At 56.0% G+C, this 123,372-nt stretch overlaps 5 protein-coding genes across 12 annotated transcripts; 4 read left to right on the forward strand and 1 right to left on the reverse strand.

The window, feature by feature from the left end:
- The first annotated feature begins 4,759 nt into the window (after positions 1-4,759).
- Positions 4,760-9,683, forward strand: LOC102453184 (protein S100-A16-like). 4 transcript variants are annotated; one of them, XM_075913471.2, is made up of 4 exons: positions 4,760-4,904; positions 5,209-5,324; positions 6,925-7,087; positions 8,299-9,683. In XM_075913471.2, the coding sequence occupies exons 2-4, from the start codon at positions 5,239-5,241 to the stop codon at positions 8,437-8,439; spliced, it is 390 nt and encodes a 129-aa protein (XP_075769586.2). In that variant the 5' UTR covers positions 4,760-4,904; positions 5,209-5,238; the 3' UTR covers positions 8,440-9,683. The 4 variants fall into 4 exon arrangements, with proteins under 4 accessions (XP_075769586.2, XP_075769588.1, XP_075769587.2 ...); XM_075913473.2 differs by having other exon boundaries at positions 5,209-5,281; positions 6,918-7,087; XM_075913472.2 differs by having other exon boundaries at positions 4,774-4,908.
- A 5,939-nt stretch (positions 9,684-15,622) lies between these two features.
- LOC102452934 (E3 SUMO-protein ligase KIAA1586-like) lies at positions 15,623-22,201 on the forward strand. 2 transcript variants are annotated; one of them, XM_075914151.2, is made up of 3 exons: positions 15,623-15,767; positions 17,761-20,786; positions 21,416-22,201. In XM_075914151.2, exon 2 carries the CDS (start codon positions 18,566-18,568, stop codon positions 20,780-20,782), a length of 2,217 nt encoding a protein of 738 aa, XP_075770266.1. In that variant the 5' UTR covers positions 15,623-15,767; positions 17,761-18,565; the 3' UTR covers positions 20,783-20,786; positions 21,416-22,201. The 2 variants fall into 2 exon arrangements, with proteins under 2 accessions (XP_075770266.1, XP_006110332.2); XM_006110270.5 differs by lacking the exon at positions 15,623-15,767 and adding an exon at positions 16,835-17,624.
- A 1,654-nt stretch (positions 22,202-23,855) lies between these two features.
- On the reverse strand, positions 23,856-44,316 carry GTF2H4 (general transcription factor IIH subunit 4). The gene is made up of 14 exons (XM_075914152.2): positions 44,173-44,316; positions 38,050-38,183; positions 36,502-36,606; positions 35,858-35,989; positions 34,071-34,167; positions 33,583-33,671; positions 33,118-33,229; positions 32,872-32,940; positions 31,411-31,494; positions 29,623-29,755; positions 28,778-28,908; positions 27,956-28,003; positions 27,604-27,682; positions 23,856-24,905 (listed from the first exon to the last, which is right to left on the reverse strand). The coding sequence occupies exons 2-14, from the start codon at positions 38,178-38,180 to the stop codon at positions 24,733-24,735; spliced, it is 1,383 nt and encodes a 460-aa protein (XP_075770267.1). The 5' UTR covers positions 38,181-38,183; positions 44,173-44,316; the 3' UTR covers positions 23,856-24,732.
- Positions 44,317-44,359: 43 nt separating this feature from the next.
- On the forward strand, positions 44,360-66,389 carry VARS2 (valyl-tRNA synthetase 2, mitochondrial). 4 transcript variants are annotated; one of them, XM_075914147.2, is made up of 30 exons: positions 44,360-44,424; positions 45,426-45,790; positions 46,314-46,395; positions 46,495-46,595; positions 46,866-46,987; positions 47,126-47,192; positions 47,998-48,095; positions 49,358-49,439; positions 49,657-49,776; positions 50,003-50,114; positions 51,308-51,396; positions 51,750-51,840; positions 51,975-52,102; positions 52,217-52,320; positions 52,489-52,570; positions 52,898-52,974; positions 54,051-54,138; positions 54,342-54,447; positions 54,935-55,005; positions 56,240-56,365; positions 56,512-56,616; positions 57,755-57,823; positions 57,914-57,992; positions 58,116-58,243; positions 58,581-58,733; positions 61,121-61,330; positions 62,611-62,722; positions 63,351-63,532; positions 64,219-64,368; positions 65,693-66,389. In XM_075914147.2, the coding sequence occupies exons 2-30, from the start codon at positions 45,545-45,547 to the stop codon at positions 65,795-65,797; spliced, it is 3,285 nt and encodes a 1,094-aa protein (XP_075770262.2). In that variant the 5' UTR covers positions 44,360-44,424; positions 45,426-45,544; the 3' UTR covers positions 65,798-66,389. The 4 variants fall into 4 exon arrangements, with proteins under 4 accessions (XP_075770262.2, XP_075770263.2, XP_075770264.2 ...); XM_075914148.2 differs by having other exon boundaries at positions 44,374-44,424; positions 45,429-45,790; XM_075914149.2 differs by lacking the exon at positions 44,360-44,424 and adding an exon at positions 44,941-45,200.
- Positions 66,390-74,420: 8,031 nt separating this feature from the next.
- On the forward strand, positions 74,421-80,368 carry LOC149522067 (uncharacterized). Its single transcript, XM_089771464.1, has 4 exons — positions 74,421-76,704; positions 76,852-79,350; positions 79,608-79,708; positions 80,267-80,368. Exons 1-4 carry the CDS (start codon positions 74,421-74,423, stop codon positions 80,366-80,368), a joined length of 4,986 nt encoding a protein of 1,661 aa, XP_089627590.1.
- The last annotated feature ends 43,004 nt before the right edge of the window (positions 80,369-123,372 follow it).

The raw sequence follows: 123,372 nt of genomic DNA on the forward strand, positions 1-123,372 counted from the left end.
TCGAAATAATTTCGAAAGAACGCGGCTTTTCTTTCGATGGCGGTAAACCTCGTTTCACGAGGAAGAACGCCTTCTTTCGAAGGTTCCTCTTTCGAAAGAAGGCGTTCTTCAATGTAAATAGGGCTTCCTCGAAAGAGAGCATCCAGACTCACTGGGTGCTCTCTTTCGAAAAAGCGGATTGCTCTTTCGAAAGATCCGCCTGCAGTCTAGACGCGATCTTTCGAAAGAGCCTCTTTCGAAAGAAGCCTGCAGTCTAGACATAGCGAAAGAAAGAAAGAAAGAAAGAAAGAAAGAAAGAAAGAAAGAAAGAAAGAAAGAAAGAAAGAAAGAAAGAAAGAAAGAAAGAAAGAAAGAAAAACCCCAGTGCCTACAATTTTCATACACACACATTTTTTTTCTACCATTGCGACACATTCGTTTAAACAACTTAATCAAAGCCAGGGGGGCAATGAAATGTTGGGGTGTAAAAAGTACAAAAATAATAAAGCGCTGTAACACACCAAAAATTCACTAGGGTGTTTAGAACTGTGCTTAGCCTGCCCTGTCTGAGGGGGTCACCCTAACCTGCACCTCACTTGCTGAGCAGGGGGTAGGAATCAGTGTGCTCTGGAAGCTGTGTGCTTACTTAGGAAAGAGTCAGATGTTGGCCTGCCGCAGCTAGGTTTTGTGCATCCGTTGTTGGTGCCCATTGAAACATTTATTCCATACATGGATGGAAAATATTTGAGGGGACATGGGGAGGCATGCTAATTGCCAGTGAGGGGGCTGGACATCAGGGTAGGTCTCCACAGCAGTTGGCTGGTGTCATCTGCCTTGGCTTTGGGCCACAGGGCCGTAAAATTGTAACATAATGGGCTCTAGAATTCTGCTGGTGGGGAGAGTCCCAGAGCCCAGGTTCTAATCCAAGACCAGATGTCTACCTGCCCCATTTCACAGACCTGCTCCAGGTGTTTAATTGCAGTGAGATTGGACTCCAGGGAGAGTCCTTGTTTCCATTCACTGATTGCCAGACCTGGAATCCCTGCTGAGCAGGACTAGGGGCTGACCAGGGCTATGTCTACATTCACGGCTTCTTGTGCGAGTAATATGCAAATGAGGCTATGCGTGGAATATCGCTGAGCCTCATTTGCATACCTTATGAGCCACCGTTTTTTTCAGAAGAGGCTCTTGTGCAAGAAGGAGCATCTACACTGCCCCTTCTTGCGCAAGAAAAACCCTCTTGCACAATGCGGTTCCACCTATTACTTTTCAGGAAGAACGGCATTGCGCAAGAGGGTTTTTCTTGCACAAGAAGGGGCAGTGAAAAAAACGGTGGCTCATTAGGTATGCAAATGAGGCTCGGCGATATTCCACGCTTAGCCTCATTTGCATATTACTCGCACAAGAAGCCGCGAGTGTAGACACATGCTGTGAGCCAGCGAAAAGGCGGGGAAGTTGCAATCGCTGGCAGCTGAAATCCCTAAAAGCTGAGTTCGGGTGTGGGGAGCATGGCAGCAAACAGATACAGATAGCACCAGTGAGACCATCCCCTCATTTTAGGAACGTGAGGGGAACCCCCATGGTCCCCTCTGAAGTCAGGGAGTAGAAAAATGATCACGGTGAATAGGGCACAGCTAAGGGAGAGGTGAGTAGCACATTAAAAGGGATATTTGTTTAGCACAGCCAGGAGGGAAACTGAAGCGAAGGACCCTGCCCAGTGGACAACGGGGTGGGTGTTTGCGTTTTCCAATCCTAGTGGGCATGTTTTCTCAAATGAACGCTGGGTGATTCCCTTTTACAAAAGGGTTTCATTTGCTCAGGGCTGGCCCGAGCCATTTTGGTGCCCTGGGCCTGGGGCTTTTTTGCGGAAAACAAATCTCTGCTGTCTACACTGGCCCTTTTGCCCAAACGGGAGCAGCATCGTATTTCCGCAAAAACACTGAGGCTGTGTCTCATGGGCCTGCAGGAGCAGGACTCTGCAGGCAAGGACAGCATATGGCGACCCCCTGCGCTGCCTCTCTCAGGGGCTGCAGAGACAGGCCAGCCACGCCCAGGAGGAGCAATTCCCACCGGGATAATGACGCCAGCCACAACAGGTTCAGCAGTTGAGAACTCACTGCTCAAAGAATTACGTTTAAGCGTAAGAGAGACATGAAAATGATGAAATGCCCAGACCAGTTAAAAAAGCAAAAATAAGCCACTTTGCAAGCAGTAAGAGAAGTAACAACAATCCCTCACATCTGTGCTGGGTTGGGAGATGAGAGTGAGGGATAGTGTGGGTGTGTGAGAAGGACAGACACACACACAGGCTGCGTCTACATGATTTTTCGGAAATGCTTTTAATGGAAAAGTTTTCCGTTCAAAGCATTTTCGGAAAAGAGCGTCTAGATTGGCAGGATGCTTTTCCGCAAAACCACTTTTTCTGGAAAAGCGTCCGTGGCCAATCTAGACGCGCTTTTCCGCAAAAAAGCCCCGATCGCCATTTTCGTGATCGGGGCTTTTTTGCGGAAAACAAATCTCTGCTGTCTACACTGGCCCTTTTGCCCAAACGGGAGCAGCATAGTATTTCCGCAAAAACACTGAGGCTGTGTCTACACTGACATGAATTTCCGGAACTGCTTAAAACGGAATACTATTCCGTTTTCAGTTTTTCCGGAAAAGGAGCGTCTACATTGGCAGGCTGCTTTTCCGGAAAAGCCCTTTTTCCGGAAAAGCGTCTGTGGCCAATGTAGACGCGCTTTTCCGGAAAAGAGCCCCGATCACCATTTTCGCCATCGGGGCTTTTTTCCAGAAAAGACTACTGGACTGTCGACACTGGCCCTTTTCCGGAACAGTGTTCCGGAATAAGGACTTATGCCCGAGCGGGAGCAGAATAGTTTTTCTGGAATAGTGGCTGATTTTGTACAGTAGAGCGTCGTTGCTTTTCCGGAAATTCAAGGGCCAGTGTAGACAGCTGGCAAGTTTTTCCGGAAAAGCGGATGATTTTGCAGGAAAACTTGCCAGTCTAGACACAGCCACAGTGTGTGTGTGACGGAGATTTGCATCGTCAAGCTCCTTCCATCGCCTTCTCTCTGTGTGGAGATGGGGTGCAGGAAGGAGGGACACCCTGACATCAGCCCACCCCCTTTTCCCTCCCAAACCCTGCACAGCAAACAGGAGGCTCCTAGGGAGCAGCTCCAAGGCAGATGGCAGGAGAAGCATGACAGTAGGTAGAGGAGCAACTGATGTGCCTGCGCTTGGTAGCTTCCCGGCTAAACCAGCCAGGATCCCCTGTCAGAGGCTCCAAGATCTACCAGTAGATCCTGATCTACTGCTTGGTGACCACTGCTAAAGACCCAACCTGCACCTCCCCCACCACCCCGTATTCTGACAAAACCCAGCCACCTTAATCTGCCTGCCTGCTGGAATCCCCCAACCCCAAACCCCATTCTGCCCATCTCATGCTGCCCATGTCCAATGTGCCCTCTGCGGCCACACAGGAGAGAGCCCCATGGACTTAGCAGAGGGCACACAGCGCGGTTTTGTTTCTACTGGTGGTGCACATCTGCACAGGCCTTGGTGCACACAAGAAAATTATTCCACACGCGGATGGAATACGGGACACTTCCAGCCCACTTAATTAGCCTCATTAGCTGTGGTCCCTACAATTGATAGGTGCTTTTTTTTCCCTCTTCTTTTTCTGTTATAAAGTCTGGGTTTGTGTTATCCCTCTCCAGATCCTCTGCGGAAGTGGGCTGTGCCCACGAAAGCTCCTGATACTATAGATCGATTTTTGGTGAGTCTCTAAGGTGCCACAGGACTGCTCGTGGTTTTTAACATTACAGACTAACATGGCCAGCCCTCTGGGACTTTATAATATTTATGACAAAGAGAGGGGCAGCCGTGAGGAGAGGCAGAGGGAATGTGGTAAGAGGCAGGCTAGGGAGGAAGGGAGATGTGCGCCAAGGAAGATTAATGAAGTAGTCACGTTAATTTGCAGTAGCGGCAGCCGCAGTGTCTGTTGCACATGGAGAGGCTATAAAGGAAAGCTTAACGGGTCCAGTAAACTATTTAAGAATGAAGGCAATCTCATTAGCTGTGAGAAATGCCTGGGGAGTAAGGATTTGGAAAGCCAGGATCCTGGCTTGGAGAGGAGAGTAGAGCTGCTCTGGTAAAACTTGATTTTGTTTGGCTGAGGTCTGTTGTTTTTGTCTGCGTGCCAGCAAGTGACAGGAGTGTTTTTGCCAGCTGCAATTAACCGTTTGCAGGCACCTCTGGGCATGAATGCAGCCATTCCAAAGGTTAAGCTGCTCTCTCCTGGTGTTTCACGTGGGCTGTGTCCAGACTCAGGGTTTTTTTCGGGAAAAGTAGCCTTTTTCCGAAAAAACTTCACCTGCGTCTAGACTGCAGCCGCGTTCTTTCGGAATTGTATCGAAAGAACGCGGCTTTTCTTTCGACGGCGGTAAACCTCATTTCACGAGGAAGAACGCCTTCTTTCGAAAGTGCTTCTTTCGAAAGAAGGCGTTCTTGAATGTAAATAGGGCTTCTTCGAAAGAGAGCATCCAGACTCACTGGGTGCTTTCTTTCGAAAAAGCGGCTTGCTCTTTCGAAAGTTCCGCGTGCAGTCTAGACGCTCTCTTTCGAAAGAGGCTCTTTCAAAAGAGGCTTGCAGTCTAGACATAGCCGTTGAAATTAGTGTTTATCTACTCCTCAAGTCGTGGCTTGCTCGGTGGCTGGTTTGGGTCATTCCCAACACTCTCTTTGCAGCACCCATTCCAGTCATTCCATGTTCCACCTTTTAATTCTGCACTGGCCACCGAGTACCATTCCTGGCCCCATTCTTCGGGCAGTACAAAAGTTGCTGAAGTTTGCGGGTTGCCCAGCAGAATCACAACAGGGGCCGGCATTTCTCTCTTCCGACTCTCTGCGGTGCCACAGGACTACGCGTAGGTCTCTATAGTTTTATTTCCAATTTTCTGTGCGGTCCCGGTGCTCGGTGTAAAGGTATCGTGTCTCTCTCCACTGCCTGCGCCCAGGCCTCTGCTGTTTCTCTTCTTTCTTTTAACCCTTTTTCTGTTCCTTTTACGAGCCCCGGGCATTTCTCCTGAACCATCTCACAGCCGTGGCCGTAGCTAGCAGCATTGTCTACTTTTAACTCTGACTACTTTTCAAGGTGACCGCCTCTGCCAGAATCTTAGAGATTTGTTGAGCCTTCATCGCGACGCTCACTGCTAATTCTGGTCTCTCTAGCAAACCAGGAGCACTGCCCCCTGCGAGCCCATGGGGCAGAGTTTGCAGCGGAAGCCGTCTGGGGAGAAGAGGGGTAAGATCTGCATCGTTAACAAATCTGCTCAAGCTGGACACCAGTGAATTCGCTCTCTGAAGTTATCTGTGGAGCCTTCTTTCCATCAGCTAATCAGAATGGCCCACAGCCTAGGGTCATCCTTCTACGTAATGTATCATTTTCTCTCACCCTCCACTTCCACCTAACCTCAGACCCTCCTCAGAACCCATCAACCACCAGCCCGTTCACCTTTTCATTATATTTGTATTAGAGTAGCAGCTAGACAAGCCATATGCTAGGCACTGCACACAGAGCAAGAGCCACACCCTGCCCCACCTTAGATCAGGGCCCCGTTGTATCAGCAATCAGAGCACACTGTGCCCTATAATCCATCTATTCCCACCCACCCCATCTACCTATCTATCTACATCCAACCTTTCTCTCTATCGATCTACAGCCAACCCTTCTTTCTATTTATCTATCTATCTACATCCACCCCATCTATCTAACTACATCCAACCCTACTTTCTATCTACATTCACCCTATCTATCTACATCCACCCCCTCTGTCTATCAATCTACCTACATCCAATCCTTCTTTCTATCTACATCCAACCCTTCTTTCTATCTATCTATCTACATTCACCCCTCTGTCTATCAATCTACCTACATCCAATCCTTCTTTCTATCTACATCCAACCCTTCTTTCTATCTATCTATCCACATCCACCTCCCCCCGCCCCGTCTACATCCAACCCTTCTTTCTATCTATCTTTCCACATCCACCCCCTCTATCTAATCTATCTATCTACATCCACCTCCCCCCTTTCTCTCTCTCTCTACATCCACCTCTTCTTTCTATCTTCCTATCTATCTTTCTATATGCACATCCACCCCATCTATCTATCTATCTATCTATCTATCTATCTATCTATCTATCTATCTATCTATCTATCTATCTATCTATCTATCCCCACATACACCCTGTATCTATCTATCTATCTATCTATCTATCTATCTATCTATCTATCTATCTATCTATCTATCTATCCCCACACACACCCTGTATCTATCTATCTATCTATCTATCTATCTATCTATCTATCTATCTATCTATCTATCTATCTATCTATCTATCTATCCCCACACACACCCTGTATCTATCTATCTATCTATCTATCTATCTATCTATCCCCATCCACCCCATCTATCTATCTATCTATCTATCTATCCCTACACACACCCTGTATCTATCTATCTATCTATCTATCTATCTATCTATCTATCTATCTATCTATCCCCATACACCCCCTCTATCTATCTATCTATCTATCTATCTATCTATCTATCTATCTATCTATCTATCCCCATACACCCCATCTATCTATCTATCTATCTATCTATCTATCTATCTATCTATCTATCTATCTATCTATCTATCCCCACACACACCCTGTATCTATCTATCTATCTATCTATCTATCTATCTATCTATCTATCTATCTATCTATCTATCTACCCCTACACATTCCCTGCCACTCCTTCCCCAGACTGCAGCAGACGTGTCCCCAGCAGCAGATATCTCACCCCCTCTGCCCGCTTCTCATACCACAAGTTCCCAGGTGAGGTCTCTGGGCCTGGTGGGCCCCTACTGACGCCTGCTTTTGCTTTGGAGATGGCAGGGAGCCAGGCGAGACGGCCGGGGAGGGCTCTGAGCTGGAACGGGGCCTCCACGCCATCGTGGGCAGTTTCTACAGATACGCCGAGGGCCCCGAGGGGTTAAAGGAGCTGGACCAGGCGGCTTTCCAGAGGTTGCTCCGCAATGAATTGAGCCATCAGCTCACAGTGAGACCCGGCTATTGGAATCCCAAGGGAACCGGAGCTTTCAGCTGCTTCCTGCTAGTCCAGGGGGATCTGCTGGTGCCTCTTAGCCCTGCCCTTCCTCCCCTGCCCCCCGCTAGCCAGTCACTGGCGCCCACACCATGGGTGCTCCAGGGCTCAAGAACTCATGGGAAAACAAAGAGGGGTGCCCAGCTCCCACCAGCTACAGTAGCTGGGACCTGGCTGCAGATCAGCGAGGAGCTGGCAGGAGGCACTCAGTGGTTGTGGGGGCGGCTTGGGGAGAGGACGGAGCTGGGGTGGGAAGAGACAGAGCGGGGGTAAGGCTCGGGGAAGAGGCCGGTGAGGGGGGACAGGACGGAGAACAGTGATACCAGCCCTGGCCTCCCCCGTCAGCTCAACGGGGGCTCCTCGGTCCTGACCCGCAGCCCCCTGCTCTCCCGGGACTCGGCGCCTGCCCCCCCATTCGGCCAATGCCACTGACCCACTGCCCCCCTGCTGTGCCAGCTCTGCCTCCCCACAGCCCTCACATCTCTGCCAATGGGCCTCCAGCTTCACTTGGGTCCCACCTCTGCTTCACACACCTCCCCGCCCTGGTGTGTGAGGAGCCCTGCTCATCTGATCAAGCGCATTCTCGCGCGCACACACACACACACAAAAGCCCTGCTAGTCTGATCGCACACGCACACCCCTGATCCAGGCCCATATGCAGAGGGGGTGCGAAGGGTTCACATCCCCAATGGTTCCCCAAGTAAGCATGCTCTGGCTAGCTGGGGGAAGGCTGGGGCTGATTTTCCCCCTTACTTGGGGGGGTGTAGGGGGTGCATTCACACCCTTGTGGTCCACGTTTACCAAAAAAGCACCCCCTCCTCCAGAAATTCCTGCGTATGGGCCTGTGATCTCTCACACGCACATGTCTAATCACACACACACACACACACACAGCTGTGTGTTTCAGGAGCCCTGCAAGTCTGTTCACACACACGCACAGAGCCCTCCTAGTGTGATCATGTGTGTATACACACACACACACACACACACAGCTGTGTGTTTGACGTACTCTGCTACTTTGCACAGACACACGTGTGTGCGGACACACACACACATACACACAGAGGAGCACTGCAAGTCTGTTCACACACACACCAAGTCCTTTACTGACCTCTGCCCCAGGTGCTGCCCCGGCAGTGACGTGCTGTTCCTGGGGTGTATTCCAGGACACGGAGCACACGGAGGCGGCACTGAACATGTTTCAGAGGGTGGATGCCAACCAGGACCAGAAGATCTCCTTCGAGGAGTACTGGGACCTCGTCACAGAGATCTGCCGAGTGATCCAGTGCCGCCATTATAACGAGTAGTGACCGGGGCAGCTGGTTTGGGGGAGGGGAAACTGAGGCACATGCCTAAGCAGAAAGCGACCTCACTTTTGCACTCAAAGCAAACCTGCACCTCTCCCACCATGCCCCACCCACTAACCCAAGTGACCTTAACCTATGTGCCTGCTGGGATCTCCATCCCTACCCCCCCTTTTTCACGTCTGAGGCCAGCCTGATCCCTCCTTCTCCCTCGGCCTTCACTCCCCCCACTGCCAGGAGTCACCTCGTACACTCCGAATCCACCTTGGCCTCTGCTCCCTACGTCACCTGCTGCTCGGATCCCTCCCAATTTCCTGTCCCCCTCCAGCGCTGGCATGGGAAACCCACCCCATCCAACTCTCCAGTTGCTGGGCTCCCACGCCGCCCCCTGCCCTGCCATTTAGATCTCTCCCTGAGCCCTGCGTTCGGCCTGTTCTCCCAGCATCACCCACTGCCCAATGGAACTAGGCAACATGGCAGGAATAAAGAGTCTTCTCTTGAAGGAGAGGACCATCGGGGTGTGACAAAATTGGCTTCTAAAACCCCTCACCTGTGTGTTTGGCCCGGGGCTGACTGGGACACAAGAGCTGAAGTGCCAGATGGATTTTGCTCATGAGGCTTCAGGCTGGCCAGATAGGCAGCCAGAGCATTCGGTGTGACTGGTTTCTGGCCTATTTGGGAAGGTCCCCAGTCTGGGGCTGTAAGGAGCCCAGAGTTTGAGCAATTCGTCCTGAGCGGACACCCTCAGTGCTGCCCAGACCCGGCCTGGTCCGTCACACGCCCCAAATAGGGCATTGGACACATGACGTATCCTACACAATACGGAATCCATTGGTAAATATGATTAGACCGACCAAGTCTCGCTTTGCTATAAAATGGGTTTAGTAAGAACAATCGATGGGAGGGAATGAGTAGGATTGACCCACAGGTCCTGCTCGATGTACCTAGAAGTAAATAGACCCTTCACACATTGAATGGAGTTCCATTGTGTGGGAAGAAAAGGAAGTACGATCTCCGGCCTGGTACTGTAGGTAGCATACGGGTGAAGTGTAAGTAAACTAGGTTCTATTATTGTATTATAGTAGATCCTCTATTAATTGTTTTTGCATTGCTTTCTGCTGTATTAATTGCTTTAGAATTTATAGCATTTAAGATTTAAATTGTGTAGGTTTTTTTTTAGGCTTGTAAAACGTAAACAACTGTATTAACTGCTTAAAGCTTGCAATAAATACGACAGTGGTTAAGTAGCCCTGGAGCGTCCTGGTTTCCCTTGGAGCTAAAATAAATCGAACCACATGATACCGACCTACTGAGATTGATGCAGGGAGAGTGCAGACACATTGTGACCTATGTCAGTCCTCCAGAAGCTTTCCCACTACGCATGGCAGTGACCACTCTGGTCCCAGTTGTGAACTCCGCTGCCCAGAGATCGTGCAAACAGGAACCCTACCAGCACCACCCCTTTAAAAGCCCTGCATGGTTTTTTGAAATGCCTTTTTCTTGGTTGCCCACCAGTAATGGTCCTATTACAAGTCTGTGCCGTGGGGTCTGGGGAATAGAGACTTCACCCATCCCCTGGCACCTGGGAATGGAAAATCCATCCCTCCTTTGGCACATGGGAATCCATTCCCCATGATTCCAGGAATGCAAGTTTTCTAAGAATTGAAAAGCTGAGACCCATTTTTTACATCTAAAAGATCAAAATGTACGTGGAAAGACACAAAGTCCAGTTCTACACCAAAGGGGAAAGTGGAATCAAGATACGCAACTCCAGCTAGGTTAATTACGTAGCTGGAGTTGACCTACCTTGATTCGAATATCCCCACTATTCCCAGAGCAGGAAGCCGAAAGGAGAAAACGCTCCCATTGGCTTCCCATACTCCTCAGAGGAGCAGGAGTACTGGTGCCAACAGGTCCACTCTGAGTTTAATTTAGTGGGTCTTTACTAGACCCTCTAAATTGAACTCCGGAAGATCGATTGCAGCAGTGTCGATCTTCTGTGCATTGAAGACATGGCCTGAGGGTTACTTGCACTTGCTTGGAAGGTTTTGTTTGATGGAAGGAGCTCTCTAATAAGGTCTAGATATTATGATGTAAAGTGTTTATAAAAACATGGCAGAGAAAGAAACACAAAGAGATTCTTCCATTTATCAGTCTTGTTGCTTTGTATGTTGTTCTCCCCCCCCCCCCCCCATTTAGTTTGTTACTACTCTGTTATCATTGTTGTTCAGGTAAGCAGGGCTCTAAGTGCACTGACTCTGTTTTCGTTTAGGAAATACGAAAGGCTGACCCTGGAAGGGCGAACCTTGCAAAGGAAGCATTGAGAACTTCGAGAACAGCTGCTTCCTCAGTGCTTGTGTGAGTTTGCAAAGAGACTAATCCAATAGCTCTGTGGAGTGTGAATTGCCCCATGCATCTCAGTGGAGGCTCACAGATATCGTCAAGTGCCTACATTTAACTCTGTTCAGGCTGTAGGAATGGAGAGAAAAGATCCATATGAGGAAAAGCTTCACAATCAACTCTATGTGAGCACACACTTTAGTACAGGTCTCCTCAACTTTGGAAGCTCCGGGGGCCACAATGATACTCACAGAACATGCCGAGGGCTGCAACATAGGTATGGTTGTATACACCTGCAAATCTATATGCAAATCTATGCAAATAGCTTTGTTCACACTGACGGGGAAGAATACAAAGATTAAGGCAAGACTACACAACACACAGGCCCCATTTAAGTCAGTGCCGATGATATTAACATAGACACAATACCGAAACGCTGTCTCTTTATTCACTACACTGGGCATATACGGGTGCTGCTGCAGGGAGCTTCCTGACTGACCCTATGGAGGCTACTAGGGAAAAGTTTCTGACGACCATGCACGCACCGCATACACACCTTCATTGGAATGGACAGATCACATTTCAAAGAACATACAGTTACAAAAGGTTAGTAACCATTTTTATAAGAGGAAATGGGATACTGAATTTGATGGTCCTAGCTCTTGCCTTTTAGGAGTTCTTGAGCAGACTGACAGACAAACTCCCTCAAATAATATAATAGATAAGAGTACTCTGAAGATGAGGGTATGAGGACTGTGGAGTGGAGGAGGTACCAGTACTGGGATTTCACCTCCCCTGTGGTGATCCCCGTGACCCCGAGCTACGACCCCATCAGGATGTGGGTTTACCTGAACTGTTAAGTGGGACAGGTAGTATTTTTCAGTGCTAATGCTAAGGACTCAGTGTTCATTTTCCTGTCAGCCTCTTTCACCAGGAGACAACCCACTCATTCTTCTGAATGATATTCAGAATACAGGCAGTCCCCGGGTTACGTACAAGATAGGGACTGTAGGTTTGTTCTTAAGTTGAATTTGTATGTAAGTCGGAACTGGTACATATTGTAGGGGAAACTCTAGCCAAACATTTCTCCAGAGCTCAGTTTTATTCTCCCACACCTCACTTCCCTCAGTCCTTTATTCTCAAGCTGAGGTGTCTGCTGAGAAAAGCCGCTCAGCGTCTCCCTGGTCTGCTGGGGGGGGGGGGCGCTAGCTTCGCGCCTCCCTGGTCTGCTGGGGGGAAGCAGCTAGTGCGGGGTTGCCTCACCCCGTTTGTAAGTAGGGATCCGATGTAAGTCGGATCCATGTAACCCGGGGACTGCCTGTACTCCCTGTTTTGTTCACTACTTTGAGCCAAAATCCAGGCATCGTACTCTGTCTCCAAGACATGCCTCCATCCCAGCATCCTACTCTGTGACCCAGGAGGATCTATCTAGCTGCTCCCCTGGGAGCTGCAGCCACAGCCCATCCACAAAGCCAGAGGAGCATCACTCCAACAATATCTCTTGATCTGGGGGAAGCTGTGTGAAGGGCAGAGAGGCCTTCTAGGCTGGGCCTCTATTCTCTTGGGACATGGCTACACTACAGAGTTATTTTGAAATAACAGGAGTTATTCCAAAATAACAAGGTGAGCAGCCACACATTATTTTGAAATAACCCCTGAATTTACAAGGAATAATGCCCATTTCAAAATTGCTATTTCAAAATAAGATTAGTGTGGACTCTTAGCTGCTGCTATTTCGAAATAATTACTCCCCAGAGTCATTCGAAGTAATGAATCCCCAGTACTTCCTGGGGCTCTAAATCAAGGTAGTACATCCATGTTAAGGGAGCCTGCCTTGGAATAATTTTGAGGCTTCCCTGTAGCGTGGATGTGCTAGTTCAAAATAGTTATTTCAAAGTAACTTAATTCAAAATAACCTTATAGTGTAGACATGGCTTTAGAGGCTGACTTTGTCAGGAGTGTGAAAATCTTGCTTTTAGCCTATTTTACCTATGTACTGGATCATATTACCCCCTTGGGTTTATCTACAGTGAAAAAAGACATCACTTTTTTTTTTTTAAGTATTTTAACCTAACCTGAAACTAAGCATGACTATGCAGTTAGCAAATACATGGTCAGTCTTGTTTAAAATCCTGCTAGCTGGTCATGGACCGAACCAGCTCATACATTTTTAAACGGTTTGCCTTCGTACTAGGTACTAAAGCTGTGATTTCCAAAGGAACTTGAAACTTTAAATTCATTGAGGAGTCCTGTGGCACCTTATAGACTAACTGAAGTGTAGGAGCATAAGCTTTCGTGGGCAAAGACCCACTTCGTCAGATGCATGCATCTGACGAAGTGGGTCTTTGCCCACGAAAGCTTATGCTCCTACACTTCAGTTAGTCTATAAGGTGCCACAGGACTCCTCATCGCTTTTGCAGATTCAGACTAACACGGCTACCCCTCTGATACTTTTAAATTCATTGAGATTCAGTGGAACTTGTGCTGCTAAAGCCTAGACTCCTGCAGACTGTCAACTTAAGTTATGCAACTTCAGTGACGTGAATAACATAGCTGAAGTCAATGTACTTAGGTCTGCTTACTGTAGTGCTTGCACCTTGGGAAGTCAACAGCTGATGTTCTCCCATCGACTCCGTTCACTCTTCTTGTTTTGGTGGCGTATCGGAGTCTATGGGAGAACGCTCGGCAGTCAACCCCTGCTGGATCGATCGTTGCCCGTTGATCCAGCCTGTAGTGAAGACGTGCCCTATGTAACTTGGGGTGAGGTTTTCAAAAGTATTTAAGTCCTATTTAATATGAACACAAACAATTTGGAAATGCATCCTTTTAGAAAAGGGCTTGACTAGCACAATATTAGAGTCCCCCAGGATGATTGCAGCCTGGAAGGAGAATTCATTTGCAAGCCTGAATGTGGGAAAACAGATAAAAGTGTTACAATCTCCTACGACAGTAAACGTTGATGGGTGAAGGTGTTAAAAGAAAAACAAACATACTTAACTGGTCTAAACCAAAAGACCTACTGCTATAACTCAAGGCCTTTGTTAAGATCATGCCTGGTAAACAAGTGTGGGGCCAGAAATCAATGAACCAAAAGTAGTGTGTCCAGAAATTATACCTAACTAACTTGGGGCTAGAGAGATTTTTGCCCCATCGTTTCCTTGGCTCCTTAAAAGACGGGGCAAAACAACTACAATGTTGGTCGACAAAGTCGGGCGAACAGAAAGTCACCATCATGACTGCCACTCCCACCAACTGCTAATACCCCAGAGATCTGCCATCATTGGTCTTTCATTGTCCTGACCCTGAGAGATGTCCTGACCTGAGGTGGGGAGAGGGACCCAGAGACACTTACGTTTAAAGCGAAGGTCCTCAAACTATAGGGCACACCCCCACCCCCAAGGAGGGCACAGAGAAATTAATGTTTGGGGGCCCAGGCCATCTTCCATGGCGGAGGGCAAGAGGAGCACCCAGATCGGCACCAGTCTGAGCCTTGACCCCACATGTTGATCCTGCCTGCAGCTGCAGCATTCATTTCAGCCCATCTATGGCTTTGTCCAGGCCTCAATCATGCCCCAACCGAAGCCTTGGATCCTGTCCACAGCTCTGTTCCTGGCCTCTGCCCCCTTATTCCCATTTGTCAGCTGCCCCTTCCAGCCTCAAATCTCAGAATGGGCTGGGGAGGGGCATGGGGAGGATTGCAGGAACAGATGGGTAAGGAGGGTGCAAGTAACTGAAAAGTTTGAGGACCATTGGTCTAATGTCTTCAGCTAATTCTAAAACTGCAATGGGAGACTGTCTCTCCGCCTTCATGTGTGTCCTTCTACTTTACAGGTGAGGCACCTAAGGCCCGGGAGCTAGATGTGGCCCCTGGCTTACCTGGATCTGGACCCTAAGGCTCAGGGCTCTCCCCCCAGCATTAGGGAGACCATGTTGGTGCTTTAGCACCCTTGCCGCAGGGCTGGAGCACACAAAATCGACTAGCCTGGGCCCCTGTGGTGTTTCAAGGTAGCAGCACTGCGGGGAGCCTGGGATTAAGTGGGGACTCCCCCGCTGATCCCGGGCTCCACACAGTGCTGCCACTATGAAATGCCACGTGCAGCCTGGGAACGCCCCAGCTGGCCCGTGCCAGTATGCGGTGTTTCAAAGCGAACCCCAGGCTCCATGCTGTGCTGCCGCTTTTCAGCACCCCTTCCTCTTCTCCCCCCTTGCTGTCTCTTTCTGATAGAGATGGGGGGAGGGACAACTAGTCCACTAGTGTGTTGACTATCTGATAAGCATTTGCTTATGGACTAGTCGACTACTTGATCACATCCCTGCTTCCCACCACTGGCGATTCTGGCCCTCCCACCTGCCTGAGGATCCCAAAAGCATGTGGCCCAGAGCAGCTGACAAAGGGGGCTCTGCCCATTGGCCCCTGGCATCTTTCATGGCATTTGGGAGGCACATGCTCCCCCATGCCCCCCCCGGTCCACCCCAGGAAACAGCTCCCTCCCTTTTCCTATTTTCCACCTGCCCCTTTTCCCAGTGCAGCCCTGCTGGGGCAAGGGGTGACAGCTGGGGGGCTGTGTCACAGACTGGGGGAGGGGAGCCCAGGACCCTCCCCTGCAAGGCTGCACCAACCCTATGGGTGACCCCTCCAGCAAAATCTCCCTGCCCCGCCCACCCACACCGAGGCCCCGCCCACCGGGCCGCGTCCCAGCTGGAGCGGAGAGTTCTGAGTTCTCCTCCACGCGGAGGAGGAGGAGGAGGAGGGCGCACTGCGCAGGCGCGGCGTAACGTCCGGCCCGCACCCCGTGCCCCTCTCGAGCCACGCCCCGCCCCGCCCCTTCCCCGCCACGCTTGAGCCAATCCGCAGGACGCGGCGGAATCAGATTTGCATAGTGGGGCGCGTGCCTCCTCCTCCCTCCCCCCCTCCCATCTGCGACCGTATTGGGAGGCCGCGGCCAGCGGTTGGGTGCGCGCGCAGCAACGGCCATTTTCCGTGGGGGGCGGTGAGTGTGGCCCGCGGGCCGGCCCCATAGACACCTGGGGGGTGGGGAGTGGGGGGCGGGGGGGGGGCGAGGAGAGACCTGGCCCCATAGACACCTGGGGGGCGGAGAGGGGGGAGCGGGGGCGAGGGGAGACCTGGCCCCATAGACACCTGGGGGGCGGAGAAGGGGGAGGGGGGGCGAGGAGAGACCTGGCCCCATAGACACCTGGGGGGCGGAGGAGGGGGATGGGGGGCGAGGAGAGACCTGGCCCCATAGACAACTGGGGGGCGGAGAAGGGGGATGGGGGGCGAGGAGAGACCTGGCCCCATAGACAACTGGGGGGCAGAGAGGGAGGATGGGGGCGAGGAGAGACCTGGCCCCATAGACACCTGGCCCCATAGACACCTGGGGGGCGGAGAGTGGGGAGGGGGGGCGAGGAGAGATCTGGCCCCATAGACACCTGGGGGGCGGAGAGTGGGGTGGGGGGGGCGAGGGGAGACGCGGCCCTATAGACACCTGGTGGGCGGGGGGGGGGGCGGGGAGAGACCCAGCCCCATAGACACCTGGGGGGCAGAGAGTGGGGAGGGGAGGGCGAGGGGAGACCTGGCCCCATAAATGCATGGGGGGGGGGAAGGAGGTGGCGAGGAGAGACTTGGCCCCATAGACACCAGGGCTACGTCTACACTGGCATGATTTTCCAGAAATGCTTTTAACGGAAAACTTTTCCGTTAAAAGCATTTTCGGAAAAGCGCGTCTAGATTGGCAGGATGCTTTTCCGCAAAAGCACTTTTTGCGGAAAAGCATCCGTGGCCAGTCTAGACGCGGTTTTCCGCAAACAAGCCCCGATCGCCATTTTCGCGATCGGGGCTTTTTTGCGGAAAACAGTACTGTGCTGTCTACACTGGCCCTTTTGCGCAAAAGTCTTTCGGAAAAAGACTTTTGCCCGAACGGGAGCAGCATAGTATTTCCGGAAAAACACTGATGATTTTACATGAGATCGTCAGTGCTTTTCTGGAAATTCAAGTGGCCAGTGTAGACAGCTGGCAAGTTTTTCCGCAAAATCAAATGATTTTGCGGAAAAACTTCCCAGTCTAGACACAGCCTCTGGGGTTCACGGAGAGGGGATGGAGGAGAACACGGGTGGGAAGGGCTGTCAAAGACCCAGTCCAAGGGAAATGGGGCGGAAGGAGATGGGGCAGGGAAGACACATGGTAGGGTGGCTGGGTGTTGCATTGAGACAGGGAAACTGACTCTCCCCATAGATGCCATGGGGGTGGAGAAAGGAGACAGATTATGTTGGTTCCCGGATAATTTCGGGGGGTGGGGTGTTTCCCAGCTGGGAGCTGAAGGGCATTGGGGGATGACAGTTCCACAGACTGTGTATGCAGAGGTCAGGCTGTGGGGGAGCTCCCTGGGTCAATTCTTAGGCTCACCTTTCCCACAGTGCCTCCCTCAGGCCGAGCTTGGAGTCTGCCTGCCTGGCTCTCAACTCGTGGTCTAGAGACCGTGGCAGGTCCACAGACTGGGGCTGTGTCAGAGTTTTATCTCCAGATGTTACACTGCTTTAGTTAAACTGCTGTTGCATGGTCATGCTGTGCTTCTTGTGTCAGCAGCATGCATCCACGTTACCAGCTCTTGTCTTGCATCGACAGAGAGCGCCATGTGATGTAGGCAGTGTGACCGGATCACAGAGGTCTCCTTGGGGCTGTTCCCTGGCATGCTGATCATGCCACCAAGCCCCTCCCCCAGTGTGTCCTGCAAAAGCTCAAAGGCACAGAGTTCGGGGAACAGCTTCCTTCCCCCCCCCACGCCCTCCGCAGCAGAGTAACACACTCTGAATCAGCTCTGCTATAGGGCTGGTGACAATTCCACTATGTGGTGAGTAGGGATGCAACAATATAATCGTTTAAACGGTTAACCAGTAAGCATGAGCTTATCAGTTACCATAATCATTACATGTCAGTTCCTGGCGTATAGGGTCTCTGATACATGATGTGATTTTTTTTTTTTTCAGAATCTCTTTTCGAAGTAGGCATGTACGTGAAATAGCTGGTACTTCTGGTTATGCGATTTCTATGCAAGTATCACCTTGGTATCTGAAGTTATGACTATTACCTGCGTTTTACTACGTGTTTCCTCCTGTGGTAACACCCAGAAGGTATTTAACCAACACAGGCAGGGACAAGTCAAGTTGAATGGTCCATTAAGGAATACTTAGCTTAACAATGGACTGGAAATCACCTGTCTATACTAAATGGACTTTTCCTGTGAATGTTCTAAGTAGAATAATGGATAGGAAAGGACATGTAACTTGCAGTGTCTGACTCCAAACACCATCTTTCACAGTAGGAACAGATTTTCCTTCACTCGACATAAGCTAAAAGGCCCTGGAAACGTCTCCATTTTGCCTCTTTTCTGCTCAGGCCTCTTTCCTGCTCCAGCCACTGGACTAAGAATATATACTAATGACAGCATTCTGACCAAAGGAGCTGAGGACTTTCTAATGATTTGGAAGCAACCCAGGACCAGCTACAAACCTGAAATTCACAATCCCAGTGGCTGGGCTCGAACTTTCAGCCTCCCTCCCAACAGGTAAAGCAGCTGCATTTCCACTAGGTAGCTCTACAACAAATTTCACTCTGACCTACCTAACTACACTTCATTCATATGCTGCTGTTGCATGGGGCAGAAATAAAAGATCTGGGCAGATAGTGAAATTGAAGACTGTCAAATTGAGAAACCAAATTTAGCTAAGGAGTTAGGTGTTTATTAAGTGGCTGTTGGATTAATGAGGGCTGATCACAAAGTCAAAGCAACAAATGTTAAAAATGTTCAAGCGCAAAGCTGAGGATGGATGTGAAGAAAGTAGGACCTCTAAAAAAATGGCAAATGAGTCACCAACACAGCACGAAGCCACAGCAAGTCCAATTATAAAACTGGAGGAGGGCATGATTTCTGCTGAATCGCAGGGTGACCCTACTGATGAAAAGCAATATCCAGTTGTGTGGTCCAGGGTTCAATATGAGGAATTCCAAAGGAAAAATGATTGGTTGTTTGCGTCCTATGGAAAGCTGGGTTGTAGAACGTGTAGACACGTTTCCAACTTCAAGCTTTTCTCTGCTCGAGGGCGGGGTGTGAACATTGCTTCTCAGTGGTCTGAATGTCAGATTTCCTCTTTTGGAAAAACTCGAAAAACACAGCTCACGTCACTTCGAAAAAAAATTATCGAACACAAGAATTCAGCGGCTCACACTGAAGCAACAAAACTTTTAGACGCAGCTAAGAGAGACAGTCTGATCAAAGCAAAAAATGAAGAATTAGCACTTGTAACCACTGCTCGCGTGTTCAGGACAGCTTACTACATCGCGAAAATGAATCGGCCATATACTGACCACAAAAGCCTGATTGACCTGCAAAAAGTGAATGGGGTTGAGATGGGGCGATTGCTTCAAAGCAGAACTGTCTGTGGTGATATCATAGAGCATGTCTCTTTAGAAATGAAGCAAAGAATCGTCTCGAGGATAATCGAGGCCAAATCCAAGATCACTGTACTAGTTGATGAATATTCTACTCTTGCTCGAAAATCTACTCTTATAATTTTTTTAAAAGCCAGTGTTGATGGTGTGATGAATCCAGTAGCTTTTCCTTTGGATTTAATTGAGTTAGACAACACATCGGTTGAGAACATAAAGCAAGACATAATCAATTGCTTGTTGCACTATGGATTCACTAAGGAATTACTGACGGAGGCCTTTGTCAGTTTTTGCAGTGATGGTGCAAACCTCATGCTTGGAGCCAAAGCTGGGTTGGGCAAACTCCTACAAAAAGACTTCCCAAATCTCATTCTGTGGCATTGTCTTAACCATAGACTTGAATTGGTGGTTGATCAAGCACTGGATATCACGGGGGGTACAAACGATTTCAGGGCATTTTTAGACAGCTTGTATTCACTGTGCAGTCAATCACCAAAAAACGCCTGTGAGCTCAGGGCACATGCAAACGAACTGCATGTTATACTTAAAAAAATAGGCCGAGTTTTCAGTGTACAATGGGTAGCTTCAACGTGGAAAGCTGTCAATGCAGTCTGGCAGACTTACCCAACATTAGCTAAATATTTTGAGGAAGCCTCGCGGGACCAATCGAGGGATGGAAGGGAACGAGAAAAATTCCAGGGTCTCCATTCAAAACTGTGTTCGGTCCAGTTTGTGAAAAATCTCTCATTAATGTTAGATGTCTTAACAGAGCTCAAGAATTTGTCCGAACTTTTACAAGACCAAGAACTGATGATCCCCAAAGCAGACAACCTGATGAAAGTGTATTTGCAGAGAATCGACAGCTTGAGGAGAATCTCTGGATTGCACACTAAACAAGCACAGCAAGCCGAAGAGGCGATGATGTTCAAGAACACAAAGTTGACTGCTGCCAGAGAAAGTCCCACCATTAACCCGTCACAATTCATTCAGGCCGTGGTTGACAACATCAGATGCAAGTTATTCACCAGCACCGCTACTCAAAGCCCAGCAGCAAGCAATGAAATTGCTGACCAGAATCTGCTTGAGAATGTGTCTGTTTTGAAACCCGAAACATGGCAGCAACACGCAGAAAATCCCTGGTTTGGAGAAACCGAAATCCGGGCATTATGCGAAACTCTGAAAGTTGGTCACCATGAATCACACTTGGGATTTGTAGAGTACAAATGTTGTGCAGGGCTGATTGTACCTGAGAAATTAAAGAAATTGCTCCTCGCTGTAAACACGCTTGCAGTGAGTAATGCTGACTGCTGCGAACAGGTCTTCAGCGTAATGAACAACATAATCACGGATACGCGGACTGCACTGACCACTCAGCATGTGGCCAATCTACTTTTTATTTCAATTGTCGGACCTCCCTACACAGAGTGGAATCCTTCCGCGTATGTTAAATCATGGCTGAGCAAAGGACGTCGGGCGGCCAGTTCAGCAGAGGGCATGGCACGCCGAAAGCAAGCGAAGCCCCAGGATCAGACTTACTACGCACCGCTGTGGAAGTGTCTTTGATTTGGTACGTTGCCGTCATAAATGTGAAAATGATTAAACTGACTCATTGATTTTAGCTACTGGAATGACTGTCTGTTGATGTAACTACAGGTTGAACCTCTCTAGTCCGGCACTCTCTGGTCTGACAACTTCCGTGGTCCAGCATGATTTGAGTTAGCCGGATGTCCACTTATCGTGGGTGTGGCTAAATTTCCCACGGTCCCATAAAGTTTGTTTGCAGCCTCCAGTTCTGGCTCTCCGTGTTTTGTTATGTTATTTAGCTCTGATTTACCCTAAATGTCTTCTAAGCAGTGGAAGTGTTGGTGATGCTGCTAGACGACATTGATTTCCTCTGGTTCGGCAAATTCTCTGGTTTGGCACCAGTCAGATTCTGTAGTCCCCGGAGGTGGGGCGCTCCGGCCTCACTCCTGAGGAGCCGCCTGCTACTCCACACTGCTGCCAGGTGGGAGCTAGTACGGGGGGCCAGTTTAAAAAACAGCTTCCCATGCGGACCAGCTGCCTTAATCCCAATAAATACACAACTAGAATATAAATTCTGATGCTAATATCTAAGCCACCCCATCTCAGTATAGAATTCTGTTTGATTCTCTAACTTAAAATATTTTTCTAATTTTTTTTTCCTTTCTTCTATAGCACAATCTTCTTTGTCGTGTGAGCCGAAGGCTATGTGGTTTCTTGGTTTGTCATCACAGCTTTTCCTTGGTTAGGCATTTTGCTTTTCACTCCAGCACGTCGGTGTTTTGTTTTTTTCACGTCGTCGTTCGTGAGATCAGCTTACATCCCAAATACTTACACAGGTTACTGTACTGTCATATTTAAAATTGCTCCCTAATGTAATTTTGATTCCTTGTGCATTTTGGCCACTTAAACAGACATGCCATTGATATCCACATGGGAATATTTACATGGATTAAGTTAATCACTTGTTCAATTTTTGTTCTGGATAAAGGCCTTAGTTAACAAGACAATTCTTTCGATAATTGATATTTCAATAGTTGCTTCTACCAAAGAATCCTTATTACCCCAGTTTTCCTGTAACATTTTTACTTCTTTACACATCCAGTGATAAATCTTTTCATGGGAATGCCTTATTTCTTTAACTAATTCTCCCAATCTGCTAACACTGAAGCACATTTCTCTTCAATTCTTTTTCTTAATTATTTATATTACGTTAGCACGTAAGACCCACACTAGGGGCTTTACAAACACCGAAGAAACAAATAACTTTGCCCCATAGAGCTTAGTTACGTCATTGTGTACACGGATCATTTTTCTACAACAGTGTTTATTTCTAAGTGGAAGTTGATTTTCCTGACACTTTCTCTATGTGAAGTATTTTTGTTCAGACATATTTATAAAGGTGTCCTTCAGTCTGACAATTTTTCTCTAAGCCAATAAAGATTTTTTTTTTAAATTTGACCCATTTGCTTGGAGTCATGACTGATTTTCTACTGTATATTTGAGGGAGTTTGTGCATCTGTCCATCTGGGAGTCCATCTGTTCAAGAACTCCTAAACGGTGAGAGCTAGGACCACCAAATTTGGTATGTTGCTACCTCTTATACTAACTTAAAGCAGAGTCTGCTTAGAAATGATCAATCAACCTCAGAGCACTCTCCCGTCAGCTCCGATACTGCACCATGACGAGAGGAGTAGGCGGAGTCCATGGGAGAGCAGCCCCTGCTGACCTTACTGCTTGGAAGACGCGTGGTAAGTATATTGATTTGATCAGCGCTGTTTGTGTAGCTGAAGTTGCGTATCTTAGATCAACAGAGTGGTATAGCTCCCGCCCCATAACTCTTTGGGGGATGTTGTGGAAAACTAAAGCATATTAAGTTAAAGAATTCACAAGCTGCAAAATGGCAATATTTTGTTTTTCCAGCATTTGGGTTTAACCAATGAGCATTGCCCATGGAAAGCAAATGGCTGTGGGTAAAAATCATTTTTATTGACCACCTAATTTTCCAGTAAAGTTTTCCCCTCTCCATTGACCCATAAGAAAAGCAAAAGGGAAGCAACAGAAATGGAGTAAGAGGGAAGGACTTGCTCCATTCTATCGCTTTAGGGCAGGGGTGGGGACCCCACTGACCTGTCAAGAGAAGACTTTTCCAAAAACAAGGCCAACCAAAGCCTCTAGATACAGCGGTCTCAGGCTATGCCTACACTAGACCCAGAAGGTCAGCTTAAGGTATGCAACTCCAGTTACGTAAATAATGTAGCTAGAGTTGGTTTACCTAAGGCCGAGCATGGCATCGTCTCCACAGTGGGAGGTTGATGGCAGCAAAAGCTCCCGGTGGCTTCCCTTACTCTTAGCGACTGCCAGTATAGGCGCCAACCAGAGGTGCCCTCAGCATTCGATTTAGTGGGTCTTAACTAGACCCACTAAATCAAACGCCAGAAGATCGATTTCAGGCACACAACTATAGATATGGCCTCAGTCAGCCTGATGGGGCAAGGAGACAAGGATGTCCCAACGTTTCATGGGAATGGTCCAGCGACTTTCCACCCAATGCATGTTTCCCGCCCAATGCATGTCTCCCGCACTCGGCTCCATGGGTTGGTGGATTCCACGGTGGGCACACTTTAGCACACCATCCCGCCATCAGCAGGAGCTGTAAACGTGAGTCATTACTCACAAAGAGGGGACCTTGCTGGGCTCTTAGCCACAGCTTCTGGCTTCCTGGTTGCCCCCTAGCTCCATCAGAAGAATGGCCATACTGGGTCAGACCAATAGTCCATCCAGCCCAGGATCATGTCTGGTGACAGTGGCCAGTGCCAGGTGCCCCAGAGGGAGGGAACAGAACAGGGAATCTTCATGTGATCCCTCCGCTGTCGCCCCTTCTATTATTTCACATGGTATTTAGTCCTAAACTTTGCAAAGGCGGAGGAGCTAAATTCCTTAATACGTGGGAGGTGCTTGGCTGACCCCCTTGCAGTCAAAGATGCTGTTTCACACCCAGCTGTGCAGGGAGGCAAAGGGAAATCAAGTCAGGGCTTCTGCACCTCCCTGTGGGGGCGTGCCCTGGGTCAGCCTGGAAGACACTGCACCGGCCAAAAGCAGCAAGGACGACGACTTTCACAGGGGAGCTTTATTCGTCTTCACAGCTAGAAAAACCTATTTACAAGTAGTGGGCTGGATTCTCCTGTCCACTCCTGGCTGTACAGCCATGGAGACACCTGTAGAGTCAGCGCCAGATGCTGAGTGTGGTGTCAATCCAGATCAGCCCATCGACGGCGACAAGAGCCAGGGCTGGACCGGGACCCATTCGGCCCATGTGAACAGGGTCACTCCAATTCCGTGCGGGGAGTTGCCACCGATGCAGGGGGGGGGAGTGACTTCAGTTTGGCTACTCCTGATTTGCACCAGATGAGAGGGAAACTGCTGCATTCACGCCAGTGGGGTTGCTGGTTGACGCTCATTGTGACAAAGCAGGGCCAGCCCGTCTCAGTCCCGTCCTAAGGCAGGATAGGAGCTGGCGCCCCCCCCAGAGAGGAGAAAGATCCCCAGGGACTCTTCCTCTGGCAGCTGGAAAGCCGCCTCCCCTCCTCCCCCCAGTGGCATGAGCTGAAGGGTTATGGGGCATGTAACCCAGTCCTGGACCATTTGAGGATACCGGCCCCCCCCCCCCAAAGGGTACAACTTGCAGGCCTCAGTCGCACCTTGGAAGGTGCATCCCACCCCACAGCCATGGGTTCAAAGGTGACCATTCAGTGCCCCCCCCCCGCAAGGGTAAGAAAAGGGGGAGCTCCATCGTGTAACCTCTTGGCTGCTGGCAAGGCAGGGGCACAGAGATCTGCCAACGAGGTGCCCAATTTGGGGGATGACAGGCAGGGTGAGTTGCTGCGATTTAACTCCTGCCGCAGATCCACTGAACTTTGCTGTGTAACGGCCGGGCACGCAGCACAGCAGGGTCGTCTCCCCCTCCCCCTGCATCAGAGGGGGGGTCCCCTTCAGGAGCTCTGCTTCTGCCTCTTCCAAAAACGCTTGACGTCCGAGTGCCCGGCAGGGGTCACCACCATGAGGCGCTTGGCCGGGTTTTCGAAGACCAGCACGCCCAGGTCCCGGGCGTGGTTCCGCAACAGCTCGAAGTCCACCTGGGACAGGAACTGGTTGTACAGCACGCCTGCATGGGGAGGGGGCACGGGTGGGAGCAGAGGGGGAGCCAGGAGAGGGATGGATGGTGGATAAAGAGGAGGAAGGGGATAGGAAAGAGGCGGGGGAGTGGACGGATGAAACCATCAGTGGAGGAACAGATGATGGTTGGACGTAGACCAGACAGATGGGTAAGTGGGAGCGGGAAATGGATGACAAATGAGGGATGGAAGAAGGGAGATGAAGGGGAACAGGGCAAAGAGGTGGATAAAACACGGATGGACGGATGGACAAGTGGGATGAAGGGAGGGCAGAATGGGGCAGGAGGAATGAGGGATGAGTGAAGAGTAGGAAGGAGGAGGGAGAATGGGGCAGAGGTGGATGGGTGGATGGACAAGTGGGATGAAGGGGGCAGGAGGAATGAGGGATGGGTGAAGAGTAGGCAGGAGGAGGGAGAACGGGGCAGAGGTGGATGGACAAGTGGGATGAAGGGGGCAGGAGGAATGAGGGATGGGTGAAGAGTAGGCAGGAGGAGGGAGAACGGGGCAGAGGTGGATGGACAAGTGGGATGAAGGGGGCAGGAGGAATGAGGGATGGGTGAAGAGTAGGCAGGAGGAGGGAGAACGGGGCAGAGGTGGATGGACAAGTGGGATGAAGGGGGCAGGAGGAATGAGGGATGGGTGAAGAGTAGGAAGGAAGAGGGAGAACGGGGCAGGGGTGGATGGATAGATGGACAAGTGGGATGAAGGGGGCAGGAGGAATGAGGGATGAGTGAAGAGTAGGAAGGAGGAGGGAGAATGGGGCAGAGGTGGATTGACAAGTGGGATGAAGGGGGCAGGAGGAATGAGGGATGGGTGAAGAGTAGGCAGGAGGAGGGAGAACGGGGCAGAGGTGGATGGATGGATGGACAAGTGGGATGAAGGGGGCAGGAGGAATGAGGGATGGGTGAAGAGTAGGCAGGAGGAGGGAGAACGGGGCAGAGGTGGATGGGTGGATGAACAAGTGGGATGAAGGGGGCAGGAGGAATGAGGGATGGGTGAAGAGTAGGAAGGAGGAGGGAGAATGGGGCAGAGGTGGATGGACAAGTGGGATGAAGGGGGCAGGAGGAATGAGGGATGGGTGAAGAGTAGGAAGGAAGAGGGAGAACGGGGAAGGGGTGGATGGATAGATGGGACAAGTGGGATGAAGGGGGCAGGAGGAATGAGGGATGAGTGAAGAGTAGGAAGGAGGAGGGAGAATGGGGCAGAGGTGGATGGACAAGTGGGATGAAGGGGGCAGGAGGAATGAGGGATGGGTGAAGAGTAGGAAGGAAGAGGGAGAACGGGGCAGAGGTGGATGGGTGGATGGACAAGTGGGATGAAGGGGGCAGGAGGAATGAGGGATGGGTGAAGAGTAGGAAGGAAGAGGGAGAACGGGGCAGAGGTGGATGGGTGGATGGACAAGTGGGATGAAGGGGGCAGGAGGAATGAGGGATGGGTGAAGAGTAGGAAGGAGGAGGGAGAACGGGGCAGAGGTGGATGGGTGGATGGACAAGTGGGATGAAGGGGGCAGGAGGAATGAGGGATGGGTGAAGAGTAGGAAGGAGGAGGGAGAACGGGGCAGAGGTGGATGGACAAGTGGGATGAAGGGGGCAGGAGGAATGAGGGATGGGTGAAGAGTAGGCAGGAGGAGGGAGAACGGGGCAGAGGTGGATGGACAAGTGGGATGAAGGGGGCAGGAGGAATGAGGGATGGGTGAAGAGTAGGCAGGAGGAGGGAGAACGGGGCAGAGGTGGATGGACAAGTGGGATGAAGGGGGCAGGAGGAATGAGGGATGGGTGAAGAGTAGGAAGGAGGAGGGAGAACGGGGCAGAGGTGGATGGACAAGTGGGATGAAGGGGGCAGGAGGAATGAGGGATGGGTGAAGAGTAGGCAGGAGGAGGGAGAAGGGGGCAGGGGTGGATGGACAAGTGGGATGAAGGGGGCAGGAGGAATGAGGGATGGGTGAAGAGTAGGCAGGAGGAGGGAGAACGGGGCAGAGGTGGATGGACAAGTGGGATGAAGGGGGCAGGAGGAATGAGGGATGGGTGAAGAGTAGGCAGGAGGAGGGAGAACGGGGCAGAGGTGGATGGACAAGTGGGATGAAGGGGGCAGGAGGAATGAGGGAAGGGTGAAGAGTAGGCAGGAGGAGGGAGAACGGGGCAGAGGTGGATGGACAAGTGGGATGAAGGGGGCAGGAGGAATGAGGGATGGGTGAAGAGTAGGCAGGAGGAGGGAGAACGGGGCAGAGGTGGATGGGTGGATGGACAAGTGGGATGAAGGGGGCAGGAGGAATGAGGGATGGGTGAAGAGTAGGAAGGAGGAGGGAGAACGGGGCAGAGGTGGATGGACAAGTGGGATGAAGGGGGCAGGAGGAATGAGGGATGGGTGAAGAGTAGGCAGGAGGAGGGAGAACGGGGCAGAGGTGGATGGACAAGTGGGATGAAGGGGGCAGGAGGAATGAGGGATGGGTGAAGAGTAGGCAGGAGGAGGGAGAAGGGGGCAGGGGTGGATGGACAAGTGGGATGAAGGGGGCAGGAGGAATGAGGGATGGGTGAAGAGTAGGCAGGAGGAGGGAGAAGGGGGCAGAGGTGGATGGACAAGTGGGATGAAGGGTAGGTAGAATGGAGCAAAGGGAGAAAAAAACCCCATCAGATGCCACCAGGACACCGTCCCTTCCCTGGCAACCAGCTCTTCCTTTGAGACACTCACCCTCTGAGAAGCGCAACCGGTCGCGCTCCATCTCCCAGAGCCGGATCTGATCCGTGATGGTTGGGGGCAGCACCGGGGTCTGTTGAGGGGGAGCAAAGGAGGAGTCCCTCAGTAGTTACCAACCCCACCGGCGGCCAAGGGGCACCTGATTTCTCTGGGATCTGCCCCTTCCCCTCTGTCCCCTGGATCTCCGGACCCTGTCCTGTCTCTCACCCTGCCCTCCTTCACCCCTGCCTGGTCAGCGATCAGCCATTCCAGCCCTTCATCTCTGCCCTGCCTAGCTCTCTCCAGCCCCCCGGACTTAGGGAGATCCTGCCGTCAATGCTACCCAGACCAGGGCCCCCCGTCTCACCTGTCTCAGCATCACAGGGTGCGCTCGGGTCCGTAGGAAGTGAATAATCTGCAGGCGAAGGGGAAAGTGTTACGGGCTGGCACCCCCTCGAGGCCACCCACAGCTCTTCCTGCCAGCTCGGATGGTCCTTCCCCGGGACCAGGCCGTCCCCTCGGAGGGGTGAGCGCAGGGGCTGGAGACAGCGGCCGTATGGTGCATCCCCGATTCCTCCCTCCTCTAACCACTAGCCCCCACTCCTCTCCCAGAGCTGGAGACAGAACCCAGGAATCATGGCTGCCCCCTCCCCCCCCTGCTCTAACCACTAGCCCCCACTCCTCTCCCAGAGCTGGAGATAGAACCCAGGAATCATGGCTGCCCCCTCCCCCCCCCTGCTCTAACCACTAGCCCCCACTCCTCTCCCAGAGCTGGAGACAGAACCCAGGAATCATGGCTGCCCCCTGCCCCCCCCCTGCTCTAACCACTAGCCCCCACTCCTCTCCCAGAGTTGGGCACAGAACACAGGAGTCCTGCCCCCTGCCTTAGCTCTAACCACTAGACTCCACTCCTCTCCCAGAGCTGGAGACAGAACACAGGAGTCCTGCCCCCTGCCTTAGCTCTAACCACTAGACTCCACTCCTCTCCCAGAGCTAGGGACAGTACCTAGGAGTCCTGCCCCCCAGTGGGGGGTGCAGAGAAAGGAGCGGGGGTATCCAAAGCAGGAAACATTTGATCCGTTTCTCCCCCCAACAGGGCAGGCTGGGGGCTCTGTCGTTTGGGAACGGGGCCCAGGGGGGAGCCAGAACCCTCCCAGGGTCTCTCTGGTCCCACGGCCCCAGCTCCCACCTGCTCGGCCGTGATGCCGCTCGCGATGGCTTGCTGGACGCTCTCGCGGGTCACATGAGCCACCACCAGGTTGGGGAAGCGGTACAGCATCTCGCAGAACAGGGCGATGAGCGCGATCTGCAGCTCCGAGTCTGGGGGGGGGGGGGGGGGGGGGGGGGGGGGGGGGCAGGAGACACAATCAGGCCGTGGCTGTATCTAGGGAAGCCCCTCCCCCTGAAGGCGGGGCCAGCAGCACCCCATGGGAATCAGTGTCCCCCGCAGTAAGTCATCTCCCCTCGCAGCATAACCCAACCACTGATCTCCCTGCCTGTACGCACAGCGGAAAAGATCATGGAGCCGGCGTCACAGGGGGAAACTGAGCCACGGGGAAGGGCACGTGACCCTGAAGGTCCCAGAGATCTGGAAAAAGAACCCAGGAGTCCTGACGCCCAGCCCCCGACTGCTCTGACCCATTCGACCCCCAGGCTTCTCTCAGAGCAGCGTTTTCCCAGGAAGCTGGATGTTTTGCGGCTGTGCAGGAGAGATTCCAGTGCCAGCCGGCTGATGAGCACAGCGCCCCCCCCCCCCGCTAGGTTTGGGTTTCTGCTGGTGGTGCACGCGGCTCGGTGCGCAGAAAAAATTATTCCGCACGTGGATGGTAAAGATTAGTGGGAAGATTGACTCAGAGCTGGGGACAGAATCTGGCTTCTCTCTAAGCTGCATGGCCCACGAGGGAGAGAGGCCTCTTCCCCCAGCTCTGACCCCCTCTGCCCATGTGCGGCGGGGAATGGAGGCTGCCAGGAGATGGGAAGGGAGGGGTGTCCACGACTAGCCACGCGGGCGACCCCCGATCCTTGACCTCTGACCTGTGTAGGCGTAGACCCTGTAGTTGGTCTCCACGACGACAAAGCCCTGGTTGTGGGTGTCCGTGGTGGGGCCGGAGATGCCCGAGGACAAGTTAATGGCCAGGCGGGTGGGGTAGTAGCGCCGCGACTTCCTCTGCAAAGGGGGCACGGGGCGTCTGCCGGGACCCTTCTCCAGCCTGCAGCTGCGCCCTCACATGGCTCCGCCGGTGCCCGCCAGCCCCCCTCGGCTCCCTCCAGCCCCGCCGGTGCCCCTCAGTCCCCACCCGCAGCCCCGCCAGCCCCCCTCGGGCTCCCCCCAGCCCCGCCGGTGCCCCTCAGTCCCCACCCGCAGCCCCGCCAGCCCCCCTCGGCTCCCCCCAGCCCCGCCGGTGCCCCTCAGTCCCCACCCGCAGCCCCGCCAGCCCCCCTCGGGCTCCCCCCAGCCCCGCCGGTGCCCCTCAGTCCCCACCCGCAGCCCCGCCAGCCCCCCTCGGCTCCCCCCAGCCCCGCCGGTGCCCCTCAGTCCCCACCCGCAGCCCCGCCAGCCCCCCTCGGGCTCCCTCCAGCCCCGCCGGTGCCCCTCAGTCCCCACCCGCAGCCCCGCCAGCCCCCCTCGGCTCCCCCCAGCCCCGCCCCCGCCAGCCCCCCTCGGCTCCCTCCAGCCCCGCCGGTGCCCCTCAGTCCCCACCCGCAGCCCCGCCAGCCCCGCCAGCCCCCCTCGGGCTCCCTCCAGCTCCGCCGGTGCCCCTCACTCCTGACCCCCAGCCTCTGCCAGCCCCCTCCAGCTCGGCTGGTGCCCCTCACTCCCGACCCCCAGCCTCTGCCAGCCCCCTCCAGCTCGGCTGGTGCCCCTCACTCCCGACCCCCAGCCTCTGCCAGCCCCCTCCAGCTCGGCTGGTGCCCCTCACTCCCGACCCCCAGCCTCTGCCAGCCCCCTCCAGCTCGGCTGGTGCCCCTCACTCCTGACCCCCAGCCTCTGCCAGCTCCCCCAACTCAGCCGGTGCCCCTCACTCCTGACCCCCAGCCTCTGCCAGCCCCCTCCAGCTCGGCTGGTGCCCCTCACTCCTGACCCCCAGCCTCTGCCAGCTCCCCCAGCTCAGCCGGTGCCCCTCACTCCCGACCCCCAGCCTCTGCCAGCCCCCTCCAGCTCGGCTGGTGCCCCTCACTCCCGACCCCCAGCCTCTGCCAGCCCCCTCCAGCTCGGCCGGTGCCCCTCACTCCCGACCCCCAGCCTCTGCCAGCCCCCTCCAGCTCGGCCGGTGCCCCTCACTCCCGACCCCCAGCCTCTGCCAGCCCCCTCCAGCTCGGCCGGTGCCCCTCACTCCCGACCCCCAGCCTCTGCCAGCCCCCTCCAGCTCGGCTGGTGCCCCTCACTCCTGACCCCCAGCCTCTGCCAGCTCCTCCAGCTCAGCCGGTGCCCCTCACTCCTGACCCCCAGTCTCTGCCAGCTCCCCCAGCTCAGCCGGTGCCCCTCACTCCTGACCCCCAGCCTCTGCCAGCCCCCTCCAGCTCGGCTGGTGCCCCTCACTCCTGACCCCCAGCCTCTGCCAGCTCCCCCAGCTCAGCCGGTGCCCCTCACTCCTGACCCCCAGTCTCTGCCAGCCCCCTCCAGCTCGGCCGGTGCCCCTCACTCCCGACCCCCAGCCTCTGCCAGCTCCCCCACCTCAGCCGGTGCCCCTCACTCCTAACCCCCAGCCTCTGCCAGCTCCCCCAGCTCGGCCGGTGCCCCTCACTCCCGACCCCCAGCCTCGGCCAGCCCAGCCCTGGGCTCCCACTACGCCAGCTCTGCCTCCCTCCCCCTCCACATACCTTTCTCTGGAAGACCAGACCAAACTCCCGAAGGTGTTGAAGAAAATTGAGCAGCGAGTCGCTCATTCCCTCCACCGAGTAATCCTGGCAGGGGGCAAAAGGCAGGAGAGCAAAGAGGCTTTGTTTCCAGACCCAGGGATGCTCCCATTTAATCAACCCGTCCCCGTCCCCGAATCTCTGCCCTGTCTGATCCCACATGTTCCCAGCCCTGCCCCCCCGGGGGAGATGTTTCACCGCCCAACACCCCTCACCCACCTGGATTCTCTTTCCCCGTCTATTTCACGAAGCCCCCCTGCAGCAGACTTGCGTTCCGCCCGGAGTTACAGGAGGCTGGTTAGCAAAAGGAGGGGAGGCCTTAGTGGCGCAGGGCTGGAGCTCACGAGATCTGGTCTCCAATCCCCTCTCCATCACTAACTCCCTGCTGCCTCCTTCTGCTGTGCCTCAGTTTCCCCCCCTGCACAGGGGTCCCCTCTAATTGTGCCCATCCAAGTGCGGAATGCTTTTTGTTCTGTGCACCGAGGTAGGGGCGGATGTGCACCAGCGGTAGAAACAAAACCGCTCTGCTAATCACCTGGGCAGCACTGGACTCTCTCTCCTGAGTGGCCGCACAGGCGCCCGGCTTACAGGGAACACCGGTTAGAACCCAGCAGTCCTGGCTCCCAGCCCCCCTCTGCTCTCACCACCACACCCCACTGCCCTCCCCGAGCCAGAGTGAGAACCTCACGATCTTTCCCCACGAGGCTCTCGGACACCATCGTGGGGGGCTGTAAATGTGAACCACCACCAGTCTCCCCTGGGGAGCCTCGGGATAGAACCGACTCGGTTTTTCTTCTTGTGTAGCTGGGCCACATTCCAGCTGAAACAATTTGTTGAAGAAGGGAGGGGCTGGGAGCCAGGGCTCCTGGGTTCTATCATTGGCTCTCGGAGAGGACGTGGGGTCTAGTGGTTAGAGCAGGTGAGGGCATTCGGAGTCAGGACTCCTGGGTTCTATCATTGGCTCTGGGCGAGGACGTGGGGTCTAGTGGTTAGAGCAGGAGAGGGGCATTCGGAGTCAGGACTCCTGGGTTCTATCATTGGCTCTGGGCGAGGACGTGGGGTCTAGTGGTTAGAGCAGGAGAGGGGCATTCGGAGTCAGGACTCCTGGGTTCTATCATTGGCTCTGGGCGAGGACGTGGGGTCTAGTGGTTAGAGCAGGTGAGGGGCATTCGGAGTCAGGACTCCTGGGTTCTATCATTGGCTCTGGGAGAGGACGTGGGGTCCAGTGGTTAGAGCAGGGAGAGGACAGGGGGCTGGAAACCAGGACTCCTGGGATCTATCATTGGCTCAGAGAGGAAGTGGAGGTCCAGTGGTTAGAGCGAGGATGGGGGGGGGGGGGGAGAGCCAGGACTCCTGGGTTCTAACACCTGCTGTGGGAGGGCAGTGGGTCCCAGTGGTTAGAGCGGCCGGCATTCCCAGCCTTACCTTGCCCAGGGAGGAGAAGCTGAGCTGGAAGAGGAAGGACAGGATCTCTACTAGGTCCATGCCTCGGGTCTGCGGGGGAGACGGAGGGGTTAAAACAGCCTGTGGGGAGGGGGTGCAAGAGGCAGAGCGGCTGGGAAGGGGGCGGGGGAAGGGGACTGTCCCAGCAGCAGACAACACAGGGAGGCAGTAAGGGGATTGGGGGGAAGTGACCGAGGGGGCCAGGGCCCGGGGCGGGCGAGATCTCACCTCGGCGGACTGCAGATACTGCAGCATGAAATACCAGAGCTGGGAGGACGTGTCCAGCAGCAGGAACTGGAAGCCGGCGGAGGTGATGCAGGGGGGCTCTCCGGGCTCACTGCTGTGGGGGGGAAGAGACAGAGGGTCAGGACTCAGCCCCAGCGTTCCCTATAAGCCACGCGCTCAGGCGGCCACCCCGGAGAGATTCCAGTGCCGCCACACGGCTCAGTAGAGTGGCCGCAGCCTCCCACAGTCGTCAGCAGGTGTTTCTGTGCATGGTGCACATCCGTAGAGGCTTTGGTGCACAGAAAAATTATTCCACACATGGATGGAAAAAATCAGAGGGAATACTGCTCAGCACCCCTCAGACTGCAGGCTGGGGCACCAAAGGGAAACTGGGGAGTCAGTGAAGGGAAGGGATGCGGGTCCCCCCAGCCCTGGATGAGAGCTGACGCCCCCTATGCCTCCACTCACCTCTTCATCAGCCCGGCTTGGATGAGGAGCTGGGCTAGATCCTGGCTGACCGCGGCGCTGGGGGAGCCCACCATGAAATGCAGGATCACCTGGGCCGGCGGGAGACGGACACACGGACAGGTCAGCTACTAGGAAGGCTCAAGCCACACCCCATTTTTCGGCCACCAGCGGGCACTGCACCCCTCTCGCCCCTGGGCCTACTCAAAGGCACAGAGCCCACCTGGGCCCACCCCCGCAGGGCCATGTTATACTCCACCCGCCCCAGAAACGGCTGCAACCCAGCACGGGGCGAGCCATCTCTGCGCAGGGAGGCGTAGCAGCGGTTCCCCAGCCGCTCCACCCCAGAGGTGGCCGCATCTCAGTTTGTTGGGGAAAGGCAGAGGTGTAGATTGGCAGCCAGAGCTCCAGGGAAGCGGGGTCTAGTGGTTAGAGCGGGGGCGGGAGGGGAGGGGCTGGGAATCAGGGCTCGTGGGGCCCCCGGCACTCACCTCCCATCTCTCTTCGGCGTATTTATCCAGCGACGGGACGTCCCGCGCGTGCTTGTCTGGTCCCAGCTGGCTGGTGTCGTCGGACCAGGCCTTGCCGCTAGAATCAGGGGTGGGGGAGGAGACACAAAACGGGCTCACCGGGGCGGAACAGGCCGCCCGACGGCGCTGGGATCAGACAGGAGGCAAGTGTGGTCCCAGCCGGGGGGGGGGACGGGGGGGGGGGGACACCGGTGTGAACTGCAGGTGACTTATCTCCGGCTGCTTGTCCCCCCCCACCCCCCAGCCTGGTTCCCCAACTCTCTCTGCCCCCCCACCTGCTGGGCTACACAACTCCATGTGGCACAGAGACCAGATCCGATTGAGTATTCCCATCCAGCGCGGGGAGGGGAGCCTAGTGGTTACAGCAGGGCAGCTGGGTTCTGTCCCCGACTCTGGAAGGGGAGTGGGGTCTAATCAAGGGATGGGGGTCCCCCCGACAGGCAAAATACGCAGCTGCCCACGGCACCGCAAAATCTGGGGGAATTTGGCGCGTGCTGCGTACGTGGGTGTTGCGGGCTCCGGCTGCCAGCCTCACGTCCTGGCCAGCTCCGGGACAACTCCCCCAACTGCGCCCCATCCCCTAAGTCTCCCCCCACCTATTCCCCCCCACCCCTTAGTCCCATCCATCCCCCAGCTCTCCCCCCTCTCCCCTTAGTCCCCAACCCCACTCTACCCTTCACCCTGCCCCCTCCCAAGCCCTAGTCCACCCCCTAAGTCTCCCCCCACCTATTCCCCCCCACCCCTTAGTCCCATCCATCCCCCAGCCCTCCCCCCTCTCCCCGTAGTCCCCAACCCCACTCTACCCTTCACCCTGCCCTCTCCCAAGCCCTAGTCCACCCCCTAAGTCTCCCCCCACCTATTCCCCCTGCTCCCCTCCACCCCTTAGTCCCATCCATCCCCCAGCCCTCCCCCCTCTCCCCATCCCCAGCCCCCTCCCCAACCCCACTCTACCCTTCACCCTGCCCTCTCCCACCCTGCCCTCTCCCAGCCCTAGTCCACCCCCTAAGTCTCCCCCCACCTATTCCCCCTGCTCCCCTCCACCCCTTAGTCCCCAGCCCCACTCTGCCCTTCACCCTGCCCCCTCCCAAGCCCTAGTCCACCCCCTAAGTCTCCCCCCACCTATTCCCCCTGCTCCCCTCCACTCCTTAGTCCCCAACCCCACTCTGCCCTTCGCCCTGCCCCCTCCCAAACCCTAGTCCACCCCCTTCCCTCCGCCCCACTCCACCCCTTCTCCCAAGCCCCCTCTCCAGAGCGACGTGGCTCGGGGGTGGGGGTGAGCAGGAAGCCTAGTGCCAGCAGCAGGCAACCGCCCCCCCATGACTGGGGGCAGGTGGGAAGGAGGAAGGAAGTGGGCCCCCGCACACTGCACTCCACCGCCCGCCTCCAGCACGTGTGATGGGGGGGAGGGGGCAGTTCTATCCCTTCCCCCCACGCAGCCGGGAGAGCAGAGTGGGCTGGCAGGGGGTCTGTCCGCTTCCCGCCGGGGCAGGGGGGCGGGAGAGGTGTCTAACGGACCAGAGCAAGGGGGGGCTTCCCAGGCTTGACACTGACCTGTAGCCGCACGAGCAGAGCCTGGCCCCACCCCGTGCCTCAGTTTCCCCCTTGCAGGCCGCGACCACCGCTCCGGTACCCAGAGGGACCCAAAGGAGCCAGCAAGCCGGTTCCAGCCGACGGGAGGCGGGTGCCGTAGGAACACCCAGCCTCCGGACACAGCTCTGCCCGTCCCACCTCCGGCCCCGGCCTCTCACCCGCCCAGCAAGGCGACGCGCAGGTTCTCCTTGAAGACGGGGTTCAGCACCAGCCCCTGCAGGCCCCCCGGGAGCAGCTGGGTGTGCCAGAGCCGCAGCCCCAGCAAGACGTCCGAGCTCTCCTCCTGCTCCCTGCGGCGACAGCAACGTGCCGGTGAGCCGAGCACCCGCCGCCACCTCCAGGCTGCAGGGCAGGGGTCAGGAAGGGATCTAGCCAGGTGCATTATGGGGAAGCCGATGGGAAGCGCTGGGGGACTGGCTGAACTCATGGGATACGGGGGCCTTTCACCTCCAGGGACCCAGCCCCAGCTGATTTGGGGGGAAGGGGGACTTTTTCCTCTAGGGGTCGCCAACTCCGATCCAGCTCCAGCTCCAGAGCCAGGGATGGGCTGACCCAGAGGAGTGGGTCACAGAGCCTTTCCCCTCTAGGAAGCACTGGCTCTGTTCTAGCCAGGGTAGGGACCAGCAGGCGTGGGGGGCAGGGAATAGGACATGAGGCCTTTCCCCTCTAGGACACACCAACTCCAATCTAGGGCAGGGGAACTTGGTGACTGGGGGGGGTGTCCGTGGGGGATCCCAGATCAATATCTGAAGTTCCCTCTACCCTCCCTGACTCCCCCTCCACCTCCAGTTCGAGGACTCACTTGACATGTTCCTTCTTTACCCACAAGGCCACAGCTGCCTGGGGGAGGGGCTGCTCCAGGAAGAGCATCCGCATCACGTAGTTCTTAGCCAATCCCGGCAGCTCGCTGCGAAATACAAAAACTCAGAGACCAGCCCCCCCAGCGCATTCGACAGAATCCACCACTAAGCATCGCAATTAGGGTGCGTCCGGGCTAGACACGTCCTCGGGTCTGACCACAACGGGCAAGGCCAGGAGGCAGGATGCCAGGCTAGATGGGCCCATGGGTGTGATCTGGAGAGGTAGAGGAGCAGACGGGATACTGGGCTATATGGGCCCATGGGTGTGATCTGGAGTGGTAGGGGAGCAGACGGGATACCGGGCTAGATGGGCCCATGGGTGTGATCTGGAGAGATATAGGAGCAGACGGGATACCGGGCTAGATGAGCCCATGGGTGTGATCTGGAGAGGTAGAGGAGCAGACAGGATACTGGGCTATATGGGCCCATGGGTGTGATCTGGAGAGGTAGAGGAGCAGACGGGATACCGGGCTATATGGGCCCATGGGTGTGATCTGGAGTGGTAGAGGAGCAGACGGGATACCGGGCTAGAGGGGCCCATGGGTGTGATCTGGAGAGGTAGAGGAGCAGACGGGATACCGGGCTAGATGGGCCCATGGGTGTGATCTGGAGAGGTAGAGGAGCAGACGGGATACCGGGCTAGATGGGCCCATGGGTGTGATCTGGAGAGGTAGAGGAGCAGACGGGATACTGGGCTAGATGGGCCCATGGGTGTGATCTGGAGAGGTAGAGGAGCAGACGGGATACCGGGCTAGATGGGCCCATGGGTGTGATCTGGAGAGGTAGAGGAGCAGACGGGATACCGGGCTAGATGGGCTCATGGGTGTGATCTGGAGAGGTAGGGGAGTAGACGGGATACCGGGCTAGATGGGCCCATGGGTGTGATCTGGAGTGGTAGGGGAGTAGACGGGATACCGGGCTAGATGGGCCCATGGGTGTGATCTGGAGAGGTAGAGGAGCAGACGGGATACCGGGCTATATGGGCCCATGGGTGAGATCTGGAGAGGTAGAGGAGCAGACGGGATACCAGGCTAGATGGACCCATGGGTGTGATCTGGAGAGGTAGAGGAGCAGACGGGATACCAGGCTAGATGGACCCATGGGTGTGATCTGGAGAGGTAGAGGAGCAGACGGGATACCGGGCTAGATGGGCCCATGGGTGTGATCTGGAGTGGTAGGGGAGTAGACAGGCTAGATGGGCCCACTGATCTGGTATGGGATGGCAGGATAACAGGTTAGATCCAGGCCAAAAATTCCTCCATCTCTCATAATCAGCCAACAACTCTTGACACCCAACTTAAGAAACATCCCCAAGTCGCCCATCCCCATACAAGCTAGTACAGCCCAACAGGCCTGTCTAGCTCAACTGCCTCTCCCCGGGGCAAGACACCCCCTAGTGGGCAATGCTGGAACAGTCCTCCCAGGCCTCCCCTTCGCCCCCCTCACACCCAACCAGCCATCCAGGGGGGCTGGGGAGGGAGCCCACGCACCGGAACACAGCCAGGCAGGTGGCGGGATGATTGTACAGCCGATCTAGGATCCCCGGGCTCAGCCCCCGCAGGAACTCGTGCAGGTTCTTGCATTTCAACTGCACCCTCTGCAGCTTCATCACGGAGTCCATCACCTGGAAGGCAGCAGGGGAGACCATGGCAAGGGATGGTAGAAATCCATTGGTCATGGAAAACAGCCGAAAAACAAGGAGCTTGCAAGAAGGTTTATTTTCCCCCCAAAGAATTATTAGTTTTTACATTTTGGTGGGGAAAAAAACGTATGACTTAAATCTGACGGCAAATACCAGTGTCGTTTCGCCACTGCACACAACTTCCCCCTTTTGTGGTTGGTTGTTGAATGCACTTTACCTGTACACTGCACGGCATACGCTGTTAAACTGCTTCTGGCAGATAGGCATTACTCAGTGAGATACAAGGGTTTGTGTTTTAATGCCACTTCAGCCTCCGGGCGGGAGTCCTGCAAGCTATGCAAAGATCTAACAAACCTACAAACCCCCTCTCCAGCCCCTGAGTTTGGCGAGGACAAATTTCAGAGGGGTAGTAACAGGCTGTGCTCTGATGTAATGCAGCGGGGCTGGCGGATGGTGTTCGAAGGCAGAGCATTGTTGCGTGCAAAGACCAAATGGAACGAAACGAAACAAAAAGCGCGTCTGACACAGCAGGGCCACCGACCACAATAAAGACACGAAGCACCGTGAGCGGAGGGCGCCAGGGTTTCGCAACCGGAACAATGTCAAAACTGTGTTCCACCAACACCTGGGTTATGTCTACACTCGGGGCTTCTTGCGTGAGTAAGATGCAAACGAGGCTAAGCGTGGAATATCGCCGAGCCTCATTTGCATACCGAATGAGCCACCGTTTTTTTTCAGAAGAGGCTTTTGCGCAAGAAGGAGTGTCTACACAGCCCCTTCTTGCGCAAGGAAAACCCTCTTGCGCAATGCCGGTCTTCCTGAAAAGTAATAGGTGTATTCGATTTGAAGAATGTGGTGGTTTTATCATGGAAAACGAGGATCCTGGACCATGACAGAGGCAAGGTCTATGTCAGGTAACCCACCCTGACCTGCCAGGTATGCTGTCTCCCTCTACGCTCTCTCCGGTTCCCCCTGCATCTCTGGGGTCGGGGATCTGACCCCTCGCTGGGTTACTACTTTAGCCCCAGCACTCGATGATGGGAGTCACAGCAGATAAACTCCCAGGCCTGATTTCTAGAAGGGGTATTACAGGCAGTCCCCGGGTTAAGTACAAGATAGGGACTGTAGGTTTGTTCTTAAGTTGAATTTGTATGTAAGTCAGAACTGGTACATATTGTAGGGGAAACTCTAGCCAAACATTTCTCCAGAGCTCAGTTTTATTCTCCCACACCTCACTTCCCTCAGTCCTTTATTCTCAAGCTGAGGTGTCTGCTGAGAAAAGCCGCTCCGCGTCTCCCTGGTCTGCTGGGGGGGGGCGCTAGCTTCGCGTCTCCCTGGTCTGCTGGGGGGGGCGCTAGCTCCGCGTCTCCCTGGTCTGCTGGGGGGGGGGCGCTAGCTCCGTGTCTCCCTGGTCTGCTGGGGGGAAGCAGCTAGTGCGGGGTTGCCTCACCCCGTTTGTAAGTAGGGATCCGATGCAAGTCGGATCCATGTAACCCGGGGACTGCCTGTATATGCATAATGGTAGCACCCAGAGGGGCGGTACAAACTAGGGATGTTCACGTTAAAACATGTAACCGTTTAACTGATCCGCTGATGCTTATCGGTGACTTAAACGTTTAAACTCACCTGCTGGTACCCTGCTGGTGGCTGAAAGTGCACGGCAGCAGGGCCAGCAGCTGGAACTCCACCGCCAGCTGGTGGCGGGGCTGGCTGCTGGGATCCCAGGAGGTTGGGAGTATGTCTACACTACAGAGTTTGGTTGGGAAAACGGCCGTTTTCCCAAGAAACTTGAGGCAGATCCACACTGCAGTTGCGTTCTTCCACAAGACAATGGAAAGAAGAGAGGGTTTTTCCGACATTGGTAATCCTCGTTCTACGAGGGAGAAGCCTTTTTGCGAAAGATCTTTTTCGGAAAGAGGCGTGTGCGGGCGGGGAAGAGGGAGTTCTTTCGGAAGAAGAGGAAAGAGGAAAAAGCACAGGTGCCCTGGTGGCCACGCCGTCCATAGTAATCACAGCTTACATGTGAGATAGCGTCCATTCAGTGTGGACACTCTCTTTCAAAAAGCAGATGGCTTTTTCGATGCACTTCGGCAGTGCGGATGCTTTCTTTCGGAAGAAGTTTTTTCGGAAGATCTCTTCTGAAAAAAGCTTCTTCCGAAAGAAGCCTGCAGTCTAGACGTAGCCTGACCTTCTGCTGGCGACCTTTCCTGCCCTGTCACGACATCCCCTCAAATGTTTAACTGATAATTCAGTTAATGTTTCTCTCCATTTTTTAACATCCCTCATACAAACACGCAAGTCCGTCGCTCCATCTCTTCGGGGAGGCGCACTGATTTGTTAGTTTATTATCTGTCGTCCGGTAGCACCTAGGGACCCAGACATACCCTAGACCCCTCTGCTGCACAAAGAGGGCCTCTGCCCTACGGATCTGATAATCTGGGCCTAAGAGAAGAAATAGACGGGCAGGGAGCACCCAGGAACAAAACAGCGCCACTCAGCAACTCCAGCGCACCAGCAGCTAAACCGCAGCCAAATGATTAGAGGCATGGCAAAGCGGGCATATCCCATCACTTTTTTTTTTTTTTTTGGTTCACCCGATGTACGTGCCTCAGTTTCCCTCTGTGCTTTGCATTGCTGCCAAGCAGGGGCAGAATCGGAGACACAAGGAACGCCGTTGCCTGCTTGGTGTCCGGGGAGGTTGGAAGGGAGTCGTTCAAGGCCAGCATGTATCCATGGAAACCCCGATGGAAACTGGGCTGGGGTGGGGGGGAGCCAGCTTTCGAGAGAGGCCGGGCTGCTCTCAGCTGGGGCTGGGAGGGGGTCTGCATTGGAGTTCACCGCAGCTTGGCCAGAGGGATTATGTCGTAACCTTCACTGGTCCACGCTAACCTCAGGACTTTTTCCATCTCTAAACCTGCTATGGTTCACAAAGGCTGAGACGCAGTTTGGGGTCCCTGGAGAGCGCACACATCTCCACCAGGAACCTAATTGTGCAGAGCTCCCAGGGAGAAGCAGGAAGGCCTATAGGGCTGTGTCTACACTGGCATGAATTTCCGGAAATGCTCAAAATGGAATACTATTCCGTTTTCAGTTTTTCCGGAAAAGGAGCGTCTACATTGGCAGGCTGCTTTTCCGGAAAAGCCCTTTTTCCGGAAAAGCATCTGTGGCCAATGTAGACACGCTTTTCCGGAAAAGAGCCCCGATCGCCATTTTCGCGATCGGGGCTTTTTTTCCGGAAAAGACTACTGGGCTGTCTACACTGGCCCTTTTCCAGAACAGTGTTCCGGAATAAGGACTTATGCCCGAGCGGGAGCAGAATAGTTTTTCCGGAATAGCGGCTGATTTTGTACAGTAGAGCGTCGTTGCTTTTCCGGAAATTCAAGGGGCCAGTGTAGACAGCTCGCAGCTTATTCCGGAAAAGCGGCGGATTTTCCGGAATAAGTGGCCCAGTGTAGACACAGCCCGGAGGTTTGGATTCAGAGGAAAAGGGGGATCTATTGCGGGTCTGGCCCACAGACGGGGACTGATTAAAAGCTGGGGGCGTAGCACCCTGGGGTGAATCCACGGCCACACTGGGTCAGACCAAAGGTCCATCTAGCGCAGGGTCTTGTCTTCCAACAGAGACCAATGCCAGATGCCCCAGAGGGAGTGAACAGAACAGGTAATCATCAATTGATCCCTCTCCTGTGATACATTTCCAGCCTCTGACAAACACAGGCTAGACACACCATCCCTACCCATCCTAGCTAATGGAGAAGGGAATGAAGTAAGATGAAGGGGTAGCTCTGGAGACTGGGGCACAGAATGATGAGGGGTTTGGAACGGGTCCCATAGGAGGGGAGATTAATGAGACTGGGACACGTCATCTTAGAACAGAGGAGACTAAGGGGGGATAGGATAGAGGTCTGTAAAATCATGACAGGTGTGGAGAAAGCGAAGGAGGAAAAGTGATTTACTTGTTTCCATCACATAAGAACTAGGGGTGACCAAATGAAATGAACAGGCAGCAGGTTTCAAACAAAACAAAAGGAAGTTTTTCTTCACACACAGTCAACCTGTGGAACTCCTTGCCAGAGGATGTGGTGAAGACCAGGACTTCAACAGGGTTCAAAAAAAGAGCTAGATAAATTCACGGAGGACGGGAAGTGGTGCTGTCCCTGGCCTCTGTTTGTCTGGAGGTGGGCATCAGAGGAGGGATCACTTTAATGATTCCCTGATCTCTTCATGCCCGCCGGGGCACCTGGCATTGGCCGCTGTCAGAAGACAGGATAAGGCTGAATGGCCGCTCTTATTCTTCTCCCCAGCATGAGGGGCAGAAAGCACAAAGGCGAAACGTACCAAACCAATGCAAGCTGGGAACAAGGGCCGACGGGAGGGCAGAGCAGAGATCTCCAAGGGGAGGGAAAGGGTTAGGCTGCCTCCACCTCCTGTATCATAGAATCATAGAATCATAGGACTGGAAGGGACCTGGAGAGGTCATCGAGTCCAGCCCCCCGCCCTCAAGGCAGGATCAAGCTCCGTCTACACCATCCCTGACAGATGTCTATCCCATGGGTCTGCCCCCTCCCACCCCAGAGGAGCCCGTCTGCCCCCACCTATAACCCTAGGCTCTGCCCTCCCCCTCCCACCCCACAGGGCCCCCTTTCCACCCTGAAGCTCCCCTTTCTCCCCCAACCAAACCCCAACCCTCCCCCCACAGGGTCCTCTTTCTGTCCCCAGACCCCCCAACTCCTCTTTCTGCCCCCACCCATACCCCTAACCCTCCCTCCTCAGGGTCCCCGTTCTCCCCCAGGCCCCCAACTCCCCTTTCTGCCCCCACCTATACCCCTAACCCTCCCTCCTCAGGGTCCCCGTTCTCCCCCAGGCCCCCCCAACTCCCCTTTCTGCCCCCACCTATACCCCTAACCCTCCTCCCACAGGGTCCCCTTTCTGCCCCCAGCCCCCCCCAACTCCCCTTTCTGCCCCCACCTATACCCCTAACCCTCCTCCCACAGGGTCCCCTTTCTGCCCCCAGCCCCCCTTTCTGCCCCCACCTATACCCCTAACCCTCTCCCACAGGGTCCCCTTTCTGCCCCCAGCCCCCCCCCAACTCCCCTTTCTGCCCCCACCTATACCCCTAACCCTCCCCCACAGGGTCCCCTTTCTGCTCCCAGACCCCCCAACTCCCCTTTCTGCCCCACCTATACCCCTAACCCTCCCCCACAGGGTCCCCTTTCTGTCCCCAGCCCCCCCAACTCCCCTTTCTGCCCCCACCTATACCCCTAACCCTCCCCCCACAGGGTCCCCTTTCTGTCCCCAGCCCCCCCAACTCCCCTTTCTGCCCCCACCTATACCCCTAACCCTCCCCCACAGGGTCCCCTTTCTGCCCCCAGCCCCCCAACTCCCCTTTCTGCCCCCACCTATACCCCTAACCCTCCCCCCACAGGGTCCCCTTTCTGCCCCCAGACCCCCCCAACTCCCCTTTCTGCCCCCACCTATACCCCTAACCCTCCCCCACAGGGTCCCCTTTCTGCCCCCAGACCCCCCCAACTCCCCTTTCTGCCCCCACCTATACCCCTAACCCTCCCCCCACAGGGTCCCCTTTCTGCCCCCAGCCCCCCTTTCTGCCCCCACCTATACCCCTAACCCTCTCCCACAGGGTCCCCTTTCTGCCCCCAGCCCCCCTTTCTGCCCCCACCTATACCCCTAACCCTCCCCCCACAGGGTCCCCTTTCTGCCCCCAGCCCCCCTTTCTGCCCCCACCTATACCCCTAACCCTCCCCCACAGGGTCCCCTTTCTGCCCCCAGCCCCCCTTTCTGCCCCCACCTATACCCCTAACCCTCCCCCCACAGGGTCCCCTTTCTGCCCCCAGACCCCCCAGATTCCCCTTTGTGCCCCCCACTCACACCCCTAGGATCTGCCCCCTTTGTGACTCAGCCCCCTCTGTGCCCCCCATATCCCCAGCGCTGCCCCCCCCGCCCGGGGACCCACCTTCTCTCGCTCCTGCGCAGCGGCCCCTGCCGGCTCCCTCCATCCACCTGCCCGCGGCTCCACGCGGAGACCCCCCGCGAAACTCCCCTTCCCGTCATGCAATGCGACGCCCCCTGCTCTGCGTGGCGGGGGGGGGGGGGAGGCGGATAGGAAATGAGCAAAGCGTTCGCTCCCTGCGCTGATTGGCGGGCTGGGGGTGAGGTCACAATGCGCGGGGCGGGGCGGGAGTTGCGCGGGGCTGGACAATGCCAGGTGAGGTTGCGGGGGGGGCGGAGTAGGAACCAGGACTCCTGCCCAAGGGGGGGGGGGCTGGGAGTCAGGACTTTCCCCAGAGCTGGGAGGGGAGCGGGGGCTAGTGGTTAGAGCGCGGGGGAGCCAGGACTCCTGGGGTATTTCCCTGGAGCTGGGAGAAGAGTGGGGTCTAGTGGTTAGAGCAGGGGGGGGTGACAGCCAGGACTCCTGGGGTATTTCCCTGGAGCTGGGAGAAGAGTGGGGTCTAGTGGTTAGAGCAGGGAGGGGGGGGTGACAGCCAGGACTCCTGGGTTATTTCCCTGGAGCTGGGAGAAGAGTGGGGTCTAGTGGTTAGAGCAGGGAGGGGGGGGTGACAGCCAGGACTCCTGGGTTATTTCCCTGGAGCTGGGAGAAGAGTGGGGTCTAGTGGTTAGAGCAGGGGGGGGGGGGGGTGACAGCCAGGACTCCTGGGGTATTTCCCTGGAGCTGGGAGAAGAGTGGGGTCTAGTGGTTAGAGCAAGGGGGGGGTGACAGCCAGGACTCCTGGGGTATTTCCCTGGAGCTGGGAGAAGAGTGGGGTCTAGTGGTAAGAGCGGGGCGGGAGGGTTGAGAGCCAGGACTACTGGGTTCTCTCCCTGGCCAAGGGGGGGGGGGCAGATGGGTTAGAGAGGGGTCTGGGAGTCAGGACCCCTGGGTTCCTTCCCCAGAGCTGGGAGGAGAGCAGAGTCTAGTGGTTAGAGCGGAGGGGCAACAGCCAGGACTACTGGGCTCTCTCCCTGTCCAAGTTGGGGGGGCAGGTGGGTTATAAGGGGGCTGGGAGTCAGGGCACCTGGGTTCTTTCCCCAGAGCTGGGAGGGGAGTGGGGTCTAGTGGTTAGAGTGGGGGCTGAGAGCCAGGACTCCTGGGTTCTTTCCCTGGAGCTGGGAGGGGAGTGGGGTCTAGTGGTGTGAGTGGGAGGAGGCACCGGAGGCAGAAAACACAGGTCCCTGGGTGTTAAATCCTGTCTCCTTCTCTGTGCCCAGCAGGTGCCTTCCCCAGCCCTGTGCTGCCCCCTCACCAGCCCCTGTGTGGGGTGTGAGCTGCCAGGAGACGGGGACCCACCCCCCAACCAGCAGGTGGTCAGAGCCACTCCCGTCTGGACATGGCGCCCAACTGGCGTGGCTCCGGCACCGGGTGGATTCTGAGCTCCCTCTGCCGGCTGCTGCTCCGGGCTGGCCCCCGACCCCCGGGCGCCCCGTGTGGATGGAGAACCTCCTCCCAGGCTAGTCAATCCGACCCCGAGGGGCTGGAGCGGAAAATGACCCAGCTCAGGAACAAGGCGGAGAAGCGGCGGCGGCAGCGGGAGAGGCTGGAGTCGATTGAAGCCGGAGTGGCCCGGAGGCAGGAGGTAGGGGGCGCTCTCCTTGCAGTCAGCGCTCATCCCAGGACCCTGTCTTCAGTGAAACGAAACACTCCCTTGTGACGCCAATGCAGCTGTGCCACCCCAGAAGTGGCTGCATTTTTGGACCCCGAGAACAACCCCTAGGCAGCGTTGCTGCAGGCTGTCCCCCGGCCACTCCACCCCAGAAGTGGCTGCATTTGTGCACCCCAGAGCAACCCCATGGGCAGTGTTGCTGCAGGCTGTCCCCTGACTACCCCACCCCAGAAGTGACTGCATTTCAATGCTACGAAAGCAATCCCTGAGCGGCATTGCTGGGGACTGATATGCCACCAGCCCCGCTCCACCCCAGAGGTGGCTGCATGGTCAGTCCAGAGCAACCCCGGCGTAAATCTCCTCTGTGATAAATGACACACCCGTTAAATATCTTCTTGTTCTGTTGCGTGATGAAGTCCGGTCCATGCGTTCGTCCCCAGCAGGGTGCCTGGTTCATACCCTGCCATCCTTTTGGGTGTCTTTGGTGTTTCCCCAGGTACCTCAGGGGCAGGGTAAGGCGTGGGCCCCGAAAGAGGTGGTTCTGTACGACATCCCAACTCCCGCTGGTCAGAAGAAAGGTATGCTGGGAAAATATAACCCCTCTACCCCCCGGGCCTATAAAGATTTTTGAGGGGCCTCTCTGGTCGTGGCTCACCGAACGCTGGCTCTCTCCCTAGACACGTCCCTGCCCCTGCCGGCCTCGTACAGCCCCCGCTACGTGGAAGCCGCATGGTACGAGTGGTGGGAGAAGGAAGGATTCTTCAAACCCGAATATCAGGTAAAAACGTCCCCCTGGGATCAGAGGCCCATCACTGGCATAAGTTGTGGCAGGGCTCAAAGCTGCCCTAGGGGGCGCTGTGCTGCAGGGAGCTCAGTAGGGGGCGCTGTCCCCTCACAGTCAGTGCAGGTCGTCCCCCCTCCGGGAGGCACCAGGGGGCGCTGTGCTGGGAGGAGCGGGGGGGCAGGGCGTCTCACTTCATCCGTGCTGGCCCCGATGCAGCACTAGGGGGCGCTGTGCTGGTGAAAACAGCCTCTCTCTGTGTCTCAGAGCCGGCAGCCCCATAGGAAACCAGACGTCTTCTCCCTTTGCATCCCCCCGCCCAACGTCACGGGGTCCCTGCACCTGGGCCATGCCCTCACGGTGGCCGTCGAGGATTCGCTGGTGCGATGGTGAGTTGGGGCTCGGAGGGGTGGGGAATGGGCCGTGCGGCCTTTCTCCACTAGGGGGCGCTGACTCCAGTTTGCGGGGGCCTGAGGCCGGCTGCGGCACACAGGGGCCCTAGCGTGTGTCTCCTACCTGCCTTGCAGGCGCCGGATGCAGGGCTGCCAGGTGCTCTGGGTGCCGGGATCGGATCACGCCGGAATCGCGACTCAGGTGAGCCCAGAGCCGGGGCTTCGGCGGCAGGGGTTGTGCTGTCGGAGGAGGAACCCCGCTTCCCCAAGCAGCAGCAACAAATGCCCAAGGGGTCCGGTCGGCAGAGCCGCAGCACTCTGGGCGGGGTGGGTTTTCACACCCCTGAGGGACGGAGCTAGGTCAGCCGAAATTTGAAGTGTAGGTCAAGCTATGGTGGAGGGAATCGGCATGGAAACGCAGCCATCTCTGGGGTGGAGCACCTGGGGGGAACAGCTCCCAGCAACTCTGCACAGGGATTACTCTTGTAGCACAGGAATGCAGCCAGCTCTGGGGTGGGGCAACTGGGGAGAGGGAGAATAGCCCCAGCAACGCTGCTCAGGGATTGCTCGTGTAGCATGGAAATGCAGCCAGCTCTGGGGTGGGGCGACTGGGAGGGAGGGGGAATAGCCCCAGCAACGCTGCTCAGGGATTGCTCGTGTAGCATGGAAATGCAGCCAGCTCTGGGGTGGGGCGACTGGGAGGGAGGGGGAATAGCCCCAGCAATGCTGCTCAGGGATTGCTCTTGTAGCATGGAAATGCAGCCAGCTCTGGGGTGGGGCGACTGGGAGGGAGGGGGAATAGCCCCAGCAACGTTGCTCAGGGATTGCTCTTGTAGCATGGAAATGCAGCCAGCTCTTGGCTGGGGTGGGGTTACAGCCCCCAGCAATGCCACGCAGGAATTGCTCTCATAGCACAGAAAAGCAGCCAGCTCTGGGGTGGGGTGGCTGTTTCTGTCCTGTGTGTGTGTCCCTCTCTCTGGTAACCCTCCCTGCTCCCCTCCTGGCAGGCGGTGGTGGAGCGCAAGCTGTGGAAGGAGCGGGGCGCCCTGCGCCAGGACCTGACCCGAGGGGAATTCCTGGCCGAGGTCTGGAAATGGAAAGAGGAGTGAGTGCAGCCGGGCCGTCACTGACCCGAGACTGGGCTTGGCAGTAGTGGGAAGGGGCCCTGGGCTGCACACAGAGCGAGACAGAGGCTCAGAGGGGGTGCTGGCAGTCAGTGCTGCCCCAGTGCGGCACTAGGGGGCGCTGTGCTGCAGGAAACAGGCTGAGGGCCCAGTAGGGGGCGCTGTCCCCTTGCAGTCAGTGCTGCCCAAGTGGGGCACTAGGGGGCGCTGTGCTGCAGGGAGCAGGCTGAGGGCCCAGTAGGGGGCTCTGTCCCCTTGCAGTCAGTGCTACCCCAGTGTGGCACTAGGGGGCGCTGTGCTGCAGGAAACAGTCTGAGGGCCCAGTAGGGGGCGCTGTCCCCTTGCAGTCAGTGCTGCCCCAGTGTGGCACTAGGGGGCGCTGTGCTGCAGGAAACAGTCTGAGGGCCCAGTAGGGGGCGCTGTCCCCTTGCAGTCAGTGCTGCCCCAGTGTGGCACTAGGGGGCGCTGTGCTGCAGGAAACAGTCTGAGGGCCCAGTAGGGGGCGCTGTCCCCTTGCAGTCAGTGCTGCCCCGGTGTGGCACTAGGAGGCGCTGTGCTGCAGGAAACAGGCTGAGGGCCCAGTAGGGGGCGCTGTCCCCTGGCAGTCAGTGCTGCCCCAGTGTGGCACTAGAGGGCGCTGTGCTGCAGGAAACAGGCTGAGGGCCCAGTAGAGGGCGCTGTCCCCTTGCAGTCAGTGCTGCCCCAGTGTGGCACTAGGGGGCGCTGTGCTGCAGGAAGCAGGCTGAGGGCCCAGTAGGGGGCGCTGTCCCCTTGCAGTCAGTGCTACCCCAGTGCGGCACTAGAAGGCGCTGTGCTGCAGGGAGCAGGCTGAGGGCCCAGTAGGGGGCGCTGTCCCCTTGCAGTCAGTGCTGCCCCAGTGCGGCACTAGGGGGCGCTGTGCTGCAGGGAGCAGGCTGAGGGCCCAGTAGGGGGCGCTGTCCCCTGGCAGTCAGTGCTGCCCCAGTGTAGCACTAGGGGGCGCTGTGCTGCAGGGAGCAGGCTGAGGGCCCAGTAGGGGGCGCTGTCCCCTGGCAGTCAGTGCTGCCCCAGTGTGGCACTAGGGGGCGCTGTGCTGCAGGCAGCAGCTTGGGGGATCAGTAGGGGGCGCTGTCCCCTTGCAGTCAGTGCTACCCCAGTGTGGCACTAGAGGGCGCTGTGCTGCAGGGAGCAGCTTGTGGGATCAGTAGGGGGCGCTGTCTCCTGGGACACCATGTTCTAAATCAGTGTTTCATTCTCCGATCAGGAAAGGGGACGAGATCTTCCGACAGCTGAAGGCTCTGGGGGCATCTCTGGACTGGGACCGAGTCTGCTTCACCATGGACGCTGTGAGTGTCTGATGTGCAACGGTTCATTATCCAGCACTCCTGGGTTCTCTCCCAGCTTCAGGAGGGGAGTGGGAGCTGGTGGGTTAGATCTAGTGACTGGAGGGGAGGGGGTCAGGGCAGCTGGGTTTGCTCCCCGGCTCTGGGAGAGGAGCTGGGTCTCCCAAGTTGGTCCTGGGCCGTGCCTTTGCAAATGCCATTCTCTTCCCCCCCCGCACAGGGGTTCTCAGCCGCCGTGGCAGAGGCCTTCGTGCGATTGCACGAGGACGGGCTCGTGTACCGCGAGCGGCGCCTGGTGAACTGGTCGTGCGCCCTGCGCTCTGCCATCTCTGACGTGGAGGTGAGTGGGGGAGGCTGGGGACGGCCCTGCGGCTAGGGGGTGGGTTTCTATCTAGAGCCCTGCAAATTGGGGGATACCCATGAATAGGTTTTGCACATGGGGATGCAGATGCCAATTTTGTATCCGCACAGGGCTCTAGTTATATTTTGGGGGAGGGAGATTTGGTCGGGCACGCGCATACGCACGCACGTTCCTTGGGCCTCGTGACGCAGTCTCCTCCTGGCAGGTGGAAACCCGGCAGCTCCGGGGTCGGACTCTGCTCCCCGTGCCCGGCTGCCCAGATCCGGTGCCCTTTGGACTGATGGTCACCTTTGCCTACAAAGTGGATGGACCAGAGGGTGAGTTCCCATGCTCAGCCGGGGTGGGGCCAGCAGGTGTTTCCCAGCGGCTGCATCGCAGGGCTGGCTGAGTGCTCCCTGTGTCATGTGGCTGGTTCCCAGTGGCCTCACCCCAGAGGTGGCTGCATCGCAGGGCTGGCTGAGCGCTCCCTGTGTCGTGTGGCTGGTTCCCAGTGGCCCCACCCCAGAGGTGGCTGCATCGCAGGGCTGGCTGAGTGCTCCCTGTGTCGTGTGGCTGGTTCCCAGTGGCCCCACCCCAGAGGTGGCTGCATCGCAGGGCTGGCTGAGCGCTCCCTGTGTCGTGTGGCTGGTTCCCAGTGGCCCCACCCCAGAGGTGGCTGCATCGCAGGGCTGCCTGAGCGCTCCCTGTGTCGTGTGGCTGGTTCCCAGTGGCCCCACCCCAGAGGTGGCTGCATCGCAGGGCTGCCTGAGCGCTCCCTGTGTCGTGTGGCTGGTTCCCAGTGGCCCCACCCCAGAGGTGGCTGCATCGCAGGGCTGGCTGAGCGCTCCCTGTGTCGTGTGGCTGGTTCCCAGTGGCCCCACTCCAGAGGTGGCTGCATCGCAGGGCTGCCTGAGCGCTCCCTGTGTCGTGTGGCTGATTCCCAGTAGCCCCACCCCAGAGGTGGCTGCATCGCAGGGCTGGCTGAGCGCTCCCTGTGTCGTGTGGCTGGTTCCCAGTGGCCCCACCCCAGAGGTGGCTGCATCGCAGGGCTGGCTGAGCGCTCCCTGTGTCATGTGGCTGGTTCCCAGTGGTTCCACCCCAGAGGTGGCTGCATCGCAGGGCTGGCTGAGCGCTCCCTGTGTCGTGTGGCTAGTTCCCAGTGGCCCCACCCCAGAGGTGGCTGCATCGCAGGGCTGGCTGAGCGCTCCCTGTGTCGTGTGGCTGTTTCCCAGTGGCCCCACCCCAGAGGTGGCTGCATCGCAGGGCTGGCTGAGCGCTCCCTGTGTCGTGTGGCTATTTCCCAGTGGTTCCACCCCAGAGGTGGCTCCATCGCAGGGCTGGCTGAGCGCTCCCTGTGTCGTGTGGCTATTTCCCAGTGGTTCCACCCCAGAGGTGGCTGCATTTCAGTGCTGGGTGTGTCGCTCTGGGGCTGTCCCCCGCCCCAGAGATGTCTGTTTTTTCCCGTGACGATCCAGCCCCATAACATCATCCTCTTTCTGTCTCTCTTCCCATGTCTCTGTGTGGGGGGAAGATGAGGAGGTCTCGGTGGCCACCACCCGCCCGGAGACGATGCTGGGGGATGTGGCCGTGGCTGTCCATCCCGACGACCCACGGTTCAGGGTAAGGGGCGGGAGTGTCTCTGAGGTGCGGAGACACAGTGTCTCAGGGGAAGAGGAGACTAGGTTGTCTCAGTTGAGAAGGGATTCGGGTTTGAGGTGGGAGAGTCATTTCCATGAAGACAGAGATTGGGACTCCTGGGGCAGAAGGGTGAAAGGTCATCTCCGGGGAGACAGGGGCGTGTTATCGCTATGGAGAAGGGGGTGTGATCTCAAGGGGAGGAAGGCGGAGTCACCAGTAGGGAGATGAAGTTCGTTGTCATGGAGACGGTGGGGTTTGGAGGAGAAGGGAGGGTCATTGCCATGGAGATGGGTAGGTGGAATCTCTTGGTTTTGATTCTCTTTTTATTTTGGCAGCACCTGTATGGCAAGCAGCTCCGACACCCGTTCACGGGGCGCCTCCTACCCATCATCACGGACCCCCTGGTGGAGCCAGAGGTGGGCACAGGTGAGCACCAGGCCCCACGGTCCTATGATGTCTTCCAGTCAGGCACTGGCTACATTGGTCTTGGGAATCCAATTGGTGGCAGCGGTGGGATCCAGGTCTCAGACGTTCTTTCCTCTCCGCTGGGCCCCCTGCAGGAGCGGTGAAGGTGACGCCGGCGCACAGCCACACCGACTACGAGCTGGGCAAGCAGCATGGGCTGCCCTTGGTCTCTGTGATCGGGGAGGATGGGACCATGACCGCTCAATGTGGCGATTGGCTCCAGGTAATGACACTCGGTCCTCATCCACACCTCCCTGCTGTCCCAGCCTTGGGCTCCCCCTGCAGCTCTTCTTGTGCCCCTCAACTGCAACCCACAGCCTCCTCTGTTCCTTTGTAGGGCCTGAATCGCTTTGTGGCTCGTGAGAAGGTGGTATCTGCCTTGAAGGAGAAAGGCCTGTACCGGGGTATGAAGGATCATGCCATGGCCCTGCCCCTCTGCAGGTAGCAAACCCCTACCAATGGGGCAGGTTGAGGGGGTTCCATAGGTAGTGCTCTTCCTTTGCTGTCAGTGTTAACCCCCGTGTGGCGCTAGGGGGCGCTGTGCTATGGGGTGCAAGTAGGCCATTCCAAGATATTACAAATTAATGTTTTTCTCTTTCCATCCCACAGTCGCTCTGGGGACGTGGTCGAGAACCTGCTGAAGAGCCAGTGGTTTCTACGATGTGAGGGAATGGCCCAGAGAGCGCTGGAGGTGAGGGTCCTATAATAGCAACTCCCGCATGGCCACCACCCTGCGCTCCTGTTTCCAGCCTTTCCCTGCCCCAACCACTAAGTCCTCTGACCTTGATTGAAGTCATGACGGTACCTCCATCTTGGGCTGCATAAATCTCTGCGGCATAGGCTGTTAGGGATCATCTTGCTCTGGATGGGACTCGTGGGTTATGATTGGTGGCAGAAGTGGGATACAGGAATTTGCTTATGAGGCGGTCTCCCATTCTGAAGGGTGTAGGGCCGCCTCCTTTGTCTCTTCTCTTGGGGGTTCTGTTCAGCTCCTCAGTCTCTCTCTTTCGCCTCTCAGGCTGTGGAGTCGGGGCGCCTGAAACTCACCCCGAAATTTCACGCGAAGAAATGGAGGACGTGGCTGTCCAACATCAGGTGAGGGGAGTTCCGCCCCTCTCTAACCGCGAGAGGATTTGTCGCTGCCTCGTTTGTGAACAACCCTACAATAACAAGTCCTCCCCTTCCAGAGCTGCAGACAGAACCCAGGATGGGGGTGTCCTCCCCCTCCCACCCCACAGGGGCCCCCTTTCCACCCTGAAGCTCCCCTTTCTCCCCCAACCAAACCCCTAACCCTCCCCTTACAGGGTCCCCTTTCTGCCCCCAAACCCCCCAACTCCCCTTTCTGCCCCCACCTATACCCCTAACCCTCCCCCACAGGGTCCCCTTTCTGCCCCCAAACCCCCCAACTCCCCTTTCTGCCCCCACCTATACCCCTAACCTTCCCCCACAGGGTCCCCTTTCTGCCCCCAGCCCCCGGGAAGGTCTCCGGTCCTCCTGGGCAGAGATGGGGAGTGGGCAAAGCAGCAGCTTTTCCCTCCAGTGCTGAAGGGCTCCGGGAGCAGGCTTAACTGCCCCCCCCCCCCCAACAGTCTTGGGGCTCTGTGGGGCCGGCTCTGAGCTTCAGCCCCCACCTTCCCCGCTCCAGCCTGGCTGGGCTCTGGATTTCAATAGTGCCGGCCTTACCTGGCACGTTGGTCAAGAGACAAGCGTGGGCGTGAGAGGCCACAGAAGGGAGCTGGAGGCAGTGGAGGATGGGGTGGGAGGGTGGGCGGGGAGAGGGGGCCAACGGGGGCCGTGCCTATTTATAGTTTTCCTCCAGCTAATTAAGAATCTTAGGAAAAGTAGTCAGAGTAGCCATCGGCAGGAGTTGGTGGCCACAATCTGAACCCACCACACGCTTTCGGAGCGCCCCTGACCTAGGTGTTCTGCCGCCCAGCCCTGCCTGCTATAACCCAGAGACCCCACTCCTCTCCCAGACCCGGACTCGAACCCAGGAGGCCTCCCTCCTCGGCTCTGCCCCTCCCCTTTCTGGAGCCGGGATCCGTCTCTGGGCACAACCCTACCATAACCAACGGGCCTGTCGACAATCCACTGTCGCCCCCTTGTGGCCACCTGAGGCACTGGCATTGTTTTCTTTAACCTCATTGGTCCCCTTGTTGGCTTCATTGTAGCGATTGGTGCATCTCCCGGCAGCTGTGGTGGGGGCATCAGATTCCGGCCTATCAGGTTTCTGTCTCAGGGTCATGTGACATAGGCAAGGTGAGATGTGTGCTTCTGGAATGTTATTGGCTGGGGGGCTATTCCAGCCCCAGCCCTTCCCAGCAGGGGCATGAGGCAGGGATGCTGGCGGGGGAGGCAGTGGGGGAGAGAGGGGCGTTCCTGTCTACACCAGCCCCAATATCTCCCAGCAGGGGGCGCTTTCGCTAACTTACATTCATCACTTTTCATGAATTTATGACCAGGATGGGAGTGATGCATTGTGGGTAGCTGGCAGGACAGAGGCGGAAGCCCGCAGGAAAGCATCGGCGATTTTGAGAAAACCGGAAGAGGAACTGGAACTGGTGAGAGGTAAAGAGGAGGAACATCTAGGATATAACTCTTACGGGGATGGTGAAGCCTCAAGTGACAAATGGGACTAAGACCCGGAGCGTCTCACCCCTTCCCTATGCACCCGCTTTTCACCTGTTTTCAGAACCTACTTTTGGTGGGAGAAGTGGGATACACAACATTTCAGCCATTTGCAAAGGCTGTTTTCCCAGAATGCATGGCTTACTTCAGAGCAGGCCTTAGGGGTCTTCATTCTGGAATGGGGGGGAATGCCCTGTAATTTTGGGGGAGCTTTTGAGGGCAAAGAAACCCCGCCGTTATGTCCTGTAGTGGGCCCAACCTGCTTCGGACCTAGGGAAAACTAAGGGAGACGGACGAGACCACACAGAGATTAAGGAAAATACCAATACGGTGTGGAAGTCGTTTATTTCTGTAGGGTTCCCGGCGTGTTGCCTCTGCAAACCTACCAAGCAGCTCATTGGCTGATGTTCTGTGTTTGTATCTCTAGACGCCGATGTGCTGGATACTTGGTTCTCTTCTGCTCTCTTCCCCTTCGCTGCGCTGGGATGGCCCCGTAAGGTGAGTGACACAGAGAGCAACGGGGACAGGCAGGATGCCGGGCGAGATGGGCCCATGGTGCTGATCTGGGGAGGTGGCAGGATGCCGGGTTAGATGGGCCCATGGTGCTGATCTGGGGAGGCGGTGGGATGCCAGGTTAAGTGGACCCATTGCGCCTTTCCGGGGAGGTGACAGGATGCCGAGTTAGATGGGCTCATGGTGCTGATCTGGGGAGGCGGTGGGATGCCAGGTTAGGTGGACCCATTGTGCCTTTCCGGGGAGGTGACAGGATGCCGAGTTAGATGGGCTCATGGTGCTGATCTGGGGAGGTGGTGGGATGCCGGGTTAGGTGGACCCATTCCACCTTTCCGGGGAGGTGACAGGATGCCGGGTTAGATGGGCCCATGGTGCTGATCTGGGGAGGTGGTGGGATGCCAGGTTAGGTGGACCCATTGCGCCTTTCCGGGGAGGTGACAGGATGCCGAGTTAGATGGGCTCATGGTGCTGATCTGGGGAGGTGGTGGGATGCCGGGTTAGGTGGACCCATTGCACCTTTCCGGGGAGGTGACAGGATGCCGGGTTAGATGGGCCCATGGTGCTGATCTGGGGAGGTGGTGGGATGCCAGGTTAGGTGGACCCATTGCACCTTTCCGGGGAGGTGACAGGATGCCGGGTTAGATGGGCCCATGGTGCTGATCTGGGGAGGCGGTGGGATGCCAGGTTAGGTGGACCCATTGCGCCTTTCCGGGGAGGTGACAGGATGCCGAGTTAGATGGGCTCATGGTGCTGATCTGGGGAGGTGGTGGGATGCCGGGTTAGGTGGACCCATTGCACCTTTCCGGGGAGGTGACAGGATGCCGGGTTAGATGGGCCCATGGTGCTGATCTGGGGAGGCGGTGGGATGCCAGGTTAGGTGGACCCATTACGCCTTTCCGGGGAGGTGGCAGGATGCCGGGTGAGATGGGCCCATGGTGCTGATCTGGGGAGGCGGTGGGATGCCAGGTTAGGTGGACCCATTGCGCCTTTCCGGGGAGGTGGCAGGATGCCGGGTTAGATGGGCCCATGGTGCTGATCTGGGGAGGCGGTGGGATGCCAGGTTAGATAGGCCAGTGGTGCTGATCTGTGGAGGCAGTGGGATGCCGAGTTAGATGGGCCCATGACTCTGATCAGGGGAGGTGGCCTGATACCGGGCTAGATGGGCCCATTGTTCTACTCAGGGTTGGCTCACTCCTGTGTCCTTCTCCACCCCCCGCAGGTTGGGGACCTCCAGGAATTCTATCCCAACAGCCTCTTAGAGACGGGCAGCGATCTGCTCTTCTTCTGGGTGGCCCGGATGGTGATGCTGGGGGAGCAATTGACCGGAGAGCTGCCCTTCTCCCAGGTATGTGAGGGGGGAGAGGTGTCCCACGCTGGGCTAGCGGAAAGTGGGGGGCAGGGCTAGGAGGTGCTGGGGGGAGTCCTGGGCTGGGCTAGCAGGGGGCTGCCGTTCAGGACCGAGGGGCTCCCTGTGGTTCTTTCTCCTTCCAGGTTTTCCTGCACTCCCTCGTGCGCGATGCCCACAGCCGCAAGATGAGTAAATCGCTGGGGAACGTCGTGGACCCGCTGGACGTCATTCATGGGGCCTCCCTGCAGGTACCGTCCCCCCTCCCTACCCAGGAGACCGTACGGCCACACACTGGCCCCTGCAGCGTCTCAGCAGAGCCCCAGAGAGACCCTAAAATACTAAACCAGGCCCTACATCCCCTCCTCCCCTCTTCAAGACACCCTACAATAACAAACGGGGCCATGCATCCTGCCCCCACTTCCCCCAGAGACCCTACAATAACAAACGGGGTCATGCATCCTGCCCCCCACTTCCACCAGAGACCTTACAATAACAAACAGGGCCATGCATCCTGCCCCCTCTTCCCCCAGAGACCCTACAATAACAAACAGGGTCATGCATCCTGCCCCCCACTTCCCCCAGAGACCCTACAATAACAAACAGGGCCATGCATCCTGCCCCCTCTTCCCCCAGAGACCCTACAATAACAAATAGAGCCATACATCCTGCCCCCCTCTTCCTCCAAAGACCCTACAATAACAAACAGGGCTATGCATCCTGCCCCCTCTTCCCCCAGAGACCCTACAATAACAAATAGAGCCATGCATCCTGCCCCCTCTTCCTCCAAAGACCCTACAATAACAAACAGGGCTATGCATCCTGCCCCCTCTTCCCCCAGAGACCCTACAATAACAAACAGGGTCATGCATCCTGCCCCCCACTTCCCCCAGAGACCCTACAATAACAAATAGAGCCATGCATCCTGCCCTCCTCTTCCTCCAAAGACCCTACAATAACAAACAGGGCTATGCATCCTGCCTCCTCTTCCCCCAGAGACCCTACAATAACAAACAGGGTCATGCATCCTGCCCCCCTCTTCCTCCAAAGACCCTACAATAACAAACAGGGTCATGCATCCTGCCCCCTCTTCCGCCAGAGACCCTACAATAACTAATGGGGCCATGCATCCTGCCCCCCTCCCCTCTGGAGATCCTATAATAACTGGCCCCTGCTTATCTCTCCCCGCCACCTCAGCGAAACTCTGCCATTCAAAATACCCCCAAACAACACCACCTCTGTGCAGCCCTATAGTAACAAGCCAGCTCCCTCCGGGCACCTCCCGGAAGACCCTACCATAACAAACTGGCCTGCACTCAGCAGAGACCCTGCAAAAACTCACCCCGCCCCATCCTGCCTGCCCCTGATCAGGCTGTCCCCTCGTTGCAGGAGCTGCAGGGGAGGCTGCGAGACGGGAACGTGGACCCCCGGGAGGCGGCCATCGCTGCGGAGGGACAGGTGAGTCTGTCCCCTCCCCCTCACGGCCCCTCGTCCTGCCCCACTTCTCTCAGCTCCCCCCTCCCTCAACCCCTCACCCTTCCCTTCCAGAGGCGCGACTTCCCCCAGGGGATCCCCGAATGCGGCGCTGACGCCTTGAGATTCGCACTGTGCTCCCATCGCGTCCAAGGTGAGAGGGGCGCCTCTAGGGGGCGCTGGCGCTGATCCGGCCCTAGAGCAGGGGGACTGGAGGGCTTAAGGGCTGGGGATCGGGGCCTTCCCCCCCACACACTTCTCTACGTTGCTCCCCCAGGAGACGACCTCAACCTGGACGTGGGCGCGGTCCTGAGCTCCCGGCACTTCTGCAACAAGGTGTGGAACGCCGTCCGCTTCACCCTGGGGGCCCTGGGAGAGGGGTTTGCCCCACGGAGCCCGGAGGAGGTAATGGGATGTTTCGGGGGTGGGAAGGAGTCATGAGTCTCATTGGGTCCCTCTGCTGGCTCTGGGTGGAACTGCAGGGACAGCGTAAGGGCGGGGCTTAATGACACCTCCTGCTGGACTCACGCAGTATTGCAGCGGGCAGTATAATGGGTGAACGTGGGTGTGTTGAAGACTAGGTGCATATTGGGAGGTGGGGAAATATTGGGTCTGTATGGTGCCATCTGCTGGGCTTGGGAGGTATTACAGGGGGGGCAGCAGCGACTCCCCTCCCCCCCTCGAGATTTCTGTACCTAGGGCTGGAGACAACCCTCTCTTGTGTTCTCTCCATCCCCCCCAGATCTGCCCCAGCTCCCCCATGGACCGGTGGATCCTCAGCCGTCTCTACCACGCTGCGGCGGACTGCGGCCAGCGGCTTGGGGAGTACGAGCTGCATTTGGCCGCGGCCGCCGTCCACCACTTCTGGCTGAACAACTTCTGCGACGTCTACTTGGTGGGTGTCCGTTCGGCCCTGCCCGGGGTGGGAATCCTGCCCCCTCGGCTCGGCGTTGAGTTTCCCTGGCTCTCAGCCTACCCGCCTCCTTCTGCCTTCTTTAAACATATTGAAGAAGCAGCAGATCAGGATAGGGAGAGTCCTAGGGATCAGGATTGAGGGGTACAGGTGGAGCTGGGGGTAAGGGGAAGTGGGATACCAAATAGATACCTGGTCCTAAAGGTGAGATCCTTTGCTTATGCCCCACCCATCGTCCAGTCGTCCACCCAACTTTCTAAGATACTTAACACAATGTATCCATCCAGCCCAGCCCCATCCTACCCACCCACCCAGCCCAGCCCTGTCCCATCCATCCAACCCAATCCAGCACAGCCCAACCCACTGGTTGTGTCTACACTGGCAAGTTATTCCGGAAAATCAGCTGCTTTTCCGGAAAAACTTGCCAGCTGTCTACACTGGCTGCTTGAATTTCCAGAAAAGCACTGACGATCTCATGGAAAATCATCAGTGCTTTTCTGGAAAAACTATGCTGCTCCCGTTCGGGCAAAAGTCTTTTTCTGGAAAACTGTTCCAGTGTAGACAGCACAGTAGAGTTTTCCGCAAAAAAGCCCCGATCGCGAAAATGACGATCAGGGCTTTTTTGCGGAAAAGCGCATCTAGATTGGCACAGACGCTTCTCCGCAAAAAGTGCTTTTCCGGAAAAGCGTCCTGCCAATCTAGACGCGCTTTTCCGAAAATGCTTTTAACGGAAAACTTTTCCATTAAAAGCATTTCCGGAAAATCATGCCAGTGTAGATGTAGTCATTGTGTTTAACCCAGCCCAATCCATGGCATTCAACCACCCATCCAACCCAAAGCACCCATCTAACCACCAGTTGAATCCACTGTATCCATCCAACTCACTGTATTCAAGCCCAGCCCAACGTATCCATCCAACCAACCCAACCCAACCCAACCCAACCCAACCCAACGTATCCATCCAACCAACCCAACCCAACGTATCCATCCAACCAACCCAACCCAACCCAAGGTATCCATCCAACCAACCCAACCCTACGTATCCATCCAACCAACCCAACCCTACGTATCCATCCAACCAACCCAACCCAACGTATCCATCCATCCAACCAACCCAACCCAACCCATCCATCCAACCAACCCAACCCAACGTATCCATCCAACCATCAGTCAAACCCATCCTACCCAAGCCCAGCCCAACGTATCCATCCGACTGCCTGTCAAAACCTTTGGTATCCAACCCGTCCTATCCACCCAGCCCATCGTATCCATCCAACCCGTCCAACTGCGAATCAAAAACATTGTATGTATTTATACAAGTACCAGTTGAACCCATCCAACTGTCTAGCCAACCCATTGTATCCAAGATCACCCCAGTCCTACCCATCGTATCTATCCATCCACCCCTCAAACCCATTATATCCATCCAATTGCCCATCCTGTCCAACCCAGGGGATCCAAACACCTGTCTGACCCAGCCGTCTATCAATTCTATGTGCTCGACATACTCACATGATTCATCTAACAGATCAATCCATCTTACCCAGCCAACCCAATCTCTGCAGCTGTCCATCCAATTCCCAATTCCCACCCAGCCCAATGTAACTAACCCATCCATCCAACCCAACCTGTCCACCCCACTACCTAAGCTGGGCATCTGTTAGGCTCCCACAGCATGGTATATAAGAACATAAGAACGGCCAGACTGTGTCAGACCACGGGTCCATCCAGCCCAGTGTCCTGTCTGCTGACAGTAGCCAATGCCAGGTGCTCCAGAGGGAGTGAACAGAACAGGGATTCTTCAAGCAATCCCTCTCTAGTCACCCATGCCAAGCCTGTGACAGAAGCTAGGGACACCAGTCCTACCCATTCTGGCTAATAGCCATCGATGGACCTAACCTCCATGAATTTATCTAGTTCTTTTTTGAACCCTGTGAAAATCCAGTCTTCACAACATCCCCTGGCAAGGAGTTCCACAGGTTGATGGTGCATTGTATGAAGAAATACTTCCTTTTCTTTGTTTGAAACCTGCTGCTTAGTCATTCCATTTGGTTGACTCCTAATTCTTGTGATATGGGAACAAGAGAATAACTTTTCCTTATTCCCCTTTTCCACACCAGACATGATGTAATTGATCTCTATCCTATCCCCACTTAGTCTCCTCTTTTCTAAGCTGAAGAGTCCAAGTCTTTTTATTTTCTCTTCATGTGGGACCCGTTCCAAACCCCTCGTCATTTTTGTTGCCCTTTTCTGAACCTTTTCCAATCCCAAAAGACCTTTTGTGAGATGAGACGACCACATCGGCACACGGTTATTCAAGAGGTGGGCGTCCCATGGTTTGATGTAGAGGCCTCTCCCTCCCTTGGCAGGAGTCGGTGAAGCCCGTGTTGCAGGGCGGGGATCAGTCCCGGATCCTGCAGACCCGCCACACCCTGCTGAGCTGTGCCGACCTCGGCCTGCGCCTCCTTTCGCCCTTCATGCCCTACCTGACGGAGGAGCTGTGGCAGCGGCTCCCCAAGCCGGACGCGGGCTCCCCCTCCAGCATCTGCGTGGCCACCTACCCCAGCCCCGGGCAGCTGGTGGGTGAGCTCTCGGCGCCGAACGGAAAGGGGTGGCCCAGGGGAAAGAGGGTTGGCCTAAGATCTGGGTTCGATTCCCTGCCATGCACTGAACGGAACCCTGATCCCAGCTGGGGCAGGGCCTGTCTCTCGCTGTGTCTGTGCAGCGCCCGGCACAACAGGGCCCTGATCCCAGCTGGGGCAGGGCCTGTCTCTCGCTGTGTCCATGCAGCACCCGGCACAACGGGGCCCTGATCTCAGCTGGGGCAGGGTCTGTCTCTCGCTGTGTCTGTGCAGCGCCCGGCACAACAGGGCCCTGATCCCAGCTGGGGCAGGGCCTGTCTCTCGCTGTGTCCATGCAGCACCCGGCACAACGGGGCCCTGATCTCAGCTGGGGCAGGGTCTGTCTCTCGCTGTGTCTGTGCAGCGCCCGGCACAACGGGGCCCTGATCTCAGCTGGGGCAGGGTCTGTCTCTCGCTGTGTCTGTGCAGCGCCCGGCACAACGGGGCCCTTATCTCAGCTGGGGCAGGGCCTGTCTCTTGCTGTGTCTGTGCAGCGCCCGGCACAATGGGGCCCTGATCTCAGCTGGGGCAGGGCCTGTCTCTCGCTGTGTCTGTGCAGCGCCCGGCACAACGGGGCCCTTATCTCAGCTGGGGCAGGGCCTGTCTCTTGCTGTGTCTGTGCAGCGCCCGGCACAACGGGGCCCTGATCCCAGCTGGGGTAGGGTCTGTCTCTCGCTGTGTCTGTGCAGCGCCCGGCACAACGGGGCCCTGATCTCCGCTGGGGCTTTTCTGTATGACTGTAACACAATAATAGCCTCGCAACCGAGGGGTGGCTGCTTTGTTAATGTAACGCTAATTAGGAAACCATGGGCTATGCTAGCGGGAGATCGACAGAGATGGGAGTTGGTTGTTATTGGAAGGTTGATAAATACACCCTGGGCTTTGCTAGCAAGAGATACAAAGTGGTTCTGGGGTGTCGGGAATGGCAGTGAAACACTGGTTTGTTTTTGTAGGGTTGCTTAGAACACCTGAGATTTAGCTCCAAGAGGCGTGCGCTGGTATTGGTTGGTCACTGTGAGGTTGCCATGAGGTGGTTTCTTATTGTAGAGTTCACCAAAACTCCTGGGCTTTAACAGCAGGGGAGAGTGCTTTGGTGGTGCTGGTTTGTTATTGTAGGGTTGCTTGTAAACAGCCAGAGCTGGACTCAGGTAGACCGGGAGAAGCAGCCTTAGGCAGTGGTACCCGCATCCTGATGCGAGGGCATCAGCAACCAATGAATTCCCTTCTCTTCGCTGCAGGCCCATTGGCATCGCCCCACGGACGAGGACGACTTCCTGTTGGCGCAGGAAGTGGTGCGGGCGGCGCGCACCCTGAGGGTGTCCTACCGGCTGACGAGAGCCCGACCGCCCGGTGAGCGGAGGGGATCCCTGCCCATAAGAGGCAGGAGGGCCCCTGAGCCTCTGTGCTGAGTTTGCCAACACAGGGTGCTGGTTAGAACCAGCCGAGCTGGGCTACGTTGCCTTGTCTCTACCAGTCATGGGGGTGTGCTGCCTATCGGGGACAGCAATTCCCAGCCGGCACTGGGAAAGCAGCCTCGCCCCATTGGCTGCCAACAAGGCTCCAGTGTGATGGGTGTGGCCTGCAAGGACTACAATTCCCAGAATGCACAGGGAGGAGAACCTTAGCTCCCTTGGCTGTAGTCTTATCTTGTGGTTGCCCCCTCTGGGTTAGATACACCCTTCCCCTTCCAAATGGTGGTTGGGCCTCCCATTGGGGAAGCCTGCCGTTCCCCAGCATGCACTGGGAGGGCAACCTTACCACATTGGCCAGGCCCGCCATGATGAAAAGGCCAAACCAGGTCGGTGGCCAATCAGGACTACATTTCCCAACATGCCTGAGGAGGTTGCAGCTCCTGTTGGGTCCTTCCAAGATGCCGGGCAGGTATGGCCAATCAGGACTACAATTCCCAGCATGCCCTGGGAGGGCTGCCTCACCCCATTGGCTGATGGGCTCTCTCTCTCTCTCTGTGCCCCTGCAGTCTACCTGCTGTGCTCAGAGCCAGCTCCCTGCCGGGTGTACGAGGAATACCGTGAGCCCCTGCAAACCCTGTCCCTGGCCGGCTCACTGGAGCTCCTCCCCTCCACCAAGGGGGCGGAGCCTCCTGTGGGCTGGGTTGGGGGGAGAGTGAACGGCCACACTGAGATCTATCTGGACCTGCAGGTAAGAGCCAGGTGCAAGCAAGAGCCAGGTTGGGATGGAGGGGAAGAGGTTCAGGAAAAACACTGGATAGTGCTGCTCCGTGAGGTGCATCGTGGGAAAGTTTATGGCTTCCTCTGGCCTTACAGGAGGTGGGATACCGGGCTAGATGGGCCCGTGGCTCTGATCTGGGGCAGCACAGGAAGGGGGGAGGGATCCCAGCTGGATGGGTCCCTGCATCCTTGTTTTTACCGATGGGCTAGAGGAAGCAGGGGAGCAGTGTTTGGAGATCGGGGGCCCAGTGGGGAGAAGGCACAAGGCCGGGCCAGAAAGTCCTGCTGGGGAGCCAGAGAGGAGATGACTCAGGGTCCACTTCCCAATGCTCCTCGGGGTTAAACAGGCCCTGGGCTTATTTCCTTAGAGACGGACTGCAGCTGTATGGCCGCAATGGGGCACACGTTGGCCTTGAACCTGGGACCTGGCAACCCAGCCTCAAGCCTGTCGGCTAAAGGCCTCCTCCCCCCACACCACTAACTACAACGGTGGTGCCAGCAGCAGGGTGCAATACCCCCTTGTTGCCTCTAGAGGGCGACGCAGTCACACCTTGCACCAGGAAGGGGCTGTTCTACGCTGTGTCGCCACTAGAGGGCGACATGATCCTGCCCGTTTAACGTTACCCTACACCTGGCTTTTTTTCCTGACACACCCAGGGGCTGGTTGACCCCGAGGTGGAGCTCCCCAGGCTAGCATCCCGTAAGGAGAAGCTGGAGCGGCAGATCTCGGCGCTCCTGGCACGGACCCAAGCAGCTGGCTACCAGGAGACGGTGTTACCAGGCGCAGAGGCAAAGAACCAGCTGAAGGTGATGAGCCGTAGTAGCGGGGAGGGGGTCTGTGTGATTAGAACTGGTAGCGATGCTTTTAAAAAATTTATTCCCAGAGGTTGGGGCCCTTTTCCTGCCTTCATATAGTTCACCTTGTGAGCATTATTTTATTTGTGAATTTTTTTTGGGGGGGGGGGGTGAATTTTTTAAAGCAAAACATTTTTCCTGAAAATGTTGCTATTTTTTTTTCAGTCGAAACTTTTTTCTTTGTTTTCCCCAAGATTCAAAAATTACTTTTTTGGAAACCCATTTAAAAAATATTCCCAGTGAAATTATTTTTTTGACCCCACCCTATGATTTCAACTCACCCAGATTTAAAAAATAGAAACCGTCCAAGACATTGCTTAGGCAATGAGAAACGAGCAAATTTGATTTTAAACCAGGCAAAAAGGGCGAGGAAAAAACCATATTTTGAATTTTCCCAAATTTCTCTGGCAGAGTTTTCTATTTTGTGTGTGTGTCTGTGTGTGAGAGAGAGAGAGATGGATGCTTGTTCTGGCTGCTAGAGCAGGGTGTGTGCGTTTTCCTCTAGGTATGTATGCATGTTTTCTTCTTTGCGCGCGCGTGTGTGTGTGTGTGTGTATTTTCCTGTGTGTGCATGCACACACGTGTATTGTCCATTCCAGCACTAGATCGGTCCCGTGTGTGTGCGGTTCATTGTAGCCACAGTGAAACTGAGAGGGGGAATTTGGAGGGGGGTGGGTGCATTCAAAAACATTAGTTTGGAGGTGGGGTGAATGTGTGTGTGTATCCCAGTGACAGATGAATTAGGAGATGGGGTGTGTGTGTCTGTGTGGGGGTGGATCCCAGTGATAGATGAATTAGGAGGTAGGGTGGGTGTGTGTGTGTGTGTGTGTGTGTGTGGATCCCAGTGACAGATGAATTAGGAGATGGGGTGTGTGTGTCTGTGTGGGGGTGGATCCCAGTGACAGATGAATTAGGAGGTAGGGTGTGTGTGTGTGTGTGTGTGTGTGTGTGTGGATCCCAGTGACAGATGAATTAGGAGGTGGTGTGTGTGTGTGTGTGTGTGTGTGTTTGTGTGTGGATCCCAGTGACAGATGAATTAGGAGGTGGTGTGTATGTGTGTGTGTGTGTTTGTGTATCCCAGTGAAAGATGATATAGAATCGGGGGGAGGGGGTGTTTCCAGTGACATTAATTAGATGGTGTGTCTGTGTCCATGGGCATCCCAGTGACAGATGAATTTGGAGGTGGGGGGGTGTCAGGGTTTGGAGGGGGCATCACTGTGGTGGAGAACGTGGCTGCATTGATCAGATGTGGCTCCCCCCCCTTCTTCCCCGGTAGATTTCCTCTCTCCAGACGGAGCTGGCACACTTGGCTCAGGCCCTGGAGAGCCTCAGCCGCATGGCAGCCAGACCGGGAACCCCTCCGTCGGCGGCAGACGAATGAGTCACCTCCTAGCAAACTGGGTTCACCTAGAGAACTCCTTGCTGCTGGATGTGGAAAGGACCCAAGCTACCGGGGGCCATGGGCCGGGCTCAAGTGCAGAGGACCAATGAGGCTGAGATACTAAGAGACTGAAGGGCCTGCAAGGGCAGCCGGCTGCTCGCTGGGTGTGACCATGGCAGAACAGGACTGGCCTAGGGGCAGACTGCTTCCCTTGGCCAGTAGGGGTCACTCTCGCGCCATGGACAAACCAGCCAACTTCGAAGAGCCAGCGGAAACGGCTGTCTGGGCGTACGCTGTGCTCCCGGCTCGCTTACCCCTAGGGGGCGCTGTGACGCCCACTTCCTTGGGACAACACGAACCAAACGACCCGTTCTCTTGTGTTTCCATCCGAATCCACCCCGCAACCAGCATCTGTCGGTCAAACCCGGGGCCTCTTGGTGGGCAGGCCTACCGCCCGTTCCTCTCTCTCGCGGCGCGGGGTTTTTTTGGAAAGGAGGCGGGATCCAGCCGGCTTCCGGGAAAATGAGCCGGCGGCTTGGTGTGGAAGTGGAATCCCTCATTAAAACTGCCGGGGAGCGAACCTGATCTCTGATTTCTGAGCTGCTTCTCTATCGGAGCCTGAAGACACAAGGCTGTGGGTGGGCGCGAGCGAGTTGTGCCTGTGGCCTGCTCTCTGGAGTTGGGTATTCATTGTAGTGGTTCCTTAGGCATTTCCGGACCACACCGATGTTTGGCAGGTTCTCGGCCCAAGATCGGGCCTGGGATTAATAGAATTGTTCCCCGTGAGAACCCACTGTTAGAGGATTTATCCTTTCACCCTCCCACCTATCTGGTCCTTTTCTCGTAACCAGCAATTCCCAAAGCCCAGAGCTGCAAACAATTTGAGTTTTATTGGGCAAAGCTTCCAGCCAGTCTCAATCCAGTTTCTTTTCCCCTTGTTCTTTCCCTGTTTATTTCCCTCTAACTTCCTGTTTGTCTCTACTTATGCAGAGCAAGGATGGGGAACCTTTTTTGGGTCCAGGGCCACTGTCCCACAGAAAAATCAGCAAGCGAAAAGCAAAAAAACCAAAAAACGCCAAAACCCTCACTGACAAGGCCCCCAACTGAGAAGGAAAAAGACCCTCCCCTCCCAGAGCCTAGGGGGGCCCTAATCTAGTAGATTTTGTGTGCGCCGTGGGGCAGCGGGAGGGCTGCAGTGTTAGGAAGTTTGTCTTCACGCAGCACACAGTTAACCTATGGAACTCCTTGCCAGAGGATGTTGTGCGGGCCAAAACTTTAACAGGGTTCAAAAAACAACTAGATACATTTAGCCAGGATAGGTAGGAATGGTGGCCCTAGCCTCTGTTTGTCAGCTGGGGAGAGATCACTTGATGAGTCCCTGTTCGGTTCACTTACTCTGGGGCATCTGGCATTGGCCACTCTTGGAAAGCAGGATACTGGGCTAGATGGACCTTCAGTCTGACCTGGTATGGCCGTTCTCATGCCTAGAACTATAGCCTGCAGTGGGTGGGGTGGCATGGGGTGAGGAGCTATTCTGCAGCCAGCATGATGAAATAACTACTGTGCTGTGTGAAAAGGGGGGTTCTCTGTATGTTGCCACCTTGTGGGTGCCGGTGTGAACAGAACACGAGACCCATGACTAGAAGAGCGTCCCCGTTAGCTCAGATAGGGACATGGGCGTGCTGGCATAGGAGGCTCAAGGTTCTAATCCTGGCTCCCCGTGTCCAAGATTGTCACAGATTGAGACACTCTGCCAGAGTGGCTAAGTAACTTGCCCATGGTCACACGGGGAATCGGTGGAAGAGCTGAAGATGGCGCCTAGATTCCCTGGAGTGTCAGCCTCACAGGGGTATTGCGGTGGGTAACGAGAGGGCTGGGAGCTGGAGGAGTGATGTATTCGTGTGCTAGCAGGCCAGCGCTGGGTTTGGGGTGAACGCACGGGAGTGAGAGGAAAGCTGGGTTCAAAGCCTCCTTCTCACCCCATGCGGCTGTGTCACTGCAAGTCACTGCATTGCTCAGTCCCTGCATTTCCCATGCAGCCCTGGCACTTTGGGGCAGGGCCTGTGTGTCTGCAGCGCCCGGCACAACGGGGCCCTGATCTCAGCCGGGGCAGGGACTGTCTCTCGCTGTGTCTGTGCAGCGCCCGGCACAACGGGGCCCTGATCTCAGCTGGGGCAGGGCCTGTCTCTCGCTGTGTCTGTGCAGCACCCGGCACAACGGGGCCCTGATCTCAGCTGGGGCAGGGCCTGTCTCTCGCTGTGTCTGTGCAGCGCCCGGCACAACGGGGCCCTGATCCCAGCTGGGGCAGGGCCTGTCTCTCGCTGTGTCTGTGCAGCGCCCGGCACAACGGGGCCCTGATCCCAGCTGGGGCAGGGCCTGTCTCTTGCTGTGTCTGTGCAGCGCCCGGCACAACGGGGCCCTGATCTCAGCTGGGGCAGGGCCTGTCTCTCGCTGTGTCTGTGCAGCGCCCGGCACAACGGGGCCCTGATCTCAGCTGGGGTAGGGTCTGTCTCTTGCTGTGTCTGTGCAGCGCCCAGCACAACGGGGCCCTGATCTCAGCTGGGGCAGGGCCTGTCTCTCGCTGTGTCTGTGCAGCGCCCGGCACAACGGGGCCCTGATCTCAGCTGGGACCTCTGGATGTTACTATAATCCACAAAGAGTACTGGACGACATTGGTATATGATAGACACAGTGTATCCTGCCCGAGATGGGTCTTTCCAGCCCTGATCCACGGCACCTTGCTGGGACGTGTTGTGGGGGTCCTGCCCCGAATGCCTCTGCTCCAGGAGTACATTCTGGCGTGCTCCTCTGGAGGTCAGCTCTTGGCACATAAACTGCAAGGCAAGGAGTTAATGAGAGGCACCGGGACTCCTGGGTTCCAGGCAGGGAGTGGGTTCTACTGTTTTAGGACAGGGGAGAGCGGTGAGCCCTGGCCGATGACGCAGTGGGAAGCGGAGTTGCTAATGATCGTGTCTACTCTGGGCAGTAGACTGGAGAAATTGACCTGGATCTCTGTTCTGGAGCAGCTCCCAGAATCGACGCTGTGCTGGAATAAAACCCACTTTTTACAGGGCTCAGACTTTGACTAAGCCAACTGTTAGTCTCCGCACTCACGCACGTATGCACTAACCACACCCCTTCCAGAGCCAGGGGTAGCACCCAGGAATCCTGGCTCCTAGCCCCCCGCTCTAACCACTAGACCCCACTCCTTTCCCGAAGCTGGGGACAGAACTGGCTTTCCTGCACTCTAACCACTAGACCCCCCTCTCCCTTCCCAGAGCTGGGTAGAGAACCCAGAAGTCCTGGCGCTCAGCCAAGCTGCACCCCTCCCCGCTCTAACCACTAGATACCACTACCCTCACAGAGCTGGGGAGAGTACCTACGATCCCTGGCTCCCAGCCTTCCCTGCTTTAATCACTAGTCCCCACTGCTCTCCAAGAGCTGGACACAGAACCCAGGCGCTCTGTCCCCCCCAACACTCTTCCCACTACAGCCCAGCTAAGGGATTGTGGTGGGGGCAGGGACAGCTTGCAACGCCTCCCTTCCCCCCGCCCACACACACATGCACGGCATGTGAAACTGCCAGCCACTTTGAGCCAGCACTGAGAGGCAGCCACTTCTGGGGTGGGGCAGCTGCAAAGCAGCCACACAGCAGCAGGGAACATAAGAACGGCCACACTAGGTCAGACCAAAGGTCCATCCAACCCAGTGTCCTGTCTGCCCACAGTGGCCAGTGCCAGGCGTCCCAGAGGGAGCAAACAGAACAGGGACTCATTCATGTGATTCCTCTCTTGTTATCCATTCCCAGACAAACAGAGGCTAGGGACATCATTCCTACCCATCCTGGCTAATAGCCAGTGATAGACCTCACCTCCGTGAATCTCTCTAGCTCTTTTTTGAACCTTGTTAAAATCCTAGTCTTCACCACATCCTCTGGCGAGGAGTTCCACAGGTTGACTGTGCGCTGCATGAAGACACATTTCCTTTGGTTTGTTTTAAACCTGCCGCCCGTTCATTTCAATTGGCGACCCCCCCCCCCCCAGCCCCAGGGAGTGCAACATTGGTCACAAAGTGCAGCTGCTTCTGGGGTGGGACATGCCCCCACAATGTTACTGCACTTGGGATCGGGCAACCACACGTGCGACACGGTCACCAGCATCTCTGACCTGACACACCATCGCCTCTTGCTTCAGCACTGGGCATGCAATCAGAGCCCCGTTTCCAAAGGGATTTAGGCGCCTAATGTTGCAGGCACCCCCTAGGGCAGGAGGTGCTGGAACCGCCACCGGGGGAGACTCTCACCCGGGCCATGCAGTTTTTCTGCTGCTATCCACCAGGCTGCCCCTCGCACTGTGCTCCGGTGTGTTGTCTGAGCGCTTGCCTATCCCCCCCCCCCCGCGAGGTGCTCGTGAGCTCACGAGTCCCTGTGTCCACACAGCCTCCGGGACTGGAACACAGGGCTGGGAGTGAGGGTCCTTGCAGGCTCACTCCCCATCAGTTGCAGGTGAGGGCTCCTGGATCCAAGCCCTGCCCTCGCCCCCCCACACACACTGCTCTAACCACTAGGCCCCATTGCCCTCCCACAGCTGTGTCTAGAACTCAGGAGTCCTGACTCCCAGCCCGCTCTAACCACTAGCCCCCACTCCCTTCCCACAGCTGGATCTAGAGCTCAGGAGTCCTGACTCCCAGCCCCCATCCCACTCTAACCACTAGCCCCCACTCCCTTCCCAGAGCCAGGCATAGAACCCAGGAGTCCTGGCTCCCAGCCCCTGTCCCGTTCTAACCACTAACCCCCACTCCCCTCCCACAACTGGGTCTAGAACCCAGTAGTCCTGACTCCCAGCCCCCATCCCACTCTAACCACTAGCCCCCACTCCCTTCCCAGAGCCAGGCATAGAACCCAGTAGTCCTGACTCCCAGCCACTTTCCCGCTCTAACCATTAGGCCCCACTCCCCTCCCAGAGCCAAGCATAGAACCCACGAGTCCTGGCTCTGAGCCACTTTCCAGGTACCGACAACTGTACAGCTGGCCCCATCCCCGACAGCATTCACTCCAAAAAGGAGAGGGTTATTTTTTCTGTCCTTGACAGGGACGTTGGGACCAACACCAGGATCTGGAGCTAATTGGTTCAAGGTCCCCCTGACGAGCAAGTTTGATTTAAAATAGTAACGAGGCAGGCACAATCGACTAGCTGCCAGTGACACAGCCCGGAGTCTGTCCTACTTCACAGCTCCGCTGGGCTGCAGGCCGGAGGGGAACACAAGGTACCTACCTCGAGATCTTAATGTTATCTGTCACTCTGTCCTTTCATCCCCTGTGTGCCTGTCCATCTGTCTGTCCCAGCCCCCTAGGCCCTGCTGGCCAGCGCTCCAATCCCCCAGCCCTAAATAGACTTTGTCTGTCTGTCTGATCCCCCTAGATCTGAACATACTTTGGCTGGCTGTCCCTCTAGTTCCTAATATACTCTGGTCCGTCTGTCTTAAACCCGATCTGTCTCAACCCCCAATCCTAATGTACTTAACCCTGTCTTAACCCTCCATCCTAATATACTCTGGTGCATCTGTCTTAAACCTGGTCTGTCTGTCTTCCACCCTCCCATCCTAATTTACTCTGGTCTGTCTGTTTCCCCTGGACCCTAATTTAATCAAGCTAATTTAACCATATTTTCATTCTGCCTAGAGCATCTATCTATCTATCTATCTATCTATCTATCCCCATCCACCCCATCTATCTATCTATCTATCTATCTATCTATCTATCTATCTATCTATCTATCTATCTATCCCCACACACACCCTGTATCTATCTATCTATCTATCTATCTATCTATCTATCTATCTATCCCCACACACACCCTGTATCTATCTATCTATCTATCTATCTATCTATCTATCTATCTATCTATCTATCTATCTATCTATCTATCTATCTATCTATCTATCCCCCCACACACCCTGTATCTATCTATCTATCTATCTATCTATCTATCTATCTATCTATCTATCCCCCCACACACCCTCTATCTATCTATCTATCTATCTATCTATCTATCTATCTATCTATATTTGGACACGTCTTTATTATTTAAAATTAAAAATAGGAGTAACAGCCTGTCTCTTCTTTTTCCCAATCTGTAGTAGAAATAGGATGATTTTATATCTACAGCTTGTTCTCTCAGGGGCTGGGTGTGCATACATGCCAAAACACTGCTATGAGGTGAAATGTTTCACTTTTCTGGGATCCACCATTATTGCGACTTTAAGTAACATAAATGCAACATAAATCTCCTCGTCTATTTCTGAGTTTTTATTTATTTTTCCCTACAGGGCCACTTTTGCCATCAACCCTAGATTTCCCTTTGCCAAAGAGAGTCCTTCCAACCTATTATGCGCCTGTTTGGGGGTAATGAGTATATAAAATTATAGACACCCCCCTTGGTGTGATGCCGGCATGAATCGGTGTGTAAGAGCTACGCAGCTCTATAAAGTGCTGTGAACGATACAGGCATTTTGCCCTTCACATGTTCCTACATCTCCTCCGTATTGACGGTGTCCAATTAGTAGGAAATATGTCATTCACAAAGATGTTTTATTATCTAACAATTGCTCCCTTTGTAAACCAAATTTTGCATGCAACATGGTTGACTTTGCCGTGGTGGTTGTTTTTCACTAGGACAAAAATCATTGAAAATAAAATCAAAGTCTTTTGCTCCCAAAGTGCGAAAGATCACAGCATGGCAAAGTCTCATGAACCTTTTCTGAAAGAGTGACCAACTCAGAAAACTGATCTAGTGTGAAGCCATGTCGTCTAGCTATATATTTTAGAAATGTGCATCTGTCTGTCCAGCTGCAAGTCCGTTTTTTTTAAGACCGACCTCCTCCTCAACAAGAAGAGGTAGGACCACCAAATTTGGCGGGCAGCGTCCTCTTCTCCTAACTTAAAGCCAAGGTCGGGGTTTGGCTGTGCCAGGACAATGGGATGTGCTTGGAATTCGATTGTTTCTCATAACATGGAAAGAGAGGGGTGTGGTAGGAGGGCGTTACACAGTGGAATGGCCACAAGAGGGCAGCGAACACCCCAGAGGGAAGCCACTGGCCAGCAGCAGTTGCCAGCCATTGAACAACCCCACCACCATCCCCAGGCCAAGCCGCACTGGTGGGGAGCCCTGCATGGCCCCCTTGTCTACAGAGAGCAACAGAAAGTGGACTGTGAGGCGGGCCCTGAGGCAAAGCCGGAGTCTGGGATGCACTGCCCCACCTCCCCCAGGCCAGCACTGGGAAGAAGCCTGGGGTTGGACTAAGCACCCCCACCCCCACCTTAGACTCTGGGCCGACCCAGGGAGAAGCCAGCAACCATGGTGCGTGATCTCACCCCGCCCTGGGCTGGACTTGGCCACACTGGATAAATCTTCTAGTAACGCGAGAAAAGGAAAATTCGGCCCATTTTGAAACTTTTTTCTAGAACAACTTCAAAACATCAGCATTGTCCTGAAAGTTAATTATGTTTTATATTTATGTGTTGAATAGTTCTACAAGTTAGCAGCATGTTATTTCAATTACTGGACAAAAAAATCCACCCGAATTGTTTTTTTAAATAGAAATGTGTTGTCCTATTAATTTTTGATTGTTATCTACATTAGATAGATAGATAGATAGATAGATAGATAGATAGATAGATAGATAGATAGATGGGGTGGATGAGGGTAGATAGATAGATGGGGTGGATGAGGGTAGATAGATAGATAGATAGATAGATAGATAGATAGATAGATAGATAGATAGATAGATAGATAGATAGATAGATGGGGTGGATGAGGGTAGATAGATAGGTAGATAGATGGGGTGGATGAGGGTAGATAGATAGATGGGGTGGATGAGGGTAGATAGATAGATGAGGTGGATGAGGGTAGATAGGTAGATAGATAGATGGGGTGGATGAGGGTAGATAGGTAGGTAGATAGATAGATAGATGGGGTGGATGAGGGTAGATAGATAGGTAGATAGATGGGGTGGATGAGGGTAGATAGGTAGGTAGATAGATAGATAGATGGGGTGGATGAGGGTAGATAGATAGATAGGTAGATAGATGGGGTGGATGAGGGTAGATAGATGCGGGGGTGGATGGGGATAGATTAGATTAGATTAGATTAGATTAGATTAGATTAGATTAGATTAGATTAGATTAGATAGAATGATAAAAAGGTAAAAAGAAACACACATACACAAATGCAACAAACATAAACTTTTCCTAATGTTTTAACTGTTTGTTATCTGCCCTTCGCCATATTTGAAACAGTTGATTATATACAATGTGACTGGTCTGGGAATTTTCCTTGGGGATTTCTATTACAGTGAACAATTTTTCCATGATGGCTTAGCTCAAGATGTCTCTGCTCCAATTTGTAACACAGTTGCTTTTTGGATTCCCATTGCTGCAGTGCAAGTGTTTCGGCAAGGATGAAGTCTCAGCTGAGACAAAGTTTTGAAAGTTGCGTTTTTGACAAATTGATTTTTTTTCCCCAAAGGGTCTGCCGCTGTGCTGCTGCCGATGGATACAGCTGTGAGATTGGAGAGATGCGCCCATGCTAGGAGAGGCAGCCTTCTTCACGGTGTGAACGTGACAATGCCCTTCGGGGACAGCGCTACAGCTGACGGTACCATCGCCCTTGAGGACCCTACAGCGCCTGGGGCCGGGACAGTCGTCCCCGGTGATAGCAGCCCTGGAGAGGGAGAAGCTGCCTTGCTCCAGCCTGAAGATAATGATGTGTCTAGCCCTGCTGTGGACACGCTGACCCCCACCGGCACTGCTGGAGATGACCACAGCTCCAGCACTGACGGATGCCTTGGCTCCATCCCGGGAGACGATGGCTCTGCCCCTGGAGATGGAGACATCAGCCCTGTCCTCGGAGATGGAGACACCGCCGTCGCCCCCAGAGAGGATGACCGAGCCAGCACGGCCGAAGGCATCAGCCCCATCCCCAGAGATGATGGTGCCTCCCCCATCAATGGAGACACCACAGTTGTCCCTGGAGATGCCACTGTCACCACTAGAGACATAACCATCGCCCCTGGGGACACAGTCGTCACCCCTGGGGCGATCGCCACTGTCATTGGGGACACAACCATCGCCCCAGAAGACACAATCGTCACCCCTGGGAAGATCACCATTGCCTCTGGAGACACCAACATCGCCCCTGGAGACACAACTGTGACTCCTGAAGACACCAACATCACTCCTGGAGACACAACCATCACCCCTGGTGACACAACCGACACCCCTGGGGAGATTGCCACTGTCATTGGGGATACAACCATTGCCCCAGAAGACACAATCGTCACCCCTGGGAAGATCACCATTGCCTCTGGAGACATCAACATCGCCCCTGGAGACACAGCCATCACCCCCGGAGACACAGTCGTGACTCCTGGAGACACCAACATCACCCCTGAAGACACAACAGTTACCCCTGGGGAGAGCACCATCGCCCCTGGAGACACAACCATCATCCTTAGGGACACAACTGTCACCCCTGGAGACACCATCACCACCTCTAGAGACACAACCGTCATCCCTGGGGAGATCACCATTATCATTGGGGACACAACCATTGCCCCTGGGGACATAACCCTCACCTCCAGAGACACAGCCGTGACTCCTGGAGACACCAACATCACCCTTGGGGATATAACCATCACCTCCAGAGACACAGCTGTGACTCCTGGAGACACCAACATCGCCCCTGGAGACACCAACATCACCCTTGGGGACATACCCATCACCTCCAGAGACACAACCGTGACTCCTGGAGACACCAACATCGCCCCTGGAGACACCAACATCGCCCTTGGGGACATACCCATCACCTCCAGAGACACAACCGTGACTCCTGGAGACACCAACATCACCCTTGGGGACATACCCATCACCTCCAGAGACACAACCGTGACTCCTGGGGATACAACCATCACCCCTAAGGACACAGCCATCACCCCTGGAGATGCCCCCGTCACGCCTGAAGACTCCACCCTCACTGCTGGAGATGCCACTGTGGTCCCCAGAGATGATACCAGCACTGACGGGAGCATCAGCCCCATACCTGGAGACCACGGTGCCGTCCCCATCAACGGAGACATCACAGTTGCCTCTGGAGACGCTCCTGCCGCTCCAGGAGATGCCACCATTGTCCCTGCAGACAAAGCCATTGCTCCTGCAGAGGCCACCTCCATCCTTGGAGATGCAGCCATCATCCCTGAATCTGTCACCGTTGCCCCTGGAGATACAACCATCGCCCCAGGAGACGCAGCCATCGCCCCTGGAGATGCGACCATCACCCCTGGAGACACAGCCATCTCCCCTGGAGATGCCCCCCTCGGTTCCGGAGAGACCACCATTGCCCCTGGGGACACAGCTGTTGCTCCAGAAGATTCCCCCATCACCCCTGGAGATAATGATGTCGCCGTCCTCGGAGATACCCGCTCTGCAGGCGCTGCCCCTGGAGACGTCAGCACCGCTGTGAGGGACACCGCCACTGCCGACCTCACCAGCACTGCCGCTCCTGGAGATGCCAACACCTCTTCGCTCGGGGCCACCCTTTCCCCTGGAGAGACCAGCACCCTCAGCCCAGCAGCCGCCCCTGACCAGACTGACCTTTCTTGGAGCAGCAGTACCCGATCCAAGCTGGCCACTCACAGCCAGACCACCCCTCCGGAGTGGCCTGGTACCCCTAGGGACAGCAGCATCCCCAGGGACACCTCCACGTCTTCTATGGTCATTGGTGAGGCCACTTCCTCTGGCGGCACAGAGACCCCAGACCAGATCACGGCCCCAACAACCGAGGGCACTCCAAGGAGCCTCACTGTTGCCAGGGAGACCACCACAGACCCTGGAGATGCTGATACCTACACCCGTGCCCCCAGAGACAACACTGCCTCCGCCCCTGGAGACATCACCACCCTTGGAGATGCGACAGTCCCTGGAGAGACCAGAACCACCCCTACTTCTCCTGGAGACAACACCACCACTGCCACTCTTGGAGACACTACAGCCCCTGGAGATACCACCAGCGCTGGAGACATCATGGCTGTCACCAACATCTCCAGAGACACAGATGCCAGTGTCACCCCTGGAGGAGATGCCGACACCATGGCCGCCTACCCTGGAGATGCTGCTAATGCCCCCAGGGATGCCACCAAGGGCTCTGGAGACATTGCCTACGCTCCTGGAGACACCACTGTCCCTGGAGACAATGATACCTACACCCATGTCCAAGGAGACACCAATACTGCTGCCCCTGGAGGCACCACCACTGCCCCTGGAAATGCTGAAACCTCAGGAGACACCTCCACCACTCCTGCTGTACCTGGGGATACCACACACTCTGGAGACACCACCACTGCCCCAGGAGACACTGCAGTACTTGTAGATACCACCACCACTCCTGGAGATGTGGCAGTCCCTGAAGACACCGCCACTTCCCCTGTAGAGACCACAGTCCCTGGAGAAACCACCAGTACTGTCGCCCCTGGAGACGCAGCAGTCCCTGGAGACACTATCACCACTGCCGTTGGAGACCTCGCCGACATAACAGTTACTGCTGGAAAAACAGCAGTTCCTGGAGACATTACATGTCTTCGAGATGCCACCACCAACACTGAACCTGGAGACACCATCGCCGCCACTCCTGGAGATGGTACAGTCCTTGGAGATGCCATTACCATCACCCCTGGAATCACTGCAGTTCCTGAAGACACCACCACTGTCACCCCTGAAGATCTGGCAGTCTCTGGAGACATGGCATGCCTTCAAAATGCCACCACCAACACTGCCCCTGGAGACACCATCACCACCTCACCTGGAGACACCATAGTCTCTAGAGACACCACCACCACTGCCCCTGGAGATGCAACAGTCCCTGGAGACACCACAGTCCTTGGAGACAACACTACCACCGCTACCACCACCCTTGGAGATGCTACAGGCCCTGGAGACAACATCACCACCTCTGGAGTTACCATCACCATCACCACTGCCCCTGGAGATGCTATAGACCCTGAAAACACCACCACCACCATCCCTGGAGATGCTATAGATCCTGAAGACAACACCACCACCATCCCTGGAGATGCTACAGTCCCTGGAGACACCATCACCACCTCTGGAGATACCATCACCATCACCACTGCCCCTGGAGATGCTATAGACCCTGAAAACAACACCACCACCATCCCTGAAGATGCTACAGTCCCTGAAGACACCACCACCACCACCCCTGGAGATGCTACAGTCCCTGAAGACACCACCACCATCACCCCTGGAGATGATACAGTCCCTGGAGACACCGTTACCACCTCTGGAGATACCATCACCATCACCACTGCCCCTGGTGATGCTATAGACCCTGGAGACACCACCACCACCATCCCTGGAGATGCTACAGTCCCTGGAGACACCATCACCACCACCCCTGGAGATACCATCCCCATAATCACTGCCCCTGGGGATGTTATAGTCCCTGGAGACACCATCACCACCCTCCCTGGAGATGCTACAGTCCCTGGAGACACCATCACCACCTCTGGAGTTACCATCACCATCACCACTGCCCCTGGTGATGCTGTAGACCCTGGAGACAACACCACCACCATCCCTGAAGATGCTACAGTCTCTGAAGACACCACCACCACCACCCCTGGAGATGCTACAGTCCCTGGAGACACCATCACCACCCTCCCTGGAGATGCTACAGTCCCTGGAGACACCATCACCACCTCTGGAGTTACCATCACCATCACCACTGCCCCTGGTGATGCTATAGACCCTGGAGACACCACCACCACCATCTCTGGAGATGCTACAGTCCCTGAGGAGAGCAACACGACCTCACCTGGAGATACCAGCACCATTGCCCCTGGAGATGCTGCAGTCCTTGGAGACACCACTACCACCACTCCTGGAAACGTTGCAGTGCCTGAAGACACCACCGCTGCTGCTGCCCTTGAAGATGTCTCAGACTCTGGAGATACCATTGTCACCCCCACCCTGGAAGACAATGTAAACTCTGGAGACACCCTCACGGCTGCCCCTGGAGATACCACCACCACCACCATCCTTGGAGATGTGGGTGTCCCTGGAGACACCATAGGCCGTGGAGATACCAGCACCATCGCTGCTCTTGGAGACACAACAGCCTCTGGAGATGCCTCCACCCCTACTGGAGATGCTACAGACCCTGGAGACACCAGCATTACTGCTGCCTACGGAGACCCCCCCACAGATAGTCCAGAATTGGCCACCATCCCTGGAGATGCGTCTGCCACTGTGGACCACCCTGGAGATACAACAGTTTCTGGAGATGTCCCAGTTCTTGGAGACGTCCCTGCCGCCACAGACAGCCCCGGAGATGCCGCTGATACCCCCGGAGACACTGCTGCTGTTGTCCTTGACGCCGATGAAGGCAATGCCCCCGGAGATAACACTGTTGCTGTCCCCCCCGGAGATGACCATGATGCCCCGGGAGAAACCAGGGCCCCTAGACTAGCATCCACCACGCCTGGTAAGCAGCAGTGAAGTCCACGGCTTGGTGGGGGGGAGGGAGGGAAAACAACAGTCCCCTGCCCCAATGCCATGCTAGTTACGGTCTGCCCGTGGGAGATGCCCCGTCGCTATGGTGACAGGCACCACGGTGGGGATGTAGCTGGGTGGGGAGGCCACGCCCCGTCCCAAGGGCAGCCCAGCCCCTGACCGGAGCATCTCTGCATCCACCCAGCCTGGGGAAGAACCTCTCACCCATTCTGCGCTCTCCTTCGGCAGCGGCCACCGTGCCACGGACCCTCTGGGCGTACCGATCCGTGGGCTTCATCAGCTTGCTCTGCCTCTTCCTCTCCGTGGGCCTGCTCACCGGGATAGTCGCGGTAAGGCCACACTGCTTCAGAAGCCAGCCTGCCCCTGGGTCTGGGGGGACGCCCCATCTGGATCCCCTCTCGCACCCCCAGGCTGGGGTGTCACCATGCTTGTAGCTGGCTAAGAACGCCTGGGTTCTGCCCCCAACTCGGGAAGGGCAGCGGGGTCTAGTGGTTGGATCAGAGGGAGTCTGGGAGACAAGGCTCCTGGGTTTTATCTTGGCTGTGGAAGGGTAGTGGGGCCTAGTGGTTAGAATGGGGGTGGGGCTGGGAGTCAGGATCCCTGGGTGCTTTCCTGGACCTGGGAGAGGCGTAGGGCCTAGTTGTTAGAATGGGGCAGGGCCCCTGGATTTTGTCCCAGGGCCTGGGAGGAGAAGAGAGTCTACTGGTTAGAGCAAAGGAACCGAGAGCGAGGACTCCTGAGTTCTGTCCCCAGCTCTGAGAAGGGAGTGGGGTCTAGTGGTTGGAGCCGGGAGGTGCCCCTAGGTTCTATCCCCAACTCTGGGTAGGGAGCGGGGTGTTGTCTGTGTTACCCCGGCTGCACCCCTGACTCCCTCGTGCCTCTTCTAGGTTGTCTGCTACATGAAGGTCATTACCATCAGCCGGTGGCCAGCTCCTTCCCGTGAGGGCCCTCCCTCGGTTGAGATCCCCACCTCGGGAGAGTCGGTGTGAGATGGTTGCCTGGGCTGCCACGGCGTATGAGGAAGACACCCGTCTCGCCGCTCCCCTCTTCAATCGCATGGGTAGTTAGTGTCCAGCGGGCACTGCTCTAGGGAAGACCGCAGCATCGCTGCACGCCAAGAACTTGGAACGTGTAATCCAGCGGATCGCAAGGGGTCACCGCTGGGCCATAACGCACGGGAGCAATGCTGCATCTCATGGGGCGGGGGGTAGCCTAGCGGCGCAGCTAACGCCACTTCTGGCGCCGGGGGGAAGGACAGGTCGATGGGCCCATCTTTCCCTGGATCGGAACCGCGGGCCTCCTCTGACCCAGTACCTCACCCTGCCTCTGCCAGAGCCAGTAGTGCAAGCTTGGCCGATCCCTGCAGTGCCCCATTGCTTCGTGGCTGTTAACTGGCTTTCATGGATCCACCCCAGAGCTGGGCGCAGCATGGCTGCGGAGGCATGACCCACCCCCAGAAGCAGCCGCAATTAAGCAGCCGGCATGCGGGCTTCCTAGAAGGTGGTTACACTTTGGAGCCGGACCCCCTGGCTGTAAATAACACCTGCCAGCACGATCTTTCCTTACCAGCTCCCCTGTGTCTGTGGGGGAAGGGCTCCCCACTTCTGGCTGCTGCTTGCATAATACAACCCACCACAACTCTCCAACAAACCCAGGGCCTCTCTCTCTTCTCTGAGTGCTCAAGTCTGGGCGAGTTGTCTGGGAGGCAGTGCCCACTTCTGCCCACTAGGAGGCAGGCTCTGAGCTTCCCCAGGTAGCTCCTGCAGTTGGCTTATAAAGAACCCAGCTGGGTCCCCCCCCCCCCAAAGTGTGCAGGGGTTTTAGGGCATCGCCCAAGACTTGGGGAACAAGGCGGCCCAGACTTGAGAGCGAGTGCATTAAAAAAGAGACGCTGGGAGCAGGATTTCCTGGGTTCTCGTCCCAGCTCTGGAAGGAGACGTGGAGTGGAGGGGGCTGGGAGACAGGATGCCTGGGTTCTCGCACTAGCTCTGGGAGGGGAGCAGGGGCTAGTGGTTAGAGCCGGGAGTCAGGCCTCCTGGGTTCTCTCCTTAGCTCTGGAAGGGAGGGGGGGTGTCTAGTGGTTAGAGAGGTGGGGAGGGGGCTGGGAATCAGGGCCCCTGGGTCCTCCCTGCAGCTGTGGGAGGAGAGTGGGGGCTAGTGCTTAGAGCAAGAAGTGTTAGGAGTCAGGGCTCTTGGGTTCTCACTCTAATTTTGGGAGGGGAGTGGGAGCTAGTGGTTAGAGCTGGGAGGGCTGGGAGTCAGGACTCCTGGGTCCTTGCTCTAGCTCTGAGAGGAGAGTGGGGGCTAGCAGTCAGAGCAGGGAGAGCTGGGAGTTAGGACTCCTGGGTTCCTGCTCTAATTTTGGGAGGGGAGTGGGGGCTAGTGGTTACAGCAAGGGGGTGGACCTGGGAGTCAGGTCTCCTGAGTGTGATCCCTGGCTCTGAAAAGGGAGTGGTGTCTAGCGGTTAGTGGGGGAGGAAGGCTGGGAGTCAGGACTGCTGGGTTCTTGCTTCAGTTGTGGAGTGTAGTGGTTAGAGCATGAAGGGTTAGGCATCAGGACTCCTGGGTTCTAGCCCTGGCCCGGGAAGGGAAGTGATCTCTACTGGTTAGAGTGGGTTGGGGCAGAGGAGGACGCCTGGGTTCCCATTTTTAGCACTGGGCACCGAACGGGATTCACACAGGACTCCCCTGCTGGGTTTATTTCCCGAGTTCAAAGTTCCCACAGTGCACAAAAGGAAAACCGATTCCGGTGTCGGCGAACGGCCAGCCTTGCGATCCTCCCCGGGTCCCGATGAAAGCTCTGCCAGTGGATACAGAAACCGGATTCTCCATTTCAGCCGAACCCATCCGGATTGGCACCTCCGCGCCAGCCCAGCCCCCTTCTGGGCGATCGCAAAGGGGTTATAAAAAGCGCTTTGCCAGCACCGAGCCGCTATTACCCGGCCTGTAATTAAAGCCGGGACAGCGCCTGGCAGGAGCCAGCAGCCTGTAACTGTTAAGGGACCGTGTGTGTCTGTGTGAGACTGTCAGGGGACAGCGCATCCTGCTGAGCCCTCAGCTCCTGCCTCCTGCAGCACAGCGCCCCCTGCTGAGCCCTCAGCCCCGCCTCCTGCAGCACAGCGCATCCTACTGAACCCTCAGCCCCCGCCTCCTGCAGCACAGCGCCCCCTGCTGAGCCCTCAGCTCCCGCCTCCTGCAGCACAGCGCCCCCTGCTGAGCCCTCAGCCCCCGCCTCCTGCAGCACAGCGCCCCCTGCTGAGCCCTCAGCCCCCTCCTCCTTCAGCACAGCGCCCCCTGCTGAGCCCTCAGCCCCCGCCTCCTGCAGCACAGCGCCCCCTGCTGAGCCCTCAGCCCCCGCCTCCTGCAGCACAGCGCCCCCTGCTGAGCCCTCAGCCCCGGCCTCCTGCAGCACAGCGCCCCCTGCTGAGCCCTCAGCCCCCGCCTCCTGCAGCACAGCGCCCCCTGCTGAGCCCTCAGCTCCTGCCTCCTGCAGCACAGCGCCCCCTGCTGAGCCCTCAGCCCCCCGCCTCCTTCAGCACAGCGCCCCCTGCTGAGCCCTCAGCCCCCTCCTCCTTCAGCACAGCGCCCCCTGCTGAGCCCTCAGCCCCCGCCTCCTGCAGCACAGCGCCCCCTGCTGAGCCCTCAGCCCCGCCTCCTGCAGCACAGCGCCCCCTGCTGAGCCCTCAGCCCCCGCCTCCTGCAGCACAGCGCCCCCTGCTGAGCCCTCAGCCCCTGCCTCCTGCAGCACAGCGCCCCCTGCTGAGCCCTCAGCCCCCGCCTCCTGCAGCACAGCGCCCCCTGCTGAGCCCTCAGCCCCTGCCTCCTGCAGCACAGCGCCCCCTGCTGAGCCCTCAGCCCCCGCCTCCTGCAGCACAGCGCCCCCTGCTGAGCCCTCAGCCACCGCCTCCTGCAGCACAGCGCCCCCTGCTGAGCCCTCAGCCCCCGCCTCCTGCAGCACAGCGCCCCCTGCTGAGCCCTCAGCCCCCGCCTCCTGCAGCACAGCGCCCCCTGCTGAGCCCTCAGCCCCTGCCTCCTGCAGCACAGCGCCCCCTGCTGAGCCCTCAGCCCCCTCCTCCTTCAGCACAGCGCCCCCTGCTGAGCCCTCAGCCCCCGCCTCCTGCAGCACAGCGCCCCCTGCTGAGCCCTCAGCCCCCTCCTCCTTCAGCACAGCGCCCCCTGCTGAGCCCTCAGCCCCCGCCTCCTGCAGCACAGCGCCCCCTGCTGAGCCCTCAGCCCCCGCCTCCTGCAGCACAGCGCCCCCTGCTGAGCCCTCAGCCCCCGCCTCCTGCAGCACAGCGCCCCCTGCTGAGCCCTCAGCCCCGCCTCCTGCAGCACAGCGCTCCCTGCTGAGCCCTCAGCCCCGCCTCCTGCAGCACAGCGCCCCCTGCTGAGCCCTCAGCCCCGCAACCTGCAGCACAGCGCCCCCTGCTGAGCCCTCAGCCCCCGCCTCCTGCAGCACAGCGCCCCCTGCTGAGCCCTCAGCCCCGCCTCCTGCAGCACAGCGCTCCCTGCTGAGCCCTCAGCCCCCGCCTCCTGCAGCACAGCGCCCCCTGCTGAGCCCTCAGCCCCCTCCTCCTTCAGCACAGCGCCCCCTGCTGAGCCCTCAGCCCCCGCCTCCTGCAGCACAGCGCTCCCTGCTGAGCCCTGAGCCCCCGCCTCCTGCAGCACAGCGCCCCCTGCTGAGCCCTCAGCCCCCTCCTCCTTCAGCACAGCGCCCCCTGCTGAGCCCTCAGCCCCCGCCTCCTGCAGCACAGCGCCCCCTGCTGAGCCCTCAGCCCCGCCTCCTGCAGCACAGCGCCCCCTGCTGAGCCCTCAGCCCCCGCCTCCTGCAGCACAGCGCCCCCTGCTGAGCCCTCAGCCCCCGCCTCCTGCAGCACAGCGCCCCCTGCTGAGCCCTCAGCTCCTGCCTCCTGCAGCACAGCGCCCCCTGCTGAGCCCTCAGCCCCCTCCTCCTTCAGCACAGCGCCCCCTGCTGAGCCCTCAGCCCCCGCCTCCTGCAGCACAGCGCCCCCTGCTGAGCCCTCAGCCCCCGCCTCCTGCAGCACAGCGCCCCCTGCTGAGCCCTCAGCCCCCTCCTCCTTCAGCACAGCGCCCCCTGCTGAGCCCTCAGCCCCCGCCTCCTGCAGCACAGCGCTCCCTGCTGAGCCCTGAGCCCCCGCCTCCTGCAGCACAGCGCCCCCTGCTGAGCCCTCAGCCCCCTCCTCCTTCAGCACAGCGCCCCCTGCTGAGCCCTCAGCCCCCGCCTCCTGCAGCACAGCGCCCCCTGCTGAGCCCTCAGCCCCGCCTCCTGCAGCACAGCGCCCCCTGCTGAGCCCTCAGCCCCCGCCTCCTGCAGCACAGCGCCCCCTGCTGAGCCCTCAGCCCCCGCCTCCTGCAGCACAACGCCCCCTGCTGAGCCCTCAGCCCCCGCCTCCTGCAGCACAGCGCCCCCTGCTGAGCCCTCAGCCCCGGCCTCCTGCAGCACAGCGCCCCCTGCTGAGCCCTCAGCCCCCGCCTCCTGCAGCACAACGCCCCCTGCTGAGCCCTCAGCCCCCGCCTCCTGCAGCACAGCGCCCCCTGCTGAGCCCTCAGCCCCGGCCTCCTGCAGCACAGCGCCCCCTGCTGAGCCCTCAGCCCCCGCCTCCTTCAGCATAGCGCATCCTGCTGAGCCCTCAGCCCCCGCCTCCTGCAGCACAGCGCCCCCTGCTGAGCCCTCAGCCCCCGCCTCCTGCAGCACAGCGCCCCCTGCTGAGCCCTCAGCCCCCGCCTCCTGCAGCACAGCGCCCCCTGCTGAGCTCTCAGCCCCTGCCTCCTGCAGCACAGCGCCCCCTGCTGAGCCCTCAGCCCCCGCCTCCTGCAGCACAGCGCCCCCTGCTGAGCCCTCAGCCCCTGCCTCCTGCAGCACAGCGCCCCCTGCTGAGCCCTCAGCTCCTGCCTCCTGCAGCACAGCGCCCCCTGCTGAACCCTCAGCCACCTCCTCCTGCAGCACAGCGCCCCCTGCTGAGCCCTCAGCCCCCGCCTCCTGCAGCACAGCGCCCCCTGCTGAGCCCTCAGCCCCCGCCTCCTGCAGCACAGCGCCCCCTGCTGAGCCCTCAGCCCCCTCCTCCTTCAGCACAGCGCCCCCTGCTGAGCCCTCAGCCCCCTCCTCCTGCAGCACAGCGCCCCCTGCTGAGCCCTCAGCCCCCGCCTCCTGCAGCACAGCGCCCCCTGCTGAGCCCTCAGCCCCCGCCTCCTGCAGCACAGCGCCCCCTGCTGAGCCCTCAGCCCCCGCCTCCTGCAGCACAGCGCCCCCTGCTGAGCCCTCAGCCCCCGCCTCCTGCAGCACAGCGCCCCCTGCTGAACCCTCAGCCACCTCCTCCTGCAGCACAGCGCCCCCTGCTGAGCCCTCAGCCCCCGCCTCCTGCAGCACAGCGCCCCCTGCTGAGCCCTCAGCCCCCGCCTCCTGCAGCACAGCGCCCCCTGCTGAGCCCTCAGCCCCCTCCTCCTTCAGCACAGCGCCCCCTGCTGAGCCCTCAGCTCCTGCCTCCTGCAGCACAGCGCCCCCTGCTGAGCCCTCAGCCCCGCCTCCTGCAGCACAGCGCCCCCTGCTGAGCCCTCAGCCCCTGCCTCCTGCAGCACAGCGCCCCCTGCTGAGCCCTCAGCTCCTGCCTCCTGCAGCACAGCGCCCCCTGCTGAACCCTCAGCCACCTCCTCCTGCAGCACAGCGCCCCCTGCTGAGCCCTCAGCCCCCGCCTCCTGCAGCACAGCGCCCCCTGCTGAGCCCTCAGCCCCCGCCTCCTGCAGCACAGCGCCCCCTGCTGAGCCCTCAGCCCCCTCCTCCTTCAGCACAGCGCCCCCTGCTGAGCCCTCAGCCCCCTCCTCCTGCAGCACAGCGCCCCCTGCTGAGCCCTCAGCCCCCGCCTCCTGCAGCACAGCGCCCCCTGCTGAGCCCTCAGCCCCCGCCTCCTGCAGCACAGCGCCCCCTGCTGAGCCCTCAGCCCCCCGCCTCCTTCAGCACAGCGCCCCCTGCTGAGTCCTCAGCCCCCTCCTCCTTCAGCACAGCGCCCCCTGCTGAGCCCTCTGCCCCCGCCTCCTGCAGCACAGCGCTCCCTGCTGAGCCCTCAGCCCCCGCCTCCTGCAGCACAGCACCCCCTGCTGAGCCCTCAGCCCCCGCCTCCTGCAGCACAGCACCCCCTGCTGAGCCCTCTGCCCCCGCCTCCTGCAGCACAGCGCCCCCTGCTGAGCCCTCAGCCCCCGCCTCCTGCAGCACAGCACCCCCTGCTGAGCCCTCAGCCCCCGCCTCCTGCAGCACAGCGCCCCCTGCTGAGCCCTCAGCCCCCGCCTCCTGCAGCACAGCGCCCCCTGCTGAGCCCTCAGCCCCCGCCTCCTGCAGCACAGCGCCCCCTGCTGAACCCTCAGCCACCTCCTCCTGCAGCACAGCGCCCCCTGCTGAGCCCTCAGCCCCCGCCTCCTGCAGCACAGCGCCCCCTGCTGAGCCCTCAGCCCCCGCCTCCTGCAGCACAGCGCCCCCTGCTGAGCCCTCAGCCCCCGCCTCCTGCAGCACAGCGCCCCCTGCTGAGCCCTCAGCCCCCGCCTCCTGCAGCACAGCACCCCCTGCTGAGCCCTCAGCCCCCGCCTCCTGCAGCACAGCGCCCCCTGCTGAGCCCTCAGCCCCGCCTCCTGCAGCACAGCGCCCCCTGCTGAGCCCTCAGCCCCGGCCTCCTGCAGCACAGCGCCCCCTGCTGAGCCCTCAGCCCCGCCTCCTGCAGCACAGCGCCCCCTGCTGAGCACTCAGCCCCCGCCTCCTGCAGCACAGCGCCCCCTGCTGAGCCCTCCGCCCCCGCCTCCTGCATCACAGTGCCCCCTGCTGAGCCCTCAGCTCCGACTCCTTCAGCACAGCGCCCCCTGCTGAGCCCTCAGCTCCGACTCCTTCAGCACAGCGCCCCCTGCTGAGCCCTCAGCTCCGACTCCTTCAGCACAGCGCCCCCTGCTGAGCCCTCAGCTCCTGCCTCCTGCAGCACAGCGCCCCCTGCTGAGCCCTCAGCCCCCGCCTCCTGCAGCACAGCGCCCCCTGCTGAGCCCTCAGCCCCCGCCTCCTGCAGCACAGCACCCCCTGCTGAGCCCTCAGCCCCGGCGTCCTGCAGCACAGCGCCCCCTGCTGAGCCCTCAGCCCCGGTGTCCTGCAGCACAGCGCCCCCTGCTGCCCCACTGGGATCAGCACTGACTGCCAGCAGACAGGGCCCCCTACTGAGCCTGTTCTCTGTGGCGCAGCACACACACCCCCTAACACCATATAGGAGCACTGGGGTTAGCACTAGGAAGGGAGAGCACCCCCTATATTCTCCCTCATCCTGTTTGCCTGCAGCACAGCGCCCCCTAGGGTATTGAGGCCTGCACTGACTACCAGGGGAAAGTCTGCCCCTTGCTGAGCCCTGTCCCCGCCCATGCCCCACACACACTCCCTGCAGCACATGGCAGGGAGTCCCAAATCAGCATAAGAGGATGTGGGGAGAGGGGACAGATACACAAGTAGTCACCTGCGGGGTGGTGGGCTTTGCACTGGGCATGGTGTCCTCAGCAGGGGTGTGTCCTGCAGATGCTGGCAGAGAACATGGGGGGAGACGCTGGAACATCAGCCCCTCGCTATTTGTCTCGTGCTCTGTGGGACTTTCGTAGCAAGCCCCAGCCGGGATCAGACCCATGGTCCGCATAAGCCAGTTGTCTCTCTCCGACAGCTCCTCAGTGCCAATTGCTTAAGAAAAACGGGCACTACATTCCCCCTTGTGGTAATTTATGGAATTAGCAGCGTGTCGGAGGAAAGTTTCCTCCCAATAATTAACGCTTGGAGGCTTAATTATTTATTATCAGTTTATATAATTTACACCTTTTTTGTATTCACACCTAATTATCATGGTTCTCATTCTCCATGTAAATGTCTACCTTTACTGCTGTCTCCTGCCTCAGTGTGATCATGCAGCAGTGAGTTCCACAGGTTCACCAGGCTGCCTGCCAACACTGAATTTCCCACACCAGTTTGGCTGCTTGCAGGCAGGGACTCTTAAAAGCAGTTCACAAATAGGAGTTCAGCCCAGGGAAAGGGGAGGGTGGTCGTCGTTATCTTGGTTTCACAGAGGGGGAAACTGAGGCCCAGAGCACTGGGGGGGTGACATGGTGCGTCAGCAGCAGAGCCAAACCAGAAAACGAGAAACTGAAATCACAGCCCCCGGCCCGCCCCCTAGGCTGTTCTAACCATTTATCCACAGCCCCTCACAGACTCAAGAAGAGAAACCCAGGACTCCCTGCCTAGACCCCAGTCCTCTTCTAGAGCTGGGAAAAGAACCCAGGAGTCCTAACTCCCAGTTCTAACCACTAGACCCCACTTCCCTCCCAGAGCTGGGACAAGAGCCCAGTGGTCCTGACTCCCAGCACTTTCTTGCACTAACCACTTGACCCCACTTCCTTCCCAGAGCTGGGACAAGAACCCGGGAGTCCTGACTCCCAGCCCTCCTTGCACTAACCACTAGACCCCACTTCCCTCCCAGAGCTGGGACAAGAGCCCTGACACCCAGCCCCCGCTTGTGCTAACCACTGGATCACCTTGGTAGAGTAACACCAGGGTCGATGAGAGGAGCCTGGGACCTTCCATTCCACCATCATGTGCACCCTCACCCTTCTTACTCCCCTGCGTCCCCTTCCTAACCTGCCCTGTGCAAAGCCGCCACCTGGCCTGACACAATCCCTCACCGGCAGCTCCAACCTCGCCATTTCGTGACCAAAATAAACTCATCCAGAGGGAACCGTTCCAGCCCCCGCCTGCGAGGCTGAAACGCCACATCCCTGCACCCTATAATAAACGGTTCCTCGCCTGCCATGGCGGTGGGACGGACAGGACGAGGCAGGACTATACTTAAACACACAGCCCTGGCAGAGGCGTTGAAGACTCGGCGAAGGACAGTGGTCGCCATGCACCGGCGGCCAGCCTCACCCCAGGCTGCCTTCTGGCTAATCCAACTGCTGATTGTGGGGCTGCCAGTCCCAGGTAAGGGTGGGGTTCATTTACGCACAAAGGCAGCCTTTCCCAACCCCTCGTTTGCTGGCCAGAGTTGCCAGCACTCATTTCGGACACAGAGGAAGTCTCCAGCTTTGATACGTGGGGAGATTGCCTTGAAAACGCACCGGGGGGTAACTCACGGCTACCTGAGTTTGAAGAGAGTCTGAGCTGGTACTGAGTGGGTGGATCTACCCAGGGGCATCTTAACAGCTGTTGTCTTGATCGTGAAAACATCAACAATGGCTCCTTCTTTCTCTTGCCAGAAGGGAGAGAGAGAGAGTAATAATAAGGGGAGAGATCTACACAATCTTCTCCGAGTGGCAGCTTGTTTTGGGTAGGGTCTACAGTAAATATGGCAGCTGCAGCGGGGGCTTTCCTTGAGCCGGGAGTTCGGCTGGGCAGAGCCTGGGAAGATGAGACGGGGCGGAAGGGAACCGACGGGGAATCAGGTGCGGGGGCTCTGGGCAGGATTCCCGGGGAAGAATTCCTTGGGCTCTGGTTACAGCCCAGGAATGCCAGTGACGCACCATACGCCTATTGTGCTAATACAAAGCACTGAAGGGCAGACAAGTGCCACCCCCCGCCTGTGAAACAGGGTTAATATTCATTTCCTTGTCTGGTCTACTTTGGGAGGTCTTTGGTGAAGTGCCAGTCTCTCGCTGTGTCTGTGCAGCACCCGGTACAACGGGGCCCTGATCCCAGCTGGGGCAGGGACTGTCTCTCGCTGTGTCTGTGCAGCACCCGGCACAACGGGGCCCTGATCTCAGCTGGGGCAGGGACTGTCTCTCGCTGTGTCTGTGCAGCACCCGGTACAACGGGGCCCTGATCCCAGCTGGGGCAGGGACTGTCTCTCGCTGTGTCTGTGCAGCGCCCGGCACAATGGGGCCCTGATCTCAGCTGGGGCAGGGTCTGTCTCTCACTGTGTCTGTGCAGCACCCGGTACAACGGGGCCCTGATCTCAGCCGGGGCAGGGCCTGTCTCTGTGTGTCTGTGCAGCGCCCGGCACAACGGGGCCCTGATCTCAGCTGGGGCAGGGTCTGTCTCTCGCTGTGTCTGTGCAGCGCCCGGCACAACGGGGCCCTGATCTCAGCTGGGGCAGGGTCTGTCTCTTGCTGTGTCTGTGCAGCGCCCGGCACAACGGGGCCCTGATCTCAGCTGGGGCAGGGACTGTCTCTCGCTGTGTCTGTGCAGCGCCCGGCACAACGGGGCCCTGATCTCAGCTGGGGCAGGGACTGTCTCTTGCTGTGTCTGTGCAGCGCCCGGCACAACGGGGCCCTGATCTCAGCTGGGGCAGGGACTGTCTCTTGCTGTGTCTGTGCAGCACCCGGCACGACGGGCCCTGATCTCAGCTGGGGCAGGGACTGTCTCTCGCTGTGTCTGTGCAGGGCCCGGCACAACGGGGCCCTGATCTCAGCTGGGGCAGGGTCTGTCTCTTGCTGTGTCTGTGCAGCGCCCGGCACAACGGGGCCCTGATCTCCATTTGGGTGTGTAGTACCATGAAACAACTATTCCTACTAGGCTCTGAAGGTGAGTGCCGGGGAGATATAAGTCTCCAAGGAGGAGCCACGTTAGTCTGTAACATTGATAACAACAAGTGGTCCTGGGGTACCTTAGAGACTAACCAAAATATATGGACTCGTGAGCTTTCGTGGGTAAAGAAGTGGGTTTTACCCATGAAGGCTCATGCTACTAGACACATTTTTTGTAAGTCTTTAAGGGGCCATGGGATTACTCGTCCTTGGGAAATAGAAATGCATTCCAGTTTTCTCCCCAGCCGCAGAGAAATGCCCTGATTTGCCCTATGTCCCACTGGAAATAAAACCCAGCTCCCCTGGTGCCTTAAAGATAAGACGGGTCCTGCCCTGATTCTCCGGAAAAAGCAGCCCAGAGAATCACACCTCCCGCTCTGTGTACCTGCTTATCTTCAAGACAGTTAGAAGCAGATCATGATGCGGAGCGTCACCCAGGGCGGGGAAGCCGTACAAGCTGTTACAGCCATACCCACCCAGCGAGTGATTCACTGTGCACGCCGCCGCCTGAGATTTATGACCCCGATTGGCGTCCCAGTGCAGGAAGCGGGTTGGGGGCAGGGAACCGTTTTGACGTACCGTGTTCGGACAGCACCTCGCACCCCGGGGCCCTGAGCTGTTCGTGGGACTCCGGCACGGTCCCCCATGGGCCCAGGGCGGCTGGGAGTTACCCCAGGGGCCTGGCTCACGTTATGCAAGGAGGAGCTTTGCGGGAGTGGGGTGGGAGGGGCAGAGCAGGGGCAGGGGTTGAGGGAAGGGGTGGAGTGGGTCCTGCAGCGGAAGGATTACCCTGGGCCCCATGCTGGGGGCAATAAGGGGGTTGCCCCAGGCTCCTTAGGGACGGCACTGGACTCCGGGGCACTATGCTCATACAAATCAAGAATAACAATTGGCCAGCTGGGACTGCTCCGGGCTGGAGCCAGGGATCCCTTGGTGATACCAGGGTGACAGAAGCAGGGAAAAGAAGGCCCAAGGCCAGCAAAGAACTCCCCCCTCCCACTCGCAGGCAGTGCTGACCTCAGTCCTCCAGTGCAGCACTAGGGGGCGCTGTGCTGCGAGGAACCAAGCAGGGGGATCACTAGGGGGCGCTCTTCTCTGTCAATCAGTGCTGACTGCAGAGCAGAGACTGGCTGGGCCACAAGGGTGCCATTTAAGGGGAAGGTTGTGGGGTGGGGGGAGGGCAGGCAGTAGCCCCCCCTACAATGGGAACCCCCAGATATCATACTTGAGGCCTGCTTAAAGCTGCAGGCTGTGGCTCCAGAGGCAGTTTTTAACTGCAACCGGCGTTTGAACTTTGCCTTTGGGGCAGAGAGTTTGTTATAAAAAGGAGTTGGTCATTCATCGTTAGATCAAAATGAAACCATTGGGAGGGGAGAGTAGGAATGAGTGTTGTGCTGCAGGGATTTGCATTAGGGCCACTGTGTTAAACTTTTAAATGTTCTTTAAAAAGGGGTAAGTAGCAAGGTGGCAAAATTTACAGGCACTTCAAAACTACTCAAAAGCTGACGGCAAAGAGCTACAAAGGAATCTCACGAAACTGGGTGACTGTGCAACACAAGGGCAGAAGGAATTCAGGGCTGATGAATGCAAAGTAATGCATATGGGAAAATATAATCCCGACTATACATAGAAAAATGGTGGGATCTAAATTAGCAGTTACCACTCAAGAAAGAGATCTCAGAATCATTAACATAAGAGCGTAAGAATGGCCAGACTGGGTCAGACCAAAGGTCTAGCTAGCCCAATGTCCTATCTGCTGAGAGTGGCCAATACAGATGCCCCAGAGGGAGGCAACACAACAGGTAATCCATACATGATCCCTCTCCTGTCACCCATTTCCAGACAGACAGAGATTAGGGACACCATTCCTACTCATCCTGGCTAATAGCCATTAATAGCTAACATCCATGAATCTATGTAGCTCTTTTTTTGAACCCTGCTAAAGTCCTAGTCTTCACCACATCCTCTGGCAAGGAGTTCCACCAGTTGACCAAGTGCTGAGTGAAGAAAAACTTCCTTTTGTTTGTTTTAAACCTGCTACCTTATTAATTACATATGGTGGCCCCTAGTTCTTATGTTGTGGGAACAAGTAAATAACGTTTCCTTATTCACTTTTTCCACACCAGTCATGATTTTACAGACCTCTGTCCTATCCCCCCTTATTCTCCTCTTTTCTAAGATGAAAAGTATCAGGCTACGTCTAGACTGGCATGATTTTGCGCAATTGCTTTTAACGGAAAAGTTTTTCCGTTAAAAGTATTTCCGCAAAAGAGCGTCTATTTTTGTGCAAAAGCATCCGTGGCCAGTCTAGACACAATTTTGGTCAAGAAAGCCCCGTTCGCCATTTTCGCCATCGGGGCTTTTTTGCACAAAACAATTCTTCCCTGTCTACACTGGCCCTCTTGCACAAAAATATTTGCCCAAGAGGGTTTTTTCCCGAGCGGGAGCGTCAAAGTATTTGCGCAAGAACACTGACAATCTTACATGAGATCGTCAGCATTCTTGCGCAAATTCAAGCAGCCAGTGTAGACAGCTGGCAAGTTTTTACGCAAAAGCAGCCACTTTTGCGCAAAATCTTGCCAGTCTAGACGTAGCCTCAGTGTTTATAATCTCTCTTCAAATGGCACCTGTTCCAAACCCCTGATCATTTTTGTTGCCCTTTTCTGAACCTTTTCCAATGTCGATATAACTTTTTTGAGATGAGATGACCACATCTGTATGCAGTACAGGCAGTCCCCGGGTTACGTACAAGATAGGGACTGTAGGTTTGTTCTTAAGTTGAATTTGTATGTAAGTCGGAACTGGTACATATTGTAGGGGAAACTCTAGCCAAACGTTTCTCCAGAGCTCAGTTTTATTCTCCCACACCTCACTTCCCTCAGTCCTTGATTCTCAAGTTTAGGTGTCTGCTGAGAAAAGCCGCTCCGCGTCTCCCTGGTCTGCTTGGGGGAGCGCTAGCTCCGCGTCTCCCTGGTCTGCTGGGGGGAAGCAGCTAGTGCGGGGTTGCCTCACCCCGTTTGTAAGTAGGGATCCGATGTAAGTCGGATCCATGTAACCCGGGGACTGCCTGTATTCAAGATGTGGGCATACCATGGTTTTATATAGAGATATATTCTCTATCCCTTTTTTAATGACTCCTAACATTCTATTTGGTTTTCTGATTGTCAGTGCACACGGCGTGGATGTTTTCAAAGAACAATCCACAATGACTCCAAGATCTCTCTCTTGAGTAGTTGTAGCTAAATTAGTCCCCAACATATTGTATGTAGGTCATTGTGAATTGTCCCCTGAAAACATCTGGTCACTGTGCAGCAGCAGTCTAAAAACTAAAAAGCGACCAGAAAATTGGGAATCATTAGGAAATGAACTGATAACGAGACAGAAAATATCATATTGCCTCTATATAAGTCATTTTATGCCCACATCTTGAAGACTGCATGCAGATTGGTCATCCCATTCAAAAATATATAGTGGGTTTAGAAAAGGTACAGAAAGGGCAACAGGAATGATTAGGGGTAAGGAACAACTTCCATATAAGCAGAGATTAACAAGACTGGGACTTTTCAGCTTGGAAAATAAATGACTAAACAATGGGAGGATTTGTTAGAAGTCTAGAAGATCATGAATGGTGTGGGAAATAGAATAAGGAAATGGGATTTATTCCTTCACTCACATCACACAAGAAGTTCATCCAAAGACATTTATAGGCAGCAGATTTAAAACAAATTATTTCTCCACTGTTAACCTGTGGAACTCTTTGCCAGGTGATAGTGGAAAGGCCCAAACCGTAACAGGGTTCCCATAAGGACAAAATTAATTCTTGGAGGATAGACCCATCAATTGCTACTAGCCAGAATGGGCAAGGATGGTGTCCCTAGCTTCTTTTTGCCAGAAGCTGGGAATGGGCAACAGGGGAGGGATCATTTGATGATTCCTTGTTCTGTTCATGCCTTCTGAAGCCCCGAGCATTGGCCACTGTGGGCAGACAGGACACTGGGCTAGATGGACAACTGGTCTGACCCACTCTGGCTGCTCTGATCTTATATAGAGTCCGAATGTGTCCCTTGGAAACAGGAGCAGGGTCTAGTAGGTTACAGCAGGGAGTAGCGATGGAGCCCGAGAGTCCTGAGAGTCTCTGTTACTCGCTGAAAAGAGAAAACGTAAGACGTTATATTAAAATTTTAAAACTAACCCGCATTCCTTAAGCGACTTGCCACACGGTGTCAGAACATGTTAGTGTTACAGCTGAGCGGGTCTCATATTTATTGACATTTTCATTCCTTTATATAGGAGTTAGATACAGTGCTCCTGTCAGCTAACTCCTATGTTATGTGCCCAAGAAAACCCCTTGAGTTTTCCAGTGCCTTAGCAGCCCTAGAAGGAGGTGATATGTGTGTGGGGGGAGGGGGAATGGAATCACTTCCCCCTCCCTCACTCCAATTTGCTGCTTGGCTTGTACTGAGCATGCTCAGTAACACGGCTGAAGCCGCTGTCCACCGTCTGCTCTCCCATGCTCTCACTCTCTGCCTTCCCCCTAACACGACATGCAGAGGTTGGGATCTGCTCCCCCTCCCAAATTTGAAATGCGCCCCTGCTGGGTCGGCCAGGCACTGACCCAGGCGAGGGAAGGCAAAGGCAGGGTGGGGACTTGGAAGGAGAACGTGGAGGGGTTGGTATTTATACGAGACACTCTTCTCATCCTCCCTGTCCAGCACATGCCCAGGAAGAGCTCCCAGGAGTGACGCCCACTGTTGAGATCCTCACAACCGGAGCAGCCACCTCCCCTCCGCAGGACGCCGTGTCCAGAGTCACCAGTTCCCCTCTGCAGAGCGGCACGACCGGAGCCACCACCTCCCCTCTGCAGGGCCCCGCGACTGGAGCTGCCACCTCCCCTCCGCAGGGCGCCGCAACCGGAGTCACCAGTTCCCCTCCGCAGGGCGCCGTGTCCAGAGTCACCAGTTCCCCTCCGCAGGGCGCCGTGTCCAGAGTCACCAGTTCCCCTCTGCAGAGCGGCACGACCGGAGCCACCACCTCCCCTCCGCAGGGCGCCATGACCGGAGCCACCACCTCCCCTCCGCAGGGCGCCATGACCGGAGCCACCACCTCCCCTCCGCAGGGCGCCATGACCGGAGCCACCACCTCCCCTCCGCAGGGCGCCATGACCGGAGCCGCCACCTCCCCTCTACAGGGCGCCATAACCGGAGCCACCACCTCCCCTCTGCAGAGCGGCACGACCGGAGCCGCCACCTCCCCTCCGCAGGGCGCCATGACCGGAGCCACCACCTCCCCTCCGCAGGACGCCATGACCGGAGCCACCACCTCCCCTCCGCAGGGCGCCATGACCGGAGCCGCCACCTCCCCTCCGCAGGGCGCCATGACCGGAGCCGCCACCTCCCCTCTACAGGGCGCCATAACCGGAGCCACCACCTCCCCTCTGCAGGGCGCCATGACCGGAGCCACCACCTCCCCTCCGCAGAGCGCCATGACCGGAGCCACCACCTCCCCTCCGCAGAGCGCCATGACCGGAGCCACCACCTCCCCTCCGCAGGGCGCCATGACCGGAGCCGCCACCTCCCCTCCGCAGGGCGCCATGACCGGAGCCGCCACCTCCCCTCTACAGGGCGCCATGACCGGAGCCACCACCTCCCCTCTGCAGGGCGCCATGACCGGAGCCACCACCTCCCCTCTACAGGGCGCCATAACCGGAGCCACCACCTCCCCTCCGCAGGGCGCCATGACCGGAGCCACCACCTCCCCTCTACAGGGCGCCATAACCGGAGCCACCACCTCCCCTCTGCAGAGCGGCACGACCGGAGCCACCACCTCCCCTCTGCAGAGCGCCATAACCGGAGCCACCACCTCCCCTCTGCAGGGCGCCATGACCGGAGCCACCACCTCCCCTCTGCAGGGCGCCATGACCGGAGCCACCACCTCCCCTCTGCAGGGCGCCATGACCGGAGCCACCACCTCCCCTCTGCAGAGCGCCATGACCGGAGCCACCACCTCCCCTCCGCAGGGTGCCATGACCGGAGCCACCACCTCCCCTCTCTTGGGCGCCGTGACTGGAGTCGCCACCTCCCCTCCGCAGGGCGCCATGACCGGAGCCACCACCTCCCCTCCACAGGGTGCCATGACCGGAGCCGCCACCTCCCCTCCGCAGGGCGCCATGACCGGAGCCGCCACCTCCCCTCTACAGGGCGCCATGACCGGAGCCACCACCTCCCCTCTGCAGGGCGCCATGACCGGAGCCACCACCTCCCCTCTACAGGGCGCCATAACCGGAGCCACCACCTCCCCTCCGCAGGGCGCCATGACCGGAGCCACCACCTCCCCTCTACAGGGCGCCATAACCGGAGCCACCACCTCCCCTCTGCAGAGCGGCACGACCGGAGCCACCACCTCCCCTCTGCAGAGCGCCATAACCGGAGCCACCACCTCCCCTCTGCAGAGCGCCATAACCGGAGCCACCACCTCCCCTCTGCAGGGCGCCATGACCGGAGCCACCACCTCCCCTCTGCAGGGCGCCATGACCGGAGCCACCACCTCCCCTCTGCAGGGCGCCATGACCGGAGCCACCACCTCCCCTCTGCAGAGCGCCATGACCGGAGCCACCACCTCCCCTCCGCAGGGTGCCATGACCGGAGCCACCACCTCCCCTCTCTTGGGCGCCGTGACTGGAGTCGCCACCTCCCCTCCGCAGGGCGCTGTGACTGGAGCCACCACTTCCCCTCCGCAGGGTACCACGACCAGAGCCGCCACCTTCCCTCCACAGGGCACCGAGATCGGAGCCACCACCTCCCCTCTGCAGGGCCCTGTGACCGGAGCCACCACCTCCCCTCCGCAGGGCGCTGTGACCAGAGATGCCACCTCCCCTCCGCAGGGCGCCGTGACCGGAGATGCCACCTCTCCTCTGCAGGGCGCCGTGACCAGAGATGCCACCTCCCCTCCGCAGGGCGCCGTGACCGGAGATGCCACCTCCCCTCCGCAGGGCGCTGTGACCAGAGTCGCCACCTCCCCTCCGCAGGGCGCCGTGACTGGAGATGCCACCTCCCCTCCGCAGGGCGCCGTGACCGGAGATGCCACCTCCCCTCCGCAGGGCGCCATGACTGGAGATGCCACCTCCCCTCCGCAGGGCGCCGTGACCGGAGATGCCACCTCCCCTCCGCAGGGCGCCGTGTCCAGAGATGCCACCTCCCCTCCCGATTCCACTTCCTCTGCCCCAGCTCTCACCGCTCAGGACAGCACTACGCCTGGAATAGCCAGCACAGCCGCCTTGGCTCCCAGCATCCCTGATGCCAGCGCAGCCTCTGCCCCCAGCACCGCAGCTCCCCCCAGAACCGGTACGGTGACTGCTCAGGTGTGGCCAGGGAGCGCACTGTGCCCACAGCAATGATGTGACAGTGACAGGACACATTGCAGCTCCCCTCCCAAGGGTGTGGGGCCCTGTCCCGTCACTCACACACAGCGCTAGCACGACTTTATTGAACGGTCTCGCCCGTATCTCCGGGGCGCTCCCAGATCTCCCAGAGCCACTCACAGCCATGGATAGTGATGGCGGGCTGGAGCTGTAGGTGAAAATAGTCTCGTTGTCAAACTGCTGGTGTGAATTGGACATAGTTCCACTGTTCCATAGATCCCAGCTGGTATGAATGGGCCACAGTTCCACTGAGTCAATGGGGCCAGATCCCAGCTGGTATGAATGGGCCACAGTTCCACTGAGTCAATGGGGCCAGATCCCAGCTGGTATGAATGGGCCACAGTTCCACTGAGTCAATGGGGCCAGATCCCAGCTGGTATGAATGGGCCACAGTTCCACTGAGTCAATGGGGCCAGATCCCAGCTGGTATGAATGGGCCACAGTTCCACTGAGTCAATGGGGCCAGATCCCAGCTGATATGAATGGGCCACAGTTCCACTGAGTCAATGGGGCCAGATCCCAGCTGGTATGAATGGGACACAGCTCCACTGAGTCAATGGGGCCAGATTCCAGTTTGTGTGAATGGGCTATGGTTCCATTGGCATCAGCATGGCCAGATCCCAGCTGGTGTGAAGTAGTGGCAGTAGTAGACTGTTATCCTCCAATGGGTGATTCGCAGGAAGGGCTGTGACTCAGTTTACCAGTCTGTTCCTTTTTCTCTTGCTGAACAGTGATTGCAGAGGAAATGTTTCTGGCCCTGCTATATAGAATTGGCCCTTTCTGTCTTTCTTCTCCCCAGCCTCAGCCGTCAGCGGACTGCCATATTGGGCCGTCATCCTCATCTGCTTGGCTGCTGCCTTTGTCCTCCTCGTGCTGCTCTTCCTCCTGTGGGTTGTAAGTATCTAAGCTGTGGTGGGAAGGGGGATTCCCTACAACCAGTGCTTTTTTTGTTTTTTAAAAAAAGTGCCAGTACTCCAGGGGAAAGGTTGTTAAGAAAAAAAAAGCCGGGGTGGGGCCGGCATTGCCCTTTTAAGAGATGCGGCCCCTTTAAGACACCTGGCCTAGCCGACTGTGTACAGAGGTGCTGGTACATTCCGTTCTTTCCAGGCAAACTCTGATTGGAGGTGCCGGTACCGTGCACCGGGCAGTACGTCACAAAAAAAGCATTGCCTATAACCCTCATTCCATGAGGGTCAAGGGACTTGTTGGAATAGCACTTTATTTCAAAATTAGACCAAAATAAGTTGCACAATTTGCGTAGCTCAAATTGCGTATCTTATTTCGACCTACGGGTGCAGCGTAGATGCTGAGTGACTCCGGTGTGAATCCAGAGTGACTCCACTGATGTCAATGGAGTTAAGGCTGGATTCTGATCTCTGTAACCCTGTGGCTGTGTCTAGACTGGCAAGTTTTTCTGCAAAATCATCTGCTTTTGCAGAAAAACGTACCAGCTGTCTACACTGGCCGCTTGAATTTCTGCAAAAGCACTGACGATCTCATGTAAGATTGTCGGTGTTTTTGCGGAAATACGATGCTGCTCCCATTCGGGCAAAAGTCTTTTTCCGAAAGACTTTTGCGCAAAGGGGCCAGTGTAGACAGCAGAGATTTCTTTTCCGCAAAAAAGCCCCGATCACGAAAATGGCGATCGGGGCTTTTTTGCGCAAAAGCGCGTCTAGATTGGCCATGGACACTTTTCCGCAAAAAGTGCTTTTGCGGAAAAGCGTCCTGCCAATCTAGACGCGCTTTTCCGAAAATGCTTTGAACGGAAAACTTTTCCGTTAAAAGCATTTCCGGAAAATCATGCCAGTCTCGACGTAGCCTGTATGAATCCAGAGTGACTCCACTGATGGAGTCAGGGCTCGATTTTGATCTGAGTGATCCTGGTGTGAATCGAGTGACTCCAGTGATCGCGGTGGAGTCAGGGCTGGATTCTCATGGAAATTTGACGGGGGGTAAATCCAGAGGCACCCCAACACACCCAGTGGAGTCTGAGCTGGTTTCTTATCTCAGTCACACCAAAATCCACTGATTCCAAAGGATATATTACAGTTTATTGTGTCACAGCTGTTTGCAATAACACATTATGGCCCATAACCACTTACTTGGTAGACCTGGGTGGAATACTGGCCTTACTTACACCAGTGTAAATACACTAATTTCTTTGGTGTCACTCCAGATTTGGAGTAGGGTTACTGAAATCAGAATCAGCCTCTGACTCCAGAAATTACAGGGGGGAGGGTCATTCCAGATGTACACCAGGAAATCAATATCCAGCTCCTGATTCTGTTGACATTAGTGGAGTCACTCCGGATTCACCAAGATCAGAATCCAGCCCTGAGATTCCATTGACATCAGTGGAGGGATTCCAGATTCACATTGTGGTCAATTAGTTCAGAATGCAACTGTTGATATTAGTGGAGTCACTCCACAGTCACTTTGTGGTTACTAAGATCAGAATCCAAGATGAGTGGGAGCACTCCGGATTGACACTGGGGTCACTAAAATCAGAATCCAGCCCTGGTTCCACTGACATTAGTGGAGTCACTCCAGATTCACATTAGGTTGGGAGCGTCTCCTTGGCATCCTGACGCCATTGATATTAGTGGAGTCACTCCAGATTCACATCAGGATCACCAAGATCAGAATCCATCTCTGACTCCATTGACATTAGCGGAGTCACTCTGGATTCACAACCAGAGCCACTTTGAGATCAGAATCCAACCCTGACTCCATTGACATTAGTGGAGTCACTCTGGATTCACAACCAGAGCCACTTTGAGATCAGAATCCAACCCTGACTCCATTGACATTAGTGGAGTCACTCTGGATTCACAACCAGAGCCACTTTGAGATCAGAATCCAACCCTGACTCCATTGACATTAGTGGAGTCACTCTGGATTCACAACCAGAGCCACTTTGAGATCAGAATCCAACCCTGACTCCATTGACATTAGCGGAGTCACTCTGGATTCACAACCAGAGCCACTTTGAGATCAGAATCCAGCCCTGACTCCATTGACATTAGTGGAGTCACTCTGGATTTACAACCAGAGCCACTTTGAGATCAGAATCCAACCCTGACTCCATTGACATTAGCGGAGTCACTCTGGATTCACAACCAGAGCCACTTTGAGATCAGAATCCAACCCTGACTCCATTGACATTAGTGGAGTCACTCTGGATTCACAACCAGAGCCACTTTGAGATCAGAATCCAACCCTGACTCCATTGACATTAGCGGAGTCACTCTGGATTCACAACCAGAGCCACTTTGAGACCAGAATCCAGCCCTGATTCCACTGACTCTCTTAGCCTGGCCCCATTAATGAACCAAGTCTCCCCGTCTTGTTTCAGATCCCAAGATGCCCGCTGAAAAAACGTACCCAACCAACCGCCGACTTTGTGCACAACAGACACAGGGCGACTGAGTCTGGCATAGAGCTAGAGAGCTCATGAGGGAACTGGAGACACAAGAGAGGAGGAAGCGGGGAGCCCAGTAGAAAGAGAGAGGGATGCAAAGACCTACCGACCCTGCACATGGGAAATCTACTCTGAGCTTCTCTCCTCCCCCACACAGACTCATTCCTCCCGTTATGGGGCGGAGGGGGGGTCAACATATTTAAAAAGAGGCACCTCCCACTCGGTTCATTCAGGATTTGGTGTCTAACGCCCTTACGTATTAGAGATTACAAACTGGGGATAAAAATAACGCGCGTTATGCATTTAAATCCCAGAGAGTTTGGGATTAGTGCACACAGATTGAAAGTAACGGGTGATATGTGTTTTAATCCCTTATGCATTAGAAATTAGGGACTAAAATGATTATCCTTACAAATTGGAAATAGGGATGAGTGAATAAAATTAATGGGATTATGGGTTCACATCCATAAGGAACTAAAATGAATGGGTGTTATGCATCCAAACATGGTAGATAGCAGGGGGAGAAATTTGGGGTTATGTGTCCAAATCCCTGAGGGTATGTCTACACTGCAGCTCTCTTTCGAATTAACTTAATTCAAAATAGTTCATTTGAATTAAGCGAATTCGAAATAACGCATCTACAAACTATTTTGAAATAGCGCCTCCACACTGAGTGGACCCTGAACCGAAGTTAAGGCTGGCTGGAACCAGTGCCGGCAGGGCATCAGGTTAGGACTTAGTGTGTGGGGCTGCTGCCTGAGGCTAACAGAGCTCCATGCTTAAAGGGACCCTACCCCCAACCCCGGACAGACAGTTCTCAGGGTTCCCCGCTTGCTTGTCTACCTCGATGAGGGACAGCAAAGCAGTCCTGGCTTGGAGTGCCCGGAGTGCCCTCACTCGGGACACCACAGCACTCGGCTACATGGAGCCAGAGCTGCCCGTGGGCATGCCGGTGCATCTCGTGGGGTCGTTGCCATCAGCCCGGCTGCACTTGCTGCAGGCTGCCATCCGGGGGGTCCATCGGGAGGCTGTCAAGATCCAGGAGGCCCTGCAGGGGAGCATCCACCCTGAGGAGCCCTCAGAGCCTCCCTGGTCCTCCCCACCAGGGGTTCGTGCCCCATTCCTCCCTCACCTCCTTCCACTTACCCCTCCCTAGCCCCCCGTCCTGATGTCAAATAAAAGACACATGTTCAAAAATAGAAACTGGGTTTATTGAACAAAACTTGGGGGGTGGGGATGAACCTCTGGGGAGACTGGGAAAAGGAGGTGGGAGAGGGGAAGAGAGAGGGTGGGAGAGGGGAGGAGGAAACCTGGGGGGAGGGAGCTGGAAGGGGGAAGCAAGGGGAAGAAGGGGGAGGGGAAGCTCAGAGCCCAGCGTTGGGGGGTCTCGCCGGACCAACTTGATTTTCATGCAAACCTGCTCCTAGGTTCGCATGTGTTCTTTGGTGTCCAGGCTGGCAGCTATCCTGCCATAGACGGCCACATTCCTCTATCTAGTGCGGAGATCATGGACGTTGGGGGCATCCCCCCCAAACCTGAATAAGGTCCATGATCTCCACCCTGGACCAGGAAGGCACCCGCCTTCTCCAGCCCCTGGCAGGCTCCTGGGAGCTGGCAGACTGCTCCTGGGGAGCGGTGGAGGGCTGGCTACCCGTGGCTTGCTGGCTCATGTTTTGGGCCCACTGGGTCTGGGAAGGGCCAGACGGAGGCATGGGCGAGCCGGGTAGCTGCCCAGGGTGCCAACTGATGAGGGGCACCTGATGGCAGCTGTAAGGGGTGCGCGGCGTCCCTTACAGCTGCCATCAGGAGCCATGCGCCCGGCTCCAGCAACACTGGGTTTTTTTAAGGTTTTTTTCGTGTAGCCGTGGACTAGGCTATTTTGAAATAAAGTCAGTTATTCCGAAATAATTCTGCTGTGTGTAGACATAGCCTTAGAGACTAACAAAAATATATAGTATATAGTATCATAAGCTTTCTTGGGCAAAACCCACATCTTCAGATTCTGAGCGGGAGTGGAAATCGGGAATTGAAATTAACAGGTGTTATGTGTCTAGATCCTTCAGTGTAGCTTTTAGGGATTGAAATTAATGACAATGCATCTAATCTCTGTAGAAATTAGTGTTTATATATTAGGTGTAATATATTGGAGATTTATGTGTCTAAGTCCTTTGTTGATTAGAGATTAGCAATTAAGCATGAGTGATCAAAAGCAATAGGATGAAGTTTCTAAACACATGGGGCAGGTGTTAATTAGAAGTTGGTGGTTCAGAAGTAAGAGGTTTATGCCTCTGAACTCTTGAGAGATTAGTTATTCACAATCAGGTAGGAGCAAGGGAAGTGAATGGATAAAATGTGTCTAAATTCCTTGGCCGTTAATGAAATCCTCAACGTTGTACGTTTGCCAAAGACTGAGCTATTTACCGGCACAGCCACTGCAAGAATTGTAGGAATGCCACTCACGTACGTAGAACATTAAACAGGTAGAGTGTTATCCTCTTGTGGATTAATTCAAGTTCTCTTCCCCGTTCTGCGTGGGAACAATTATCGGCTAAAGTCAAGCATGTAATTATTTTGGTGGTACTTATGTGCAACAGGTGTACTTTTCTCACAAGAGAGCTGCACGGGTTCTTCCTTGAATGAGTGCTGGTAAATCTCTCTGAATCCCAAGAAAAGAAATGTATCCGAAGACATCCTGGCATTTCAAGGGCTGCCCCCACTGAGCATGGTCGGATCATGCAATGCCAGCCTGCAAACATGGAAACCCACCTAAAGGTGTCTTTGCAGGGAAGAAAATTGCAGGAGCTGGTTGCAAAAGACAAACACACAGCTGGGATCCAATTTGCAACCCAGGACACCGGTGATGCATAGGAACCGTTCAGGGCACGAGGAACAAAGCGCAGCTTGAATTTCTCTAGTCTGGCACCCTCAGGACCTCACTGGTCCTGAGCCAGAGAATTTCTCGGGCCATGGGAGGTCCATTCTGTCTAGCAGCATCACCAACACTTCTACTTCTTGCTGGGCTCTTAGAAGACATTAGGGCCAAATTAGAGCTAAAGAACAACGCAGAATGCTAAGAGTCAGGACTGGTGGCTGTAAACCAACTTTGTGGGATGGCGGGAAACTTGGCCACACCCATGATCAATGGATATCCGGCGAACTAACATCATGCTGGACCACGGAGGTTGGCAGACCAGAGAGTGCCGGACTAGAGAGGTTCAACTTGTAGTTACAGCAGTAGGCTGGGAACGAGCTACTTTTGTCAGCTGATTGGGAGGCAAAGAAGGAACCACCTCCTAGCTAAAGAGAACAAAAGGGAGGGGTGGAGCATGACCCATCCCATAATTCTCTGGGTCACCTCGGTAACCCCCCACCTCCGTGACCACTTTTCTGTTCCTCATTCCTGAGCTCAAAGAGCAATTGTCTTGGTTGGGTGAGCAGTGGGGGGAACCCGTTCCCACACGGTTCCTTACTTTCTCCCACGTCAGTCACGCAGGGGCGGTCCTAGACTAGCACCCTAGGTGAACCCTGCAATCGGCACCCCCACCTCCAAACCCCTCAATGATATTGCACCACCATTTGGCTCCCCATTTAACTTGTCACCCTAGGCCAAGTTCTCCTATATGGACGGGCTGCTCCTGCAGTCATGATTTGATAGGCCTACAGAATATCCCCTCTTAGTCTCCTCTTTTTCAAGCAGTAAAGACCTGGTTTTATTCATCTCTCCTCCCATGGGAGCTGGTCTATACCCTTAATCCTTTATGTTTCTCTAACCTCTTAGCCAGCCAGTCTCCTAGCCTCGGTTTGAGCAAAAAGGCCCCTTTTCCCACTTCCTTTTCCAACTCATTTGAGGATGATTAAGTCCTTTCATTTGTCACCACGTATACTACGCCACCGTCTGCAAACTATCACCCAATGGGAGCTGTTCCCCTAAAGAGACCCTGTCTCAGACCAGAACTCTCCGGCCAGCCCCTGCTGGCTTTTACTTGCTCATTTACCAAATGGAATTTTCAGCTTAAAAATGATTCAAAATGCAGTGAAGCCCAGCAAGATCTGTGAACACAGGTGGACTTTTGTCACTGCCCTCATCTTGGGGAGGGGAAGATCTCTTTGTTCCGTGTGCGTACAGGGCCTGGCACGAGGCCCTGACCACAGCTGGGGCAGGGCCTGTCTCTTGCTGTATATCTGTGCAGCACCCGGCACAACGGGGCCCTGATCTCAGCTGGGGCAGGGATTGTCTCTCGTTGTGTCTATGCAGCACCTGGCACCCGGGGCTCTGATCTCAGCTGGGGCAGGGATTGTCTCTCGCTGTGTGTCTGTGCAGTGCCCGACACAACAGGGCCCCAATTTGGCTGAGGCCGGTAAGCATCACAATAACAATTTTCTTTTTCTTAAATAAAGTGAGCGATCAGATAATGACATACAACAGCATATGTATATATGACCCTGGTGCCACAGTTTTGGATTTCGGTGGAATGAAAAGTCACTGCGGAGATACAAACCGCAGTGTGCAAGAATGACAGTGTGCAGGAATGAAAATTCCTGGACAGATTCTAAAATTGTGTACATTCACTCCCTAATCTCTAATCCCTCTTTAAATCTGTAATCCACAGCATGTGCTAACTGTATCTAATCCTTCTAATCTTCTACTTCTAATCCCTTCTATTTAATCAATAATCTCTCATTCTTAATCTCTGGTCCAGAATCGAATCCTTTGCCTCAAATTGTCTAATTTTTTGTCTGAACATTGTCGAATCTCTCAACCTGCAACACTTATGCCTAATCTTTTGTCTCTAATACCCAATCTCCACAAATTGCTCCGTGCTGCTGGGAAATTTATAGAACACTAGAACTGGAAGGGATCTCATGTGGTCAGAAAGTCAAGTCCACTGCCCTCGTGGCAGTGTGCGGAAGACTGCACTATCCTGCCTTACCCCGGTGTGGATCCCTAACAAGCAAAACCCAGGCTTGTCTCAAGTCTGGTGCATGTAAGCATGCAGGCCAGGCTTGGCTTAGGGAAATTCTGAGAGCTAGGAATTGTTTTTCGTAACAATGTAGATTAAGCAAAGTACGCGAGAACACATGACAAGCAACCTTAGACTGGTACTTCTGTTTCTGATAAGCAAAAATTACAGATGCAGGCAGTAAACTACTCATAAGCTACGTCTACACTGGCATGATTTTCCGAAAATGCTTTTAACGGAAAAGTTTTCTGTTAAAAGCATTTTCGGAAAAATCGCGTCTAGATTGGCAGGATGCTTTTCCGCAAAAGTACTTTTTGCGGAAAAGCGTCCATGGCCAATCTAGACGTGGTTTTCCGCAAAAAAGCCCCGATCGCCATTTTCGCAATCGGGGCTTTTTTGCGGAAAACAGTACTGTGCTGTTTATACTGGTCCTTTTGCGCAAAAGTCTTTCGGAAAAAGACTTTTGCCCGAATGGGAGCAACATAATATTTCCGGAAAAGCACTGATGATTTTACATGAGATCGTCAGTGCTTTTCCGGAAATTCAAGCGGCCAGATGATTTTGCGGAAAAACTTGCCAGTCTAGACACAGCCATATAGTTTTGAGTAGGATGTACCCCAAATAGGGGCACTAGGCATTTTACGTATCCTACACAATACGTAATCAATTGGTAAATATTATTAGAATGACCAAGTCTCACTTTGCTATAAAATGGGCTTAGTAAGAACAATTGATGGGAGGGAATAGCCAGGATTCACACACACATCCTGCTTGATGTAACTAGAAGTAAACACACCGGCGACCCCAGTGCATGGCGTTCCATTGCGTGGGAATCAAAAGGACCATGACCTCTTACCTGGCACTGTAGGTAGCATACAGGTGAAGTGTAAGTGAACTAGGTTTTATTATTGTATTATAGTAGATTTTCTATTAATTCCTTTTGCACTGCTTTGCGCTGTATTATTTCATAGAATCATAGAATCATAGGACTGGAAGGGACCTCAAGAGGTCATCGAGTCCAGCCCCCCGCCCTCAAGGCAGGACCAAGCTCCGTCTACACCATCCCTGACAGATGTCTATCTAACCTGTTCTTAAATATCTCCAGAGAGGGAGATTCCACCACCTCCCTTGGCAATTTATTCCAATATTTGACCACCCTGACAGTTAGGAATTTTTTCCTAATGTCCAATCTAAACCTCCCCTCTATTTGCTTTAGAATTTATAGCATTTAAGGTTTAAATGGTATAGTCATGGTTTTTAAGGCTTGTAACACTTAAACAACTGGGCTACGTCTAGACTGGCATGATTTTCCGCAAATGCTTTTAACAGAAAAGTTTTCCATTAAAAGCATTTGTGGAACAGAGCGTCTAGATTGGCATGGACGCTTTTCCGCAAAAGCACTTTTTGTGGACAAGCGTCCGTGCCAATCTAGATGCGCTTTTCCGCAAAAAAGCCCCGATCGCCATTTTCGCAATCGGGGCTTTTTTGCGGGAAACAAATCCGAGCTGTCTACACTGGCCCTTTCGCGCAAAAGTTTTGCGCAAAAGGACTTTTGCCCGAACGGGAGCAGCATAGTATTTCCGCAAGAAGCACTGATTTCTCACAGTAGGAAATCAGTGCTTTTGCGGAAATTCAAGCGGCCAGTGTAGACAGCTGGCAAGTTTTTCCGGAAAAGCAGCTAATTTTCCAGAAAAACTGGCCAATCCAGACACAGCCCTGTATTAACTGCTTAAAGCTTGCAATATAAAAGTGGTTAAGTAGCCCTGGTGTGTCCTGGTTTCCCTTGCATCTAAAATAAATCAAACCACGCAACAGGCAGGACCAAGCACTGTCTAGATCATCCCTGACAGATGTCTGTCCAACCTGTTCTTAAATATCTCCAGTGATTAATATTCCTCCCGATGCAATTTATTCCAGTGTTTCACCACCCTGACAGTTAGGAAGTTTTTCCTCATGTCCAACCTAGTTCCTAATTCCCAGACAAACAGAGGCTAGGAACACCTGGCTAATAGTCATTGATGGACCAAACCTCCATGATCTAGTTCTTTTTTGAACTCTTCACAACATCCTCTGGCAAGGAGTTCCACAGGTTGAGAATTAAAGTAGAAACTCCTAAAGGAGTCTACACTACAGTTTTTCTGAAGAAAACCTCACTTACGTCCACACTGCAATCGCGTCCTTTTGAAAAAACCTTGAAAGAACAGAGGGGGTTTTCCGATATTGGTAAACTTCTATCTACTAGTAAGAAGCCTTTTTTTGAAAGAGCTCTTTTGGAAAAAGGTGTGTGTAGACAGGGAAGAGGGAGTTCTTTCTATAGAAGAGGAAAAAGCACCTGTGCCCTGGTGGCCACTCCATTCATAGTAATCCCAGTTTACGTGCGAGAGAGCATCCATTCAGTGTGGATGCTATCTGTCGATAAAGCAGATTGCTTTTTCGATGTGCTTCGGCAGGGCGGACTCTCTTTTTCAGACGAAATTTTTTCGGAAGATCTGTTCTGGAAAAGCTTCCTCCGAAAGAAGGCTGCAGTCTAGACATAGCCTCAGTGTTATCTTCTCATTTTGCAGTGGCTGGGAATCAAACCCAGGTCAACTGCGTGGGAGAAACTACATTTACCACTATACGACTAATGCAACTGCCTTGCTGGAACGTTACAGGCTCCATCATCTAACCTTGGATCTGGAGGGAGTCCCTACACATTTCTGATATGGGGGGTGGACTCAGGAACTGAACCTCCCCAGGAAGAAGATGCTGGGGCCCTCTTGCCCCCAGGAGCGGAGCTGTTAATCCAGAGTGGTGGCGAAGTTGCTGAAGTCAGGGCTGGACTCTGATCTCAGTGGCCCTGGTGTAAAACCGGAGTGCTATTGTCAACGGAATCGAGGCTGGACTCGGAATAGGGAATCGCCAAGTGATCCCTCTCCTGTCCTCCATTCCCAGCCTCTGACCAACAGAGGCTAGGGACACCATTGATGGACCTAACCTCCAGGATCTAGTTCTTTTTTGAACTCTGTTAAAATCCTGGCCTTCACAACATCCTCTGGCAAGGAGTTCCACAGGTTCCAGAGTGGCCACCCTCCCACTCCTTTCTACTGTTCTTAGGTGCGGGTGGGAGGGGATCTGGGGGCATGTTGCCAGATTTCCACCCTCTGATGGGAAAAGAGGATGGGGAAGCCTGGTAGAGACAGCAGCTGAGTGCCCCATTAGACAGAAGGAATGGGAAGGCTCGGATTAGGGACTCGTCTGGGCTTTGGTTTCTATTCCCTCGGGGTACCACTCCCCTGCTCAAATTAGCCGCTGCTGACTTCACTGCACTTTCATTTCACACGCACGCAGGAGTGTTTCTCTCACCCTCCCCTTCCACCCACACTCAACCGGCCTGTGCCCTACCTGGCTCCAACCCCACCGTGCCCTCGACTTTTTCCAAAACAGTGTCGCTCCAATCCAGGCATGCACGGGCCCCTCCCAGGACAAAAGTAGCCCCACATGGGGGGTGGGGGCCCAGCCATCCCATTCCAGAACTGAGCGGCACCACCTGCGATTGCTCCTGGCCACGTGCCATGGCAGGATGAACGCCAGAAGCCTTTCCAGCTCCCTCGCAGGCCTCTAGCGTCTCTCTCCGGCTCATCCTCCGTGTGTTTACCCCATTGCCATACCAATCAAATATTTTGCTCTGAGTCACACACATACGCACACACGTTTCTCTGTACTTTTAACCCCATCGCTCGACCCTACGTGCCCATTCATGGGTTAAAGCGCACACGTTCCTCTCCAAAGTGCATAGCCTGGCTCGCAGTGGGAAATCAAGACGTGTAATCGCTGCTGAGTCCTTTAAAAACACCCAGGTGCACCAGGACGCTGGCGGGTAATCATCAGGCAATCAAGCACAAAGGAGAAGGCGGGGAATGATGCGAAAAGGCAAGAGGAATTCGACTGGCCAACAAAGAAATTATTAATCCGGCAAAGAAAGCCGCTACCGTGGGCAGCCACCTAATCTCTGTAACGTGAGATGTGTTTTTATTTATAGTAAGTTAAACAGAGGCTGTTCATTTCAAGTCACAAATTTACACACACACACACACACACACTCAAAAACGCACTTCCTGAACTAAAACCATAAGAATGGCCATGCTGGGTGAGACCAAAGGTCCATCTAGCCCAGTGTGCTATCTGTCGACAGTGGCCAATGCCAAGTGCCCCAGAGAGAGCGAACAGAACAGAGAATTATCAAGCGATCCTTCCCCTGTCACCCATTCCCATCTTCTTCAAACAGTCTTGGGACACCATCCCTGCCCATCCTGACAAACAGGTATTGACAGACCTATCCTCCACAAATTGATCTAGTTCTATTTTGAACCCTGTTATAGTCTTGGACTTCACAACATCCTCTGGCAAGGAGTTCCGCAGGTTGACTGTGCGTTGCATGAAGAAAAACTTCCTTTTGTGTGTGTTTAAACCTGTTGCCTATTATTCAATCTGCTGACTATTTTTAAAGTTACTTAAAAGGACTAAAACAATTAAAAACTGATTCTTACATCTTCTGTGGGGTTCCCCCCTCCCCTCCTGGGGTTTCCTCCTCCCTCCCCCTGCATTTTTCTTCATTTCGTTCAGCAGACTATCTAGTCAGATCCAGTTCTTCAGCAGGTGGAAATAGTTCAGGTTTGGGGCTATGTGGCTCATTTGCATCTGCTCAGGATCTGGCCCAGAGACTCAAAGTCACCATCGTGTGACTCTGTTTTGACTGCTGGACACTGGGAATTTCTAGTCAGTTTCAGATTTAACCAATCAGAGTATTGCAGCCAAATGTTCACGCGCATTTTGATCCCTGACACTGGTAGGACAGTGGCTTGAATGCCTTTGAAAAATCTGGTCTGTTGATTTCCAGTCATGGGAAAAACAATTCCTAGACCTCATTCCCATTTTCCCTGTGAGCCGTGCCGCCGCCACGAAATCCAAGCTTTGTCCAAGCAAAACCTTTGCAGAGGCAAAATGTGTTTGGGCCCGCTACTGTCTAGCACTCCAATAACTAATCACATCTCTGGAGACTAATTGTTTCAGAAGGAAGCAATTTACAAAGGTCAGATCATTCAAATAAGGCCCAAAATAGCAGCAGGTGACGTAAAAATGCACGCCTAACTGTTATCCTCACTGTGCATACCTTCACTGTGCTATTTATTCATCTATCTATCATCCCTCTGTTTCACGATAGTACCTAACTACCCTCACTTCTATGCCCTGCGTATCTAGCTAAAACACTTAAGTCAAACATTGCTGATTCATTCCACTGGCTTTTTTGTAAGCCAGCGTGCAGCACCTGATCTCTACCAAACCAGCAGGGCATTAAAAAAAAAATTATTTTGCTTCTCTTTGACATTATCTTAACCGCAGCCTCACCCTTCTCCTGATAAGGAATTTTGTCTGCCTTCATCACAGAGGGCTTGACCCAACCACTCAGGGGTGTTAATAACGTTAGTTACTGCTCAGAGCCCAGCCCCTTAGGTACACTTTGCAGGATGAGGGGAGAGATTGGCATGACATAGGGGCATAAGAACACCCAAAAGGCGTGTTCTGATTACATACCGCTAGAAAACGTCACCTGGGGAATGACGTCTGCAGAGAGACAGCAGAAAGACTTTAAAAAGCAGGGCTATGACCCACCAGCCATGGATCGCGCTTTCTACAGCACCGCGATGGGTCGTGTCCGGACGGCACCCGGTGTCCGTTTGTGGATTTTCTTGGGGCTCATGTTTTTTTCGCTCCTCGTGAGAGGTAAGGGCTTATGGCATTCCTTAACCATCAGAATGAGCCAGGTCATCCGCCGATATCGATTTATGCCCACTGGGGGCCGAGGCTGACTGACATCAAATCAAGAATGTCTCCAATTGACTATTGACTCGGGTTCAAGTAGGACTGATTTTCACCAGTGTGCGGAATTTATTCCAGTAACCAGACTTTAGGTGACGTAGGCTACGTCTACACTGGCATGATTTTCCGAAAATGCTTTTAACGGAAAACTTTTCCGTTAAAAGCATTTTTGGAAAAGCGTGTCTAGATTGGCAGGATGCTTTTCCGGAAAAGCACTTTTTGTGGAAAAGTGTCCGTGGCCAATCTAGACGCGCTTTTCCGCAAAAAAGCCCTGATTGCCATTTTCGCGATCAGGGCTTTTTTGCGGAAAACAGTACTATGCTGTCTACACTGGCCCTTTTGGGCAAAAGTCTTTCAGAAAAAGACTTTTGCCTGAATGGGAGCAGCATAGTTTTTCCAGAAAAGCACTGATGATTTTACATGAGATCATCAGTGCTTTTCCAGAAATTCAAGTGGCCAGTGTAGACAGCTGGCAAGTTTTTCCAGAAAAGCTGCTGATTTTCCGGAAAAACTTGTCAATCTAGACACAACCATAGGGTCTTTGATCTGAGCATCCCAAAAATGGGTCACTGTGGACCTGTGGAACTCCTTGACAGAGGATGTTGTGAAGACCAAGTCTTTAATGGGATTCAAAAAAGAGCTAGATAGATTCATGGAGGATAGGTCCATCAATATTTATTAGCCAGGATGGGTAGGAATAGTGTCCCTAGCCTCAGTTTGTCAGAGGCTGGAAATGGGTGACAGGGGAGATATCACTCGATGATTCCCTGTTCTGTTCATTCCCTCTGAGGCATCTGATATTGGCCACTGTGAGAAGACAGGATGTTGGGATAGATGGACTTTTGGTTGGACCCAGTACGGCTGCTCTTATGTTATCTTTTGTCTATTATGATCTATAATGTATAGAATGGGGAAACTGAGGCACAGAGAAGCCAGTGGCAGGAGGAGAACCTAGGAGTCCGGGCTCCCTCCTCCCTGCTCTCAGGACTACCTACGAGACCCAAGGATAGTCAATTTCTTCATCTCACTTTTCCCCTCTATAACCTGCCAATAATTATCCTTCCATCATCTGTTTTAGATAAGAGGCTGTGTCTCTCCCACCGACCTGCCAGTGGGTGTAACAGCGGAGACTTTCAAATCTAAAGTTAGGAGCCCAATTTCCAGGGAAAGTCAATATGTTTAGTTCCTTTTGGATCCTTTGGAAACACGGTGGGGACACTGACAAGTGAACCCACCCACCCTGGTTCCTAGATTTACTGAGGAGAGAGATAATCCCTAGGTGCTCACATCAGCATTTGAGCTCCTCCCAGATCTGCATTTTGGACCCATCTAAGGGGTGGACCTGGGGTTTACTAAGGGACCCTTCAAATCAGAGGGGGGAGGTTCAGTCAAATACGATTCACACTCAGATCCACAGTTCCCAATGAGTGTCCAGAAAGGACACAGTTGGTTTTGCAACAACCGTCTTGTGGGTGATGCACAGGAGAGGGAGTCACGGCTCAGCGCTGGAAGGAGAGTAGGGTCTAGTGGTCAGAGCAGAGGGAATGGCGATTGAGGGCTCTTGCGTGCTAACTTCCGCGTCAAGGCTGAGAGTCATTGATTCTTGCTTGTGCCCCCAGGAGACTGAGGGGGGATAGGATAGAGGTCTATAAAATCATGAGTGGGGTGGAGAAAGTGAATAAGGAAAAGTTATGTACTTGTTCCCTTAATGTAAGAACTAAGGGCCACCAAATGAAACTAATGGGCAGCAGGTTTAAAACAAATAAAGGGAGTTCTTCTTCACACAGCGCAGAGTCAACCTGTGGAACTCCTTGCCGGAGGAGGTTGTGAAGACTAGGACTAGAACAGGGTTTAAAAGAGAACTAGATAGATTCATAGAGGTTAAGTCCATTAATGGCTATTAGCCAGAATAGGTAAGGAATGGTGTTCCTAGCCTCCGTTTGTCAGAGGATGAAGATGGATGGCAGGAGGGAGATCTCTTGAGGATGCCTTGTTCAGTTCACTCATTCTGAGGCACCTAGCCTTGGCCACTGTCGGCAGACAGGACACTGGGCTGGTTAGACCTTTAATCTGACCCAGTCTGGCCGTTCGTATGTTCTTATGTTATGTTCTTAATGGTGGATGAGGGGAAAAAAAGACACTACAGGGGATTATTTAATCCACTGGTTTGACAGTGAACGAATTGCTAGAGGCTGATGAATATCTCCGCTGTCATGCGCTGGTTATTACTTTTTGTTAGAATTTCACCCTTGGCTGGTCAGGAAACAAAGGCTCTGTTTCTAATGGCCCGTTCTTGTAATGCTGTAACACCGGCTGGGATCGGCCGGGCGCTGCACAGACACAGTGACAGTCCCTGCCCCAGCTGAGATCAGGGCCCCGTTGTGCCGGGCGCTGCACAGACAAAGCAAGAGACAGCCCCTGCCCCAGCTGAGATCAGGGCCCCGTTGTGCCGGGCACAGCACAGACAAAGCAAGAGACAGACCCTGCCCCAGCTGAGATCAGGGCCCCATTGTGCCGGGCGCTGCACAGACAAAGCAAGAGACAGTCCCTGCCCCAGCTGAGATCAGGGCCCCGTTGTGCCGGGCGCAGCACAGACAAAGCAAGAGACAGACCCTGCCCCAGCTGAGATCAGGGCCCCGTTGTGCCGGGCGCTGCACAGACAAAGCAAGAGACAGGCCCTGCCCAGCTGAGATCAGGGACCCGTTGTGCCGGGCGCAGCACAGACAAAGCAAGAGACAGCCCCTGCCCCAGCTGAGATCAGGGCCCCGTTGTGCCGGGCGCTGCACAGACAAAGCAAGAGAGAGGCCCTGCCCCAGCTGAGATCAGGGCCCCGTTGTGCCGGGCATTGCACAGGCAAAGCGAGAGACCGGCCCTGCCCCAGCTTGGATCAGGGCCCCATGGAGCAGAGATCATCCGTTCCCCAAGATAAGGGCAGTGACGTCCATCCATTTTCACAGGTCTTGCTGGGCCTCTCTGCATTTTAAAACATTTTAAAGCTGAAAATCCATTTGGGAAATGAGTAAATAAAAGCCAGCAGAGGCTGGCCAGAGATTTCTGGTCTGAGACAGGCCACCGGCAGGGGAGCAGCTCCCAGGCGATGTTTTGCAGATGGTGGAGTAGTATATGGGGTGCCGCATGAAAAGGACTTGACCATCCCCAAATTATTTGGAAAAGGGAGTGAGAAATGGGGCCTTTTTTTCTTAAGCCTAGGCTGGCAACACTGGCTGGTTTAGGGGTTGGATCAGTGGTTCCCAAACTTTCCAGCATCATGCCCCCTTTTTGATTTTTGAAAAACCCTCACGCCCCCCCCCCACCCCAAAAAAATAACAGCTAAACTTGTCGAGGGGGAAAAAAGAGGGAGAGCTGACCAGGGCAGCAAAACTTGATGGAGGGGGGACGCTGGGTCGCTCCCCCCGGAATTTCTTTACAGCCCCCCAAGGGGGCACACCCCCCAGTTTGGGAGCCCATGGCTTAGAGGAACATAAATGATTAAGGGTATATAAGGAGAGATTAATAAGACATTCACTTTTCAGCTTGGAAAAGAGATGACTAAGAGGGGATATGATGCAGGTCTATAAAATTATGACTGGGGTGGAGAAAGTAATTAAGGAACAGTTATCCACTTTGTTCCCATACCACAAGAATTAGGAGTCAACCAAATGAAATGACTCAGCAGGCAGAGAAGCCAGGAGTCCGGCCTGCCTCCTCCCAGAGATTAAAACAAACAAAAGGAAGTATTTCTCCACTCAATGCGCCGTCAACCTGTGGAACTCCTTGCCACAGGAGGTTGTGAAGGCCAGGACTTGAACAGGGCTTTCAAAAAAGAGCGGGATAAATTCATGGAGGTTAGGTGCCTCAATGGCTGTTTGCCAGGACAGGCAGGAGCGGAGTCCCGAGTCTCTGTGTGTCGTGGGCTGGGAATGGGTGATCATGTGAGGGTTACCTGTTGTGTTCCCTCCCTCTGGGGCACCTGGCCTTGGCCACTGTGGGCAGACAGGACTCTAGGCTGGAGGGACCTTTGGTCTGACCCAGTCTGGCCACTCTTATGTTCAAAGGATCAAAGGCGAGATGGTTTGGAGACCTCTGATTCTATTCCAGTGCGGGGCAGCAGCAGCCAATAAACGTTCAATGGACAGTATGGTCGGCACTAAGGTGCAAGCCTCCAATGAAGGAGCTTTCCTCCTTCGTTTCTGAGCCGTCTGCTTGCCCAGCATGGGTGGCAGGGCCGTATGCCCCGCACGGTCGCTACCCGTGGTCCTCAGTTGTGTTCTGGGTGGAGCGGTCTCCTTGAGACGGGAAACACCCCTCAGCAGGGCTGGGGCAGGGAGAAAGGAGGCAAGAGGTGGATGTAGGGAGGCAGTGGGCTGGGACCATGCAGTGAAACCAGCGCAGGGGGCCAAGCAAAGGTCTTAGCTCCCGAGCGGAGCCACCAAGAGCAAAGTGGAGTGAAGCCAGCAGAGGGGGAAGCTGAGCCCTGTTGGGAGAAAGGTTCTGATGGGCGTCACCCGGCTGCTGTGTAAACCCGCTGCCCTTCTCCCTTTCCACAGGGGCAACGTCCAGCACGACAGGGAACCCAACCACGGCCAGCACCAGCACCGCTGAAAAATTGACTCCCACCGTGAGCCCAACCGCTACTCCCAACCGCGCTGGCAGCACCGAACTCGGCACTCTGGCTACAACAGCCTCCAACCCGGCTATGAGTGAGAGCCCCGGGCCCCATCCCAGCTTAACGCCCAGTCCCAGTGGCACCTCGGCCCCCAGCAGCCCTCCTGCCTCAACCCCCACCTTGGCAAACACCTCGACCTCCAGATCCACGTACAGCTTGACCTCCAGACCTACAGTCAACTCAACTTCCACACCCATAGAAAATGGGACCCGCAGCTCCACAGCCACCTTAACCCCCAGCTCCACAGCAACTTTGACCACCAGCTCCACTGACACCTCGACCTCAAAGTCCACTGACACCCCAACCTCCAGCTCCACAGCCACCTCGACCCCCAGCTCCACTGACACCCCGATAACAACCTCCACAACCACCCCAACACTCAGCTCCACAGCCACCTCGACCCCCAGCTCCACTGACACCCCGATAACAACCTCCACAACCACCCCAACACTCAGCTCCACAGCCACCTCGACCCCCAGCTCTACTGACACCCCGATAACAACCTCCACAACCACCCCAACACTCAGCTCCACAGCCACCTCGACCCCCAGCTCCACTGACACCCCGATAACAACCTCCACAACCACCCCAACACTCAGCTCCACAGCCACCTCGACCTCCAGCTCCACTGACACCCCGATAACAACCTCCACAACCACCCCAACACTCAGCTCCACAGCCACCTCGACCCCCAGCTCCACTGACACCCCGATAACAACCTCCACAACTACCCCAACACTCAGCTCCACAGCCACCTCGACCCCCAGCTCCACTGACACCCCGATAACAACCTCCACAACCTCCCCAACACTCAGCTCCACAGCCACCTCGACCCCCAGCTCTACTGACACCCCGATAACAACCTCCACAACCACCCCAACACTCAGCTCCACAGCCACCTCGACCCCCAGCTCCACTGACACCCCGATAACAACCTCCACAACCTCCACAACCACCCCAACACTCAGCTCCACAGCCACCTCGACCCCCACCTCCACTGACACCCCGATAACAACCTCCACAACCACCCCAACACTCAGCTCCACAGCCACCTCGACCTCCAGCTCCACTGACACCCCGATAACAACCTCCACAACCTCCCCAACACTCAGCTCCACAGCCACCTCGACCCCCAGCTCCACTGACACCCCGATAACAACCTCCACAACCACCCCAACACTCAGCTCCACAGCAACCTCGACCCCCAGCTCCACTGACACCTCGACCTCCAGCTCCACTGACACCCCGATAACAACCTCCACAACCACCCCAACACTCAGCTCCACAGCCACCTCGACCCCCAGCTCCACTGACACCCCGATAACAACCTCCACAACCTCCACAACCACCCCAACACTCAGCTCCACAGCCACCTCGACCCCCAGCTCCACTGACACCCCGATAACAACCTCCACAACCACCCCAACACTCAGCTCCACAGCCACCTCGACCCCCAGCTCCACTGACACCCCGATAACAACCTCCACAACCACCCCAACACTCAGCTCCACAGCCACCTCGACCCCCAGCTCCACTGACACCCCGATAACAACCTCCACAACCACTCCAACACTCAGCTCCACAGCCACCTCGACCCCCAGCTCCACTGACACCCCGATAACAACCTCCACAACCACCCCAACACTCAGCTCCACAGCCACCTCGACCCCCAGCTCCACTGACACCCCGATAACAACCTCCACAACCACCCCAACACTCAGCTCCACAGCCACCTCGACCTCCAGCTCCACTGACACCCCGATAACAACCTCCACAACCACCCCAACACTCAGCTCCACAGCCACCTCGACCTCCAGCTCCACTGACACCTCGACCTCCAGCTCCACTGACACCCCGATAACAACCTCCACAACCACCCCAACACTCAGCTCCACAGCCACCTCGACCCCCAGCTCCACTGACACCCCGATAACAACCTCCACAACCACCCCAACACTCAGCTCCACAGCCACCTCGACCCCCAGCTCCACTGACACCTCGACCCCCAGCTCCACTGACACCTCGACCCCCAGCTCCACTGACACCCCGATCCCAAGCTCCAAAAACACCCCAACACTCAGCTCCACAGCCACCTCGACCCCCACCTCCACTGACACCCCAACCCCCTCCTCCACATCCACCCAGACCCCCAGCTCCACTGACATCCCGACCCCCAGCTCCACTGACACCCCGACCCCCAGCTCCACATCCACCTCAACCCCCAGCTCCACTGACACCCCGACCCCCAGCTCCACTGACACCCCGACCCCCAGCTCCACATCCACCTCAACCCCCAGCTCCACTGACACCCCGACCCCCAGCTCCACTGACACCCCAAACCCCAGCTCCACTGACACCCCGACCCCCAGCTCCACTGACACCCCGATCCCAAGCTCCACAGCCACCTCGACCCCCACCTCCACTGACACCCCGATAACAACCTCCACAACCACCCCAACACTCAGCTCCACAGCCACCTCGACCTCCAGCTCCACTGACACCCCTATAACAACCTCCACAACCACCCCAACACTCAGCTCCACAGCCACCTCGACCCCCAGCTCCACTGACACCCCGATAACAACCTCCACAACCACCCCAACACTCAGCTCCACAGCCACCTCGACCCCAAGCTCCACTGACACCCCGATAACAACCTCCACAACCACCCCAACACTCAGCTCCACAGCCACCTCGACCCCCAGCTCTACTGACACCCCGATAACAACCTCCACAACCTCCCCAACACTCAGCTCCACAGCCACCTCGACCTCCAGCTCCACTGACACCCCAACCCCCTCCTCCACATCCACCCAGACCCCCAGCTCCACCGCCACCTCGACCCTCAGTTCCACTGACACCCCGACCCCCAGCTCCACATCCACCTCAACCCCCAGCTCCCCTGACACCCCGACCCCCAGCTCCACTGACACCCCAAACCCCAGCTCCACATCCACCCAGACCCCCAGCTCCACTGACACCCCGATAACAACCTCCACAACCACCCCAACACTCAGCTCCACAGCCACCTCGACCCCCACCTCCACTGACACCCCGATAACAACCTCCACAACCTCCACAACCACCCCAACACTCAGCTCCACAGCCACCTCGACCCCCAGCTCCACTGACACCCCGATAACAACCTCCACAACCACCCCAACACTCAGCTCCACAGCCACCTCGACCTCCAGCTCCACTGACACCCCAACCCCCTCCTTCACATCCACCCAGACCCCCAGCTCCACTGAAACCTCGACCCCCAGCTCCACAGCCACCCTGACTCCCAGATCGACCAACACCCCGATCCCCAGCTCCACATCCATCCCAACCCTCAGCTCCACTGACACCCCGATCCCCAGATCCACTGACACCCCAATCCCCAGCTCCACATCCACCCCGACCCCCAGCTCCACATCCACCTCAACCCCCAGCTCCACTGATACCCCGATCCAAAGCTCCACAAACAACCCAACACTCAGCTCCACAGCCAGCTTTGCCCTCAGTTCCACTGACACCTCAACCCACAGCTCCACATCCACCCCGACCCTCAGCTCCACAACTAACTCCACCCCCAGCTCCACTGACACCATGATCCCCAGCTCCACATCCACCCCGACCCCCAGCTCCACATCCACCTCAACCCCCAGTTCTACTGACACCACGATCCCCAGCTCCACATCCAGCCATAGCCCCGACTCCACACCCACCTTGACCGCCAGCTCCACTGACACCTCAACCCCCAGCCCCTCAGCCACATCGGTCTCTAGCTCCACAGCCACCTCAACTGCCACCTCTGAAATCACCTCGACTCCCAGCTCCACATACACCTCAATCCACAGCTCTACAGAGACCTCGACCTCCACTTCCACCGCCACCTCGCGCCCCACCTCTGCATCCACCTCGACCTCCATCTCCACTGAAACCTCGACCCCTAGCTCCGCAGACACCTCCACCTCCAGTTCCAAAGCCACCTCGGCCTCCAGCTCCACAACCACCCCAGCACTCAGCTCCACATCCACCTCGACCCTCAGTTCCACTGAAACCTCGACCCCTAGCTCCACTGACACCTCAATACCCAGCTCCACATTCTCCCCGAACCTCAGTTCCACAGCCACCCCGACCCCAAGCTCCACAGCCATCTCGACCCCCAGCTCCACAGCCATCTCGACCCCCAGGTCTACTGACACCCCGACACTCAGCTCCACAGCCATCCCGACCCTCAGCTCCACTGACACTCCGACCCCCAGGTCCACAGCCACCTCAACTGGCAGCTCCACATCTACCCCAACCTCCAGCTCCACAGCCACCTCAACCCCCAGCTCCACAGCTACCACGGCCCGGAGCTCCATAGACACCTCGAGCACAATATCTACAGCCTCCTCGACGCCCAGCTTTACAGCCACCTCAACTCCGAACTTTACAACCACCTCCACAGCAACCTCGACATCCATCTCTGCAGGGACCTCGACCTCCAGCACCACCGCCACTTCGACCTCCAGGTCTGAAATCACCTCGACCTCCACCGCCACAGGCACCTCCACTCCGCGCTCCACAGACACCACGACCGCCATCTCCACTGACACCTCAACCCCCAACATGATCTCCAGCTCCTCTGTCACCTCGACTCTCAGCTCCTTTGCCACCTCCACTCCCAACTCTGTCGGCACCCTAACGTTCACCTCTACTGCCACTCCAACCCCCAATTCTGCTGCGATCATCACCGGCACCTCCCCTCAGAAAACAACCTCAAACTCTGCTGCTACCATGACCCCTAACTCCTCTGATGCCTCGACCCCCAGCTCCACTGACACCTCAACCGCGAGCTCTGAAATCACCTCGACTCCCATCTCCGCGGACACCTCAATCCACACATCTACAGAGACCTCGACCTCCAGCTCCACAGCCACCTTGCGCCCCACCTTTGCATCCACCTCGACCCCCAGCTCCACAGCCATCTCGACCCCTAGCTCCATAACCACCTCCACCTCCAGCTCCATAACCACCCCAACACTCAGCTCCACATCGACCCCAAACCTCAGTTCCACTGACACCTCGACCTCCAGCTCCACTGACACCCAGACCTCCAGCTCCGCAGCCACCTCGCGCCCCACCTCTGCATCCACCTCGACCTTCATCTCCACTGAAACCTCGACCCCTAGCTCCACAGCCATCTCGACCCCTCGCTCCACAGCCATCTCGACCCCTAGCTCCTCAGCGACCTCAACCTCCAGCCCCAAAGCCACCTCGGCCTCCAGCTCCACAACCACCCCAACATTCAGCTCCACATCCACCCCAAACCTCAGTTCCACTGAAACCTCAACACCTAGCTCCAAAGCCACCTCGACCCCCAGGTCTACTGACACCCCGACCCTCAGCTCCACAGCCACCTCAACTGGCAGCTCCACATCTACCCCAACCTCCAGCTCCACAGCCACCTCGACCCCCATCTCCACAGCTACCACAGCCCAGAGCTCCACCGCCACCTTGAACCCCAGCTCCATAGACACCTCGAGCACAATATCTATAGCCTCCTCGACCCCCAGCTTTACAGCCACCTCAACTCCGAACTTTACAACCACCTCCACAGCAACCTCGACATCCATCTCTGCAGGGACCTCGACCTCCAGCACCACCACCACTTCGACCTCCAGGTCTGAAATCACCTCGACCTTCACCTCCACAGGCACCTCCACTCCGCGCTCCACAGACACCACGACCGCCAGCTCCACAGCCACATCTGTCGCTAGCTCCACAGCCACCTCAACCGCCAGCTCTGAAATCACCTCGACTCCCATCTCTGCAGACACCTCAATCCACAGCTCTACAGAGACCTCTACCTCCAGCTCCACAGCCACCTCGCGCCCCACCTCTGCATCCACCTCGACCCCCAGCTCCACAGCCATCTCGACCCCCAGCTCCACTGACACCTCGACCCTCAGCTCCACATCGACCCCAAACCTCAGTTCCACTGACACCTCAACACCCAGCTCCAAAGCCACCTCGAACCCCAGGTCAACTGACACCCCGACCCTCAGCTCCACTGACACCCCGACCCCCAGCTCCACAGGTACCAAAACCCGGAGCTCCACCGCCACCTTGACCCCCAGCTCCACCGCCACTTCGACCTC

The sequence above is a fragment of the Pelodiscus sinensis genome, chromosome 19, assembly GCF_052426305.1.
Source record: "Pelodiscus sinensis isolate ZL-2025 chromosome 19, ASM5242630v1, whole genome shotgun sequence".
Classification (NCBI taxonomy): Eukaryota; Metazoa; Chordata; order Testudines; family Trionychidae; genus Pelodiscus; species Pelodiscus sinensis.

What these genes read in the sequence shown, in the direction of transcription:
- LOC102453184 (XM_075913471.2), top strand. Translation starts at nt 5,239, where the DNA reads ATGGGGCAGAGTTTGCAGCGGAAGCCGTCTGGGGAGAAGAGGGGTAAG. An exon ending in TCTGCTCAAGCTGGACACCA is followed by an intron (nt 5,325 to 6,924) that starts GTGAATTCGCTC and finishes TGGAGATGGCAG; the next exon opens with GGAGCCAGGCGAGACGGCCG. An exon ending in AATTGAGCCATCAGCTCACA is followed by an intron (nt 7,088 to 8,298) that starts GTGAGACCCGGC and finishes GGTGTATTCCAG; the next exon opens with GACACGGAGCACACGGAGGC.
- LOC102452934 (XM_075914151.2), top strand. Translation starts at nt 18,566, where the DNA reads ATGTTAAAAATGTTCAAGCGCAAAGCTGAGGATGGATGTGAAGAAAGT.
- GTF2H4 (XM_075914152.2), bottom strand. Translation starts at nt 38,180, where the DNA reads ATGGACTCCGTGATGAAGCTGCAGAGGGTGCAGTTGAAATGCAAGAAC. An exon ending in CGCGTCGCCTTGCTGGGCGG is followed by an intron (nt 34,168 to 35,857) that starts GTGAGAGGCCGG and finishes CCCTGATTCTAG; the next exon opens with CGGCAAGGCCTGGTCCGACG. An exon ending in GCGGCATCACGGCCGAGCAG is followed by an intron (nt 28,004 to 28,777) that starts GTGGGAGCTGGG and finishes CTTCGCCTGCAG; the next exon opens with ATTATTCACTTCCTACGGAC.
- VARS2 (XM_075914147.2), top strand. Translation starts at nt 45,545, where the DNA reads ATGGCGCCCAACTGGCGTGGCTCCGGCACCGGGTGGATTCTGAGCTCC. An exon ending in CCGACGACCCACGGTTCAGG is followed by an intron (nt 51,397 to 51,749) that starts GTAAGGGGCGGG and finishes TTATTTTGGCAG; the next exon opens with CACCTGTATGGCAAGCAGCT. An exon ending in CCCCACGGAGCCCGGAGGAG is followed by an intron (nt 58,244 to 58,580) that starts GTAATGGGATGT and finishes CATCCCCCCCAG; the next exon opens with ATCTGCCCCAGCTCCCCCAT.
- LOC149522067 (XM_089771464.1), top strand. Translation starts at nt 74,421, where the DNA reads ATGCCCTTCGGGGACAGCGCTACAGCTGACGGTACCATCGCCCTTGAG. An exon ending in AGATGCTGATACCTACACCC is followed by an intron (nt 76,705 to 76,851) that starts GTGCCCCCAGAG and finishes CAGCCCCTGGAG; the next exon opens with ATACCACCAGCGCTGGAGAC. An exon ending in TGCTCACCGGGATAGTCGCG is followed by an intron (nt 79,709 to 80,266) that starts GTAAGGCCACAC and finishes TGCCTCTTCTAG; the next exon opens with GTTGTCTGCTACATGAAGGT.